Source organism: Marmota flaviventris, chromosome 18 (genome assembly GCF_047511675.1).
Source record: "Marmota flaviventris isolate mMarFla1 chromosome 18, mMarFla1.hap1, whole genome shotgun sequence".
NCBI classification, from domain to species: domain Eukaryota; kingdom Metazoa; phylum Chordata; class Mammalia; order Rodentia; family Sciuridae; genus Marmota; species Marmota flaviventris.
In genome coordinates this window covers 39023904-39168082 of record NC_092515.1, presented here as the reverse complement: position 1 = coordinate 39168082, position 144179 = coordinate 39023904, and the positions used below count along the sequence as shown (strand labels likewise).

The 144179-nt window shown below is 36.0% G+C and overlaps 1 non-coding gene across 1 annotated transcript; it reads right to left on the bottom strand.

Annotated features, from left to right (window-relative positions):
* Positions 1-39739: 39739 nt before the first annotated feature.
* Positions 39740-39841, bottom strand: LOC114095794 (U6 spliceosomal RNA). Its single transcript, XR_003583310.1, has one exon. It is a non-coding gene; the product is annotated as a U6 spliceosomal RNA (small nuclear RNA).
* Between the last annotated feature and the right edge of the window lie 104338 nt (positions 39842-144179).

The following is a 144179-nucleotide window of genomic DNA, read 5'->3' as shown; positions in this document are numbered from 1 at the left end:
TTCTAGGAATATACCCCCCAAAATATAGTGGTAAAATATGAAACAGAAATATAAGCAAGGTATTAGTTGTTGCAGCAAATACATGAAGAGGAGACTGGTGTACATAGTATTGAGCACCTGTAAAAAGAAATGATGGATATGAATGAGTCCAAACAACAATGGATCTCCTTTAAGACACATTGTTAAAAGAAATAAAATCAAGATGGAGTATGTATAGTTTTGCAACTGCATTCACACCTGCCTTTTCTTTATCGCAAGAAAAAGCAATGAAAACAGAAACTGAATAATAAAGTTATCTTGAAGCAAAGGCAGGAAGAAACGGGGATAGAAGGCAGACTTATGTATATATCTTTTTTAGTAACTTGAATATGATTATTATAAATATTTCAAGTAAATGTAATAATTATATGCAGTTATTTTAAAAAACTAAAACTCTAAGCATTAAAAGTGAAATAATGATCTTTATGTATCTCTACAGTTCATGGAAGAACCACATAGAGATAAGCTTAAAAAATGATATCTTTAAGTGATACATTTAAAAATGTACTTATTGAAGGGGGGGACAATGGGAATCAGAAAGACAGCAAAATGACTCAGATATAACTTTCCTATGTTCATATATGAATATACAACCAGTGTAACTCCACATCTTGTTCAACCACAAGAATGGGAAGTTATACTCCATGTACATATGTCAAAATACCTTCTCCTGTGTGTAAATATAAAGAAAAAAATTGAATTGTACTTATTAATGGGGTAACATGTCATGTTTCAATACACCTATACACTGTGTAAAGTTTAAACCAGGTTAAACATACTATCTCCTCACAATTCATCATTTCTTTTCTTATTGTAACTTAAAACATTTTTTTTTTGCTCATCACTAGTTTTATGTAATCTTCTGGATATAAAGAACTGCAAGTAAATAAACTAGTAAAGGAATCACATGATCTCTTTAGAAATCATATTTTCCGTTTTAGTGATAATGTTCATATACGTGACATGCTATAAAAAATATCAGCAACTTGGTTTTTGACAGGAATTCTCACCATGCTAAATAAAAAGTAATGTGATCAAAAAAATGGATAAGATTGATTAAAAGCCTAAATCTCACTTGGAGGTTTCAATGTGAAGTCTTCATGTATTTTTCCTTAAAATCTTAAAACAAAACAAAACAAAAAACCACTAGCTTTGTGCACTGAAAAGTCCTAGAAACAATGACCAACCTAAAATACCAATAAGCACTCATGGGATCTAAACTATGATCTGTAACCCCAATTTCCTACTAAAATAAATCAGAATTTGAAGAAATACTGAGTATCAGTCTGGAGCAGGAAATACAAGACATGAGGCCAGAACATCTTGTCATTCCATCAGGCAAGCTATCAAAGTCCTGCTAGATCTAGTCTTGGATACAACAGCTAGTTTACAGGAAATACTAGGTTGAACCACATAAAATCTAACCTTTTATAAATCAAAGTTAGTTGAACGTTAGTAATTTCATACGTTAGGGCTAATACAAGGGATAAATATACTAAATAACACCAATGCAAATGAAAAGTAAAGTGTATGGACTGTGTAAATAATCTTCAGGACTAGCAACATAATTTCTGTAATAAAAATTTGAAAGAGTAACATCTGATTGAGGGAAACCTATAGAATAAAGGTCGTAGAAAACAAAATCCTTACACTATGAAGCTGATTGGGTAACGATTCAAATGAATAAACCTTTAAAAATCAGGAAATGTGCACTATAATTGAAGAGTAATTACATTAGGTAGGATTTAACTTTCTTTAAAAGTTTCATGATGTTGTTAAAATTATTTTCTTAAGAAACTCAATTTTTAGAGACACATACTAAAATGTTTCCAAGAAGTGATTTGCTTCAAAATTAACAGGGTGGGGGTTGGCGGACAGGTAAGAATATCAATCAGTGATAGAGTGCTTGCCCAGGATATGCAAGACCCAGGCTTTGATTACTATACAAAAAGGAGAGGGAGAAAGAGAGGCAAGTGAAACTAGATGGATGTGGGCTACATACGGTTTATTAGATTTTATTTTTTTATTAGATTCTGTTCTACTTTTTTCAAAATTCTGAATGATAAATTATTTTTCAAAAGTAAAAACAAAGACAGTCTTGGGTTTTTGTCCACCATCCTCTAGAGGAGAAGATTCCCATGAGATTGCTAGGATTTGGGTGCCCAGAAACTTCTGAAAAATCAAGAAAGAATCGACAATGTATTGATTGCTTATTACATACCAGAAACTGTACATAGAAACTTGCATGCACAAACTCATGTTAGGTATTAGCTCAATTTTGTATTGTTATATTTTAAGTTCATAAAGTAAATTATTAACTACTAAGAAATAAGATTACTCAATTAGATTCAAATAAAAATCAGTTGGCTTTTTTTTTAATTTAAAATATGACTCCACACATATCTGTTCCTGGGACAAAAGATATTGGAAATTCCATGCACTTGGAAAATAGTTGGGCATAAAAATACCGCATATCTTCCACAAGATCCAGGACAGAGGCCAAAAAAGAAGCAGAACAAAACATTCCAGGTGGTAGGCAGTAGGTTTGAAAAGGCAAGAATTTTTTTTAAAAAAAAATTCTACTTCCCATTTGGCAATTAAATAAGATCATTCCAACTATGCATTTGATTGACAAGTTGCTTAGCAGATATCTATCCATACAACCACACATATACTCCCTGGTTTCAATTTTTAAATGCTACAATAAACCTTCATCTTGCCTCTAAATGAAGTTTATTATAACTTCTTTTTTAATGTTCTGGTGTTATATTGTGTTGAGAGATGATATGATTACAAAGTATTGTGGCAATGAGAATTTGGCTAGTTGCTTATTTTTATTATGTCAAGGATAGCTCATGTATATAAAAAATATTTCTTGACTATAGCATTCTTGAGAGATTAACATCTCTAATGCATGCAAGAATTGGCATATATACATATCATCTCCAGCATACCGTGGCAGCATGTTTATAATTCATAGAATTAATAAATTTCATATCAAAATCTGGCTCTGTCATTTATGAGCTGGGGGCTCTTAAACAAGTTAATAGCCTTAGTTTCTGGGCCTCACTTTCTCCACCTAAAAAAAAATTACAACCTTGTTGGAAAGGTTTCAATACCATAGTATAGAACAGATAAAATACTTATTTAATGCTTGGTAAACAGGACTCATTGATGGTGATTCATTCTTTGTAGGCTTTCAATAATAATTTAGTAATATAATTATTTTATATAGTGTTCCATATTCTGCTTTTGAAATTAGAGCAATAACATTTACCATGCTATTAAGAATACCTCATAAACATCCTTAGCAGTGGAAGTAGTATAATATTGACCTGTGACTATGGATGCAGGAGGATCATTTTCTGATGGAAAAATATTTCTCATGCATTTTCATGAGCAAGATTTACTGGGTGGTAGGTTCATCATTTTGTCAAACTTCCCCCACCCACCCACAAGGCTTCAAGTCATCTGGCCATAATGAAATGGCTGTATTAATTTTGTGCCACTTAATTTTGCTAAATGCAGAACACACTTCCTGTGTGTGGCTATGTCCATAGAAAACCTTTTGTCTCCTCGAACAGTATTGTCCATCAAGAAATGAGTTTCATTCTGGGGTGTTCTGTTTTGTTTTACAACAAGGACAGATATGCTCCTGAGTGACAGTTAAATTTGTTGAAGGTATTAAATTGCTAATGCTAATGCATTTTACAATCTTTTGAACTTATTTAATATATTAGGCTGCCACTCAAAGTTATAATAAACAATACCGCACTCTTACTTGGAAATCATTCTGTCAGATCTGGAGGCTTTCAAAAATGCCCACCTATGTTCAGAGTTTACAAACACATTCTTATTTCTCTGTGGGCTGCCCCACAAACCAATGACATAAATACTTCAATTTGCATCTCATCTCAGGGTTTGGAACTCATGCAAAGCCATAATAAACACCTGGCGGGAAATCTCTGAGGCTGGGAAACAATTTTCCACATAGGGAGGTAAAATGCTGTTTCACATAAGGAAAACACATTTGAAACTTATTATCATCTAACTTCACGTACTTTCCTAACTTCACATGTACTTCCCAGGTTTGACTAGAGCACGATAGGCACACACCAGCCAAAGAGAAAATCAATCCTGTGCAAGAGCTGCAATAGGACTGAGAGATAACTGAGATAAATGTATTTACAGTTGATACAAACACATAATACAGGGTCTGGGGTTGTGGCTCAGTGTGCAGGCTTGCCTTACATACGTGAGGCAGTGGGTTTAATCCTCAGCATCACATATAAATAAATGATTGAAATAAAAAATGTCCAATGACAACTAAAAATTTTTTTTTAAAAAATACGTAACAAATATATAAATAGTTATATGTGTTTCTACTAGGCAAAAATATTGACTGTCAAAGGAAAGTGTTTGATCTAGCTTAGTTCAAGAATAGTAATAATAATATCCCAATGTCATTGCATTTTAAAGTTCTCAAAGTTTGTTTGTTTTTTAAACATAGTATCTCAGTTGATTTTCACAATGAACCCCAGAATTAGGGAAGAAAAGTATTATTCCTATTCACAGATGAGAAAATAGGAATTCCAGGAGGAAAACAAATGGTATACCAAAACAGAAATATTACATATTAAGATTTATGCAGGAATATGAGGTCAAGAAGAACTCAAATACCCTTCCTTACTATTCTAACTTTGTATCTTTGTACTACCATGGCTTTCTGAAAAGAAATATATACTTAGATATTTTTAAAAGGTTTCCACTCAAATTATTATAAGTTGCAAACTTGTAGACTTTAGTAAATCAAGTAAGTGGTTTCCAAAATATGACTGCTCATGGAAAGATTGAAGGCAAAAGAGAAAAAAGACAAAGTTCCTGAGAGAAGAAACAATGCAAGTAAACTACCAATCGTGCATCATGTAAGAACTATGAAGAATAATCAAGCAGAGTTAAAGATAAAGGTTAGCGAAGGTGCCTTGTTAGATAAAGAGGTTTTGCTTCTCCAAGGAGAACAATATTGAACAGAAATGAAAACCATGTGCGAGAGTCAATGAGGTGAACATTGAGCAGAAAAACCTTCTAAGGAGCAAGTGCATAGATGGTTGATACGGTGGAATCTTGCTGTATTGCTTATTTATTGAATTTTTTCCAGAACCTACTTTGAAGAAAACAGTAAGCAAATACCAAAGAAGAATTAAAGTACAGTGCCTGATATTATAGATTTATTTTGAAACTGTCAGGAACTATCTTGAACTCAATCGATTTTCAATTTAACTTACTGCACTCTTGTATCCTACCTCTAATTCATGAAAATGCTAAAACTTCCATTGGAAAAGGTGCTCTCTGATACAGATGAGGATCTATCAGGAAAGAACAGCTGGCTGTCTTTCAAAAGCCTTTACCGGGATAGAATCATATCCATTACTACCACTCAGTCTCCAATCTGGCCCTGCAATGCTTCTGTCCACTCCAAGAAATAGTCCTATATATGTGCATGTTGGGAAGAAAGTTGGAGAGGCAAATCACAGGGATCAAAGTTGCAATTACTGAATAAAACCTAAATGATAGTTGATTCATGTTCATTGAGAAATGTAATTGTCCATTACAATAAAATGTTCTTTTTTAAAAAATATTTATTTTTTAGTTGTAGTTAGACACAATACCTCTATTTTACTTATTTGTGTGTGGTGCTGAGGATCGAACCCAGGGTCTCGCACATGCTAAGCGAGCACTTGACCGCTGAGCCACAACCCCAGCCCCTGCACTTTTTTTTTATTGGTTGTTCAAAACATTACAAAACTCTTGACATATCATATTTCATACATTAGATTCAAGTGGATTATGAACTCCCATTTTTACCCCAAATACAGATTGCAGAATCACATCGGTTACACATCCACATTTTTACATAATGACATATTAGTAACTGTTGTATTCTACTACCTTTCCTAACCTCTACTATGCCCCCTCCCCTCCCCTCCCATCTTCTCTCTCTACCCCATCTACTGTAATTCATTTCTCTCATTTTTCCCCCCATTCCCCTCATAACCTCTTATATGTAATTTTGTATAACAATGAGGGTCTCCTTCCATTTCCATGCAATTTCCCTTTTCTCTGCCTTTCCCTCCCACCTCATGTCTCTGTTTAATGTTAATCTTTTCCTCCTGCTCTTCCTCCCTGCTCTGTTCTTAGTTGCTCTCATTATATCAAAGAAGACATTTGGCATTTTTAGGGATAGCTTCACTTAGCATAATCTGCTCTAGTGCCATCCATTTCCCTGCAAATTCCACGATTTTGTCATTTTTTAGTGCTGCGTAATACTCCATGGTGTATAAATGCCTCATTTTTTTTTATCCATTCATCTATTGAAGGGCATCTGGGTTGATTCCACAGTCTAGCTATTGTGAATTGTGCTGCTATGAACATCGATGTGGCAGTATAACTGTAGTAGGCTCTTTTAAGGTCTTCAGGGAATAGTCCAAGAAGGGCAATAGCTGGGTCAAATGGTGGTTCCATTCCCAGATTTCCCAGGAATCTCCATACAGCTTTTCAAATTGGCCGCACCAATTTGCAGTCCCAACAGCAATGTACAAGTGTACCCTTTTCCCTACATCCTCGCCAACACTTGTTGTTGTTTGACTTCATAATGGCTGCCAATCTTACTGGAGTGAGATGGTATCTTAGGGTGGTTTTGATTTGCATTTCTCTGACAGCTAGAGATGGTGAGCATTTTTTCATGTACTTGTTGATTGATTGTATGTCCTCCTTTGAGAAGTGTCTGTTCAGGTCCTTGGCCCATTTGTTGATTGGGTTATTTGTTATTTTATTGTTTAATTTTTTGAGTTCTTTGTATACTCTGGATATTAGGGCTCTATCTGAAGTGTGAGGAGTAAAAATTTGTTCCCATGATGTAGGCTCCCTATTTACCTCTCTTATTGTTTCTCTTGCTGAGAAAAAACTTTTTAGTTTAAGTAAGTCCCATTTGTTGAATCTTGTTATTAACTCTTGTGCTATGGGTGTCCTATTAAGGAATTTGGAGCCCAACACCACAATATGTAGATCGGAGCCAACTTTTTATTCTATCAGATGCAGAGTCTCTGATTTGATATCAAGCTCCTTGATCCATTTTGAGTTAATTTTTGTGCATGGCGAGAGGAGGGGATTCAGTTTCATTTTGTTGCATATGGATTTCCAGTTTTCCCAGCACCATTTATTGAAGATGCTATCCTTCCTCCATTGCATGCTTTTAGCTCCTTTATCAAATATAAGATAGTTGTAACTTTGTGGATTAGTCTCTGTGTCCTCTATTCTGTAGCATTGGTCCACCCGCCTGTTTTGGTACCGGTACCATGCTGTTTTTGTTACTATTGTTCTGTAATATAGTTTGAAATCTGGTATCGCTATACCACCTGATTCACACTTCCTGCTTAGAGTTGCTTTTGCTATTCTGGGTCTTTTATTTTTCCATATGAATTTCATAATTGCTTTCTCTATTTCTGCAAGAAATGCCGTTGGGATTTTGATTGGCATTGCATTAAACCTATAGAGAACTTTTGGTAATATCGCCATTTTGATGATGTTAGTTCTGCCTATCCATGAACAGGGTATATTTTTCCATCTTCTAAGATCTTCTTCTATTTCTCTCTTTAGGGTTCTGTAGTTTTCATTGTATAAGTCTTTCACCTCTTTTGTTAGGTTGATTCCCAAGTATTTTATTTTTTTTGAAGATATTGTGAATGGAGTGGTTGTCCTCATTTCCATTTCAGAGGATTTGTCGCTGATATACAGGAATGCCTTTGATTTATGCGTGTTGATTTTATATCCTGCCACTTTGCTGAATTCATTTATTAGTTCTAGTAGTTTTTTTGTAGACCCTTTTGGGTCTTCTAGGTATACAATCATGTCTTCCGCAAATAGTGACAATTTAAGTTCTTCTTTTCCTATTTTTATGCCTTTAATTTCTTTCGTCTAATTGCTCTGGCCAGTGTTTCGAGAACAATATTGAATAGAAGTGGTGATAAAGGGCATCCCTGTCTTGTTCCAGATTTTAGAGGGAATGCCTTCAATTTTTCTCCATTCAGAATGATGCTAGCCTGAGGCTTAGCATAGATAGCTTTTAACATGTTGAGGTAAGTTCCTGTTATCCCTAGTTTTTCTAATGTTTTGAACATAAAGGGATGCTGTAATTTGTCGAAACAAATTCTCCTCAAGTTCAAGAATCAAATAGACCACAACACAATAATTATGGGTGCCTTCAACACTCCTCTCTCACCATTGGACAGATCCTCCAAACAAAAGTTGAATAAAGAAACTATAGAACTCAATAGCACAATCAATAACCTAGACTTAACTGACATATATAGAATATATCAACCATCATCAAGTGGATATACTTTTTTCTCAGCAGCACATGGATCCTTCTCAAAAATTGACCATATATTATGCCATAGGGCAACCCTCAGTAAATATAAAGGGGTGGAGATAATACCACGCATTTTATCTGATCATAATGGAATGAAACTGGAAATCAATGATAAAATAAGGAAGGAAAAATCCTATATCACTTGGAAAATGAACAATATGTTACTGAATGATCAATGGGTTACAGAAGACATAAAGGAGGAAATCAAAAAATTCTTCGAGATAAATGAAAATACAGACACAACATATCGGAATCTATGGGACACAATGAAAGCAGTTTTAAGAGGGAAATTCATCACCTGGAGGTCATTCCTCAAGAAAAGAAATACCCAACAAATAAATGAGCTCACACTTCATCTCAAAGCCCTAGAAAAGGAAGAACAAAACAACAGCAAATGTAGCAGAAGGCAAGAAATAATTAAAATCAGAGCGGAAATCAATTAAATGGAAACAAAAGAAACTATTGAAAAAATTGACAAAACTAAAAGTTGGTTCTTCAAAAAAATAAATAAGATTGATGGACCCTTAGCCATGCTAATGAAGAGAAGAAGAGAGAGAACTCAAATTACTAACATATGGGATGAAAAAGGCAATATCACAACAGATACTACAGAAATACAGAAGATAATTAGGCATTATTTTGAAAACCTATATTCCAATAAAATAGAAGATAGTGAAGACATCGATAAATTTCTTAAGTCATATGATCTGCCCAGACTGAGTCAGGAGGATACACACAATTTGAACAGACCAATATCAATGGATGAAATAGAAGAAGCAATCAAAAGACTACCAACCAAGAAAAGCCCAGGACCAGATGGGTATACAGCAGAGTTTTATAAAACCTTTAAAGAAGAATTAATACCAATACTTTTCAAGTTATTTCAGGAAATAGAAAAAGAGGGAGCTCTTCCAAATTCATTCTATGAGGCCAACATCACCCTGATTCCGAAACCAGACAAAGACACCTCAAAGAAAGAAAACTACAGACCAATATCTCTAATGAACCTAGATGCAAAAATCCTCAATAAAATTCTGGCGAATCGGATACAAAAACACATCAAAAAAATTGTGCACCATGATCAAATAAAATTTTCTTAAACACAAAGTGGTACAATTTCTTCCTTGAAAGTGCGTGAAACTTAGTATGAGCTTAATCAAATTTTGGTTAATTTGGATGTTCTCTTGTTGGAAGAAAGACTATGTGATTAGCCACAGGGCAATCAGATAGATGCATTGTGAACGTGGTGCAGAGCAGTTACTCCTTGGGAAACTTGACTGATTCATCTGGTGGTGGAAAATGAACATCCTGAACATTGCACATGCTTCTGGACAGAGTTCTTTTTCCCTCTACCCTGTTGCAGCTTAACCAACCAGGGCTGAATAATACTAACCAGCCTTTCTACTCACTCTCCTTTTCCAGAGTTCCCACTGCTGACCAAACTGCTTTAGCATTTCCATGTTCTTCCCTCAGAAATGTTAATTCCTTTCTTTCTCTGGCAGGCCCAGTGGCCATGCCACCTCTTCAAGATACATCTCTGCTTTAATGAATTCTGTGCTGTTTGAGTCTTCCTCTTTCATGGAGTCTATAGCCTTTCATTTAGAAGAAGGTAACATTGGCAGTCTTCTACAAGAAGGAGACTCAATCAGTACAGAATTCATTAAAGCAGAGATGAGCTAAGCAGTGGAATATTACTCAGCCTTAAAGAATAATGAAATTATGGCATTTGCTGGTAAATGGATATAGCTGGAGAATATCATGCTAAACCAAACAAGCTAATCCAAAAAAAAAAAAAAAACCCAAAGGCTGAATGTTTTCTCTGATATGTGGACACTAATTCACAATAAGGGGGTAGAGTATTGGTCTAGGGAAGAATGGAGTTACTTTGTACTAGGCAGAGGGAATTGAAAGGAAGAGAGAAGTATGGGGATAGGAAGGATAGTTGAATGAATCTGACACTAATACCCTGTGAACATATATGACTTCATGATTGGTATGATTTTACCTCATGTACAACCAGAATGAGAAATTATACTTCATTTTTAATATGATGTGTCAATGTGCATTTTACTATAATGTATAATAATTAGAAAAAAATTATAAAATTTTTTTAAAAATTCAAAAATCCTCATATAGGGAAGAAATTATTACCTTGAAGCCATTCTTTCCAAGCAGTTCTGTTAATGGAAATATGACTATTACTTCACTTTCCATTGTTATAACGAAATACTCAAGGGTGGGTAATTAAAAAAAATTAACTTGTAGTTTTGGAGGCTCAAGAGCATGGTACTGGTATCTGCTCAGTTCTATTGAGGATGTCCTTGGTTCCAACATATGGAGAATGGCATCATGGATGGAGGGTGGGCACACAAGAAACATCACATGATGACACACAAAGCTACCAGAGAATAGGAGGTGACAGACGTGGTCTTCTGTAACAACCCTCTCAATAGAACTAGCAGAGTACCCACAAGAACTACCTTAATCTCTTAAGACAGTGCCCTAATGAAGCTCCTCTAAGCTCCACCTCTGAAAGCTTCTACCACCTCTCACATTGCCACAATGGAGGTCGCACTTCCTACACATGAACCCTTGAAGGACATACTCAAACCACATCCAAACCATAGCCCCAGCTTTATTAAAGGATCTGTTGACAAATACTGTTACAGGCTGTGAAGCTGGATCAAGCTTAAAATTCTCTCAATACCAGACAGGTTTAAGATATTGTGTCTGGCAAAAATTGAAGACATAGACTCCATCAAGGAACCAACAAATCCTGGTATTAGAGGTTCGATAGCTATACACGAAAAACAGTTAAAATACTAAGCAGAATGCTTAGTAGCTCCCACTTGCCACGAAAAGAAATTTGTCAACTCCTAATTTCTTAGCAGTTACTCAGCAACTTATTTATGCTCCAAGTAACTTTTGCACTACAAACATGGTGCTAGCCATGGGGTTGCAGTGATCAGAACGTGGTCTGTGTCATCGGGTGCTGGAGCAACTCTGCCACCATGTCTTCCACAGCTCCTAACAAGTGCCGCTAGTCATACTGAGCAATTAGAGTATGCAGACTCGCCTGGCTTTTCAAAGCCTTGGATCTTTCAAAAACATGTTCGTGTGTGCCGAATGCCCTTCCTAACATTTCTGCCTGGAAAACACTTTGTCCCCTTCCAAGCTCCAAACTTCCTGATTTAACCTATATTAATGACGTCCACTGTTTGAGCTCTTCTTATCAAGAGCTCCCTGCTATCGTCCGTCATACCCATCACCTCATCACATAATTATTTGTGATTTTTTTAGAGTCAGATTGTAAATGACTTGAGGTGGAAGAAGATACTGTCCTCATTTCTCAATCCTCCACTTCTTACTCAATACCTAACACTGAATCCATGCTGAGCAAATGTTGCCTGCAAAAAAAAAAAAAAAATGAATGAATGTTATTATGCCAAAAGTAAATGCTGTGCAAGTTAATAAAGGACAAGGGTGACAATATGGAGTCAATGGTGCGCTGGTGAATGTTCAACAACTGGCTCTGTAGAAAAACTCAAAAAGACTTGATTTATAGCATGTGCTGGTCTTTGCCGTGCAAACTTCCCACCATGTTTGATCTGAAAGTGATATTGCTGAATGACGAGTTGGGAAGCCATCATGCACCATTATATTGCATTTCCAATATACACAGGTAAAATCCAGAGCATAGATCACAGAAAAAAAAATAGGAATTAATGACTTCAGTATTACTTGGTTTAAAAATATAATTTAATTAGTTGTAAGTTTATACAATTATTTTTAAACAATGGGTACATAACAAATGGTTTGCAAGTTGCTGAAAATCTCTCATGTTCACATGAGTCAGCTCCAGCACATGACTGAATGAGGCATTGTGAAGCTCACAAGGCAGGTAAAATAGTAAGAACACTTCACGGAGAGGGTAGCACTTTATACTTCCTTTATGGTGCAATTATTTCAGTAAGAAAATTAACTTGAGTGGAAGATACACGATCTATTAAGAATCTAATTTTCATCTATTGGAAGTGCTCGATATATATTTGTTAAGTGAATACTTGTTTAATAAAAAGCACTTTTTATAGGCCTCTTAAATACAATGCTGAGTCAACTTAAAGAGGCGTCCTCATTGAGGTCTAGAGGAAAGAGCAGTTTGTTAAATCCCATTTAACAGTGTTTACATTCTGCCTATATTTAAAAGTGAGGAAGAATGACAGGAGTCCCGCTGAACCAGAGACCTCCATCATCTCCAAGCGCTTGATACCGAGAACAGCCGGCAGTTGCTACGCTATCAACTCAGTTTGGGGGTCTTACAAAGGCAGAACCTCACCAATGACTTGGTGCATCCCTTGGTGCTAATGAAATCCAAGCTCATTTTGGAACCTCCAACAGGACCCTAGACCTGTGTAAGGGTAGATTTGAAAGGGCAAGAGGTAGAGAAATGTCACAGGCTCAAACCTCAGCAGTATTAATAATGCATAATTTTATAATAGAGATATTGACCTGTGCTGCCCAGCTGCATCCCGTACAGAGCTTGAGATTTGGGTTTTGTAGACATGCTCCTGAATCTCATTGCAGTAAATGTCCCCATGCCCTTAAAAACTCAGAGCTCAAAAAGGAAACTAGTGGAGCTGAGAATTAGCTCTGATGGTGAAAAGCATTAACAATGTAAGAAAGTATAGGTTTACAGCTGGATCCCTCTCTCCATTACCTACCTTTCACAAGTGAGATGCAAAAGCAGTTCAGTGACAGATACCCTTTTGACTAATTAGTCCTGAGAAGGAAAGAAGAAAGAACATTGCAAGTGGAGGGTACACAGTTAATTAGGACATGGGTTTTGTAGACAGTCTGCTTTTAGTTACTTACTAGCTCTCTGCTTCAGTTTCCTCATCTAGAAAAAGGGGATCCTAAAACCTGATACCTAGCTCATAAACAGACGTATTATGAGAGTTCAGCACCAGTGCCTATAAAGTATTTACTAAGTGGTAATTATTACTATTTGTTTTTGATATCACATTATTTTTTTCTGTGTTAATTATAGGAAATCGTTTGTTGAACCACAACCTAATGGATATTTAGGGAATGGTGCCAATACACAAGGCAAGGATCCAGGCCAGAAACACACAACTATGCCCCTATAAACTATTTTTCTTTAGATTTAATTTCCTATTATGAACGAAAGTGTTAAGTTGTGTGACAAAGTTAAATTTCTCATGCATTTCCATTTATTGACCTATGCCAACAACTGTAAGTTTATGGACAAAGGCGGCAAACCCCGCATTTACAGCATATTAAGTTTGAGATGCTTAACAGAACAGATTGACTAGAGGCAAGAATTTACAAGAAAAATTATTTATGGGAATGTGGATTCAGAAATCCTCAATGTATAAATAAACAGGGCCTCTTGATTTCCTGCAAAACAGACACTTTGGCAACCTCATACTTCTTGGACATTGGATTGTTTTCCTGACATGTGAGGGGAAATTCAGGGAAGTTTTCCTAGCGGGTTCTGTACCCCTCTCTCAAAAAGACAAATCCTATAGGGAAATCAGGTTGTCCTTTTTATATCCCCCCACTCCTTTTCTAACATGATGCCTGAAATTGAAGTGACCACTCTACACCCATAAAGAACAAGACCAGTGCTTTAAACATGCAAAGACAAGAAAAGCTACTATACCGATCAGATCAGTGCACAGCTGAACAGTGACAGAAACCATCTACTTTGGGATGTTTCTTACATAAGTAGAATAATCCCTCATTTGTTTAAGCTACTTGAGGTTGAATTTTATATTACTTGTAGCCAACGTTTTTGAACTAATGTATCTAACACAATATCACGGAAAGCAGTTTTTCCTCAGCGTATGTGGAGCAGAGAAAGGTAAAAAAAAATATCGATCAGAGAGCTGGTCTGCAGCCTATGCACAAAATACCTGGGCCTTCTGAGCAAAACACAAACTTGTCTTTCTTCTCCACTCAAGGCCAGTTTATCATGCAAAAGATGATAGGCTAAGCCGTGCATATGGAGAGCCAGAGTAAAAGGAATAAATAAGCTGCCTACAATAAGGGAAGAACGTCATGGAAAATATTTGACATTCCCCGTACAGTCTGAGAAACTGATAAAATCATAATTGTACAAGAGACATGCCGTCCTGCCAATCCGTTGCTGCTTCTTGCATGCAATCTGGCACATATGTCTTACTGCTCAGCACAAGCAGCAGAAGGAACGAACAAAAAGAAAAGAGCAATTTCCCCACCGTAAATTGGAAAGTCTGCCAACCAGCTAAGTGATCTGCCATCAATCAGTGTTAAATTCTCCTTAGCTGCAGAAAATTCAAGGGCTAACTATTACTGAGAGATTTCACACAGTGACTAATGGTATATGACAAACACATTTAAAATCTGCATAGACCAGCACCGGTTTAAAATGTAACACGAATAATAAATAATTTTAAAGAAATCCTAGCATGCAAAATAAGATATAATCTTTTCCGACATAAATTACACAGAGAAGATTATAGTTCCAGAAAGGCATTTTCAAACTGACTAAAACAAAGTCAAAAGTGTAATTCATTCAGAAGGCAACTGTATTTGATGATTTTGCACATAAACAGATTTTGAAAGGGTTAGGCAGATAAGCAATCAAACAGTGCTTTCTGAAGTGAAACTGGGAACAAAGTTCCAGGTCTCTGATCAGTTATAAATGGCCATCAGTGAGGGGGTTCTGGACAGACACAAATGCAGCAAGAAAAACTCAGTTCTTTGTGAGCTTAGAAAAAAAAATTTTTTTTTTCTTTTCAAATCAGGCTGAGGCACAAACTTGGAAGAAAGAAGAGTGGTGGGAGGTCGAATACAGAAAGACTTTCACACAAAATTTTCTGAAGTTTATGATACTCTGGTAATCAGGAGATGTAAACACAAAACAAAACAAACAAACAAACAAAAAATAGCCCTGGATTAAGAAAGCTGGATATGAGACTCCTTTCCTAAACCTCTCCATTTCCTTGTGGATTTCATGTAAACAACGTGACTCATCTCATAAAATATCTGTGATAGACAAATAAGGAATTAGGTAGAAAATTCACTACAAATGGCAAAGGATTATTTGTGTTTATGATTATTTGTTCAATCAGTTGGTTTAAATCTAGGGCAAAATGAGTTTGTGTGTGTCAAATGAACAACTGCAAAGGAAAAGAAGCAGTCTATCTTTTGCCTGTCTTTAAAAGGAAACCCAGCTTTCATGAAGCATTTAGATGATCAAGAGGAGCTTCCTGGAATCAAGCTCCGAGAGTTTTGGGTAACTCTGGAAGGTCTGTAAACACGCAAATAAGTAAAGGCAATTTTTTAATCATGAGAACTGAATTTTGTTAATTCATTTCCCAAATATTAACACGTTCCTTCTTCGATTAAGTCTGTTTTTTGCAGGTGTGCCAAGATGAACCATTTTTTCCTTGATTGGATTTTAATTGTTATTATCAACCAGAGTTTAAATTTTTTGACAAAGTTAAATTTCCATGTATTAATTTTGCAAATGGTTAACACAACTTCCTCCTTCTGAAGCAGCAGGAAGCAGTGCAGAACATTGCTAGAGAGACTGGATTTGTCATTTTCATGGAATTGAAGACCCCCAGTCATTCTGACAGCTGCAATAAGAAAATTAAATATATTTCTTCAATTTCTCAAGCAATGGATATGAAGTTTTTAAATTTCTTTGGCCTCCTCCGGCCCTTACAAAAGGTCCTCGGTGTAGGATGGGCCAACACTGGTATTTGCTTTTGAAAGATGAAAATTTAACAAATACTGAAATGTATGTGTCAAATTTCCCAGCAAACTCGTGTCAGGATAAAAATTCAGTTCCTCCCAGGCTCTTCTGAACTACATTTTTGGACACTAAATTCAGTAATGCTCAAGACAATCTGATTTACTTTCTAAAAAAGTGGCATAAATTTTTAAAAAGTATAATACTGAACACTTTTTAAAAATCAATTTTAACTGCTAAAATATCAGAAGTAACTGAAACTGAATTAAGAAACCCACTGTGCTCTTATTTAATTACACATAATATTTGTTTCATGATTTTCTTTTTTCCAGGAAGGGTACAAGCTTAAAAGTAATGTGATAAAGTCCAGATTTTTGAAATTATTGTTTTAAGGGAAAGACATACTTGTATATTGAATGTGCTGGTGAGCAGAAGTAGGGTAAGTTCTGCTGTGGCAACAAACAACCCTAAAATTGCAGTGACTTAACACAACCAAGTTTATTTCTTGGTCATGCAAAGACTGGAATCCCAGCCAACCCTCTACAAAGTAGCATTTATGTGCTAGCTCAGCACTTCAGGGTGCTTATTACTTCATGACGATCACAGCAGTGACAGTATGGACTGCAGATCCCAGGAGTGGCAATTAAAAGTCTCCAATATAGCCAGGCACTGTGGCCCATCCTGGATCCCAGCAACCTGGGAGGCTGACACAGGAGGATCGCGATTCAAAGTCAGCCTCAGCATCTTAGCAAAGTCCTAAGCAACTTAGTGAGATGCCGTCTCAAAATTTAAAAATTCAAATAGAACTGGAAATGTGACTCAGTGATTATGTGCCCCCCCCAAGTTTAATCCTCTTCCAAAAAAAAAAAAAAAAAAAAAAACGAGAGAGCTTCTACATGGCCAGAGTGTCCACAGTAACTCTGTGGTATATATTTAACCTTGTGGGACCTGCTGTGGACTGAACTGCATCTACTCCAAATACATGTGATGACACCATAACCCTTCATGTGATGGATCTGGATGCAGAATTTGGGAAAGAGTAAGATTTAGATGAGGTCATGAAGATGGGGCCCTCGTGATGGGATTAGAAGAGATACCAGAGAGCTTGTGAAGTCATTCCACCAGCCCCCTCCTCCACATGCCCCGTGAAGACACAGCAGTAAAGCATCTGGGTACAAGTCAGCAGAAGTGCTTTTGCCAGAACCTGAGAGTAATGACACTGATCTTGGATTTCTAGCCTCTCAACAGTGGAAAACAGATTTCTGTTGTTGAAGCCATCCAGTCTATACTGTTCTGTCACAGCACATAGGCTAACAAATACAGGATGAAAATATGCCATTCTCCAGTGTGGGCGGGAGGGAGGAGAGCTGGGCATCAGTACAACACTGGTAGTGTCTGTTATAGGATATTACAATTCAAGTTATTAACACATTAGATTAGGAACACCCCATAAAAACCTGAGAACACGAGTACACTTCTCAGCATGAGCAGGCTGAAGGGACAGACTAATCAAGATACTCTCCCTATCCTGATTCTGTCTATGGTTCTGTGATGGCACCATCATTATGAGGTTTGAAACCATCTCTAACAACTAAACAAGCATATTCTCAAATACATTATCAAATATTATGTGATTATATCAAGTATTAATGTTGAGAGACATAAGGCCAACAGCAGTAGTTTGGTGAACAGGTATTGCCTACGATTTTTAGGAAAACAGACTCAATTGATTGTAGAAAAAAATGTACAAGAATAAAATATTTTCAAACAGGAACAAAGAACAAAATTTGCATATGTATGTCTATATGTGTGTGTGTGTGTGTGTGTGTATGTATGTATGTATGTGTATATATATATATATATATATATATATATATATATATATATATATAATCTGTAGATGTGCATATGTACTTGAGAATATACAATTAATTTCTACCCTTATAATGGAATTTTTTGAAGCCAGAGAAAAAAATATTTTCCAAATTGTTATCCTCAAAAATGTTTTCAAATATTAGGTATCTTGCTATAAAATCGATTCCTCTCATTTATTCTATTAATAGGACCATACATTGTAGTTAATGTTTAATCTAATTATATGTACTCTTTAGAATGACCTAACATGCTACAAATTAATATCACTATTTTCAAAAATAAGGAAACTGAAACAGAAATGTAGTAACCTGCCAAAGTTTACGCAGTTGCTACAAACCAAGTCTATTTAGTCCAAATTCTATTTATTCTACTGTCCAATGCTATAAAGTAGGTCTTTGTTTTGCAGATTTTTCAATTTTACAAATTCTCTTTTGCTTCTTACATATGTGTATTTTATTTCTGCATGATCTAAGAATAGCATGATCTTAGGCAAAAGCAATATAATACTTTATATGCTTTTTGATTTAAAGAAAACAAAATCTTAATATGCAAATCTTGTTTGATTTACTTGATCACTATAACATAATTAATATGAGAAAGTAGTAAACTCCTGCACCACATTGAGAATTCCATGTCTGAAATTAGCAGATGGCAGCTCCGGTAGCTTTCTCTTCAGCTACTTGGTCTGCAGCAGTGGCGAGCGTTAGACTAGCATATTCCTATTAAGAAACGGGACTGGAGCAGTGTATGGGTTTGCTCTAATTGTTCCATGATTCAGCAATTGAGTCCCTTAATGAGTCCCACGTATATACCAAGTCATATAATTTTAAGAAGGGTCTAGTGTGTGGACCATCTGTTACAATAAATTTATGGAACCTTGAGAGCTCAGTGGATTTTGCTGCCCCTTCTTGAGTAACCAGGCTGTACTTTTACTGAAGGTGAAAAGCCTAGCAGGATGATCTTGGAATTTAATCTAAGGATTGCATGGACTTCATTTCAACTTAGGACTCATTAACCAAAAAGAGATAATCCTGCTACTGACCAAAAAATGATGTCAGGATTTTTTAACCCTTGAAGCTCCCTTTAGAAAATGTTTATAATTTCAGATAGTGTAGCTTCTTGCTGTAGGCATGCAAGTATAAAGTAGAGGCTGTCCTAGGTTCTACATTCACTGTGGCAACTTCTAGGAGTAAAATATCACAACCTTCTTGATATGCATTTGAAAGAGGAGAGATATAACATCAGGACCTAAAAGAAAGCTCAAAAGACCAAGGTGGACCATCACTATTAGCTTCCTATGATGACCATAACTCAGCATTAGGGACTGATGTTGGAAAGGTGAGTGTAGTCATGGTCCATGACATCAGCAGCTTACAGTGTAGCACAGGGCATGTAACTATGCCCAGAATTAAGGTAAGATGGCAGAGCTGAGCAGGAGTTATTACTGAAGTGTCAGGCCATGGCTGTGGATGGACGGGAAAAATCAGATATTATATATAGGAGATGATACAGCTTGAATGGAGTCTTGAAGTGTCTGCATCTTTGCAGTACATACATGAAATCCATCCCCTCCCCCCCCCCTTTTTGGCAGTACTGAGGATTGAATCCAGGGCCTCATGCATGCTAAATAAGCGCTCTACCACTGAGCTGCATCCTTAGCCCTTTTCATTTTATTTTGAGACCGGATATTGCTAAGTTGCCCATGTGGGCCCTGAATTTGTGATCCTCCTACCTCAACCTCCCAAGTAGCTGAGACTATAGACATAAGTCACCATGCCGAGCATGACATGCATTTTATTTCAGACAATGCATAAATAGGTCTGCCCTTCAGCGACTCACTGAAGATATGAACTACGAGTCATCCACCAAGTAATTGTGACTAAGGTGCGGGAGGCAAGGAGCCAAACTCTCACACATTGATGGTGAGAACACAAAGTGGAATAAATCCTGGGAGAACCTGGCAATAACAAAATGAAACATGTCTTTACTGTTTGCCCTATAAATCCCATTTCTAGGAACTAACCTAAAAAGATACATAGTTAAAAATATTTTAACAATATACCCAAGACCATTTGTAATATTTGTGATACCCAAATTGTATCAACAGAGGACACTTTCTATAAACTACTGTACAAATACACATTAGCATAATATGAAACTGGATAGAGTAATGCAGAATAACTTTCTTGAAAAAATGCAAAAAGTAGTAAAGGGGAATATAATAATACTATTTATTATCAAGAGTTGTCATATACACAGATCTCTTCTTTAAAATGCTAACTTAAGCCAGGAATGGCAGCACACACCTGTAATCCCAGCAGCTTGAGAGACTGAGGCATAAAGATCTCAAGTTTAAAACCCTCTTCAGCAACTTAGCAAGGCCCTAAGCAACTTAGCAACATCCACTCTCAAAGTAAAACATAAAAAGGACTGGAGATGTGGCTAACTGGTTTAATTACTTCTGGGTTCTATTCCTGGTACAGAAAAATAAAAAATAAAAAAACATAAAATGGAAGCATAGGCCACCCAATGAAATATGAACTGCCTATATAGTGGGAAGAGCAGAATACAAAGGGTCAAGATGGACAGGTCTAGACTACTTCTAACAACCTTGATCAGCAGGTCTGAAATATGCAAAATCGATCATGAAATTATAAAATGCAATTTAAGTACAAAAAACCCTGAAAACAAATCAGCACTCAAAGAAAACAAAAACAAAAATAAATGTATAAATATATATATATATATATATATCTCCTAATGTCAGCAACAGAGAGGAATTCTTCTCAGGATCTATAAAACACAGAATTTTATAAAACTTTTCTGGGTAGAATACACCCTGAGGCAAAAAGATTTTTTTAAAAAATCCTTTAAGTACCTTTTTTAATCATCACAAGTGGTAGTGTATGTGTTGTCATGGAAACATTATTGCATGGGGAGGGGCAGGATCAAGAATATGGGTATGTCTGATGCTGTCATAGTAAACCAAGTTTTCAGATTATCCTAAAGGAAATGTATATGTAAGATCAAAGTAGTTAAAGAAAAATCTCAAAAACTTGAAATGGAATACAAATATCACTGTGAATTCATGTTGTGCTTTACCTTAAAAACAAAACATAGATAGTCTAACCACACCTACTGAAAAGCCTGGAAACTGAATAATCCAGTAGCCATGAACACCTCTAAAACCTTAGAGCTTGGTCTGTACCGTTATATAATAGAAAGCACCACCAGCCTTGCTTAAAATGTAGCTCACTCCTGCTCTGAGTAGGAAAAACACAAGATAATCATAGGTCAGAGGACAGAGCTTTCAAAGAAAACCCATTCATGTGGAGACACCTTGCCAACTATACCAATTTCCAAAACATTTAGGCATCAAGTTAATACGACAGATGAAACACCTTTGTGGTTCAAATACTTGAATCTGTAATTCTTAAAACAAACCTAGTTTTTTTTATTTCTGCAGGATTTGGGATCAAAATTATTTTGAAAAATTGATCTATGGAAAAATTCAACTAATTGTGTTTCCTTTAAAAAAAAAAAAAAAGCAACAGCCACAGTATATATGTGTGCAGAGGGATAACCAATAAAATTGTTAACAATTCACTCCAAGAGTTTTTATGTTCCAAGACGACACAAGCCATCCATTACAAGCTTATGCAAGAACCAGTCTGTGCTGTCTCCTCGTGCACTTCTATTAGAATCACAAGTGAAGAGCTTGTTAACCTCTGGCCCCTTTCAGTGAGGATAGATTTTTCTGGAGCTTCCTTAGAAGTTCAGTAAAATATTCTAAAAACACAAAGTTTTTAAAAACATTGCTCAATAATCTAAACATACAAACACAGATATAAATTCCATGTGAAAAATAAAATATGTCACTCTCCTCATGACCCAGCATTCTTTATTAAGTAGTAGTAAAAGCAAAAAGTCATAGCAACCTTTCAAAATGCAAGCTACCTCAGAGGTTAAGTTGTTGTTTCCACAATTCTAAGCAAGGCAGACAACTTTACTGTTTTAATACACATTTCCTTCTAAATGAGTGTAAGTTGTATATTAAAAAGTATGAAAGTAGAGTAAGATAATCAAGCCCACAGAAAAAATACAAAATACCAACTTTATAATAGAGTACAGTGGCTATACCTGAGTGCCTGAAAACCAAGAGAAATGGCAGTAGGGGCACTACTGTTCATATTAGTTGTGTTTATCCAAATAGAGGAATATCCTGCTGCCTTAAAGCTTTTGAACAACTGTGTTCTAAAGACATTTCTTAAGCAGAACTTTGAGGAGACACAAAGACATAACAAGAAATACTAACCTCAAAACGTTGTCATAACTATTTCTTACTTTTAACTTACATAATGTTCAAGGTCATATGCCTGCCCCCAGTACCTCCAACACAAAGTGATTCACTCCATCATCCAGAATTAAAAGTCTTATTTCTGAACACCTCATTCTGGCAGTTTCTTTTCATTGTATCATTTTCCTTTCTTGTTGCTTTTATTGCTTGATCTTGACTTAAGATAGATATCATTGTGTCAACTGCTTATGACTAAGTTGTATAAAAACCTCTTGAGAAACAGACAAACAAAAACAAAAAACAGGGACCTTCCCACCATCCTACTGGAGGGAAGGACCTTGCCCCTGGCTTTTGAACCACCAAGGCAGAATTTTATTCAGGTCTCCAAGGCTGAGGGGGAGGGGGAGATGGGAATCAGAAAACTAATGCAATGAAAATGAAACCCAAAAAGAAATGCCAAGAGCCTTAGAAAGTTCAGAGAACAAAGGGAGAGCAAGAATCAGGCATAGTAATGAGATTCCAACTACACTGACAGCAGGAGTTAGTCTGTCCTGTCCACCTAGCCAAGGCTGCAAGTTGCTTCTTCTGCCCTGGGGAAAGAAACCCAATCTATTAAGTCATCTCCCGATCTGAAACACTCCATGACACTGGAAATTGTTTAGCAGTAATCTAAACTTGGCTTTTCGTGTTATTAGGGCAGATTCTTGCCCACTTTGAATGAACAGATAAACATACCATCACAAAGGCCAGATTGAAATCTACTCCTAATCCAGGATGTGAGACTATACTTCTACATTAACCTAAACACATTTGGTTTCATCGCAGGGCATGGTGTCTTTCTACAATAGTGATAATATTTTTTATTATAAATTATTTCATCTATAACAATTAACTCAGTGTTTAGAAAGAAATCAAAATGGAATAAACATTTTATATGTTAAACTCCATTTATTTATAAAAATAAACTCATGGGATAAATACCATCTTTGTTTTACAGATGAAGAGTAGTACATCAAGGCTCAGAGGAGCTATGTTATTTGATCACAGCTGCAGAGAGGGGGCTAGGGGCACTGAATTTGCTCTTTATGGTCACAAGGCTAAGCTTTTAACCAACAGATGCTCTCAGAAGCATGCTGGATTTTTAGGACGTGGAAAGTAGCTTAGTGGTAGAATACTTGCTTAGCATGCATAAGGCCCTGGGTTCCATTCCCGGTAACACACAATAAAAAAAATAATAGATTAAAAAAAGAATATGGAAAAATAAAAGCCCACTAGATATTACAGAGAGATACAATAGAAATGGAGTACTCACATTCTTAAATATCAACTCAGATAACCATGGGGCAGCCACAGCACTTATGGGGAGGACATCTACAACACAATTATTGGTAATAATGATGATGTGCTTAAACTATATTGTTATTAAATTGGTATTTAAACTATGACATACATAATATGCCTCTATTATTCATTATTGCCATATACAAATATGTCAAAACTAAGGACAGAGCAGTGGTATAGAAGGCCCAAGATTGTAAAGTTAGCAAGGCAGAGCCAAATTATCAGCACATCCTTAACTGAAATGCTCAGCAGCAAAGATGATACCCCCTGGATTAAACTGTCTTCTCTTCAAGTGACTGTGTATTCTTAATGTATTTCTCAGTCTCAATGACATTCTGTCCCTTTGTGTGACACATGATTTCTGTAACAGTAACTACCCTACAATTCTCATAGCACATTTTTTAATGATGAAATCTGTCTATAATGTCAGTCTCATTTTAAAAAATTAGAACAGAAATATCCATGTGGACAGTACAGCCAGGTCATTATCTGTGTAGACCTGAGGCCAGAGGATAGCAAGGATTCATTGAAATCAAAGTTACCAACCTTAATCAAAGATCTATAATGGTATCTGAATTCAAACAGCCACAGGGAATTCAGTGAATGACTTTAGGAGTATTTTTATATTTAAGATGACATGATAGATAAGACAAGAGCATCCCTTGAGAAGAGGCTGTTAATCATAATGCCCACTTCCTCTGAGCACCCCTTGCACTGCACCTGTGCACCCCACAACCTTCCATTACAATCCCCCAACCATGTGGTTTTCAACAACTATAAATGGAATCCCCCTACATTAGACTCAGATAGGTAAAAAGAGACCGTGTTCCTGCCTTCTTGAGGCTTACAATCTATAGTGATACCTATATTTGCAATTCGATTACACTAGAAAATATGAAACTTCCAGGAGTTATAAGAGAACAGAATATAAGATTATGGGGACATTGTGAAAAAAAAAGAATATTTCATTCAAGGAGGTCAAGATAGGATTCCCTGAGGAAGGGCTTTAGTGCCAAGATGGTAAAGTCAGTTCAGAGTAAATTCTGTAAGAGACACATCCACTAGGCAGGAGAAGACTAATTTGAGGGGGGGAAATTCTTCCAACGTCTGTATTTGGAGGCAGTGTAACACTCCTAAGGGGTGGCTCATGTGACTGGAGCAGAGAATGGCGTGAGCAGTCTGAGCAGAGGTACTTAGCTGCACAGAGGGCACACCTAGGCCATGTTAAGGATGTCTATTTTGATTCAAAGAGCAGTAGAGACCATGATTTGTTTCAAACAGACACTTCACACCATATGGCTTGGACATGGGAATGATTCTTTGGCCACAGTGAGTAAAGCAGTCTGAAAGAGAGCAAGAGAGGAACCAAGAGCAGGTAGGAAGTAGCTTCGGAAATACAGGAGCTGAGGCTTAGGTGTGATGTTAAAAGTGGGGGGCTCTATCTAATGTTTGTATCCTCCGTGATCTGCATGGGCTTGAAATGTGAAAATAACACAATAATAATTGTGATGCAATGTGATAAATGTAGCAATGAAGACATGCATTGGATACAATGAGAAAGGAGAGCAGTGGGAGTACTCATACAGAATGACAGTGAGGGATTGGGCTTCTCAGATGCATACTGGACCTGCATTTTAATCCTGGCACTAATGCTTGTAACTGTTCGCATTGGTGAAGTTCTTGGTTTTTCTTTGCAGTCTCATTTCACACATGATGAAATTGAATACTTCAGAAGGTTGTTATGGAGACTGAGTTACAGAAAGTACTTAGCCAAGTACCTGAGGAGTATTTAGCAGTAACTCAATGATAATATTGAAAGTAATGATTTTTAAAACAAAAATTATCTCTAAGGGAGAAGTAATTAATCCTGATGAATAAAGAGTTCCAGTGGACAACAGGAATCGTATTGTCTACAAGACCAGTAAACAACATGTGTAAAAGATTGACATTTTTTAAAATATCAAAGAATTAATATATCATTGTACAGATGCCCCCTGACTTACAATGGGGTTACATTTGGAAAGCCCATAGTAAGTTGGAATACTATGTCAGAAATGCATCCAATGCTCTTCAACTATCAAATATCAAGCTTAGTTTAGCTTACCTTAAGCAGGCAAAATCGTCTAACACAAGCATATTTTATTTAAAAAGTCTTGAGTATCTCATTTATTGAATACTGTATTCAACGAACACTGGTAACTCAGCACACTGTTGAGTATTAGCTGTTTCCTTTTGTGATTGTTCTCTAGCCCAGGAAAGATCAACATTCAGAAACAGGAAGTACAGCTTCTGCTGAATGTGTATCGCATGACCTTCCCACCATTGTGAAGCTGAAATATTGAGTGGAATCATCTGAAGCCAGAAGCCACCTGCATAGTATTTAAGGAATTTAGGAAACTGTAGTAAGTGGAATTTGTCAACTGACTCTCAAGGTTCATACTAACTCTGAAAGTTTTTAAAACAAGAGGACATAAAAGGTAACTGGCTGAAAACCAAGTGTGGCTATCATTCAAGCCACTATAATCTGCTGCTTCTTAATCTTTCATCTGAAAGAAACCCTAGAGTGTAGCCCAAGAGTGGAGCATAGTGAGGACTTTTTTGACATTTGCAGGTTCCTCTTTCACCCATTCTGGTTCTTCCTTTTGCCCCTGGGTCATGGGTCTCAGGATAGCAATTCTTACAGAATGCTTTGCAATGTTAACTTTCAGTACTTCAGCAAAACTGTCTTTTCTGACAAATGCTATTTTAAATATAAGTAGTGTGAGAGTCCTAACCAAACATGTACCAGCCATCCAAGTGAAATTCCCTGTTTCCAAGGGAGCTACCTCTCATGCTCCAAGGGCTGACATGTACAAGGACTGAACACAAAGACTGAGAGCCCGGATGTCCAGCAAAAGATGAGAAAATGCACTTGTCCAAACACCAAAACAGAAGTACATCTAGTTGGACATTTCCGGTTGGGTTGAGAGCTGAAGAGAGGAAAAGGGGGGGGGGGGGGCTTTTTCTACTCCTAAAAACAAAAAAAAATACAGTGGTGGGGGATGGTTTATAAGAAGTACTGCTTAGTGCCAGGTTATATTTAATGACAGTTACGGATGACACATCAGTTTCAAATTCTCTAACTGCACTCTAAACCAAATAAATACAGTGTAAATACAACAAATAAAGATTTGTGTCATTTCCCCAAGGACCTAAAGTTATTTGCTGCAGACGTAACTCCAAGTTGCAATTTCTTTCTTTTTTTTTTTTTTTTTTTGGTTTTAATTCTCTGCACAGTTGCTGTAGTTAAGACTAATGCTTTTTATTTAGAAGTGTGAGTTCACTTGTAGTTTTGTCTTTTTCTCCCCCACAAAGACTTCATAAAATCTTTAGGGGCTAGTATGTGTTTTAAATATTAATGGCAGTTTGTTCTGAGAGCCTGCCTTCCCCATGGAGCCTTTAAAAAGCTGAATTATACCAAAAGTTATGACACTACACAAGAGGAACAGCAATCTTCTCCATAATGAAGTCATTTGTTCATCAGCCTTAAAATATTCAGTGGCTGGGTTATGTCTCCCCTTCTTCCACCCTCCCTCTCAGGCAGGCAAGCATTAGAAATGCAAAGAACACACCCAGTCATTATTTAGCTCCCATTTTAGCATAGGTCCCCTCCTTGATGCTTGACTGGTTTTAATTATATTAAGAAAAAAAAAATCATGTCCCTCTTCTCTGACAATCAACACAAGTCCCATAGCTCAATAGCAATGTGTATGAAGAGCTATTTTATGTTGATGTTGGAACAAGCAGATTAGGTTACAGGTACCCAGTATGTTGTCAGGCATCATTTGGTTGGGCATGCTGAGGTCAGGGAAGGTTTTAAGGAGGAAGTCAGAGATGCCCATGTTTCTAGCTCTTGAGCTTCTACTATGATTTTTCTCTCCTCAAGAAATCAATGTCTCCAAGTATTGTGCTAAGCTCCTGCCAATTTGTAGGCATTGATCCAGAGTCTAGTATTTTCTAAGGACTGTGCTCTGGTTGGAAAAATAAATATGGACAAAACATTGATATTGTCCTCTAAAAAGTACCAGGGAGATAAAAGAAATGCAAATTGAAAGGGAACAGCTTGGCGTATAAAACTGGAAACTCTATGACCTATCTAGAATATCATCACTCTTCCTTGATAGTTCTGCTCAAAACCTTGACTGTGGTGAAGAGGGGCTAGGACAGTTAGTCAGACTGGGTATCTATCTGCCCAGATTTGAAGCAAACACACATAATCCAAGCATTGACAGTCATACCAGGAGAACAGAAAATAAGGAAGTAGTGATTTCCAAAGGAGAACCAGGGTACTATGAGCAAAAGACAGGAAAAAAAAAATCTGGATAGTAACAAACAAAACTGCCCCTTTAAGAATATCTAATCCATTTCATTTTGCTTGTAAACAAAGAATTCCTTAAATTTATGCAGACAAGTTGGAACAGGTAGCATGCACTATTAGGCTGTACATCTCTACCAAACTTTATACTTTGCAAAGCACACATACATAGAGCACTGTGGCCAAGGCTTAGAAAATTCTGAAGTTCAAATTAGCATAGGAAGAAGGCAAGTCATATACTCAAGATCATAACGTCAAATATTCCAAAATGTTAGCCTCTTCTTCATTACTGTGAGCCTGGTTCAAGTAGAAAAAAGGTATAATTTACTTAACTTTTCTGGGGGGTCTCAGTTTTTTTTAATCAATGATGGAATAATGCAAAGTATCTAAATTAATGTCAAGAAGTTAGATAGTATTTATGAGACAAATCTCTCAGTAGAATATTTTACATTTAATGGACAGATTTATCCCATTCTATTGTATTATTTTCATGCCTGTTCTCATAAAATGTATCTTGTTAATATTTGAATTCCTGATACAACTTATGTCCTCATTTAGTTCATTATATGATTGAGGAATTTATATTATATACAAAGTGGTGAATAAAACTGCTCTAACACAATGTTCTACATATTTTCTTTATTAAATGATGAAAATTAAAACCAGAGATATGAATAATTAATTTTGTTAGACCTCTAGGTCTGGAAGTCTTTAAGAATATGTTAGAATAACAAATCCTGGAACACATCTTCTTTGGATAATGTATCATGAACAAATGGGATTTGTTTCAAATACAAGTTTAAGTATCCAAAATTAATTTTTATACGTTGCCTCACTAAAAAAAAAAAGCGACAGAAAATTTATCATATTAAAAGATAAAGAATACCATTTGATGAAATTCAACATCTTGGAAAACTATTAACAGAAGAAAATTTTTATCAACTTGAAGAATATTATTATTATAGTTTGGATTTTCAAGGCATCCGCACCCAGTCAAAGGCCCATAAACTAAAGACTTGGTCCTCATCCTGTGATGCTAGTGGGAAGTGGAGGAAGCTTGAGGAGGCGGGGCCTAATGGAAGGAAGTTGGGTAACAAGGAGCATGCCACTGAAAAGGATTGTAGGAATCATGTCTCTTTCCCTCTCTGCTTCCCCGTCACCAGGAGGTAAGCAGCTTGTCTCCATCGTGATGTTATGCCTCACCACAAGCCAAAAAGCAAAAAGTCAACCCAGTCATGGACCGAAACCTCAAACTGTGAGCTTACATATTGATCATCTCAGGTTATTTCATTACATGTTGATCATCTCAGATATTTCATTATAGCAAAGCAAAGTTGACAAGCATCACTGGAAAATCCACAGATAACACTGTGTAATGGTTAAGTCCAAATGTTTTCCTTCTAATATTGAGAACAAGAATTCTCTCTTTTTAAAGTTTGAATCAATATTTTACTAGCCAGTGCAATAATACAAGAAAAAGAAACAGTGTATAAGGATTGGATAATGAAAAGCAAAAGATATTTGTCAACACAGAATATCACAAGGAACATATAAAAAATTGTTAGCTAGTGAATCTGAAAATTGCAGGATACAAACTCAAAATACAATGCCATTCACATTTCCACTAGCAACAAAGAAAATGAAAAATATTTTAATATTTACAATTTTATAAAAATAGGAATTAGTTTGCTCAAAAATTTAAAATCCTTTATAGTGAAAACAGAAAAATATTAGTGGGGAAAAGGTGTTGCTGGAATAAACTTTTAAAATTCTAATAAATGAAGCAATGCCACTCATGTAGAGATTCAAAGACTCAATACTACTAAGAAACCCATTCTCCTCCAATTAATCTATAGATACAATGAAATTCCTTTGAAAATCCCAGCAATAACATGTTAGAACTGTCTGGACTCAATCTAATTTTTTTTTTATATAAAACATACAAAGAACCTAGAATAATCAAAACATTTTGGAGGGGGGAAATAATGATAAATCCCACAAGTCATTGCTAAACTACAGTAATCAAGATACTTTGCTATTAGCATAGGAATAGAAATATTGATAAATGGAGCAGAATATAGGTAATTCAGATTTGGGCCCACTATTTCAAAAATTAAAATCTTCATTGAGATTATAAATAATTCATACCTTATAATTCGTCTATTTAAATTCTACAAAAATGATTTTTTTAATATAGTCACAAATTATGTATTGTCAACAGTTTTATAATCTTCTTATCCCCCCTCCAAAAAGACTCATACCATTAGCAGTCATTTCCCCCATGATGCTCCCCATACTCCTCCCCCATCCTTAACTGCTGCCAGTCTACTGTTTGTCTCTACAGAGTTGCTTGTTCTGGGCATTTCATAAGTAGAATCAAATATCTTCTTTTGGCTTATTTACCTTACATAATGGTTTCAAAGTTAGCCATTTTCCAGTATCTATTAGTTCATTCCTTTCTATGGTCATAGATGTACCACATTTTACCTGTTTATTAGTTACTGGACAAAATTTGAATTTTTTTTCCCAGTTTTTATGCTGTGAACATTCATGTAGTAGGTTTTTGTGGAGTTTTTCATTCATTTCTCCTGGGTATATGTCTACAATGGAATTGTTCAATCATATTGTAACTGTATTTAACCTTCTGACAAAATGCCCAACCAATTCCCAGTGCACTGCTGGTAGGAATGTCAGACAATACAACTGCTTGGAAATACTCGTTAGGAAAATATAGCACAGATGATGACTGTTTTTAAAGCACTGATAATTATACCAATGAGCCTTCGCCAAAAGTAAAACTACTGTTCTTCAAAAGATAACAAAATTCTAGAATATTCTTTAGTGACAGAATTCTGATCAGTGGTTATTGAGGCAGGCAGGAAGGCTTTACTGGGTGATGGGAATGTTCTATATCATTATTTACAAAGTTGTTATAAAATTTACGTATTTGCTAAAGTCTTCTGCCTCACAGTAAATTTTCTTAATTTTGTTGTATGAAAATTGTATCTCAATAACATTTGTATCTAAAAAAGTAACTATGAATCACTTATATTCTAAGCACTAAGCTGTATGCCGAGTCTATAACAGTTACAGAAACATAGGTAACCCCCGCTTTCATAAGGGCTAGAACCTGGTCTGATTTCATATGCATTGTCTGTTATCATACTGAACCCTCACAAGAATTTCATAAGGAAATATGGGCCAGAATTATTATTCCCTTACAGAGCTGAGGAAATAATAGCTCAGAAATTTTAATAGCTCAAACTAAAGATACACTATCAAGTGTGGCAGAGAGGTAAACCCAGGTTTTCTGACACTTAAAGACAAACTTTTCTACAAGTCATACAATGAGACATTATATCATTTTACAAAGGTCAAACACACACCTAGACATGCAAACCCACAATAGAAGTATAACTTGTAGAAAGCAGCAGAGATCAGACAAATCTAGATTTTAGCCCAAGCTCCAATCTTTCCAGCTTTAAGACCTTAAAAAGTATATGTAAATACTTGGAGATTCAGTTTTCTTATTTTACCCCGGAACTAGAAGCAACTACCTGTTTACAAGTGTCATACACTAACCTGGCTTCAGAAACTTCTACATGTTCCTCATGCTTATAGAATATGCATGACTAAGTACATTATTACTGCAAGTTTTAATAGAAGAATTCCTCCTGATGTTTGCTATAGTTTGAGTATTAAGTAACCTCCAAATGTCCACGTGGTAAAGTGCTGGTCCCTAGTTTGACACCAATGGGATACAGTTGAAACTTTAAGAGACGGGGCCTGATGGGAGGTCTTCAGGTCACTGAGGGTGGGCTCTCAAAGAAGACAGTGGTCCCCGGCCCCTTCATCTTTCTCACATCCTCACCATGAGGTGAGTGGTTTTGCTGTAATGCAAGCTCCCACCGTGATGTGCTATAGGTCCCAATCAATTTGGCTAGACATGGATTGGAGCCTCCAAAACTGAGCCAAAATAAATTTTCTCTATTAAAGTCATCTTCTTCACAGCAAATTTTCTTAATTTTATTGTATGAAAATTTTGTATCTCAATATCTAATAAAGTAACTATGAATCACTTATAGTGATTCATGACACTATTAGTCCAGCAGCTCAGGTATTTGTTGTAGTTATGTCAAGTTGACCAATAACATTCCTGTGTCCACAGGACTATGTGTGTGTAACAGAGCAGTCTTCATTTTTAGTCAGTAAAATATACATCATTCCACGCCATATGTACCACACTAACTTCATTCTTTTTAACAGCTACATATTATTCCTTAGCAATGACTTTACCTTTTTTTTCCTATTATTTCCCTTAATGGAGATGTTCCAAAAGGGTCTGTTTGGGATGGGAACACTATAAATGCAACCGTAGATCTACATGCGCTCAACAGTACTGATCCTATCAATTCTGTAGGCTACCCTCCTCCTCAATTAAAAAAAAGAAAATGAGGGCTGGGGTGGAGACTAAGTGGCTGAGCACTTGCCTAGCCTATGTGAGGCACTGGGTTCAAGTCTCAGCACCACATATCAATAAAGGTCCTTGACATCTAAAAAAATTATAATTTTTAAATGACCTGCTAGTCAAAGAATTATGCATTTATTGCTTTAATACTGCCAAACTTATCTAAAAATGTTGTGACATTTTCTACCCCCATAGCAACACAGCAGTGAGGGTATGGCTCCTATAAGCTCATTTGCCAGCTGTTTTTATTCTAAATAAATAAATAGAGTTCCAAGGTCCTTCCCCACCCACTCTGAACCCAGCACCTCTGTCTTCCTTCGTCCTTGGCAGTACGATCCCGTTGGTGCTGCTCTGCGAAATGCTGTCTCCTAGAACATGAGCCTGGGCTGAGCACACCAGGTGTGCCAGGGTCCACGGAGCAGGAACAACGGAGGCGCCTTTCCTTCACTCCAGCATCTCATGTATTTACTCTTTTCCACATGTCTGAGCTAATGACTCTGCTGATCTGGAGCGGAGGATTACACTAAGCCACTCTTTGTAATGCTCGCTTGACTGGGGATGAACTCAGGATGAAATGATGTTTGTAATGTTCTTTCAGAAATTGCAAGCCATCGGATTTGTCAAATATTTACATTGAGCAACTATTAGGCATAAAGCACATCCAACATCTATCTGTCTCTCTCCCCATATCTATAAAAGTCTGCTTTTTTTCCCCATACTGTTTTCAAAAGCCTTAGGGACATAAGACAACACATAACCCAGATAGGATATAAATCTGACTCAGAGGTATGAAACCAGATTCCAAATGACAGTGCTGATGTTACTCAGTTTGTGGTTTGCATCTGGTCTTTTCAGAGATGGCCAGAGAGAGCGTTAAAATGCTCTTGTTTCTTTTCCTTCTTTCAGTGCCTACTCCTCTTCACTCACTCAAACACTCAAATTTAACACTGAAGCTGCTATTTACAACTGAGATTGCTAGCACTGATCCTGCATCTATTCTGGGATGGTAATAGTTGATAATCAGTGAGGAGCTGTTTTAGAACCTCTATCTTGCTAATATGAATCATTCCATATAAGAATCATGAATAGCCACTGTTCTACAATCACCTCCTCCATCAGAAATGGAGCCAAGTTGGGGGAAGACAATGGAAAATCACATCTTTCCACAATTAAGTCATGTTCTCTGGATTATTCAGCACTCTCACTATAATAAAATGTCTAAGGGAATTAACTTTATAAAGAGAAAAGTTTTATTTTGGTGCACAATTCTGAGTCTCCAGTCCAAGATTGGGCAGTCCCTTAGATTTGGAGCTCTAGTGAGAATAGAGTATGGCAGGAAAATGTAGCAGAGAAAAACCACTCATAAACCAAGAAGAAGAGACTGAAAAAGATCAAGGTCTTCCAACCCCATTCAAAGGTATGCTCCAGTGACCCAAAACCCTTCCACCTCCACAGTACTTGTCAATAGCACCACTTAAAGACTAAGCCTTTAACACATGGACCTTTGTATGACAGGCACTATATTCAAACTACGGGAGTCCCCAATCTTGAGGCACTAAGGTAAAATGAGAGGTGTATCTAAGCAGCTCAAATACAAGGTTGAAGAACTGGAATAAGAAACATGACATGACAGATAAGATATGATTTGATGTAAGGTATATGATGAGATAGGAAACACATATGCCACGCCTTGGTCGGACTGACTATAGAGAAGCCACAGGGGCTGGACCATCCAAGATGGGTCAGACAAGAAACGGGAAAACACAAAGGCATTATTAGCAAGTACAGCAACTTGAAGCCACTGAGTAAATCTGAATTTTAACAGTGACATGTTTCAGATTTAGGATTGGAAAACTTATGTCCATAAAGATCCATTGGTAGAAACCAGAGGATATTTTGTTAAGATAATCATGAGTACTTTCCTCAGTCCGCCATTATTCCTCATTTTCCAGCTCAAGCCCCAGTGCACACACTGAATCTCAATATTTCCAAAGGTCTCTGAATACAAGAGAGAATGATGGGCAATTCACAGTCAGGGAAACAAGCCACTTGGGACACACTCAGAGTGGCAATTCTGGGCATTGTTAACTCTGACCCTGTGGCCAGAAAGTCTGAGGACATCAGCACAGGCCTAGCCAGCCCTTCCAGCTCAGAAATTGCAGGGTAATATCTTCATAATCATCAGGGCCCAGCAAAGCCCTTGATTCCTTGGACACTTAGGAAGTTGCCTGAGGCCTGGTCTGATAAACTGGACTCTGTCCTAAGCACATATAATGGGGTTATGACAGGTGACTGATCCAATTGCTATAAATGCCACTGAAAGGAAACATCTCACTTTCCTTACAATTAAAGGCAAGAGGCCCCTCTTATTAACACTGCATTGGGGAAAAATTGAAACTAACAAAGGAAAAATAAAGTATACAAAAGTGAAGAAAAGTCATCTGCAAAACTGGATTTTTTTTGCAGCTAATATATAAACAAATGGACAAATCTGCTTGCAAAAAAAATCAAGCATGAAATCAATTTTGTGCTCCAAATAATGAAAGTGATAGGCACCTGGATCCATTATTAAATATTGCTATTCAGACCAACTCAGTGATTCCAGGGTGCAAAAAGTAACACAACAGTGTCTGATTTCAGTTCAAGCTGTAGTTGCTATGTAGAGTCTATAGGAGATAATGGGTTTGGAATTGCAAAACAACTGGATAGGTGTAGAGCCACAAATCTAGTCCTTGGACCACTGCATAAGTTCATCTCTGTCATCCAGAATTTAGCTTAATTTTTCAGCCTGCTGAAAAGGGATGATCATTCATTTCCCTCTTCTTTGTATATGGTATGTATATTTATGTGTTTGTGAGGGCCATGAGTGTACACATTTTAATATGTGTGAACATGGAGACATCAAGTGGGAGACAGGAAGAAGTTTCCAATATTGAAAATGTAACATCCAAGAAAAATTAAGGCGTTGATCCATTAAGATAGACTACTTCTTAATGACACTTCAGTATACTTTCATGTTGAGATCTCCCTTCTTGTCCCAAGACACATTCTCATGTGTCAAGGCTCAGAATTAAATGATCAAGTCCCTGGATTGGAGAAGATGCACCATATTAACCTTACCTTCAACCAGTTTCTCCAACAAAATTAAGAATTAGCATATGTCATGAGCTGTGTAATGTTTTGAACAACCAATAAAAAAAAAAAAACTAAAAAAAAGAATTAGCATACCATTCATTTGATTTCATTCTGACCAAAAAAAAAAATGTGCAGATATTGACATCTACCTTTTCTTCATGTTCCTTCTGGTCTGGTTTCCTGTACTGAACATTCTTTCCCTACTGTCTTACAGCTTTGCTATATGACATGAGCACCACCTTGGTAGATACAGACAGTATCTCCAATGCAATTTTATCTATAGAACTTTAGAATTAAGAAAACTTGTAGAGAGTCTAGGTGTGCCATGTAATTTCAGATGGGTTACTGAAAGACAAGACCAAAAATTGGTGGCAAGATGGCAAGACTGAGACAAGGAAACTTGTCTACTCATTTCTCATTCAGAGATCTTATTGCTATCTCATTCATTCTGTCCATCCATGCACTTGAGGACTGAACTGATTACACTGTATACATTTTCATAAACACTGTGAAATATCTTGTAAATACAAAGATCAATAGGGAAAGACTGTCATGAAACTAACACCTACTCCACATCATGGTGCATGAGAGCTACAGTAAATCAATATTTCTTACTATACTAGAAAAAAAAATTCCCCAAAGAATACACAGAGATCACATTTATAACCAAAAGTCATAAGAAACAAATGTGCATGGTTAATCATAAAATTATTTGCTATCTTGTAGGGCAAAACAGAGCCATCCAAAATAGAAGTTTCAGAGATTCTAGATTTTTTTTGTGAGTCATATAGTAAATAATTTTTCCACAGTACTTACTCTAGTATTTTTACCTTGGGGGAGTCATTTATCAGGACAGACTTGTATACTGTGTAAAATCAAGACAGAAGGTTTGGTGTCTGAGGTAGGGAGAATAATGGTTCCCAAAGATGCTCATACCCTCACCTCTGGGACCTCTGAATAGGTTACGTGACACAGCAAAGGAGAATTAAAGTTCCAAACAAAATTAAAGTTGTTATTGGATGACCTTGGAAGAATGAGATTGTCCTGGATTATAGATACGTGGGCAGTGTGAAGGAAAAGTTCCTAATAGAGGACAGGAGCAGAAGAGCCAGTGTCAGAGGGAGGCACCATGAAGCCGGATCAAGCATTGCCGGCTTTGAAGACAACTATGTCCATGAGCAAAGGAACGTAAGCAGCTCTGCCAGTTGGAAAAGGTAAGGAAGCGGGTATTCTTCTAGAACTTCCAGAAGGAATTGCAGCCCTGTTAACACCTGGACTTTAACTCGGCGAGAATGATTTTAGATTGTGGGCTTCCACATCATACAATTCTATGATGATGAATTTCCACTGTTTCCACTGTTTTACCCAAGCTTTCCTTTTTACAGGAACCCTAGCAAACTAATATAGTATTCAAAGATTTCACAAGGTTATGACAGTGGTTATCCCCAAATACAAACTTTCTTTTATCTCCTCCCTAAAACTTTAGCAAATTTCTTCTATTTTATACGCCTCTCTCAACTCCTCTCTCATTTTAGGCCCCTTTTCTACCTTAGCACCATTTACATTCCATCAGAAATCAATAAAATCTGCCTTGGTTCATCCCAATTCTCCCTCTCACCAATAATTTCAATAAGGTCCATGAACCAAAAAAAAAAAAAAAAATCAAATATTCCTTAGAAGGAGCAGGATAAGACGTCATAATATCAATGTTATTTACTAATATCCTTATTTCTCTCACTGCAACAAATTTCCTGAAGAACTTAGTTTAAAATAAAGGATATTCATGCCTCCTTCACCAGGATTATTATAAGGTTACAACAAATTTATAAGTAATTCCCAAAAGTCCAGGAGATGCTCAAAATAGAAAAGCTAACGAAAAAGATTAATTTCAGTTCAATACCAATACCTTGAAATCAATACTTCGAAACCCTAACAATTTTTTTTGTATTCACCATGCAATATGTAAAGAATAAATGAAAACAGATCTAAAAGGATTCAAATAATCATTGCAGTATTGTAAATAGTGCATCTTGAATATACTTGAATGAGCCATTCACTTGAAGTTATCAAAATGTAGTACTCAGTTAAGCTGAAAACTAATCCTGTTTCAAACATGGCTCAATGTGCATTAAAGAAAAATGAGATGACTGAGTATGTGGAAACCCATCTGAATATGCATTCAATATAAACTAATAGCAGCTGGGAAATAAAATGCTTCTGATGCAGATGGGCAAGAGCTCTATAGAAAACATTTTCATCCGTTTTTAGTTGGAGGATTTTTTTCCCTTTTAGTAGATACATAATCATAAAGTAAACTTTAAAGAATTCATTGTAAAGTATATTCTTAGAAAATCCCATCAGGTTTTAAAATTCCCTCTGACCATGTTGTGTGTGTCTCCATCAAAGACATATATACTCATAGATACAAATACATATACAAATAGGTTGTAGAAGTTTATTTTCAAGTAGTCATTGGTTCTCCATGATTTGATTTCTTAGCTGGCAAACATTTATCTCACCACACGTAAAAACAGTCAATTTTATCTAAGGAAATAAAAAATAATTTTATTCCCCTGTGCTCCTTCCAACAATTTTCTCACCTCAATAGAAAGCAAATCCAGAGTCTAATGTATAATACCATGGATGAGTTTTGCTTACTTGTGAAATTTAAGTGAATGAAATAATATAGTACCCATTCTTTTCAGGTATGGTTTCCTTCACTTGATGATGGATAATCACGTTTTAAACCTAATAAAAAAAAAACTTTAAACATAAAATCCATTTAAATATTTTTTTAATAATGATAAAATATTGAAGTGAAAAAAAACAATACTGTCTCCCAATTCATTTCCTCGCCTCACTTCTCCAGAGACAACAAACATTAACAATTTCTGGATCATTTTTGGATACAAATTAAAGGCATAAACAACCTTCTCAATTGGTTACCTTCCCTCTGCCCCCAGAAATGCTGGAACATATTGCATATAGAATTCTTTAGGAGATGTACTTTCTAAAAAGAGTATTTTCTGAGTCAGTCTACTTTTTCCTCCATCCCTGTCATTATTCAATCCATTGCTCAGGAGTACGGGGCTGTTATTCAAAAGGAGTATCACTTGGGTTTGTGTGGTGTTTCATTGTGATTAGATTCAACTTACAATTTTGGCAGTAATACCAGATTGTGTCTTAGGAGTCACTTCCTGTCAATTTATGCCATTTCTGGATTAAGTGGATTTGGGCCACTTGGTAAAAGGGTAGTCAGCCAGGTTTTTCTACTGGAAAATTACCAATTTTCCTATAGTAATTAATAATTAACGTGTGAGGAGATTCTTTAAGACAATGTATAATCTTATTTGTCATCAAGTATTTAAAAGCTTTAATATACACTGATTATTTTTGCCTAAATAAATCATAACTATAGTAAGTAGAAATAATATCCTATGTTTATTTTCAAGGTCTACTGAACTATGGAGTCAGGTTGTGTCTGTAGGGCTGCCTCTGCTTCCTAAAGTCCTGCTTATCATCTACAGAAGGCTGAGCTTATAGTCCCAGTGAAAGGTACATCCCCAGGAAGAGTGAAAGATTTGTTATCCAGACTGAAGACAGCAAATATGCAGAACTTTTCCATTTCCATCTTGTTCTAGCTCCAAAGAAATAAGACATTTACTAGTGAGGTTGTTAACATCTGGGTGGCTAACCTACCTTGAACTCTTATCCCAGAGAGCTTATCACTCGTCTTCTTTGTTCTAAGAATTTATCAGATTCTCATTTACTTTTTTGTTCCAATTAGTTATACATGACAGACTACATTTTGATTCATTGTACACAAATGGAGCATAATTTTTCATTTCTCTGGTTGTACACAATGTAGAGTCACACCATTTGTGCAGTCATACATGTACCTAGGGTAATGATGTCCCTCTCATTCCACCATTTTTCCTACCCCCATACCCCCCCTCCCCTCCCCATCCTCACCTCTGCTCAAAGTTCCTCCATTCTTCCCCCTGCTCTCCCCATTGTGGGCCAACATCCAGATATCAGAAAAAAAATATGAGTGCTTCACAAATTTGCATTTCATCCTTGCACAGGGGCTATGCTAATCTGTGTATCATTCCAATTTTAGTATATGTTGTGCTGAAGCAAGCACTCTTGTTTATTCTTGACTCGGGAACCCAAATTTCTTTAGTAAGTTGCATCTCTGAAATCAACCCAGGAGTTAAGGTCTTGATGGCAGTGTTCCTCTGGAAGGATGTGTAGGTTTTAGGAAGTCATATAGCTTCTCTAGAGTCTTCTATTCAGAGCATCTTGGCCTGGGCTTGATCCTGAGACCTTCTGAGGTTCTGATCTTTTTTTTTTTTTTTAATTGATGCCTTACTCTTCAATTCTGAAAACAAATCCATATTCTAAACTTTTCAGTATTGATTTCTAAAGCAAGTTTTCATTTGGTAGCCTACCAAAGTTAAAATGTTTGGCAGCTGTGTAATTTTCAGAGGGATTTTCTGTGAATTGGGTGCTACTGTCCCTATGATTTATGGAGCTGCCCACAAGCCTTCTATGTTAAAAGAGTTTGGTGTCTAACATTCCACGAGGGGAGTCCAGACTCCGTTTTCATCGGCATGCACACACACGTGTAAGCACAAAAAGCTGAACCAGAAGAGTACCTATGAGGCAAGATTAACTTTCTTGAGAATTGGTTGGAATGTCAGAGAAAGGCCGGATGGGTTCACAGGAAAATTGTCAATTTAGCGAGAGCATAATTTAGAGAGGGGAAAACCTCAGTCTGCTCACTGACGCATGTGGAAGATGAGATGCTGGCAATGGCATTGTGTGTTTATGATAATTTTGCTATTGCAGGGCAAGGGAGGCCATCTACCAGGGAATTGCAGTAATTAGATGAGCAAAGTGATTGTTCCATAAAACAGCTAAAATGTTACAGTGGAGCAGAGAGAAATGAAAAATAAAGAGTATTTCCCAAATCAGAAAAGATTGTTTTATTGTCTATTTTACAAGCATAGTTAGAATGTTAAATTGGAAGCAAATCTAGCTAGAAAGCAGTAACATACCGGATTTGGCCATCAAATTAATTCTGTTGTAATGGAATGTGAAATTTGACTGAAATGAAGAGGAATTGGATTCAGGCTGCCTATGCTGGTGGCTTTCAATTATAAAATAACATAATCCACATCCTTTTGTTAAACATAAAAATAAATGCTGAGCAAACGGAGCCGACTACTGAACAAGAAACATAAAAGAAGTTGCCAATCCAGAGATTTCCAAGGCTTACCTGGGAGGTCACCTGAAAAATGAGAGGATCACAATGGGTGTGATGTAAATGATTATAATCATGTTTATGTCTTGGGAAGAATCAATATTTCATGACTGTTTATGTCAGTTAAAACAGGTTCAGGATGATCTCCAGTAATGTCATATTCGTTGTCCTGCATTTTCGATGGATTCTTAAGATGGAAAGAAGCTGGTGCAACTATATGGAGCACTTTGGTAACCTACATGACAACGGATGCTGTTGGAGCAACAAGATGTTGGAGTGTGATGTGATAAGTATATGTTTAAGCCAAAGAACACAGCAGAAAAAATTTCTATCACTGACTCGAGATCTCTCCAACCTTTTATCAGTTTCTCCCTGTAAGAAAGCAGCAGCCATATCCATTCTGTTTTGACTCTTCTGCACAAAAGTGACCAAGTTTTCCAGACTTGTACCCAAGTCAAGGGGGAAAAAAGCATCAGTAATAACTTCTGTCATAGACATGCTTCTTTTAACTTCGATCATTTTTTATATTGACAGCATGTTAAAATGATGATATTTTGGATAATTTGAGATAACAAAAACATTCATTTCACCTCTTTTATGCTATGGTTACTAGAAATTTTCAAGTCATGCATGTGGACTGCATCACAATTCTATTTCACAGTGCTGATCTAGATAACCTGCAGAATAGCACATTGGCCTACTATTTCTGGAGATTATAACAGGAGAGCAAGTATACTGGATGCCTTGGTAGACATACTCTTGAGAGGCTGGGAAAATGTACAGTTTCAGCAATTCAATATATTGGTCAAGTTCCTAGGAATCTTATAGAGTTTTGACAACTACCAGCATATCGTCTCCAAGGTGAAGCACACATTCATATACTTTGTGCCACCTTTCATTAAAAGTGAAGAATGACATTTGGAAGGCCTTTTTAGTCTTGGAAAGATATTCCACATATGGCAATACTGCTCTGAGGAGTTTCAGGTGACAGAAAAGGCTGTTAATTTTGAGTGAATCCAAAACCAAGAAGTAACTTCATATGAGGTTTATTCTTCTGGATTAATAGTCCTACAGGTTGGTCCATGCCACATGACAGATTCCATAAGAGGTGAAAGTGGTACCTCTAATATCAGTAACCCTTTTCAAAGTTTTCTCAGAAATGTGACCAGATTCCCAGAGAAGCTACAGATAGACTGGAGTTAAGCAAGAAGATCTGATCAATGCAAAGAGTCCAATAAAAGAGATCCACTGGCACTGTGTCCAGACACCCTTCAATGAAGGGGTGCTCTCATCCCCTGGACACTCTGAGGTTTGCTGCTGACAACTTATAAATGCCCCATTCTCCAGGTACTTTTTCCTGGCTGACGGGGAGCTTCCTTTCAGGGCATTAAACCCCTTCTGGAGTTCTGCTGGTTACCAAAAGCTAATTAAAAAGGAGTAAAAGACTAGTACTCCTTGCCTCAATATGGGCCTAACTCTGCAGTACAGCTGATGGTCAGAGCTCCTATGATACTCCCCTCACCTCACCTCTCCCAAGAACACTCAATACTTTTGGTAACACCTCCCATCATAGATTCCACTTTCTGGGAAGTCGGTGACTTTCTGGTATTGACTACCTAAAATACTCTTCCTGTTTCTTAGTTCAGTTTGGAGCCAACTATAAGAAAGGGAAGAAAATACAGACAATGGCAATAGAACAGTCAAGCGGCCTCAAAAATAAGGATGATGTAGTTTCATGTCTCTTAGAGTTGGCTGAAACAGAACTCACCCTTTGTGTCATGCAGAATGAAATTTAGATTAACGCTTTTATAGCATAAATTTTCTTCATCTGGACAAGTAAGATGAGATCTCGTCTCTTCCTCACTTTCAGACTAGAAACAACATTAAAGCAGAGATTGGGCACCTTTTAATTATTCCTATTTATTTATTGCTATGGCAATGGTAATCAGTTCCAGGACCTTGTGATTGTTCTATATACCTTTAATTCTTAAGGAATTTTATATTAAACCATGGTTAAAGATACTATGTTGCCTCTGGTAACTAATTTTTCCTGGACTCTAACTTGACTTCACTATTTTTAGACTCAAGTGCCCACTTGACATCTCTCCTTGAATGTTTAATAAGTATTGTTAAATAGATGAACAAACACCTTCCGAGTAAGTTGTTGAAAGTTCTGGTTATTGACACATTGTAGGTACTCAACAAAATCAAATGAAAAAAAAAAATAAACAGCACCAATATAGTTTAAGAAAATATGAGCCTGTTGGAATGAACTATAGATACAACTCAAAATAATATAGAAGGAACTAGTTTTAATGTGACTATTTCTGGTGTAAGAACTTTGTCATATAGTGTATTTTGAACAAAAGAAAAGTGTGTGTGGGGGAGTGTTTATGTGTGTGTATATACACATTGGAGGAGCTGGCATCAGTAAAAAAAAAACTAATATATGAAGTTGAGAAGATAGAGTACTCCCATCAAAAAAAGAATGCTTCCCTGAAATTAGAGATATTAACATTATTTGGTGAAGCAGAGTTTCCTCTATATTAAAATACATACTTCACTTCTGAATATAAAACAAATGTACCTTTCCTTTTACCTTCTGTTTAGCCAAATTAAAAACCTGGGCAAGGTACATAAGCAAACATAAAACTCAATGTTGATGTAAAAAGACTGAGTTGAAATTAGAGAACCTAAGGAACCACACTGTGGTGAATTCCTTGGGTTTTGCTTTTGCCTCACTTATTCCTGGACTTGGAGCCAAAGATGACAACCAAGGAATGTCAATAAGTGCAGACAAATAAAGCACTGACAAAAAGGCAGACTTAAACCTTATCAATAATTACCTTAAATGTAAATGACAGCTATACACAGAGAGACTGGCAGAGCAAATTTGGAAAAAAAAAAAAAACTATTCATATACTGTCTAAAAAATTTCACTTCAAACATAACCATTAGACATGTTTGAAGTTAAAAGGTGCCTATAAACATATAAAATATGCAAAAATGTATCCAAGGACAGGGTTTGCTACATTAATAGATAAGACAGACTTCAGAGCAAATATTATTGAATAGAAAAGGACATTATAAAGAATCAAGTGTCAATTTAACAAGAAGACATAGCATCCTGAGTGTTTCAGCATCAAACAAAAGAGCTGAAAATTGGTAAAGCAAAAACTAACAAAATTGAAGAAAGGAAGAGACAAATCACAATTATATTTAAAAAACGCCTTCTCTCAACAACTGGTAGAAAAACTACACAGGTAATTATCAACAATATGATTAACCCACAGAACCTAATCAAAATATATATAACAATCCACTCAGAGACAACAGAATGGACATTCTTTTCAATTACACATGGAATGTATTACATGATAGATCATATACTGTACCAAGAGTTTCAAAAAATCTACAACAATTGAAACCACACAGAGTGCATTCTTTTACAAAACTGGAGCCAAACAGAAAAATAACAGGACAATCACCGAATACTTGGAAACCATTATAAATGCTACAGTTCAGACCTTAAAAAGATAATGGGAAATACTATCAGCAATTCTACATATAAATTTGACAGTTAAAAATAAATAAACCAATTTACCTAAACAAAAATTGCTATAACTCAATATGAAATAAATCCTCTGAAAAGCCTTACGAATATTCAAAGGGTACAGTTTATAATTAAAAGACTCTCTAACAGAAATTTTTAGGTCTGTATTGTTCAATGGACCAGTTTACCAAATATTAAAAGAATCAATGCCAAGTCTAATCAAAAAAAAAAAAAAAGGAGGAGGAACATTTCCCAATTTGTTTTATGGAATTTGCATTTTCTTAATACCAAAACCACAGAAGAACAGTACCAAGAAAATAAAAGTAACAATCAATAAATTCCATAAAGGTAGATGTAAAATTTGCTTAAAATATTATCAAGTTTAATTCAGTCAACATGTATGCATGTATGTACTGGTCTGTTTTCTCTCACTATGACAAAATACCTGAGGAAAAAAATCTTAGAGGCAGAAAGATTTATTCTGGCTCACAGTTTTACAGGTATCATTCCATGATCACCTGGCTCCATTGTTTCTGGGCCTGCAGTGAGGCAGAACATCATGGCAGGGAATATGTAGAAGAGTGAAGTGGCTTAGCTCAGGATAGACAGAAGGCAGAGAGAGAGAAGGATGGTCCAGAAACAAAGTATACCCTTCAAAAGCTTGTCCCCAATGGTGTACTCTCCCAACTAAGCCCCGCTTCTTAAAGTTTCCCTGTAGTGACACTAGCTGGAGACCAAGCCTTGAACACATGAGCTTTTCGGAGACATTCCATATCCAAAGTATAACAATGTGCCAAAAAAATGATACACCATAACCAAGTGGCACTTGTTCCTAAATTTAACATTTGAAAATCCAACAATGTAACCCACCATATTATAAAGCAAAATAATATGAAAAATCACATAATTGTATCAATGGAGAAAATGCATTCGGTAAAGTTTAAAGTTATTCCATGATAGAAATCAAAGGTGGGTAAAGAAACGGAGGGGAATTTCCTCAACTCAAAAAAGTACATATAACAAACTACCCTCTAACATTATACATCAAAAGAAATGACTGAATGCCTTTCCTCTAAAAATCAAGAAAAAGGCCATCATGTGCCCTAAAAGCTATGACTAGTGCAACAGGCAAGAAAAGGAAATGGAGGAATAAAATGTATTTCTATATACTAGTAATAACTGCAAGAACAGAACATTAGAAATAAAATACCATTTACAATTGCTCAAAAATGAAATTCTTAAGTGAAAAGTGAATAAAACATGTATAAGACTTTATACAACAAATTATATGATCAAAGAAGGTCTATATAAATGGAAAGACATGTTCATGGATCGGATGGTTCAACAAAGATACCAATTCTCCCCAAATTTATATACAGGCTTGATGCAACTTCTATCAAAGTCCAAGCATTATTTTATAGAAATATACAAGATAGTTCTATAAATTATATACAATGGCAAAAGAATTAGAGCAGGTATAATTAGCAGATGGATAGACACATAGATCAATGAAACATTACAGAAGACAGAACTAGACCCACACCTGGCTGGGCACAGTGGTACATGCCTATAACCCCAGTAGGTCCAGAGGTTGAGGCAAGAGGATCTCGATTTCAAAGCCAGCCTCAGCAACCTAGTGAGGCCCTAAGGAATTAAGCGAGACCTTGTCTCTAAATAAAATACAAGAAAGGGCTGGGGATGTGGTCAATGGTTGAGTGCCCTGGGTTCAGTCCTGAGTACCAAAATTAAAAAAAAAAAAAAAACTAGACCCACATAAATATGCCCAACTGACATTTGGCAAGAGTGCAGAAGTATTTAAATGGAATAAAGTTTAACTTTTGAACAAATGGAGCTTTGGCAATTGGGCAACCACAGGCAAGAAAGAGTATTTCAACCTCAGTTTTGTATCTTATACAGCAAAAGTGTGAAATATGATATATCAAGAAATATGTAATGTTTTGAACAACCAACAATAAAAAATTTTTTAAAAAAGGCAAAAATCTTAATCCTTAGATTTAGAATTAGGTTGAGTTCTTAGACTTGATGCCATAGGTATGATCCATAAAAGGAAGACTCAATAAGTTAGACTTCATCGAATTCAAGATCTTGGAAATATTCTGGCAGGTGGATAATAAGACCAGCTTGTACTTGTGTACAAGAAGGAAAAATATTGGGAAACCACATATTTGACAAAACACTAGTATCTGGAATATATAATAATGAACTCTCAAAACAATATTTATTAAGCAAAGAATCCTATTAGAACATAGATGAAAGATATAGTATTTCACCAAAAAGAGGTGAATAAGCCCATGAAAATGTGTTTACCTTCATTAGCTATTAGGAAATGCAAATTCACTGCACATTTGTCAATAACCAACATAAAAAAAAATAGTAGCTGGGTGCCATGAATCATGCCTGTAATCCCAGCAGCTTGGGAGACTAAAGCAGGAAGATCGCGAGTTCAAAGCCAGCCTCCACATCAGTGAGGCACTAAGCTACTCTGCGAGACCCTGTGTCTAAATAAAATACAAAATAGGGGTAGGGTGTGGCTGAGTTCAATCCCCGGTACTACTACTGCTGCTGCTGCTGCTGCTGCTGCTGCTGCTACTACTACTACTACTACTTCTACTTCTGCTACTACTACTAATAGTAATAATACCAAATAATGACAAGCATGTGAAGAAACTGGACCATTCATACATTTCTAGTGAGAATGTAAAATGGCACAACAACTCTGGAAAAACTTTTAGCAATTAAAAAAAACTAAACATCAATCTACCGTAAGATTAAGCAATTGTACTCCTAGAATTTATTCCAGAGAAATGAGAGTTAATGTCACACAAAGCTTGTACAAAATGATTATGATAGCTTTGTCTTAGCCTAATACTGGAATAAACAAATATCCTTCAATAGATGAATGGTTGAACGAAATAGTATGTACAGACCATAAATTAATCTCGGCAATAAAACTACTGATGCACATATTAAAGAGAATGATCCTCTTTAGAATCACGCAGAGTGGGAAAAATAGCCAATCCCAAGTTGTTAACTACTACAGGAATAAAATTCTTGAAATGACATAACTATGGGAATGGATAACAAATTAGTAGTCAGAGGCGGCTAAGAAGATGGAGAGAGTGGGAGGAAAGTGGGTGTGGCCATATGAGATGCTTGTGGTGATGGAAATGTTCTGTAACTTGGACTATATACATGCTAATATCCTGGCTGTGAAACTGTGACCACGGAGGGAAGCAGGATAAACCGACTTCAAGATCTCTCTGCTCTGTATCTTACAACTTCATGTGATCCCCCAAACATTTGAAAATAAATGTTCAATTAAAACTATTTAATGAGAATCCAGATCAACAGAAATAAGAGATGCTAACAGAGGTGGTTAGTATCCTATAGGAGTTCTGTGTTTGGGATTAGGTTTCTGATACTCTTCCCGATTGTGGCATGCTTGGTGGCTAGAAAATTTCTCTGCAAAGGTACAGAATGCCTGGCTGCTTGGATATTCCCGTGTCAAAGACATGGGATGCCTGGCCACTGTAGCAATGCTCTTCAGGGGGGTTTCCACCTTGATCTTAGGCACATAGCTCCTGGGAATAGAAGAATTTGTCTGATGGATAACTACAATGTTTCATCAAACTCCCCTTGCTCCTGGAGCTGCCTGCCTAATAATAACTTCAGACAATAGACTTTCTTGAGAACTGCACAAAGCTCCTAACATTGCATGTTGTAACTGTGAAATGTAACTGCAGCATAAGCAACTTTACTGATACTCTAAATAATAATGTGGTTATGGAGGCTGGGGTTGTAGCTCAGTGGCAGAGCACTTGCCTCCCACATGTGAGGCACTGGGTTCTATCCCTCAACACCACACAAAAAAGTAAAACAAAATAAAGATATTGCATCTGTCTATAACTAAAAAATATTTTTTAAAAATAATGTGGTTATGGTACTAATGACCTAATGTAACCTATTGGTATAAATAAACGTGGTGGCTTGGACAAAGAGCCACTCTGCCACCTTCCCTGCCCCTGCACCTTGTCTTTGTTTCCTCTTTATCATAATTCTTTACAGTATCATGGGCCCAAAAGGCTTCTGAGGTCCTAACCAACACTAAGTTTCTATAATCTAATAATTGTATGAACATTCAACTCAGTTATTTGAAGTATCAAGCAAAATTACTTTGTCACTGCATTTTAAAAAAATATTTATTTTTTAGTTTCAGGTGGACACAATATCTTTATTTTATTTTTATGTGGTGCTGAGAATCGAACCCAGTGCCTCATGCATGCCAGGCAAGCACACTACCACTTGAGCCACATGCCCAGCCCCAATCACTGCATTTTTAACAGTAGAATCACTATAAACACATGCTGAATGAACAGATTTCATTTTATGAATTCCAAGGACTACACGTAGCTATAGGAAAGATATTTTGAATAATAAATCATATATTCCTAATTTGAATCAAGTAACAAATGATATAAGAATATGTTAAAATTTACTTAAAATCTCAATATCCTACCCAAATAAAATTTGAAGTGCTTCTCTATTTTGCATGTATCAATTCAATTTCTGAGCTATTTCTTATAACTAAAAAAAATGGTAAGCTAATAGAATCTCTCAGTGTAATTCCTAAATTTGTAGACAGAGGATACTGAGCAGAGGCTAATGTCCTATCCTTCCCTTGGTTTGAGACATATTCCCAAGATTGGATATTTGCTATGTGCTTTAAAACCCACCCATATTAAGAGCACTTAAGAGTTCTTTAATTGTCTTTGAAAATATCACAGGTGTGATTCTTAGAAGTGTCTATTACACTACATCAAAAATGGTAAAAAATGAGGAGGAACTCACCTTTCCTTATAGTATTCTGTCAGATTCTGCTCCTCCTTCCAAGGGTGGAGGAGCAATAAAAACAATCTCTATTTGCACAGGCCCAGTTAGGAAGCAATGGTTTAGTTATACATCTCAAAGCTCCTAAGACAGCTACTAAGAACAACAGACCTGCCAGCCATTCTGCCTACTTATCCTAGGAAGAGAACATTACTCTTTTTGAGATTTAGAATTTGAATAAGAATCTAATGTACAACATGGAAATTACAGTTAATAATAGTGCACTGCATTCAGAATTTTTGCTAAATGAGTAGATTATAGTTGCTCTTGCCACAGGCAGGAAAACAGGTAAAATAATGGATATGTTCCTTGGATTCACTATAATAACCATCTTATATTACGTACATATGTATTACATATATATGTTATATATCTTAAATATACACAAAATTTATTCTAAATAAACACAACATAGAAAAATAAGTATAGAAGTCTTTGAACAAGTATGGAGTACTTATTCCATCAAAATAACTCCTACAGTCACACTCTGCCAAGGTTTCTTCCATGGATTAAAGCTAAAGAAAAACTGGAGGCGGCAGAAATTAAATCAACAGGTGGTTTTTAAACGTTCATCTAGTGTTAGGCACAGTAGTTGCAAAAAAAAAAAAAAAATACTAATAGCAAATAGGATGGTGGTAGGCAGGTGGTAGGTGATTTGCATACATTTGCATAAATCACTGTCTCCAATCCATACAACTACTCTACAAGGTAAGTGCTGTTATTAATCTCATAAAGTAACTCGGAATTTACTAGGAGAAGCGGGTCACTAAATTTAATTCTATCAACAGGTACTGATAATCGTTAACCATAATTTAGCATCAAGATTAGTTCACTTTAAGCAAAATCACTTGGTATTTCTACAGCTCTTTCGTGCTAACTTCTCTAACTTTATGAAATAAAAAAATAAAAAGCTTCGAAAGTCTAAGTAACTTCTCCAAGCTGAGAGAATCTTGTAAGTAGCAAATCCTGAATGTGGGCCTATAACAATTTTGCTATATCCTATACACAAGTGCAATAGCAATAAGAAATGCCCCATGATAAGTCATGAGAGAGATGAAAGGTAGTTAGTAGACAAATAGAATTATTACTAAGTATTTCTGATGGAGGAACTAGTGAGAGTAGAGACAGAAAAAATGTATATAAAGGATGAGGACAATGTTTGCCTGGTGTGGATGGAGGAGAGCATTGTTAGAGAAAATAATGTAGGTAAGTAAGTGAATACTGGTAACATGCTCCAAAATCCCCAATCATGTAAGTCCAGTTCTATTCTCTTCATGGTGGGAACATTTCAAATGGAACTTATTACTCTCCCCACAAATCTACCTCTTTCATGGGCTCTAGTTCATTGTCTCCACCATTCACCAAGTTTCTCATGCAAGAAAAACATCCATCCTGGATGTTTTCTCCCCTGAAATACCAACACCCAGTCAGTTATTGGGTTTTCGATTCCATTTCTTCATCTCTGTACCCATGATATACTCTCTCCCCTCTTAGGCTGTGAGACTCTTGATAAATTAGCATGTTTCCTATTTACTTCCAGTATGATTGGCAGATAGCTGGCAACCTCTTGGGCTCTTTCGCTGTGCAAAGGTACAGCAGTCAACACTTTTAAAACATTCTCCGAATGCCTATCAACTTGTTTTGAGGATTACCGTCTACTTTGTAAGTAAAGATATTAAGGCTTAGACATAAAATTATTCACCCAATTGGTGAAGGCGAGATTTGTATCAAGGAAGGTTAGCTTACTCTAGAATCAGCACTCAGCCTCCAACTGTGCCTCATTGCCTTTCCAGAATTCAGACAGGGGTTTTCTGAGCCTTTGACAAATTCTAATGCCTAAGACTTTGACTCTGTTCCTTCAGGATTTCTATGGTAATTAGAGATCAGTTAAAAACAAAGAATTTTGGCTTTGACAGACATCACTCAATCTGTAAAACATAACAAAGAAAGCCAGGGCTTAAAATAATATTTTGGCCACCATGAAAATATGCTGCTCAGCTCTCTTGCCACAGAATGTTCAGGTAACTGACAACCCAAGTTGCTATCCTTCTGGATCTATAACAGTGTTTACATAACATGCCAAAAGTCAAAAGGATAGTGATAAGAAAGTTTGGTTCCACAGTTCCAGGTCAAGTGAGACGGCTTGAGTATGGAACTTAAGAATGCATTCACTCAAATCCATGCAGGCAATGATCCTGCACTTGTACCATCTTGATAAGTAGTGCTTCCTTAAGGCAACCTAGGTACCTCTTTGCCTTACTCCAGTCCTAGCCCTGCCATAATCCGTGCTCCAGAAAAAAAAGGATTGAACTTTTAATGGCTATAGGTCCTCTTCTTGCAGGGTGTCTATGTTGAACGTGTCCATATGCACATGTAGGTTTAAAGGATCATGACCTCTCATTGGAAACTTTGCACTAACCCACCACTTCCTGGTCTCATTTGGGACTGTGTGGATCAACAGTATAAAGAGCCATCTCAAAACCATCTGTCAAAACGTAAGAACCAGTGACAGTTGCACTTTCCCACATCCTCCGTGTCTCTCGTTTCTCCTTCCTTTTTTGTTATTTCCTGGAGCTTTGGTGCTGATTAGATCATGTCTACTGCCTACTGAAAGGCTAAGACAAAATGGCAATCTTACTCCTCTTCATTATTATTAGAAATGAGAATAGACATAGCAGCACACTTTTCTGTTGAAGTAACTTACCCAACTTCATAGTCCTTGATATTTTTCAAGGATCTGAGTCAGCAGACCCCAGAGTCCGTATACCTTAATCATATATTTCATTGCACATCTGAATACATAATTATTTATTGATCTGGTTACAGATGCAATAGTTATATAACCTGCTATATTTTTTAATTAGCATTCGCCAAGACATTTGTTATCTCAAAGTGAAATTACAAAGCTGGAATCAGAAATTAATGTCTCAACATGCCCTTTCTAGATAATAATCTTTTCTTAACCAATAAAATGGCTCGTGAAAAGAAGGGTTTACTTAGGCACAATGATGTTGAATAAATCACACAGGGACATTTAAGGTTCATGAAGTCACCCTTCCATTTCTTGCCCCCAGCTTAATACCAAGTATTTTCAGTTAGATGCTTTTATTATTAAAGTCTTTTTCTTTTGGAAATTGCAATTCTGAAAGGCTTACGGTATTTTTTTATGGCCTAGCAGTTCCACTCAATGATATAACACCACGGCTTAATATTTAGCATAGAATATGGAAAAACACCAGAGGGGATAATTAAGTTCACCAGATGGGACATTGGATTCCTTCATGAGCCAATGATAAAATGAAGACTATTATTAAACTTACATAACAAAAGTTCCAGTCTCTAACTCTAACTACTTCTATGTGTTGGTTCCTTTTGGTCATTTTTTATTCTTCAAAAGGAAACAGCCATCAAGTTGGTAAAATGTGAAAAAGAAACTTTTACGAAAGAATAGCATTGACTCCTATTTGTATCTTGCCTAAGCAACTGTACATCCTCATCAATACAATCATGAAGCAGAAGCATCTATATTCCATTAATATCCTAAAATCTATTAAATCATCATGTTTTTCTGGATTCAACATAGTCTCCAAAACTTTCATTTCAGTGTAAAAAAAAACCCATTGATTCAGAATTACTTTTGATCCCCTAAACAAAGCCAATTATTTTTTCCCCATCAGGAAGGCTATCCAAAGTTTGATCAACAGCAACTTAAATTCCTTTCAGTCATAGTCCAATATCTATTACTGACTTATATTTCATTGCAAATTTACAGTAGCATTTACCAAGACATTTTTTGCCTCTTTTATATCGACAATAATTTTTGTTCATTTTCCAAGTGCCAAACCTGAAAGTGGGCACATCACACCTGCTTTTTTATTTGATTTTCCCCTTATTTTTAACACTAACTTTCCCTCTTCATTTCCTACTTGCTCCACTGGGATCCCTAAAACACAATTTACAGTTGCTGCAAACTCCTAGCATTGCCTTCCACTCCCGACATGTTGCTGCTTTGGGATTCACAACTTATGCCTCTTCCTTAAAGTTTTTAAAAATATCTTATGAGATGTGATGTGTTTCCATAGAGACTCAGTCCTATAAATCATTTTGTACATATCCCAGGTCATTATGGAACTCTTTGGAAAGAGGCTATAATTTTACTAGACTCTAGTGTTTTTGTATACAAGCTTTTTACAAAAAGGTAGAAACTGACAGTAATAATATAGGCTTCCAGAGATATCTAGAGACTATGCAGAGGAAGTTGATAAAAACATTAAAGGCTCAGAAATTTTGTCACTTGGCAAAACACTTTATATATAACAAAGATTAAAAGAGCCGTCTAATCCTAAATAACTCTAGGACGAAAATTACATCTGTCTTCCCCAAAACCTTTTATTCTCAATGCTTCATATATAGCCATTCATTCATTTAACAAATGTTTTCTGAAGAGCAACAAATCTCAGAAATGACACAGGTCAAATGTCTCATTTCTAATGCCTTCAGGAAAATGCTCTTTGTTTCAACCTTTGTCCACTTGATCTTATGAACTTTTAGTTCGTTTAAATTTCCCTCAGCCTGGCATCCTTTCCAAGTTCTAAGCCATTACACAATTATATGGATGCTCAACTTTTAAGCCTAGTCCTAAGCCCTCCTTGAATGCTCAGTCTTCAGTGAGAAATACTGCTGGAAGATCTGAGATTGTGAAGAGGTAAGACTGCTGTCTTTCTGGTGAAGGCCAGTATGTGGTCCCCTTCCACATGCAAGGACCAAGTCAAGTGAGTATGTGTTTTTGATTGCCATCATGTGTCTATCAACACACTAATTCCAAGAGAGATGTGTTCATTTCTTTCCAAGGAAATGAAATCATCCTTCAGTATCTGAGGGGAATTGGTTCCAGCACCCCTGCAGATACCAAATCTTCAGATGATCAAGTCCCTTATATAAAATGTGCACATAACCTGTGCACATCCTCCTGTATATTCTAAATATTGAGATTAATTATAGTCCCTAATAGAATGTAAGTACTATGTGAATAGGCATTGGACTGTGTTGTTTAGGGAAGAATAAAAAAAAATTTAAAGGTCATACATGTTCCATGCAGATGCAGTCAAAGACATCTACACATAACAAGTCAACAGTTAATTTTCTGTGCACAGTTGGCTGAATTCATCAGATACTGAGTAATGAGCATATATAAATAACACTGGGAGAGGTAGTGATTATAGTAAGAGTAAAGAATTTAGCTGATAGTGATATGTCTTCTCCTAAGGCTACAGAAACTACGTTTTGGAGCTTCTATTCAAGCCACTCTTTGAAAGTTTGTATGATTTGAGTAATAGACAGAGTGTTGGTTTTAATGGCTCTGGAGGTATCAGGTGTGATAACTTACCAGAAATTGGATCCCAAGTTTCACAGTTTCAAGTCTCAGGTTAGATTCAACTATGAACAAACTCTTCATCCTCCTCCTTAGGAAAGTTCAAGATCTCTTCCAAATTATCTACATTTTCCTTTAGCTTTGCCATAACTCTGCTGGGTAAGCTCTGTTTTAGTTATAACTTCCACAAAAGAAAATCAACAAGAAGAGTGAAAACTGCTGGGAAATAAGGTAAAATATTCTATTGGAGGCGAGAATCTCATTCCTAGTATGCCTTGCCTCCTCGAGCCCCAGGACCCAGCTTCCCAACCACAGCTATTTTCTGCTCTGAGTTTCAAATCACGTTCTTACCCACTCCCTCAACCTTCAACTGAATTCAATATTTCTATTCCAGGTCTTGAGTCCCTACTCCATACAGAGCACTATGCTACACAATGCCAATGAAGTGGATGGGTTTATCCTCATAGAGTTTACATCTCAGTGAAAGTAGTAATATATTTACAGAAAAAAGTTGAAAGCAAACACCAGTCACATACCAAGGTGACACAGATGAGGCAGATATTCCAAAGTTGTGGGGAATCTGAGTCCAAAAATGAATCATCAAGAAAATAACACACAAAGCGGAGTCTGTTCCCTGAAGCCATACATCAGGATGATTATTTATATGTAAAAAGATTTTTCTCTTAAAAGAAACAGGCTGGATAGGAAAGCTGTGACTGTGAAGACTCATAAAGCATTACATGGATTTCTCTCCCTCCTCCTTGCACTTAATAGCTGAAAGACCTTCACGGAGCACACATTTCAACAGCTATGCAAACAAAGTCAAAGGATGTGTCTAATTGAATCTTCAATATGCAAGCCAATTTGTGAAATATCTCACAATTGCCTTTCAGTTTGTACCCCCTGTCTTGTCTGAAGGTGATAATGGTGAGGACTGCGATTGAAGGAGGCAAGCACTTGTCACAATTTAAAAGCCCTTCATTCCTGACATAGCCTAGCACAAGGCGAAAAATGAGCTTGCCCTTTAAACGTGGTGACCGTTTTCTTCTCATGTTGCTCTTTTATTATACAAATTAAGCACTCTCCAGTGACTGCTATAGAAGCCAGGAGAGGAAAAAAAATCTCTAGTTCCCACATTCTACAGAGATGGCAACTCATCCTAAGGACTGACAACTTGAGAAATAAGCAGGTTCAAATATCAATACTAAGAGAACGGTTTGTCAACTAAATTTAAGAACAAGAATAACTCTCAAAGCTTCCAAAGTCTCAGGAGAGATATTTGAACACTCCATTTAACACTTGAGAATTTTATATTATCAAACATAATGAACCCAAGCCTTCCTGAGGCATCTTAATCCTACTCCAGACTATGGGGAAAAAGTTATTTCGCTTAATAACTTGAGGGCTTGTGTCTATTTATTGACTCCACACAAGAATGATGGTTAGGCTTTATCCCAAGTATGAACTAATGGTATGAACTAGTGGTTACCTGTTCTGGATTCGATTAGGTGTGTCTGGTTTGGAACTAGAATAGATAACAGTGGTGTCACACTATAGTCATTCTAGGTGAGAGTTTCAGTAATTTAATCTGCGCCCCCCCCCCATATGTAGCATATGGGATAGCAATCTAGATTCTGAAACCGAAACGTCTAAGTGTTAGTCCCTTCTACGTGATTCCTCCAAGGCTCTCTGTCCTCATTTGTGATGAAGGATCCTAATCTTTATTTGCCAGAGCGACTACTGATTCCACTAGATAAAGCAGATGAAAACACCTAGCACGGCACCTGATGCATTATAGATGCACAACAGTGTAATTATAGTTGCTGCCTTTCTTCACCATTAACATCTTTAAATTTTTACAGTTCAGTTTTTCAATGCAAATAAACCATTTTGGCTCCCGTCCTCATCATTGTTGTCATCATTATCATCACCTAAATTTACATTTTCCAAAGCATTTTACATTTATTATCTCATCAAATATTTACTGCATGAATGCCTCCAACAACAATAACAGCTAAGACAGTCTCACCCATGGATCAACAGCTTAGGTTACAGAACAGTTCTTCCTTGCACTGAATAGATACCTACGACCCTGGAGGTTTCACTCATTTGTCCTTGGCCTCTGTTGGCCCAGCATTTTTTTTTTAAAAAGCCTGGTATCTCTTCTACGTAATAGTTCCTTTAAAACACAGTGCCTTTCAGTCTACTCAAGAAACTATATAGAATCATACAGATTCTCTTATGGCTTTTATTTAGACATGCAGACTCCTAGGCATCGTCTCCAAAGACTCAGCAATCTGGTGGTTTTGCACAACATCATCTGAGTCCTGACAGGTGATCCCAAGATCAGACCATAAAAAAAGACTCGTTTCTTGGATATTCATAGTATATTTCTGCAGATTTAGTCTCTCACTTCTTTAACTCATTCTTGGAGATTGAATATGGGCTACATCAACGACTCCTTAGCTTCCATTTTGGGGTTCCCATGACTGGAAGCACCAGCTGGAGATCAGAGAAGGAATAATGGGCTGTGAAATACCCAGGCTCCTCCCATTGGGTCACTCCAGATGGGACCAAAGACATCTCATATCAGGAACCCAGTTTCCAGCAATCACCAGGTTTCCACAATCTCTTGAGGAACTCTCAAACCCTCAAATGGAAAAGACTCCTCACTTCTACAAGTGCCAGGGAACCAAACTGTCCCTGGTTATTTCTATACATTGTGCCCCACCATTGCAAATGTTGATTATTAAACTCTTCTCAAAAGTACCCAGTTTGAATCAAATATGGATACATGCAATATGGATTCATCTCCAAATAACTGTCATGAGAAGAAGCCCAACAGAGTATATATTCTATATTAATATATATATATATATATATATATATATATATATATATATATATATATATATATATATATATATATATATAAAATTTTAGAAAATACAAACTAATGTTTAGTAAGTAACAAAGTACAACAGTGGTTGCCTGGCAACTGGGTGGGAGCAGAAGGGCTTGGGGAAAAGATTACCAAGAACATAATGAATCTTCTCTGGATAACGGATAATTTTATTTTCTTGATTGTTGTGATAGTTTCACATGTGAATACATATGTCCAAACTGATTTAATTGTGCACTTCAAATATAGGTAGTTTATTGCATGTCAATTAGATTTCCATAAAGCTATTAAAAAAAATAGGTAAGGATTCTTATCCCTGAAAGTAAGGAAATAATAAAAAAAATAGAGTTTGTAGAGTTTGTGACTTAGAAACATATCTATATTATTTGAGTTAAAAAAATAAAGAGCAGTTAGACTGCATTATTTCCTCTCTGCAAGATTCCTGACTGATACACTGGGTTAAAACTGGTTCAAATGCCCTCTTCTTCTCTTAGTTGTATAACCCTTGGGAAGCTATACTCTCCAGAAGCTTCAGTTTCTTTACTTTAAAATGGGATAACAAGAATGCCTACTGCTGGGAGTAACTGCAAGAATAGAGGTGTGTGTGTTGTCGGTGTGTGTTTGTGTGTGTGAGAGTTGCTCACCTAAGTACCTGGTACACAGTAATGACCACTGTCATTTTTTTCTAAATAAACAGATTCTCAGGCTTTAAACCCAGCAAGGTAAAAGAAAAACCTGTTCACAAAAGTATCAAAAAACAGTTACATTAAAGGATTTCTAAAAACAATTATAAAGGTAAAAAATTATAAAGATACCAATAAATTAGACTTAAATTTATTTCTCATTTTTAGTCCCAGACATTTCTGAAGTTATAGAAATCCTTTCAAAGTAAATATCTGATGAGATTTTAGGAACACATTTCATTAAGAGGAGTTAAGATTCTAAATTAGAAATATAACAAGCTTTAGCTGATGTTTTAAAAAGTCCATTAAGGTAAGAAGAGCTTCAATACTAGTCATATTCATTGATTTAGTTTGATGAAAGTTGAAGATAAAAATGTGGAAAAAAATAAGGATTAAACCAAATCCTATATAATCTTTCCAGTAGGATTACTTACGTCTGAGGGTTTTTTCTCATCTTAAGATAGCACCTTGAAAATTCTGGGCTTACTGGGAACAAGAAGATAACATGAATCCTTTCAAATTTATTTAATTTTTTAAAATAACTCACATTGGCTACATGGGAAAAAGGCTTAGTCTGAGAATAAACCCTGGGGCAACACTCCAATCCACATTCATTATAGTCTGTGCCAACACCATATCATTACTTCAGGTTCAAAGTGAAATCAATAACAAATCATTTGACTTTGTAATAGCAGAAATGCAAGACACCACCAACTTAATCAAAGAAAACTGTCTAAAAAGAGGTAGCTACATGCACCACATGAAAATACTCTGAACGATTTAAGCATAAAGTATAACTGCCTAAAATCTAACTTTTATGTGTATGTGAATATAAACACATACATACATTTTATATACATGTATGTGTACACACACACACACACACACACACAGGCAGATAGATTCATAGCAAGACATCCACCTTAAAATGTAACAATTTACCTCTCCCTGGAGACAATGTAGATTAGTTTTTGCTTTCATAACTGTTTCCAAACCTAAAACAATAATATCTACCTGCCAAACGAGATCTGTATCTCTCACCTGAAAAGGGTACTTTTATATGCAAGAACTCACGCATGAGTACATGAGTATAGATGGGCCCCAGATTCCAACATCTTCAACTACTTCCTCTGTATTTAGTCTATTCATTCAGGTGACTCAATTCTCTAGATTTGGAAAGGAGAGAAAAGCTGGGTATTGGCTGGGATTGGTATTTTCCACCCTTGTTTAAATTAACAAGTGGGCAAACTAACAACAAAAAAAGGGATCTTGAGGGTAGCCATAGACGCTTGTCTCCTCATTTGCTTAGATATTTCTATCATTGCTATTCTTCAGAGGACTAGAACTATGTCCCACATGATGAAGGCAGAGTGGGCCTCCACTCCCAAGTCTTAGGACTAGGAGAGAATGGGTACATGCATGTAGGGGCAGAGGCAGGAATCTTTGGAAAGCTTATACATTTCACCAAATGATACATGAAGTGAATTTCAAGGAACTCAAGGCAGCATGCAATTCAACTTTAAGAATACTGAGGTTCAGGTAGATACATGACATCCTGAAAGGCTTACATTTGTTTACAATAACAAAGCATTTGGTTAGTTTATTTTTCTTCATTTCAATTGTTCTCTTACCCTCTAATGAACTACTTCTCATATGTTAAGGGTCTTTCATCTCTGGAAAGACTTAAAATATACTGCTTATCTTAGTACACCAGAGTAAATTAATACATTTGCATTACTATCTCAGTAAACAATCAGAAAAAAAAAGCATTTGGTTAATAATTATTCCTAGGAAAAGAGGGACATAAAATTATGCGATTTAGGTAGCAAATTTTTGATTAAGGAGTGAGGAAGTAATTATATTCATTGGCTAAGTCAGCCAGACAAGAGACAGGTTTTAAACATTCACTTTGTTGATTCATCCATCCCAGTGATCATTAACCATTACTGAAACTGTTGTTCTCGGGTCTAAGATTTAACAACAACATAAAAGAAGGGTTCTCCTCAAATTGGTCCTGGTCTGCGAAACTTCCTGATTGGTGGAAACTATCAAAAGATCCGAAGAGATGGAGAAGTAACCAAGGAAATTACGATATGGCCTCACAGGCAAAAGTGCTTTTTTATTTATTTGGGAAACATTCAAAACTCCTATAATTGGCACAATTTATTTTTTATACAAAGCTTGTTGTATCTATATTATTTGTAAAGATTTTGAAGTTACTGGTCTTTTTGTGAGAATCTGGCTCATTGTTATAATACTGTAATGTTTTAAAATACTTTTAACATTAGTGTTAAATGACTATTCTGGGGGGGCCACAAGTTAATATATTTTTATATATTTTTCTAACTTTCAGTAAAAGTTATGAGTATAGTCAGATCCCAATATCCACAGGTTCTGTATCCAGATTCAACCAACCATAGGTTAAAAATATTCCAAAAAAATCATCCACACCAAACGCGTACAAACTTTTCTTGTCATTATTCTCTAAAATTACAGCATGACCATTTATACAACATTTACATTGTATCAGGTATAATAATTAACCTAGAGATGATTTAAAATACACAGAAGATGTGGGTAGGTTATCTGTAAATACTGTCATTTTATATAAGGAACTTATTCATAGATCTTGGTATTCAGAGTGGTTCCTGGAACCAGAGCTCCTCAGATACCAAGGGTGATTGTATTTCCATTGCCCTTCTGCGGATAAGGAACCTAAGGTCCAGCACAATTGTGTAGCTTTCCCATGTCACAAGGCTAGCTGGGGTAACATTTGTATTCTTTCTATAAGATCAAATCAACTCCTCTATGACCATGCTGCCTTTTTGACATTCTTTTTGAGGGTAAATTGCTTTCAAATTGGGCTTTGAGTCAAGCAGCTAAGTTCAAATTCCACTGCTTCCTACAAGTATTCCTTCAGCAGGTCACTTCCACTCAGTGTATCCATCTGAAAATGGGGGTTCTACGAGAACAGAATAAAATGGTGTATGTGAAGCCACTGGCATAGAACCAGAGTAAAAGTTCAGTAAATGGGAAAGCTCTCCTTATTGCTTTTCTTAAATGTTACAGTTGATAATAACTTAAAGTCAAACAGACTTCTAACCACTCAACAAAGTGTGGTATGTGGGAATGTATGCATAGAGGGAAAAAAAAATCTAATCCTTATAAAAACTGCCAAGGGACATGGGAGACGAATAAGTGAAACAGAAACAAGGAAGACCATCTGCTACAGGAAGGAGGAGAAATGAGACTACTTCTGACTTGCAAGAATGGGGAAACGCACAAGGGAAAGAATTAAGGTAACAGTTGATAGATACCAGGATCCAATATCTAGAAGTCAAGTGAAATTAAGGAGAAAGTGTGCCAAACTTTCATGGCGAATTTATACTTCAGTCATTCTGTTACTATTCTAATTGTGTTGGTGATGTCCTTGTCTTTTTAGGAAAGAGAACTGGAATGGGAGACAGGAATTTTTTTTTAAAAAAAGATGTAGTTGAATATACTACAATGAATCTCACCATTATCTTCACAAGACACAAACGTAGTAAGAAAATATCAGAAAGTTCAGTAGAGGAAAAGGAATAGGGAGGGAGGAAGACGACAGTAACCATAAGTACTAGGGACTGAATTGGAGAAAATCATATTCCATGTATTTATATCAAAGTGAATCCTAATATATAACTAATATGAAACAATAAAAATTTTTAAAAAGATGTAGTATATTGAGTGCTGGCTAGGAGTAAGGAGCCTGGTTTGTTGACATGGTATGACAGAACAATTTGTTTTAAGTGATAACTTCTCTTTTCTCATCTTTTCTAGGTAGCCATGCTCCCCCTTCCCCCATGACAAGATGTTAGTGAAGATAAAGGAGTCATCAAAATTCTGCAGCTCTTGAGACTGGGCTTCACACTGCAATGCATGGGTCTTGGTCCCAGCAGAGTTTGAAGGAATGGGGCCACACTGGGCTACTGAGAAGAGTTTAATAGACTTGACAAGTTTCTGAACAGAGTGCATGGAAAACAACCATAATAATACAATGCACCAAGACTAGCAGAAGCAAGGAGCTGTTAGTACTTTGAAGGCTGAAATTCTGTGAATGGAATCCTAAGTAGGTTACTTCTGCAAAGTTCTCCCTGACAGAACCTGTGGCCTTCAGGAGAATGTGGCCAACCCACAGTAACTTAGCAACGGGTAGAACCGAGGAAATCTGCACTCCAACTTCACTCTCCTCCTACCCCACACTCTTATCTCCTGCAGAAATATCAGAAGACATTGAAATCCAGGAAGCAAAAGAGTTCTTTGATGCTGGCCATACTCCTTGTGCTTCTGGCACACAGATCCACAGGAATAAATGGATGATAACTACAACAAGCAGAAAGAAGAGCAGGGAGAGTCCATCAATGAGAAGGAAGACAATGCTATGGGTTCCCCCCGCCCTCCACCCCCAGCTCTCTGACAGTATCTCAGGCAACAGCAAGACTTCAGAGTGGAGGCACAGACTCTGGAATCCCAAGGATCAAAACTTACAGGTAAATCTAGGGTCTTAGACAACCAGAGGACCATTTTTTTTCTGTGCTGCAGAGAAGATACATCATCTGCTCCAGATCACATATCTATTGCTTAAGTGGAACTGCATGAATTTTCATTTGAATTATCTTTCCCCTTGCTGCCAAGGTGCCTTGGGAAATTAACCTCTCTGCCCTTTATTTTCCTTTTTATAAAAATATTTTTACGATCATTTGCATAATCCATCTTGCTCAATCAGTTGACAAGACTCAATAAAGCATTTGTGTGAGAAATGGAGACTTGGCTGTCTTTCAATACCATAAAGCTTGTCGCCCAAGGGGAGACAAAGAATCAGATAGAAAGAAAATGATAAAAATTTACCCATTAACTAAATCATTTATTTGGATGTTTTGAATTCTTGACATAAAAGGAGAATACATTATGGCAATTTGATTAAGAAATAGACTTGAAATATAGAGATTCACTTTACCAGGGTTAACAACAGTTTAGTTGAAATAGTAATTTAGGCTTCTGGGATGAATGTAAGAGTAAATTTTTAAATTTCTACAAAAGCAAGTAGAATATATATCACTTATATATATATATCACATTTATATATATATATATATATATATATATATATATATATATATATATATATATAAGAGAGAGAGAGAGAGAGAGAGAGAGAGAGAGAGAGAGAGAGAGAGAGGAGGGAGTAAAATACTTGGAAAAAAGCAAGGGAGATTACTGGGTGTCCATTCAGCACAGTGGAGATCTGTAAATTCTCTGATGCCGTAGGATAAGCACCCGTAAGACCATTAACTGTGTATTATAACTAACAGATGACAGAAGTTTAGTTGTGGAAAACTGATTATGCAAATGATTGTTGTCCATAACAATAAAAATGAGCATGGCCTGGTAAGTATATAATTTTCTAATCTGTAGAAAAGTTGACACCACACATTTTATTACCCAATAGGAATCCAGCCAGTTTTATACCTGTTATGTTCATTTCAGCATTGCCGACTGCTGATGTTTTCTCCATCTCTGAGATTCATCTTTGAACCCATTTTTTAGCATCTTGTTGCCCCACTGATGTTATATACATGAATGTACAGATGTATTCTATGACAGATTTTCATTTGATATTTGTGTTAGAGTCATGAGTTAACCTTGTAAATTTTACTTTAGATTTCCATGCAATTCTTTTAAATTTGTTTAGTGACTGATGGGTAACATTCATTTATTTGACAGGTATTCATAAAGTGCTCACTTTGTCACAAGTAGCATGTGAGACATTGGTGAGAAAGACAGGAAACACCCTAGTATTAAAGGATCTCATAATCTAGGGCAAATGTGATGTGTATAGAGTCAGACAAAATTATAACAAATTCCTTTGAAGACCTGACTGGCTTTCATTGTGAATCTAGAATTGAGCAACACCTCATTCTGGAAAACAGAATGAGTGTTCCCATGAGCTGAGCAGAGGAGGTTGAGGGCTGAAGAGTCAGAGGACAAAAACACTCAGTTCAAAGTTATTTTCCTTTTAGCATTAAAACACAGGAGTTCCTCATTATGCTTACTTGGGTTGACTGGAATCTCCGGTTTTTTGGAAATGGGCTTGTTTTAAAGTTCAGTTTCATTAGTGGCTCAGAGCACAAGTCACTGATGTGATTTGGTCTGGACAACTGGGGCCCAGTGCAGGCGGCTACTGCAAAGCAATGACCTCCCATAAACTTTATTTTTATAATAGACAACTATTTATAAAAATTCTAAAATATGTAATGGAGGAAATAAAATATTAGTAATACAATCAGAATTATCTGGTTATATTACTAATTATATGTAATTATGTAAATTATAATTATATAATATATAAATAATCAAATAGTGGGTAAATTTTTATCATTTTTTCTAACTAAATCATTTATTTGGATGCTTTGAATTATTAATAGACATAAAAGGAGAATATATTATGGCAATTTGATAATGAAATAGACTTGAAATCTAGAGATTCACTTTACCAGGGTTAACAACAGTTTAGTTGAAATAGATTATATGTACAATTGTATTATATAAATTGTATATTATATAAAATTATCACTTATATTATTAATATGTAAAATAATGTAAATTATATATTGTATATTATATATAAAATTATAATTTATATCTAACTTATGAAATATGTAAATTACTATTATATAAATATTATATAGGCAATTCTACAAGATGTTCTTTTGTAGCTGAAATCTGGAAAGCCTTCCTTCATTGTGCATTATTAAGGGTCAGGGGAAAGTTTTCCTACATACAGTAATTAACATATGAAAAGACTAGAGATGGAAAAGGAAGTAACTTTTGAGCAGAAAGCTAAGAATATGGTACCAAAAGAGGAAAGACCACATAAATCCTTGCAGTCCTTGTTAAGTGTTTTGTTCATAAAAATATAAATATGTATATGCTTAAGATTCCAAAGCAGATTCCCTTTGTTGTGACTAAAAAAAAAAAACAAAACACAATAATACACTTTCTAGCAATACCTGGAGGAGAGAGTGGAGGGAAAATAGCACAGATGTGGAAGAAGTGCTTTTGGTTGATTGTGTTTCATGGGAATGACTGATTTCCCATAGGATGAATAAAAGATGCTCAACAACTTCCAAGTGGGCATTACTAAAGGGAGTAACAGTCCACCCTCTATATCTGTGGGTTCTGTATATACAGATGCAACCAATTATGGAGCAAAATAATTGAAAAAAAAATTTTGTCTGTACCGATTAGGGAATAATGACCAAAAAGTATACCTAAACAATATAATAAACACTAATTTACATAGCATTTACATTGTATTAGGTATTATAAGTATCTAGAGATGATTTAAAGGATGATGATTAAAGGTTGTGTGTAGGTTATATGCAAAAGCTATGCTATATTACGTAAGAGACTTGAACATACCTTGGTATCCACGAGGTCCTAGAACCATTCACCCATAGATATCAAGGGAAGGCCATATACATACATAAAGCTCAGCCTTTAGAATGCACCGAGGACAGAAGTGGATACAAGGAAAAGGAAGAATTAAGTATAGACACCTACAGCACCACTGCCAACCTCAAGATTTGATCTGTGAATCTTGTATGTAGGAAATCATGTGTTTGAAAGAGACCAATAGACACCGATTCTCTAATTGTTCATTATTACATAAAGAACCAAGCAGGTAGAGATGGACAGCAGGGAAGCCTGTGTATCAATATCATCTTAAATGGTAGAATACACAACCAAGAAAAATGGACAGATACCATCAAAACAATTCTAACACAGAAATTAATGAGCCGATGAAAGATGCCTTGAAATTCCCTGTTGATATCGAATTATCTCAATCTGAAAGGAGAATTCTGTGATTACTTCAGCTTATTACATTTCCAAAATTTTATATATAAGCTTGACTTTGGTCACTATAGATGAATATATTCCTAGATACCATTTATAGAAAAAAGTTCTGAGATATATATTGGTATTGATCTCAAAACCAATGTAAGGGACAGTACAGTTCTTTTGGGGAATATAGCTTAAGTTCTTTTTCAATTCCTTCTTCCAGATGAACATACAGTCTATCATCACAAAGAATGAGAATTACTTAACCCAAATTATATCACCTATATTAAAAGAGGTTTAGAGAAAATGCCAAACTGTTATCAACTCGTAGGTATTTTATAAAATAAATATTAAAATGTGTCAATAATAATGGTAATTGTTAGTATGGTACCACTGATTACTAGGTATATATTAAATAAGCTTCAGTCTTAGTTATATTTTTGTTTACTTGAATATTTTATTGTTCCTGTTCATAACATGATTTTACTAATCTATCAACATAGTTATTGCATGCTTTCATGTGGCAGAGACTAACTTAGGAACTAAGAATTAAGGGGAAAAATTATTATAGGTTCTAATTGCAGACATCTTTAAATGTAAAACTACAGTTCTAGGTGCTGGAAGTCTTTCTAGAAATAGGTGAAATATTTTGAAATATTCTTAAACTATACCATGTGGAAATGTCAAGAATTTCTGTAAGAATTCCAGATTCCCCGTCCTCCCAGATCTGGGCCCACTTTTAAGAAACCATCTAAATAAATCAAATAAGGAGGCAAATCCTCAACAATGTGTAAGGTATATGTAAACCTTGTAAGAAAGCCTCCAAGATATGATTTACCTAATGGTGAAGAAACAGACAGGCTATTGCTGGCCTAAGCCCAGGCAGCTTATGAATGCAAAGGCTACAATGTAAGTCTGTCTTTTCAGAGTCCATTTTCTTTCTCCCACACAGTATTTTCTTATGTTGGTATGAAATTATTTTTAGGGTCCCTCTGAAGATCATGTAGAATCACCAAACATTTCAGTAAAAAAGTGGCCAGACACCTGGTCTGATCTCATATGCTCCCTTCTTTAAATGAGCACTGCAGTGATCTTGGCTGAAGCTTCTGACCAAACTCCATAGCAGTTCCTGAAATGAATCATTTAACAAAGTCTTCCTATCATCAAAAGCTGATCAGATCATCTCCTTAGGAAAGGAAAAATTTACAATCATGGAATCCACACATATCACAGCTACAGGCAGTCTCTATGGCTCTGTTGAAGAGTTATGGTTGTTTGAAGTGTAGTCTTACTATGTAGGTGGAATTTGTCAACCCTCTATTTTCCTGCGGGTCCTTCCATGTTTCTACATCCCATTACATCATTTCCTAGCTCAGTCACACTGACTTATAAACCCTACCTCCACAACATAAAAGTGTTCATGCTGACACTCGATACTATCTTTTTCTGCCTCTTTCCCAGTCATATTATCTTAGTTTATAATTGACTCCTTAGTGGGGAAAACAGATTCTGAAATCCATAAGGTTCTTCTGCAATATTTTCTAAAAGCCTAAAATACTCAAATGTTAATTGAATTAATGAATGAGTATATCCTTTAGGTAAGATAATGTGCAATGTCAAGTTACTAATCAATTTAATTAGACAACACGATTTGATTCGTATTTTAAATTATATTCTATTTTAAATCCACTTGAACTGAATTGAAGGTGAACAGGAATTAAAGTAGGGATGCAGAAAAATATAGTTCAGGTGGGAGAAATAAGGTAAAAGTCCTTTTTACTCCATGAAATTATTTTAAAGAAGGTTTTAGATTACATTTTCTGGTATTTAAATATTTTTTCATGAATTTCATGGCAAATAGTTACACCCCTATTGTGCAAAGTAGACAAATGAAACACAAAGTTTCTAAGTAATTGGCTCAATATCCTACAACTAAACCTGCATTCAAATTTCAGCTATGTTTGATGCTAAAACTCTTGGTCTATCAATGGTATTAAAGTGCATACAGCAATTACATAAGAATCAACACTGAAACTGAGGCAGAAAACCTGGCCAAGTACTAGGTTCCTGCCAATGTAATGATCTTTATTTATACTCTCTATAAAAATATGTAGATAAGTTACATCTGACATTAACTCCCAAAATGGATGAGCCAATTCTGTACCATTTCTCAATGTCAAACAATTTTTTAAGTCTTTTGAGTTTTCTTTATACAAAGTTATTGAGGGAACATATCACATTATTTTTCATCCAGGGCTGGCAGGCCAGGATGGCGTTAGATAGACTAATAGTCAAGGGGCACTTTTGTCTGATTGCACTAAGCAAAATAATGGCCTCTCAAATATGTCTCCATCCTAATCTTTGGAGTTTGTAGATGTTACCTTACATGGTGAAAGGCAATTAAGACTATAAATGGATTTCATGTTGCTAATCAATGAACCTTAAAGAGGATTATCTATGTGGCACCAGGTATTCACAAAAGTCCATTTAAAAGGTTAGCAAATGAGTCAGAAGGAGACATAATGACAGATTCACTTGACCACTGCTGGCTCTGAAATTGGAAGGGGTCATAAGCCAAGGAATGCAAGCAGCCTCTAGAAGCTAGAAATGTTTAGGAAACAGTCTCCCCTAGAGCCTCCAGAAGGAACCAGCCCTACTGGTCCATAGTAACCTGCAGGTACTCCAAAGGTCAAACAGAAAACGGTTTTCCTTTTCTATGGAGTAACAAACAAGTATAGAAACAATTTTATTTTGCACTTTAGAAGCTTTGACATCTTGATACCTTGATCTTAAAGGGACTGGTCCTCTTACATCTAAATTCCTGGAGACAGTGAACAACTTACTTGTAGAGTGCTACTTTCATATGTAACCAACCAATCTGGAACCAACCACCTCTAACACTAGATTCATACAGGGTTTTTATGTAGGAGGGTGGGAGATGTTATTATCCCACTTAATAACCCTCAGGTCAAGTACCAGACAACTTAGGGACAGTCTGTGTCCCAGAGCCTGCTGAAGTTACTCAACCTAGCCAATCCTGAGGCCTCTTGCCCTCCCTCATGCACTCCTTCCTGTGGAAGTGGCAGTAAACGCTGTTACCCATTCCCCCTCCTCCCTTGGCTTCTTGGTGGCCCCAGAGCTTTCTCACGGGTCCCCTTGTGGCTTTCTGTGCCTACTGCTTCAAGGGACCTGTGAGTGTAAAAACTCTTTGAATCCTTGTGCATCTTACCAAAGCTGATAAAAACAAATCCCAGGCACCTTTTTAAAACAACAAGACTAGAAAGAACCAAGTGTGGAGACATGGTATGAGCAGGTGGCATGATTAGACAGCTATTTGCCAATGTCCTCCCACCCAGGTCAGCCACATCTCATCAGGAGCCATTCAGGAGGCTAGTGCCCTTTCCCTGTGCTCAAGGGTAGGCCAGCATGGAGGGTTAAAGAGATAAAGCTGATTATTAAAGTTCACCAAGTCAAGTAAGTGGACATTACCTGGTGGACAAAATCAGTTAAAAGAAAAACAGCGAATAATTTGAGAGAAATAAGGATTTAGAGGGTCTGCATCTAGTCCTGTCATAGGCACAAGGGTTTGCCTTTTAGTTTTACCCAAGTCATGTGTACGATGGCATCATTTCCAGTACCACAAAAGGAACAGGGATAATTCTTAGCTTTCCCTGTTCCCGTTTTTCAGGAACACTGGGCTCAGAAAAAATTCAGCATTGTCACATACTTTTTGGATTAGGAGAAATCTTATCATGGCAGGTCATACTATTTAACTCTACCTTTTAACTTTTTCTCTACCCTGGAGAGCTGTAACATCAGTTTGGGAGTGGGATAAAGTAAAATGCAAGAGTAAATTGTAAATATTGTTTGTGAGATTCCAAGAGACTCAAACCCAACTTCGATCAAACAACTTACGGTTAAAATAAACATTCCTTCATGCAGGAATTATTGCAATCTGTCTCAAACCATTTGTAGAATATTGATTCATGTTTTTTATGCTATCAAACTGGGCTTCCCAAAGTGAAGGCAACCTAGGTCATTCTTGAGATTTTTTTTTCCCCCGAGTCTAATGCAGATGATTTGAAGAAAATCGTATCTTTGGGTTTCAAGTTAAATGCCACCATGGTCTATTTTGCTCCAGTAAAACACTGCACCTCAACCACTACCCTACTGATTAATGGCCAATTGGTAAAGGAGAGAAGGAGTGAGGGAGAAAAATGTGCTAAGAATTAACTTTGATGTACGTTGCCCTCCTGGGGTCTCAATCACCAGAACAGAGGAAATCATAACATAATAAAATTGCATTCATGCATATTCACTTAGAAGGGATATTATTTAATATTAACAATATCCCAAGTCATCATGATTTAGCTAATAAGCCAGCAAACAGCAATTCATATTGGGATTGTTTGACTTTCTGTCAAACAGCTACATTCTTGTACATGCAGAAAGAATGGAATAAACAACTTAACTGAGAATTAATGAATTGGAAAATACCTGAAAAGCTTTGTCTGTGATGTGGGTTCTTGGAAGAATTCCAAGTAGTAGTCTTGATTTTGATTAATATTACAATTTACCCTGTTAAAGAAGTACCTCATAAATACTCATGAAGCATTTTATTAGATGATTGTAAATACTTAAAATCTTATTTTGCAATCCTTTTCATCACAAAGAAAAAGAACAGGCTGTGGGCTGTATGTTATTTTGCCTTCTTCATTGCCAACCAAAGCCACATCACCCGTTTTATTTGCACAAGGTTAATGTTCTTATAAATCTGTCTTTTATGACTGATGTATACACCTGATGCTATAATGACACATCCTCCCCCACACCCTGCGTGGCACATCTTCCCAACTGTCTCCACCGCAATGTGTTCCCGACAGTTAGCATCTACTCACAGCAGTTTAGACAACATTTGATGATGTGGTACATGCCAGCAACCTGGAGGGAAAAGTACTAAAAGCAATCTCTCAAAACTATCATAAAAGTTTTGCAAAACTTTAAAAATATTAACTGTTCTTACCCTTCTCTACTTTACAATAATCATCTTCTCTCTTTCATGTACCACCTACGCCCTTTGAGTTCCTTCCCTATGTAAGCACATGTTCATTATACTTCACATCATAAAATAAAAAACCAAATAAGTCACACTTGCATTTGCCTGTCAAAGGGAAAATAAGAAGCGACTTACCAGTGATGGCTATTCGGTTCATCCAGAGACAGGTGGGGCCCTTTTCACAGCAGGACTTGCAGATGCTCTCAATCCCCATTTACAATCTCCCTCTAAGTTCCTGGTGACAGGTCCATCTCGGCGCAGGTGATATTTGTCTCCAGCATCCATTCAAAACAAGCATAATAAGTCAGCTGCAATTCAACTGCCACATATTTCTTTAAAGGAAGCTGAACTGCTTTCTTCCTTTAATCAAGTTACTTTGGGCCTTTCTTCCTTTCTCTTCCAATTTCAAACAAATATCCAGAAGGTCTCTTGTTTGTGAGCTTAGTTGGATCCATTTGGGTCCTGTAAGAAACCCAACCTCTTCACTCAAGCCCACCTGCTGGGAAGTCTTTATAGATGCTAGCACCGATTCTAGAAATTACCTAGGACATTCTCCAAGTCCTGAGTCTCCCAGGTGTGTTTTAGCCACCACCTGGGCATCCTTATGTAAAATATAAATTCCAAGGCCCGCTCTCAACTTGGTGAATTCTAGAGAAGGATTGAGGACATGAGTTTTCATAAAAGCTTTTCACCCAATTATCCACAGGTTTGGCCAATTCAACAAAACCTCCTTTATTCCTGCCAGGTGAGTTCTTCCCGAATTGAGACATGGTACTTCCAGGATCATCTTCTATGGCTTCTACCAATGTTTCATACCATGAAGTAGATTCACTCCTTGGCCTTTGAATCCTACACTTCTCCCAAAATTCAACTCCTGGCATTTGCCCTCAGCACAAAGAGGGGAAAAAGAAAAATCACAATTCAAAACTGCACTCTTCCTCAGGTTTCCCCCCATTAGGAAGAGATATTTTCCCACTAACAACTTCCAGACATGGAAACTGATAAGAAACAGCTCCTGTCTTCAAAAGCAGCCGTTGTTCCCCCTCATGATTCCATGTTTCTTTCCCTGACTTGTCACAGTGATGGCTTTATTCATTTCAACAAAGGGCAGCTGCGTATTGTTACCAAACAATTTTGGTAAACACATTACATTAGACTTCCCTCTGGAACAGCAAATTTTTCTGATCTCCTGAATCTTTTACACTCACAAACTGTTGACGACTACAAAGCAGTTTTCTTTACGTGGGTTCTATGTCTTGATAGTCACCGTTTCATTTAAAATGGAAAACCACTTCAAACGCAGCCCTGTGTCCGCTGTGACCAAATGCCATAGTCTGGGTGCCATATAAATAGTAGGAACATTATCTCTTACAGTTCTAGAAGCTGGAAGTCCAAGATCAGGGCGCCAGCGTGGTCTGGTTCTGAGGAAATCTTGCTTCTCCAACTAAACCCACCGCCAAAAATAACCTTCTCCCGCTCTCTGGCCTCTTTTATAGCCACGCAGCCTCACCAGGGCTCCGCCCCCTTGACCTAATCAATTGTGGAAGGCCCCGCCTCCTAGTAACCATCCTCTCGGGTATCAGGATTTGAACCTATGAATTCTGGAGGAGGGAGCATAGCATTCAGGACACAGCTTATGCAAACATAATTAACATGAAAAGAAAAGAAGAAATGAAAAAGGTGGCATCATTTTACAAACTCTCATTTCAATAAAAGACAGCTGGATTCTATTATCTTCATTGTTGGTGAAGCTATTCTCTCCTAGGTGTGCTCAGCCACCTCCTGGAGAAGTCTCTGGAAGATCCAGGCCTCCTGGGCCACTCTTCCACTATTCCCTCTGAGAAATACTGCAGTTAAACACAGAAAAACTAAAAAAAAAAAAAAGAAAAAGAAAATTAAAATTAAAAAAAAAAACCTGTTTCACATCCAGACACTATTAAATCTGTTGGAATTACAAAGGTTATTGACCTGAGGGTATTTGATGTTGGGTTTTTTCAAAATCTTAATTAAGGTTTATTTCTTTTGGTCACAGTTTTTCGAATGGGTTTTGCTGTTGTTTTTGCCCTTAGGCTGAAGCACCTAACTATTCTAACTGCTGTTTAGTTTAGAATAGTAAAGTCCTTTGCCCAGCTCTGCCTTCCTTTGAAGAGAAGTCTAAAGGAGAATCGATGCTGTTGATGGATCTTTCTACCCATCTTCTCTGCACACTGGGCTGGTTCTTTCTTTTTGGTGTACTCTTGCAAAAGGAAGATGTAACAGAAGAAAGTCATTTTTATAGCATATATAGTTGGCATTCTGGTCCTTCCCCTTCCAACAGCACACCTAGGAGACAATAGCTTCACCAACAGACAATGAAGATATTAGAATCCAGCTGTCTTTTGTTGAGACTTGAGTTTGTAAAATGACACCACATTTTTCACTTCTTCTTTTCTTTTCATGTTAATTATGTTTGCATAAGCTGTGTCCTGAATGCTGTGTTCCCTTCTCCAGAATTCATATGTTCAAATCCTCAATTCCGGAGAGGATGGTTACTAGGAAGCGGGGCCTTCCACAATTGATTAGGTCAAAGACATCAGTCTTTCTTACTTGAATATTCTTTCTTTCCACAACATATTCCATTACTTCTAGATTAAGAAATAATCAGCATTATTTTGTAGATTTTAAAAAAATAGCAACATAACTAAAGATCTAGGAATAATTACCTAAGCCAATGTCTGCCACACCAACCAATATCCTTTGTAGCATAGTTTGGAATATGAGATTTTAGATGACACCTACTAAAACCTCTAAGAAGCTGTTGGTGACCTCCTGTGGGTCACTGGACACTGCTGACATCATTTCATTCATAAGATGTAACCTATCCTTCTCTATTCCACATTTTTACATGTAAAACCATGCAGGAATCTATTTTATAGATATATTGGACAAAGGAGACACTTTTCTGTGAAAGCATAACACAGCAGAATGTTTCTCTCTCTGACAAATTATAAAATTATATCATGCAATTTGGTTATTCTTCCAAAAATGAGCACTATTTATTTTGCTCTGTTTCTGATGATATGATTAAACAAAGAGCTAGTAAAAGTTAACAAAATTATAAATGGTGCTGAATTCTCAGAATGATTATAGAAGAAAAGTGTAAAGTTTTTCCTGTTGTGAAAATTTAGAAACCTCCATATACAGAACATATGTATACATATATGAACCAAGTAAACACACACATAGATGATATGAGAGAGTAAACTGTGATTAGTTCAGCTAGTATATTGATTATCCATTATATGTAGGTCACTATTTCAGGCATGTAGAACAGAATAAGCTACAGGCTGTGGCCACACAGAGTTTATGCTCTATTGAGAAGGCAGTATTATTGCCAAATTGGATTTCTACTATTATGGAAAATATTAAAGTACACTGAATTAATAGAAAGGGAAATAACAATTCCAACAATGGCTAATATAGAATTTACAAAGAAAGAAATATTTACAAAGAAAGATTGAAGTTTAACCAGGGGAGTTTCCACACTGAAAAGAAGAATGGGATCTAAGATACAAATATAAGAAAATATAGAGTGTGTATTTGGGAAATTTCATCCTCAGAGATTTGTAGATTATTGTCAATGTTTTACAAAGGGTATTTTTCCCTCATGAACTCAGAATTAGATTAAGGACTTCATAGGCCAGAAGTCATTGGAACTCAATACGGATGAGCAGTTGTCAAAAGTTAATAACTTGCACTGATTATTTATGATCCCATTGAAGTTTCTTTAGTTAAGCTGGCTTTCATAATCCCTTTCTAATGCCTTATCAGCTTGATTTGTATCTGTGTAAGCCCTGGCTGCAGCAAACCAGGGGGTCTGTCATGAGACTCAAGATGATACAAAAGAATTTTAGACTTAAATGAACAATTGATTAGCTAGCTAACCACTAAGCATGGGTTATGGTAAGAGCTGGTCTCTCAGATTGAAGTCCATATCCTGAGATATTGGCACAAAATGCTTCACTCCTGAAATTGGATATCAACTGTCCTAATACCACCAGACAATACTTTATCATGATGCAATATATGAACTTAGAAAAATTCAACCTAGGCTTCTGGCTGCTATTAAGTCATCACCTTTACATCCCCTCTCAGATTTCTTAGAACATGCTCCTAAATAGGCCCAAAGATGCCATCTGTTGTGAATTTACTAGGGTTCAGCCAACTTCTCCTATAAAGAGCCAGATAATAAATATTTAGGCTTTCTGGGCCATATGGTATCTGTTGCAACTGCTCACCTCTACCATTGTAGCACAGAAGCCGCAGAGACCATATGTAAATAAGTGAGTGCAGCCAGATTTGACCTGGGAGCTTTTCTGACCCCTGCACTCAACTTTTGGGCTTGTGGAGTGAAACCCTTAATGAGATCCCAGTAAAGCAAATTAAAAGGGAAGAAGAAGTACAGAATGCTAAAGGTACAAAGTACAACAAAGAAGTCCCAGCTTCAAAGCAGTTGATATGTCCAAGAATGGCGGGGGAAAAAAGAGAAAATGTAACAGGTAACACCAATAAAAGAGAATAATTCATCGTGCTACATCAGCTCCATTCGGACACGTCAAAACAGACTTTGTCATCATTAGATTTACCCTCAGCATCCCTCAGCATCAGAATCACCTAGGAGTCTCCTTAAATATGCCATTTCTTAGGCTTGAACCTAGACTTCTTGAATTGTACCTCCAAGGTAGACCTTTGAGGTTTGCCATGTGTAATAAGATTAAGCAAATTGTCATACACACTCAGGCTTAACAAGAGTTTTGGTCACCTTCAAGAGTGTGCGGTCCACTCCTTAGCCCCCTAATTGTTAACTTTGCTTTTTAAGCACTATGTGAAGTCTCAGGTAAGAAGAGAAAGAATTGCCCACTACCTATGAATTGATGTTTTGTTCTGTTAACACCTATACTTACTCTCACCTTCTAGACTTTATCCTTCAACTTCATTCATTATAGGAAGAACCACCATTATTAGCAGACACATTTGATCCTGATTTCCAGACTCAACTAGGAAAAGAACCCAAAGCCTTTTCCGTAACAGATTTTCTCCTGTGAAATGTGATCTGAGCATTAAGGAGACAACTTTTAATTATGGAAAGATTTTTGATAGTATTGTTTTCATATGCACATGTCTTTAAAGTAATACAGTTTAGATTCTGGAAATGTCCCACTGGATGGAAAAAAATAAGAGAAAAAATTAAGCATTTAGATAAACACTTATTGCCAAGCAAAACAAAATAAGATTCTTAGAAGAAAATGCATTTGGTTTTTCTACATCTGAAGCAAAACCAAATGCATTGCAAGTGAAGGGATGTGATAGTATTCCCTTATTACATCTTTAAATGAGAAAGAAATAAAACCATACAGTTCTGGAAGACACCTTGCTCTGTGTGTATTTGTGTTAATGGATTTAATCACCAGGCAACTTGATACTTAAAATAACAACTCAGAAATGTGAATCTTATAGAAAGAGGGTTATCAAGTAGATAGAATCTTAAATAATATATTTTTAAAATATTGGCAGGGTAGGGGATGTAGCTTGGTGGTAGAGCACTTGCCTAGCATACATAAGGCCCTGGGTTCAATTCCCAGCACAGAAAAAAAAAAATTAAAACAATTGGCAAAAAATTCAAACATAATGGTAAATCTTTTTATAATTTAGTATAGTCCTACCAAAGTGAATTTATATAGTATTTTAAGTCATTTTATTCTTAGGAACAAAGTCCAATATAAATTGGGCTCAGATTTAATTTCTTTTGTCACAAGGATGGACTTGAGAGGTAGCTTTTGTTTTCTTTGATTTCAGAATAGCTTTGAATGATCTCCTCTTAAGGATACAGAAATGGTTTTGCAGTCTTTTGTTGTTTCCTTGTTAATCCCCTAAGACTTGTGAATTCTATTAAGTAATTTTTATCTTACTTGTCTTTTTTTTCTTGTCCATTTTTCTCTGCTGGACTTTGGGATTTATGCAAATCTCATCAAAAGGAGACTGTCCTGCTTAAGAATAATGTTCTTTTTTTTTTTTTTTTTCTACTTCTGTTTTAACCTGAGCTTCTTGATCCAGTCACTTTTGGTCCAGAAGCTCAAGTTCATCTTGAAGAAAAGTTATTTATTTCTCAGGGGATATGATTATATCATTTTTTCTCTCTCTCCTCCAATGACTTATTGAAATATATTTCTGGGGACTAATTTACATTAATTCCAAAGTATGACTCTAAGGGCATGAACATTAATTGAAAGACTATTTTTATCACCTTATGCTCTCCTTAAAAAATAAATGACACTTTTTCCCACATTTAATTCAAATTTTACTTTTGAATAGGGTATTAAATGTCAGAAATTATACTTCTGAGTATGTGTATTTGTTTAATAATTGTCTAACAAATGCAATTAGTCTTAAGAGAATAGTTTATGCTGTGTTTCTTTGAATTCTGCAAAATAAAACAGTCATTTCTGATGAAAAAAAGTCCCTGTAAGTACTTTCGCCTTAAGATATCAGTAGTTAACAAACATACCTATCCATAAGAAGCAGCCCATAAAGGAAACCTTCAATGTAGATTCAACGTTTATAGCACCAACATTTGTACAATCAATACAAAAATCATTTAGCTTCGTGAAAATCAGGTAATAATAACAATTATACTAACATTCATTGAGTAATTGGTTAGTACCGAACGTGGTCCCTTTGTGATTTAATGATCACAACAATCCTAAACAGATATTCTTAATATCATGATTTTATGTAAACTGTATAAAAGTCATAAATCTCATAAGTAGTAGGACCAGAATTCTAATTTAAGTATATATACTCAAAAACCTCTGATGTTGTCTCCATATTATACCTGAATATACCAAAGAAATTTTTTTCAAAAATGTAAAATAATTTTCTCTACAAATCTCCCATCATGAATGCATTGGTCTTAGGAAAGGATTCTGATTATGGCATATATACCAGATTAAGGTTTGTCAGATTCAAACTTAGTTAGGTAAAAAGTTCACCACCTCAAAGGGATGGCTCCACCCACTGTAAGATCCATTTTATCTGTAGACTGCAATAGTGCTACCAGCTCATCTTCCTTGGACTATACAATCAAAAAAAAAAAAAAAAGTCAGTTAATCCATCAAATGTTTATTAACAAATGAAAAATGAACTCATGAAGTGAACCAATGTCCCCTGAAATGAAGAAATCACAATTTCACATACACAAATCAAGGTAATTGAAGAAACAATTTCTAGATTAATTAATTTGGTTTCTACTTGAAAAGGATAAAACTTCCTTTTATGATTTCAGAGATTGAGAATCTTTTTCCTGACTTCTGTACCTTCACACACATACCCACACGACACAAAATGTCAAACTGGTACTTCATCTTAGAAGTTCTGTTCCCCACAGAGAATGATGGCATGCCCTGAGTCCCTGTAGGGTATGTTCCACCACAGGGCATGTTTCTAGTGTCCCAACACATGCTCTGGAGTGAGGATTTCCATCACCCTACTCCACTGAGAGCATCATTATTAAGCTCTACCACAGCAAGATGATTTCATATGAGAGAATACTAGCATACAAAAGAATGAGATTTCAATTTTTTTTTGTTTTTACACTTAAAGTGAACATGTTGATTCTTTTTTGATGCTTTGTGTGCATATAAGTAACATGTAAGAAATTGTACACATTTAAAATATATATATATATCTTGATGAGTTTGGCCATAGGCATACACCTGTGTACAACTACCACATCCAAGTCTGTCTCTTTTAAATTTTTCCTTATTGTCTTTGGAATGTTTGTGTGTATGTATTTTCAATTTTGATAAAAACACAATATGAAATTATCTTCTTAACATATTTCAAAATATGCACTGTTAAGTATACACAATGTGCACAGTAGTATGTTGTCAATTATAGATAGTAGTGTATTATATAACAGATCTCTCAAATTCTCACATCTATACCCATCAAAAACAATTCCTATGTCCCCTTCCTCCAAGGTCCTGATAACCATCATTTCATTCCTTCTTTCTGAGTTTGACCATTCTGGTTACCTCATGTACAGGGAATTCTGTAGTATTAATCCTTTTCTTTGACTGGCTTCTTTCTCTCACTTAGCATATGTTGTCATGCATGATAGAATTTTCTCCTTTTTAAAAATTGAATAGTAGTGTGTATGTGTATGTAACACACATTATTTATGCATTCATCTGTTAATGGATCTTTAAGTTATTTCCATATACTGGCTGTTTGTAAATAATGCTGAAACAAACATGGAATTATAGATATCTCTTGTACATCTGTTAATTCTTTAAACTATCTCTAATATTTAAATATATGACTGATCCTCATACATGTTAGAATTACAAGAAAAGGCAACATTTCTTAAAAATACCAAAAACCCACAAATATTCTGGGTATCATTTTATCACTGAAGAGTTTAAGAAACTTGAGATCAACGTATCATCCCAATTTGTTTTATGTATCTTTGTTCAATTTTATTAAAATTATCTGATAGATTAAAACAAAAATATTTGAATCTTAAGGATCAATTTGTGCCATTTGAAATTAAAAAAAAAAAGAACCACCATTCTCTTGACCTCAGTGTGAGTTTGGTTGACTTGGATCTACAGAATGATTTCCCACAGCTATTCAGAGTACAGGAAATCATTCTGTCCATCCAAGTCAACCAAACTCACACTGAGGTCAAAGACTAGTTCAAATGGGTTACAGAGAAGGGAATTTTGCTGTTTTGATATATTATTCATTGAAAATATTCAGAACATTCCAGATGTAAACAGAAGACATTAGATTGAGTGCTAGGCCACCTATGCATATTCGAATAGCTTTACATACCCTTCATGAAGCAAACCACAGTGACTCAATGAGAAGATACAGAGAATGGACTGTAGGAAATGAGGGGATGCTTGAAGGATCTTCCATCTGAAAACTATGTAACATTATGTCATTGCAAAATCTTTGAGGACAAATAAAGGAATTTAACGCCATGTGCACTATAACCATCCAAAAATATTTTTGTTCATGTAAAACTGTGACCTAAGATGTATTTTTGGCCAGCTCTTGAACTTACAATGTGCCAAACGGGGCCTAAAGTTTTCCTCATTTTAATCAAGAGTATTTTTTAGCGCTCTCTGCTTCGTGGCGTCGTGTCCTGGACTGGATTCGTCCGCGGTGACCTTCCACCATGATATTCTGCCTCATCTCTGGTTCAGAGCTATGTAGTTGGCTGATCATGGACTGAAGCTCCAAAATAATGAGCTCAAATAAACATTTCCTCCTCTTAATAAAAAAGTAGTTATCAAGCTAATTGAAAAATAAAGATTCTGGTCCAAAAATGCACTGGAACACCCGTATGTGTATGTATACAAGAGCATTTCTCTACCTACCTACAAATGTTCTGTATTTTAAAATGAATGTATGGGATTCATGGATAAATATCACAAATTCAACATACAACTGCAGAATAATTTTTAAGGATTTTTTTTCATACATCAGCTGGTCCTACATAAAATATTTCAATTAGTCACCTGAAAGAGAGGACAATATATTTTCTATAAATGAAGTTGAAATGAATATTGAATCTTTCTAAAAACCATATATATTTAAACAATGAAATTAATACCTTAATTTATTCTCTAGCAGTCATCTTATTCTCTGGTTTCCTTGTAAAACTTTCCAAGTCTAAAGTTTATACTTGTTTCACAAAAGGGCAGCAGTACCTGTAAGATCACTCAGGTCAAAATAGATGTTTTTCCTTACTTTCTTTACCAAGCATCAAACTTTCTTCTTTCAACTGTTTTTAGCATATTTTATTTATGGTAACTCCTTGCTCACCCAGATATCAAACACCTAATAATTTCATAGCTATGTTCATGAAAAGAAAAGAAATAAACAAAGCTTGAACAATGAAAACACCTGCCTTGAAGTCCATGAAGATTGTCTTTGATGCATCTGCAGAAACTTATGATGTAGTTCAAACATTCTTTGGGGCAGTGGTGCACAGCCGGCTGTGGATAATGACAGCTAAAGAGCACCAAGAAACTTAACAATAAACAACATGTTGGGATCACTGAGGACAGGAGCAAATCCACTCTACCTAACAATAAATCCTGCTGGTGTCCTGAATTTTGGAATCAGAATTGGTAACAGTATTGAGAAACAACTGAAACAATTTGGGGAGTATGTCCCTGAAATGCTCCACTGTAATTCCAAACATAGTAATTATTTGTTAATTTGTATTCCAAATATTGATTAACTTTGAATCACTAATGAGACTCTATGATACCTATATTTCATTTTTGATGGCAGGTAAATGTACATTTGTATGTCAATATATGTATTCACCTGTATGTATGCATATGCATAAATATATATCTATATATACATTTGCATACACATAAATGTGTACATTTACTTGTACTTTACATGTACTTTTATGAATATGTTTGTTCTGTGATGTTGAATATACTTCATGAATGAAATATGAGGGGAAATAAACATCTGATTCCTAAAAATTGGTATTTATTGGTATTTTGCTAATCCTTGGTTATGATTGCCCATTAGTGTTATTTAACTTATTTCCTGAATTTTTATTTCTCTGATGATCAGTGATCTCTAATTTGTTTCCTGATTCCTTCTAGTTGGCAATATTTTTCATGATGTCCAATCCTTTGCCTTTTCCATTTCTAGTGAGTTTAGAATTTCTGCACAAATTACCTCTGTCTGGACTAAGCATTGAATTATATCGTTAATAGCTGTGATTATAGGTCTGATAGCACTGTCAGATCCAGTGCCATGGTTTGGTCTGATTTACCTGGGTTTCTGGATGTCCTATGTCGCCCATTGACAAGTTGCCCACATGTGAGCTATGCTGGATGTTCTCTGACAGATGTATTATCCCTGCAAATTGAAGTAAACCTGCTTCTTTCTTCCCAGAAAGATTTATCTTGAAAGTGACATTGCTTCTACAAAAGACCCATGTGTACAAAGGATGATATCTTCTGTTTAAATAGGAAAGATTTAAGGCTTTATTGTGTTGTATGCCATTATTTATGATCTGCATTTTAAAGAAATCAGGGGTTCTTACACAGAATGTGAAGCTCCCATTTCCTGCCTAGTGTCTGAATTTCCTCTGCTAATTCTCCAGCCAAAGGTGATACAGCCATCTGTTTGACCACCTGCAGTAATGAGGTCAGTATTCTCTTTCATTTAAGGCAGGTAAGATTTTTCAAGAGACGAAACTATTAGATTGTGATTCTTTAATCAACTGCAAATACATCTTACTTTTTGACTCAGGTTTTTCATCCTATTTTCACATAAGTCCTTCCCCTCCATCCCTGCATATACTTGACTTAGCTAACCATGACCTCTGCTGAGAAATACCTGCTGAACATGCCTCACTGATACAGAAGCACAATTTTGTACTCAGATCACAATTCAATGAAAATGCCATGTGTAATTTAAAAAAATTATTGATTTATTCTAATTTGTTATATATGATGGCAGAATGCAATTCAATTCATATTACACATATAGAGCACAATTTTTCATATATCTGGTTGTACACAAAGTAGATTCACACCATTTGTGTCTTCCTACATGTACTTAGAGTAATGATGTCCATCTCATTCCACCATTTTTCCTACTCCCATGATCCCTTCCTTCACCTCCCATGATCCCTCACCTCATTCCCATTATGAGTCCACGTCCTCATATCAGAGAAAACATTTGACATTTGGTTTTTTGGGATTGGCTTACTTCATTTAGCACAATATTCTCCACCTCCATCCATTTACTTGTAAATGCCATTATTTTATTCTCTTTTAATGCTGAGTTATATTCCATTGTGTATGTATACCACATTTTCTCTATCTATTCATCGACTGAAGGGTATCTAGGTTGGTTCCACAATTACTATAAAGCTTCTTCTCAGCAAAAGAAACAATTAGTAAAGCTGAACACACACACACACACACACACACACAACCAATCAACAAATGGGCCAAGAAACTGAACAGACACTTCTCAAAAGAGGATAGACAATTAATCAACAAATATATGAAAAAAATGTTCAACATTCCTAGCAGTTAGAGAAATGCAAATCAAAACTACTCTAAGATTTTATCTCACTCCAGTCAGAATGGTAGCTATTAAGAATACAAACAATAAGAGTTAGCGAGGATGTGGGGGGAAAGGCACACTCATACATTGCTGGTGGGACTTCAAATTGGTGCAGCCAGTTTGGAAAGCAATATGGGGATTCCTTGGAAAACTTGGCATGGAAAAACCATTGGACGCGCTCCTAGGTCTATACCCAAATGAACTTAAAACAGCATACTACAGGGTTGCAGCCCCATCAGTGTTTATAGCAGCACAATTCACAATAGCTAAATTGTGGAACCATCTGTAATTTAATAATTTGCTTATCTACTAGAACTCAGAAATTTTCTAATATGGAAGACCTCCTACTAATAACTTAGGTTATATTTATTCACTCATTTTTCAGAACTTTTCCTTTGACAATTTCTTAAAATAGCCTCAGAAAAAGAAAACAAAAAAGATCCAAATTCAGGGTGGGCTGTAGCAGTTGTCCTTGTGAATCCACCAAGACTCTGTATCATTCAGATTTCAGATTTGCTTGTCTCCTTGGAGTTTCGTTGAGTTTGGTTGTATCAAGTGCTTTTTTCATGCAGTCAGAAAGATGATTATTGGCAACTCCAGGCCCACAGCCTGTGATTCCAGATAATTCACTCTCTCCTACAGGAAGCCACCTGCGAAATGTGTGTGGACCAGATAGGCATTGAAGCCATTGGGTGGGAAGATCTGGTATCTAAAAACTCACAGCTGCACTCCTCTTGGTGGGATGGCCCCCTATTCATGAACTCCCAGCTCTGCTTAAAGGTCCTGGGCAACACAGGAGATGGGTGTGACCCTTTAAGAGCCAAACAGCCTGTCTACCCCTAACCCCCCCACCCCCACCTATATCCTGTTTTTCCTAAAGAAGCAAGCACAGAGACAAGACTTCTCCCACACTGAAACTATACTTCTGTGTCCTGTGTCTATTTCATAGTACTATTTTCTTAGCCTTTATTTCTCAGCCAGCTCTTCCCTCCAGAGGGGAACTCGTTCCCTCACCCATGTGGTACAAGTGGGAGACTCTCCCATTATCTGACTATCATATGACAAGGAAGGACCCAGACAGCACAAGCACAGGACATGGTACTGCTGGACCAGCTTGGCACAATTACATTGGATGGGGAGGTACAGTTCTCCAAAGGAATGAAATTGGTTCCATTTACATTATCTATGGATGCAAAATTTTAGAATAAATGATTATACAAATAAGAATGTCACCTGTGCTCTAGAGAGTTGCAAAATCTGGCAACTAGTGAGAAACTTGCATTTCTTTTAGAATGGTTGATAATGGAGGATAGTTTGAAATCCACAGAGACCACACATATTGCATTTCAGCCTCTTATCTGATGTTATTTAAATCCCATGACCTCTACCTGAGAGACTTTCCATTCATGATGGTCAAGGAGTGAATAAAGATGCAAATCCAAAGAGTAAAAGAGATTTTTGAACTGCCCAAAATCAGAACCATGCAAGTATGAAAGCAAGAATCTGGAAATTTCTTCAGGGTCCCATGTTAGAAAGGTTAAAAATAAAATTTTCCATGTGGTAATAGGACACTCTGTGGGTAATCTAAACTCATTGTTGCAACAAAGTTTGCTTCTGCAGGAGGGCTTATAATGTTTTATACTCTACCACAATAAGCCTATCTTCCCCATGCTAAAAACTTGACTGTTTAATCCATGAAAGGTGATTTTGGTTCATATACTACACTTTATTAAAATTCCTACACACAGTGTTAATAGATAAATGCCTCAGGTAACTGAGCTTGCCTTAGCAATTACGAATACCCAACTCAATGACTGGCCCACAGCAGTGACTCGGTAAAGTGTGAATCAAAAGACTCAAATTATTGGGCTAGATGATGTTGTTGAAAGTCTTGACCATTTTTTGATATCTATGTCTCTACTTATGCAATGTAGCAAATAAATCCATGAAATTTACACCAGATCCAATTTTTCTATTTTCATTTATCCTTTGTTTTAGAAACGAGGCACATTTTCAGGACTAAAAATTGGAGAAAGTGTATCTTAACGCCTTTGTATTGCCCTGTTTAATGTTTCAAAGAATTTCTACATTATGGCATTTCCTCTTCAAAGCAATCCTCTCCTTTCTGTAGATATTATGGACAATTTTTTTCAGATGACGGAATGGGCTTGCTCAAGGCCTGAGGAAAATTCTTATTCTGTGTTTCAGTGATTTTGCTGGTAGTTATTTCACTCTCCCATTCTGATATTTCACCGGGTACAATGTTCAAATGCCTTTTCTGCATAAAATACAGAAAAAGATACTATTGAGTTGGGGTGGGGGAGGGCAGAAATTTTGTCAAAAACCTGTGCCGAACAAGAACACAAAAAAGAATGCCTAATTATGTAAAGTTTACTGCTTAATTTAAAAGCCTTTCTATTGTACAGGATCTTTTTAATTACTGCTGTGAACTGCGTCTCCTGTGATCTTTCATGTGTACTGCCATCTGTTTTTAAAACATCTTATGATCTTGAAATAACATTGCATTCCATCCACAGTCTTTTATTTAGTCTACTGGGACAATGTGAAAGACCCCACACAGTGTGACTGCAAATCTCACTGCTTCCCTGTGAAAGAAAGAAAACAAAGTCAACTACAAAAACCCAGTATGTTTTCAAACTTCATCTAGATGATAGCCTCTGGATTAATAAATCGTAAGAAATAGTTCTGGCACTAATTAGCTGCATAGCTAATGTAAGTTACTGTATCTTTCTGACTTTGTTTTCTGACTTGTATGAAGAAGGGCTAGACTAGGTGAAAAGTATAGGATTCTCTAGGTCTAAGCTACTGATAAACTAAGGGCTCAGTTTGAATAACATAGAGTCCAATATTGTGTAGTATCATCTTCCCCTCCCCAGAAGTTGTTTCTCTGTCTACACACAAACACATAGAGACACACAATACTAAGCAAGGCTTTAACATAATTACAAAATGAAATTGCTATGTAATAGCTGGTTTCAGGCTTGATTTTACAGCATCCAGACTCTCTTTGGATACTGAAATAATATCACAGTGGAAAAAATTGAATAAAAGTAATGCTAATTCATTATATTAAAAAAGTTCTGTGTGTGTTATCATGTTACTATATCTTTTTAGGATATTGGGCATGATGCAGTAAGAAATTTATAGATTTAATAACAATAAAATCTATATTAAGGATACATAAAAAGAAGAAAGTTGGACTAATCTGTTATGTCTTATTGGAGCCTAGAGCTTTCACTTGCACATAGTAGATGCTAAATAAATATTTCCTAATCTTTGGAATTTTATGATTCCATGATTTATAATTATTTGAGTGAAAAGGGTAGCCATTGCTTGCCAAAACCAAGCAGTCTGATCAGTACCTAACACATGGAAAAATAAACTTCTAATTAATTAATCCATTTATTTAAACAAAAAAAATTGTTCAAAACATTTGTTTAAAAAGGCACAGCTTTTAATTTTTTTCTGAGATTATATCATGAACTTGCTAAAGAAATAAAAGAACATATAACAAAGGTATTGTGTAAAAATGATAAACATAAGAATTTTAATGGCAAAACATTTTATATAATCTGTTAAAAATTGAATTGGTTAAGGTAATCAAGGGCATCTACAAGATGCATTTTTAAAAGGACAATAATATATACACTTGTTATTTTTAAGTAAAAAATAGAATAGAAATTGTATAGTTGCCTGACACTGTTTATAGAAATATATTTTGCTAATATAAATTAAAATTGTATATATAGTAGAATATTTTTACTTTGCATCATCTAATTAACCAATTATTTTATTGTATTTTTTAAAATTTAATTAATTTATATATGACACATTATAATTACACATAATAGAGTAACACACAACATAAAAATTTTAATACTGACATTAACTATATTATGTCTTCAAACTATGATTAGATTTTAATTCTTCATGCATATTATAAATTTGGGGGCACATAAACTTTTAAAAGGAATTTTACCTGACTTTTTAAAACATATTTCTGTTTCAATTTTAGCACTACTACTTGGTAGGACTTGGACAAACTCAAGTTGTCTTCCATTTCTTCTCTATAAAAAAATAAGGAAAGTCTCAACTGAAAACCACTGTACCATCAAAGAAATGAACTAGCCAATGGAGAAAGTTTGTCACTCAATCATTATTTAATGCATGTAAAAGCATCAATTGAAAAGTCATATTAAATTTTGAGGAATACAGTAGATTCCCATTGCTTTATCTGTGGCTTCACTTTCCCCCATTACATGGTCAATCACAGTGCAAAATACAAAAGGGAAAATTTCAGCAATAAGTTATCATAAGTTTTAAATACATGCTGTTCTGAGGGTTACCTGAACAGAGATACCATGGCAGTCAATCTGATAACAGGGAAAGCTACTAAGAGACTCAATAGGCAGACAGCTTATACAGCATGGGCATGCAGCACAAAAGCATGACTCATGCCCAGACAGTATAGAACAGGAAGGCTGTATATTTTACTATGCTACTTCGAATGCCTTCCCAGGTACTGTTGGTGGGAATGTAAATTAGTATAACCACTGTAGAAATAAGTACGGAGGTTCCTCCTAAAATTAAAAAAAGAACTCCCACAAAACCCAGCACTACCACTTTACAGAATCAGCCAAGGTCCCATCAATAAATGATTAGATAAGAAATGTGGTACATATACATAGTGGAGTTCCATTCAGGCCCAAAGAATGAAATCATGTCAGTTGAAGGAAAATGGATGGAACTGAAGATCATCATGTTAAGCAAAATCAGTTAAACTCAGAAGGACAAGTATTGAATGTTTTCTCTCATAGGCGGATTATAGGAGAGAGAGAGAGAGAGAGAGAGAGAGAGAGAGACCACATAAAGCTAGAATAGAGACTGTAGTGAAGAGGAAAGGCATTCGGGAAAAGGAGAGGGCAGGGGAGTAGTGGGTCATAGAAATAACCAAAATACGTTTTCTGTATATATGAATATACCACAATGAAACCCACTATTCTGTGTAACTAATAGGCCCTAAAAACAATAAAAGAACATCACCCCAGAGAAAAATGGAGAAGGTCAATAGTAGCTTAAAGCTGAATTGTAACACTTACAACCATGCTTCATCCCCTCACATGGGCATGACATCACCTCACGCCCTCATTAGAAGAAATAGGATATGTGTGATACAATACGGTATTTGAAAGAGATCAATTCATACAACTTTTATTGCAGTATGCTATTGTAATTGTTCTATTTCATTATTAGTTATCAATCTCCTACTGTATCTTATAAATTAACTTTATCATAACTACCTATGTATAGAGTTTAGAACCATCAGGTATCCAACTGGGGTCTTGGGATATATCTCCTGTGGAGGAGAGACTGCTATATTTGAACTACACAGATACACCATCCATTCATTATAAGACCCTTTTACAGATGGTGCAAACTCAGATGCCTACTAATAATGAACAGTATGCAAGGAAGGCTGGTGATTGAAACGAGCCATTAAGCAAAAATGAGGCCAGAGGCCCTGAAGAGGAATGTGTCAGATTGGAAAACAAACCTTCCAGGGGTCCAGAGTGTGCTAACTCACTTTTCTCTTGTGACTGTTGCCACATGGGAATAAAGGTTCTGCATTACCAGATTATTGACAGGAAACCCAGATTCTTTATGATAGTCTCTCAGTGTTGACCATGACGTGGAGAACTGTCTTCATTGTTATTTTTAACACCCCAATGGCCATAATTTTGTACATCATATATGTGACATTCAGTCAGACAAAAGACCATTCCTTTTGTTGCTTTGAACCTCCAGGGTGGTAAGTGTGCCATGTAGCATGAATCAGAGTCCCACAGAAACAGTCAGCACATTCAGGATATGGCAACTGAGAAGGATTAACTTTAAAAGGTGCAGGCAGGGTACTACACAGGAGTAGAAAGGGATGATGCAATAGTCCAGGACAAGCAACAGCAGACACACAAGAAGGGATAATAAAGAGGATGGCTCAATAGGACTGGAAACAGAGAATCCTGAAATCAAGTTTGTTTTGATCAAAGGTGGGGACCTTCAACTGAGGTCATAGTCATTCTCAGGCAACAGCACAGGCTAGGACCCAGGTCCCTCCGACTCTGGCTGGAAACCCTCAGCCAAATTCAAAACCATCCATAGAGAGGCTGTTGATGTGGTCCTACAGATCAGCCTGCTGGGCAGAGAGGAAGGTGAAGAGGATAGAGAGAGGATCTGGAGGGCCAAGTGCAGACATCTGTTGCAAATCCTAAATTATATATTGTTCATAAAGTGTTAAAAATCATCTCAGAAATGCTTTGTACCTTTCAGGTAGCCTGCTATTTCTCATTCTATGCAGGATATTTACAACCAAATGCAATCATTTTGCCAAAGTGTAACCAAAGGTAAATTAATGTATGACTTTATACACCACAATCTAACAGGCTGTTAAACAGCATGATCGAATTAAAGGTCCTGAAAATGGCATAACTGATGGCACTGTCTTGGAAAAAAAAAGTGCTAATGTGGAGGTTCATGAAATGTGTATGAACCGTATAACATATTCATGCCCTATTACTGAGAATTTCAAAGTGTCTCACTGCTCAAGATAATAGGCCTTGATTCAATTCAGTCTGATGTGGCATGAATTTCATGTGCTAATTAGTAAAGCATTTCTTAATGATTAAGGGGAAAAATCAGATAACATTTGATTGGAAACCCAACTGTCAGAGATAAAACATAGCTACAACTGAGGTTAGAATGAATGCCATTCATTTTGAATTCAGGTGTCTTAATTATGATAATTAATGATTGTATTCTCTCTATAAATGAATTCAACCAACATGATAAGCATATGGTAATTAAAGTGCTTTTTTAGAGTAGAAACTTAAACAAATGACATCAATAATAAGTGTGTCCTTTTTGTGTTATAAGTTTACCTTTGTATCAAGGCCTGTTTTTCTCCTTTAGTCATTTGGAAGTTTTATATACTGTCACTACCTTAATAAAATGTATTCCTGGGGAGTTGATATCTGTTGACATTGAATTTCTGGCAAGAATGTAAATTCTTTCCTATTCGTTGAAGACACAGATAGTGAATCCTGCTCTGTATCTGTGCTGTGGAAGTTGTTTCTTTTTCTTAAAATAGTGTTGAATTTATCAGACTCTAGTGCCTAGAGTTAATAAAAAAAATAAGTAAGTGACCCGGTAGATATAGGTTAATATGGATAGCATTACATAAGGATGATTACATAAAATTTGATAGGTCATTTAAATTCTGAATATTCTGAGTGTAATCTAATCACAGGAAATGGGTTTTAAAGGCTCACATTATTATTACAGGGCGGTTCACACTGACACATATTGATTCTGTCTCCATCACCTCTTGCCTGGCCTTACTGCAATAACTGTCCTGCCTCTATTATCTCTAAGCTCCATGCCTGCACACATTACCAGTAGGTTTTTTTTTTTCATTTATTAGCTCAAAAACCATTGATGGTGTCCCAGTACCTAGTAAATAAACTTTAATTTTATTAACTCAATATTAAAGGCCATCCATGAAAAGATGCCAACCTTCCTAATCAGCACCTTCTCTCAGCTTTGTTCTATTTGTGCCTTACTCTTCTGCTCAGTTTGCTTGGTCCTTGACTTTGGCTCTTCTTCCACCACGGAAGCCCCCTCCCCCACCACTTGATTTGGCTTCAGCCTTTGGAAAGATGTTTGCAGACCTTCCCAAAGGCCCTGTGAACACACCTCTCGGGAACTGAGCTACCTCTGATCTGAAGATGACTGTAAACATATTCACATTTTTCTTCCCCAAAAGATTGTGTGATGCTAGAATATCAGTAGATTGTCCTCTCCCTGATGCTGAGCATTTGTTTTGGCATAAAATAGATGTTTAACCAATATCCTCAGTACATACATGAATCAATTGCCTACACTTGATAAAACAACAAGAGAAGAATCTGTAAGGGATTATATTACTTCACTATTTAAGGGCACTTACTAAGATTTTTTAAAATATATCTAGAAGAACATAAGACTCCTTTTGTATTGCTGCAATGTGTCCTTGGACAACTACAAACCACTAATCTACCTAACAGAGAGAAAATAATTGCTATGTAGTAAAAGAGCAAGTGAAGAGGCGGATGGTGGCAAAAAGCTATTGCTCCCAAGCCCCCAGACACATTTATTTGTACAGGCAAAGGGAAAGTCGAGCTCACTATTAAAAAAAAAAAATCAGAAAGATCCCGTTTCTCTTTTTTTTTTTTTTTTGCAGAGAGGATTGTTGAATCTCAATTTTAGAGAGCCCAGCAAGAATGATAGAGGAATATATAAAACTAGCCAAAGTAATGGAGAGCCTCTGCTTCAAAGAGGAAGAAATGACCCTGTGTTCCTATTTCCAGATACCGAACTAAAGTTTAAGTAACCATGTGCACAAATGGGAATCTTCTTCAGTTTATAGTAGGTTAATTATTTATAGGTTAATATGGATAGCATTACATAAGACCTTTTGTTCATTACCTGAAGCATCAAATGAAAACAAAATAATATCTCAATTTCAGGCACATAACCAATCACAATGGATCCCAAAAGATATGAGAAACAAAGTCCCAGTATGTGAGAAAAATTGGTGTGTGCAGACATTTCAGTGGCTACAAAGGTGGACTGTGGCAAACAGAAATCTGTTATTTTTTTCAATTCCACAGTAAATATTTTCTATCATCAAGAGTTTTATATGGAACCCACGTTAATCTGTTTCTTTAATTAGGCTGGCTTAAGCCATTACTAAATCCATAATTCCTAAGTATTGATGTTCAGTAACTGTGTATTTATTTTATAGCATGTTTTACATGACTTCACCATAATCTTGTATAAGAGAATATATTTCTAGCATTATTGCTGAAACCCAGTGTGCTGTTCACAGGTAATGACTAGGAGGAACTAAGTTGTAGAACACCAAACATAATTTTCAGTACCAAAGTCTACATTGCATTGATACTATTTTCCTTGTATACCAAGATGATCTCATTGGTCATGGAAGGGACAGAGTGGGAGAGTAGTTATTTTTTTTTCCTTTCAAATATTTCAGCAAAGTACCTTTCTATTTAATTCTTTTGTCATTTCTAACTTAATGGAATACAATTTAACCATAGAAGCAATAAGTTCTGGATTTTTGCCATAGCTTCAACTCTATATAGTTTTATACTATATTATTCATGAAATCAGTGCCTTTAAGATAACATGCATTTATTTTACTTTTTAAAATTAAATCTATGAAGCAGACAAAAATAGCTCATTAAACAGAGGTTGAAATACATGTTTACTCTCATTGTGACCTGACTTTAATAGCATAGAAATATGTCTGTGAACATGGAAAATCCAGAACCTTTTAGTAAAGATGTCACAAATTCAGAAACAAAAATAAATGCTTATTTGTATTACATAGCACTGAGGCCAAAGCTAACAGTGCTCTTAATTCATCCACCTCGTACAGAGAAAAAAGGATATGCAATTATCAGAGTGTTTATGACCAAGACTGAAGCAACCTTATATCCTATAAATTAATTCCAAAATTAAATATCTTGAATATCTTTCTTTCCTAATAATGGATAAGTGCATAAGTCACACAGTTTTTGATGCATCATTCTGGTTTCTTTTTTTTTTTTAATAAAAAAGAAAATAATAAAAAGAAATATGAGAAAAGACAAAAACAAAGTCCTTAAACAAAAGGACACAACATTGGTGGTTTCTTTTCTATGAAGCAGCTTCTATCTATCGAAGTTGCTTTGCAAAGAGAAAACTGTGAGTTAGGGGCCAATAAATTGTGCATTTCCCCAACTCAGTTCCTCTGCCTTTGCAACAGGAATTTCCCCTGATAGCTAAAGTCTTCTGTAAGCCATAATTCTTGCCTTTCCACCCACGCATACTTTTATATGAAACAAGAAAGACTGCCACTGTATGTACTTCAGAGCAGTCAAAATGTAGCACGGGGAAGTTATTCTGTAGTTTTCTAACTTTACTTCCTCTCCTCTCTGCTGAATCATACAGAATGCCTGTTCTGAATTGTCGATCTGTCTCAACATCTGTCTCAGGCACTGCTCTGTGAAAGAGGCTGGACTTGCTTTGCATATTTCATTTCCTGATCATTAGTGACGCCATCTTCCTCATCCTTATTAGATTGCATAATGCAGTTGAAATCTTGAACCATTTCTTGTCTAAAATAAAAATGCCTTTAAGAAATGTTTTGGGGGCACCCAGCTAGGAGATCATTGTTTTCATATTCATTTTCTACAGAATTCTTCCAGCATGCACTTAAGATGCTTCTAGCAATGCTAAGCACACAAGGTTGAAATAAACTGGTTGATGGACTAAACTATAGCACAGCCCATTTGTGAAAGGGTAGCTTTTCACTTCAGTGGGTGAAAATACAATTTAAACATCTTAAAAGTGTGGTTTTCAGTAAAATCAGTACCAAATGGGGTGTGTGGAAATGTAACTGAATTACTTGTATCCTTTTTTCCTTTTTTTTCATTGAAGAGTAACTTGAATGCCAAGCTTTAGGGAGATTACATTTTAACTACTCTCTCAGTGTGAGTTAAAATGTACAGTAACTGCTGTATTGTGGCAAATAATAAACATTAGTCTTCAAGAATGTAAAATATAGGCACAAGCCAAAGCAATGTTAACCATGGTTAGAGTTCAGCTCTTGTATTCCTGTGTAGATCTCTTTATAGTCCTTGAATAATTATGTTCACAATAATAATAGAAGTGGCTAGTCAGAAGTCATTATTACAGGTATTATACAAAAGAATTGTGGGTGCACGGTTTTATTCAATGATCACTTCAAAAATTTATAGAGTTGCTGATATTATGCTAAGCGTATAAGAAGGATGGGTGATGGACACTGCCCAGACAGCAAGGGCTTTGGGCTGGATTTACCAACTGAGCACAGCACTGGTTTGGGAATACGCCTTCTAGAACTCAGGCAATAGCCACAGGATGGGTTTCAAGAACTACTGAAACCACTATGAGATAGAAACGAAATAAAACTCCATTGGTAATCTGACCTCCATAAGCCCCATCTCTGACTGGTGGGACAAAGTGATTTTAGGGTTTTCTATGTGTCCATTTAGAACCTGTGTCCATTGGTCTCTGAAAGTCTGCTTATTTCCTTTCCCCAAGTGCCTGGTAAAAAATACTGCAAATCCCTCTGGGGAAGGATGGGAGAAATATTAATAATATAAATTTTGGGCCATGTAGCAGAGTCCTTTCTCAAAGGGATCTAGCCTGTCCTTCATTTAAAGGATTCTGGACCTTTAAACTGTTCAAGTTTGGGAATTGATTAAGGGATCACGACACTGTCTTAGTGATTCAAACTATACTTTCGTTCACTTGACCTAGAATTCTTCTGCTTATACAGATCAAGTGAGAATTTAGTAGCCAGTCCATCTATTTCTCTTCTAGGGACACAGTGACAAATCAGCCCGTGCCATAGGTCTCAGCAAGTCAGACTATTCTGATTACTGCCTTGACTCTGCTGTCCATTATGGCAACCACGCCCACCTTGTCTTTGGTGATTAAGTACTGCCACCTGGCCCTGCCATGCTGGAATCCAATTATCCCCATTGCATTAAAGGATCCTAGTCCAGTGACAGTAGTTTCCACTGTACTTTATGACCTAAAGAGAGGAGTGACCCCAGCACTTTGCAATGATGCTGTGCCTCACCTCACCTGTTATTTCTAACAGCCTGGGCAAAGGTGTCTCCTCTGAACCACTCTAACATTTCAGCTTCTCTATGTCCTTGGATATTTTCCTCTACTACCCAAAGCAACTCTGGTATTTCAGTTTCATTGAGCATAGGCCACATTTTGGCCCATAATTCAAACTACCAAAGGGTTAGAGCACTCTCTTACTCTCCCAACTGTAAGAGTGAATCCAGAACTTTTGCTCATGAGCTCCTATTGATGAATTCATTCTGATTCAACTTTATATTCCTTACTCCATTATCCCATACTCTCAGTATGAATTCCCACGTGTATTCTTCAGATTTCTGCATGAAAAGAAGTCTATGTGTATGTGTTGGCTGTATACATGTGTTGGCTACTTAGGGAATGAGATATAGTAATAGCCTGGTTTTTTTTCCATTCTCCATTTTCCATTCTCATTTCTCTTTTTAATATTTTCTGTTCTCATGTCCACTTGAGATTGAAGTACTGAATGGCAATATTTATATCTGAAAATTTTCATTTCATTTAAATACCAATTTGTGTGTATACATGTAATATCTATGTTAATGTGTATGTGTAAAGTTTAAATCATCCTTACTGAGAGCATTAATCTTGTCTTTTTCATAATTTACTTTATTCAGCTTCATGAACTTTTGATGGAAATATGTGTGTGTGGGGGGGGGGGTTGTGTGTGTGTGTGTGTGTGTGTGTGTGTGTGAAGAGATATTTTAAGACAGGTTAATTCACAAAGGTAAAAAGTACAAATAGCCAACAACATATGAAAACCCTGAAGCCATTCTCACTTTTACTAATCTTGTGAATACCAAGGAATGAATTTAGACACACTTCCCTTCAAATTCTAAATATACACACAGAAAGAATAACTAAGACAGTGTAGCAAAGAGAGAACTTTCATATACCACTGATTGAAATCTAATATATTACAAAATTCCCAGCAGAAATTAGCTTATTTATCATTATTTTATTTTGACAATATTTTTTTCAAATATTAAATTAGATGATATTTATAGATCTATAGGTAATATCCAAAAATAGGAAAATAGTAAGATAATCAAGCAAATCCATATGGTACAGTACAATGATGCAAGTATAAAGGATATGTAACAGTCTATATAATGATACAATAATCATCTTTATATACAAAATTAGGATCATATATTTCATGTAGTATTGCAAATAAATACATTTGTATGTATGAAAATCTAGATTATAGGGCTGGGGCTGTAGCTCAGTGGTAGAGTGCTCACCTTGCATGTAGAGGGCACTGGGTTTAATTGTCAGTGCCACATAAAAATAAATTAAAAGGATACTAAAAATATTTTTTTAAAAATCTAGATTCTGTACATATGTCTACATATTAATAGCTGTCACTGCTGGGGTTGAAAATATTCTTTTTTATAAAACAGACTCATGGTTTTAAATCTTACTGCAATGAGCACATATTGGAAACATAAGCATCCCGATATTGAAAACCTTTATCATTTCTCCCAAGTTTCAGAATTTTTATTCTAAGATCTTATTTTGAAATTTTTTTCTCTATTCGAATTAAATACACAAATTCTTCATGTCTCAGCCCAGATTTTTTCCCAGGTACTACAATTTTGAAAATTATACCAAGTAACAGGATTCACAGAATTGAAAGAGAGAAACAGGAAAGTGATAAAGCAAATTCAAAGGTGGATCTGATCCGCAGTGTAAACATCTGGGTCATACTCCCTTAGAGCACCCTCTCTGCAACTATGGAGAATGCACCTCAGAAGACCCCCACAGGATAGCGGAGAGTAATATCAATCTACTAGCACCTAGCCAGGAGTTGCCCCATGAAATGTTAATTCTTACCTCCAGGTTTGCATATATAAGAATATTTCTGTGTACAATGGTTTCCTATAATGACTAAAGTTAAAAAAGGTGGGACAAGATGATGTGAGATGGAATGTAACATCATCTTTGAAGATACTACTAGTGCATTGCTATTACTAGCTGTGTGAATTTAGTTCTATTTAATTTTTTCAGGTTTCTAGATGTAAAAACAAATGTTAGGAGCTTATTTTACTTACCTTGTATATGTGAGTTAATGTAAACATAAACTTTTATTAAATTGTGTTTATTAAAGATAAATATTCATTAAATAACTGCAACATGCTTTGCAAGCATATCTTTACATTACTAATTTACATATTCTTCATGGTGTCAGATGATAATTATTAAAAGATGTTTCTGTAGTTAAACATAATTTCTGCTACCTCTTAGCAAAGAATAAGTTAGCTCCTATTACATAAGATCAATAGGGCATCATGATCCAGGGCAACTTAAATATCAGAGTGGGACAGGAAGGAGAAGTTTCTGCTGACCAGTTTAACCAGATAAACTCTTCAGTCCATGTCAAATAGATGTCGTAAACATATTCTTAAAGCAAATCGCTAGTGTTTTACAGCAATAAAAAACGAAAAAGAAAAGAAAACCCACAAAACATCAGAAAAGGTACAGAGGTGTCTGAACTACATGAATAAATGAGGTGTGTATACCTACACACACACAAACACACACACACACAAATAGATCATGACCTAGGAGTCACTTTCCTGGCATTTCTAAGGAAATAGCACAAGGTAAAGTTTCATATACAAAAATATCAAGTTGACAATAGGCTGTAAATTCAAGGATGGGGAATGGTCAATTAAATTGTTCTTCTATATGATAAAGCAAGATGAAAATTATGGTTTCTAAAACACATGAAACTATTTCGAATATGCATACAATTTTCCTACAGAAAGGAAATTGACAAAAAGAATATGAATAAATGAAATAATTCAATTCAAAGAATTCAATTGATATACTGTTTAGTTTTTTTGTTTTAACAGTGTACTGTTTAATTTTAAAGATTTATATAAAATATTGTTCATGGAATATAGTATGCATTTTAATAACACAGGACACAAAATCAATTGATAAAATTCTGATTTTTTTCTATTTCTTGAATGTGTGAGTTTGAAAAAATCACTTAATTTCTCTAAGCTTCTATTAGTTCTTCCCTAACACCAAAATAACAAGGCCACTTTCTACATAGAGTAGTGAAAACAAAATAAATTATCACATGTTGAGTGATTTGCATGGAGCCTAACCCATAATAAGTGCTCAGTGAACACCATCTATTTTTATTATGTTCAATGATTAGTTAAGCATAATTTGCTTTTATGAACAGCTATGTCAAGTGTAAGAATTATGATGATAATTTCCAAAGATGATCAAATCACAGGTCTCTGGTTTGTCTGTTTGTTTGTTTCACTGAAATTAAATATGCATCTGCTGGTAAAAACTTTTTTTAAAACCACTTAATATGCTTTATTAATAGTTAGAAATGATAAAACGTGACATTTTTAGCTATAAGGGATATGGGAAATTAATAGTTGAAACTATTTAACCTCTACTAATCTAAGCATGAATTAGCAAATTTGTTTCCCAACTATACTTAAGTATGCGTTTTAAGTTAATTGAAAATATTTTGTGTGGCAGTATAACTTAGCTATTTCAGTTCATGTATTATAACCCTTTTGCAGATACTTGTTAGCAAGACCAGGTACTACTAGAATTTTGCTTTTGAAGGAATCAGCCAGTTCAAGTTATTGTTTATGGTATTTTCTTTGTCTAGTCAAAATGCATGTCAGTTTTCCATTACTATAGCAATTATCTGAGATAACCAACTTGTATAGAGAAAAGGGGTTTGGGGGCGCTCATAGTTTGGAAGGTCATCGTCCATGATCCTTTGACCCCATTGGTTTAGGCTTGTGGCAGCACATCATGGCTGGAGAACATGGGAAAGCAAAACCATTCAACTCACAGCCAAGAAACAAAAGTAAGGAAGAAGAAGTCAGGGTTTCACTATCACCTTCAAGGGCACACTACCAAAGACCTAAAGACCTCCCACTAGGACCCACCCCTTTAAAGGTTCCACCATCTCCCAACAGCACCTCACTAGGAATAAAATCTCCAAAACCTGGGCTACACCCCTGGCATTTATTTGGCTTTGCATTTTGTGGTGTTATTTCCTAATGAATTGTCTCTAACAGCATGTCTGTCTGTCTTAACTGTAGACATTTATCTATGGACAGTTGGTTACATATAAAGCTCTACTCCCTTTGGGCAGGATTGCTGTCACCAGGGAGTGGTGATTTTAGGTCTCATAATGCAGCTGTAATAGCAACTCACCTCTCACTTCTTGCATAAACCCACATACGCTTGTATCTACATATTATACATGCATGTTGGAGAAGTCAGAGTCAATATTAGAGCTAATTTCTTTTCAGTACAAAATTGCTAATTACAATTACAGATGTTAAGTGTGGGATGTTCATAATTATGGTGTACTACTTTGCAAAGCACTTAGAGACCATATAGTTCAATCTTCAATCCAAAATACATGGAAGAAACATTTTTAATTAGGATGAAGAGAGGTGCATGTAGAGTCAAGCCTTATAAAGAGACCTCATTAGATCTCTACCTGCCTTCCATGCAACAAACTTAGATATGCAAATCTATGGTTTGTTTAACTGATAAATTTGAAGGCAATAAAATTATCTTCATGAAAATATGACAAAAAAGATATTGCCTTGTAATTTTGCATTTTTCTTTAAAAAGAGTCCTGTACTACCCTGAAATTAATATATTTTTATATTTTTTCACCCTAAGATCTTTAATATATCTAAGATTTATTTTTTGTTTATGGAATAGAGATCAAAATTTCTTTCTGCCTTCCAAAAGGATAGTGTTATAATCTAGATATTAGATGCCCCCCCTACAGCTCATGTATAAGACAATGCAAGAAAGTTTAGAGATGAAATATTTGAGTTATGAGAGTCTTAACCCAATCAGGGTATTTGGTAACTATAGGCAGATAGGTTGTGACTGGAGGAGGTGTGTCTTTGGGGGCATGCCTTTGGAATTTAAATTTGTCCTTGTTGCATAGAGCTCTCTCTCTCTCTGCTTCCTGGTGCCATGTCCCCAAATGCTTTCCTCTGTCACACTTCTGTCATGATATTCTGCCTCACTTGACTCTATGGAGCTAGCTATCTATGGACTGAGATCTCTGAAACAAGAGCCTCAAAATAAAATTTTCCTCCTCTAAAATTGTTCTTATTAGGTCTTTTGGTCACAGCGGTAAAAAAGCTGACTAAACCAAAAAGAAATTCTCCCTGCACCAATTTTTGGATAGTCAATATTTTACACTTAGATGGATAGATATGCTTTGATGTCACACGGCTCTGTTTGCTCCTTCTTGAACAAATAAACATTTTTAATTACTTCATCTTTAAAATGAGGTTTAACAATTATTCAGATATATTTTTTCTTTATTTTTTGACACTATTAAATTAGTTCTTTCATTTTATTTTGGGGATCATATTGAAAAATTTTATAAAAAGTGAAGTTGTGATTTTGATTTAAATTATAATGTAATATAGATTATTTTAAACAGTTTAAATATTTATAATAATAAGTGTTCCTTTCCAGAAATAAACAGTGTTTTTCTATTTATTAAAAGCACATTATTTTTTCAATAAGTTTTGTTTAATAAAGTTGTTAGACATCAATTTTCATTTTTCCCTAGGGAAGTTCGTATTTATTATGATTATAATCAAATATTTTCTAATTCTTTATTACTAGTATGTAAGGATGCTTTTAATATCTGTATACAATGATCTCAAATAATAATCTTGCTTTCTTTCTTATTAGTCCCAATAGATACCCTAAAGATTTTTAAAGATAAATTATGCAGAAAAACATGTATGTGAATAATAATGATTTCTATCTCCTTTGCACATCTTTATAGTGGTTCATGTTGTATATTACTCTTTTGAAAGACTCCGATTCACTGTCAAATAGAAGTTTTATAGTAAATTTATCTTGTTTGTGGCTTTAGGTCATAGGAAATGGGTCCAACATTTCAAAGTTCAGTAGTTATTTCAGTAGTTATCAGTAACATTCAAGAGTGCACACATATATGCACACAAATGTGCAAATTTAAGGACAGTATTAAACTTTCCTCTCTATAATAGAAAGCTCAGATGATGCATTACAGATGGTCTTTTATTTTATTTTCTTATATTTTTATCAGGTCTGAAATGAAGTCATTGACAGTACTTACATTTTAAACAATTTGCATCTATTGTTATATATTACAAATAAACACACACATATATAGTGATGCTTTGCCATACGTAATATTTTAAAATATTTCTTCATTATTCAAGTACATGTATGAAGACATGAATTGGTGTCAACATACTTTATATACAACCAGAGATATGAAAAATTGTGCTGTATATGTGTAATAAGAATTGTAATGCAAAAAAAAATTATTTCTTACATTTCCTCAACAATCTTGTCAATGAATTGTTCATTTAATTATTCTCTTCAAAGAAGCAATTTTCTTGAATATTTGGGACTACACTTTATTCTCAGAACATCTATTACTTAATCACTTCAGTTGTTTTCATGCTCCTGGGTTCAGAAAAGCATAGGGGGCAATTGCTACGTCTCCTGTAGGATCGTATAATAATTTGAGGTCAAAGATATCTCCTGTTTAGACTTCAAAGACCCATGATGACATTCTAAAAAGGATTCAAAAGAATCAGAATAAAAAGAGCACTTAGTGCCCTCTGATTTAAGTGACCTTTATTTTAGTTAATGAAAATAAGTTCTTTTACTTCATGGTTTTTCCTGTTTTTCATCCTCAGAATGATGAGTTAGATGATAAAAGTCCAGAGTATAGACCTAAAGAAAGTGACCAAAGGCTACTATTCTAGGCTATTTCTCACTTAAAGCTTAACAAATGGAAGAACCAAATGATAAATGTTCAGATTTATTGCTCTATGTTTTAGGCAACTTTTTGTCACTGTGACCAAAAAGAAAAAAAAAACTGACCAGAACAACTTAGAGGAGGACAAATTTATTTTGGACTCATGTGTCAGAGGTTCAGTCCATACTCAGCTGACTCTAATAATGTAGGCCTGGAGTGAGGCAGGACATCATGGCCGAGGGGCATGGCAGAGGAAAGCTATTCCCCTCATGGCAGCCAGGAAGGAGAGAGAGAGAGAGAGAGAGAGAGAGAGAGCGAGCGAGAGAGCGCTCCAAGAGCATACACTCAGGGACCTATGACCTCCAGTCACACCACACCAGCTCACAGTTTAACACCCAGTACAGGTATCCTTTCAAATTACTAATTCATCAAAGAGATTAACCCACTGATTAGATTACAGCTCTCATAATCTAACAATTTCACTTCTGAACATCAGCACAGGAGCTTTTGGGGGACATCTCCTTTCCAAATCATAACACTCTATTCTGCTCTGTGTTTTCAATCTACCCCAGTATGGTGAGCACTGCTCTCAAAACTGACTGCAGTCCATCACGTGTGATAGTGCATCTGTGCTTCTGACACTGTCTCAGCACACTTACTGTCACAGTGTGAGCACGTACGTACAGACCTTATAAAATTATTCGTTTAGTTTCTCAAATTCATTTAATCATTAACAGTTGGTAGCTAAGTAAATGGGGACTGTTTACTACATTCATCTGGACATTTTAAGCGTCACCCAAGATAACAACCATGCCATTCATGAAGAAAAGTACCTAAAACAACCATGGTTGAAATTGATGTTTTGAAACTTCATGGCAGTTAGTTGACTAAGACATGTATTAAGATATTTTCAGGCAGAATGTAAAAAAAGACTAGAATATATTAGAACAGATTGATAAAACTCACTGCCATTGAACGGGATACTTCTCTCCCAGCTTTGTGCAATTTACATATTTTCTAATGAGGCTTCTTAAATCATCATCCACCTTATTGATTATATTATAATGAAGACAGAGTGTCTGTTACCCTCTTGGTGAGTCATTTAGGAAGTGCTTCAGTATTCATCTGTTTTCAGAATTCATCACATATTTTAAGTGATTGTAATTATTGATCCAGAGAATACAATGAACCTCATTTTCCTTTAACATAATAAATCTACCTCCAGAATATATTCTTATTTCCATACTAAGGGATTCTAATTAACATTAATGTTTTCTTTATATGAATGAATTTAGATAGACGCACTGTCCAGACGTGTTACAAAATACCCCTTATATTTTCTGTGATTCTCATGATTCTGAAATACTGGTAAGGCCTAACTGTACCCAATATAAATTTCAAAAAGACTAGGATGTCTGTATTCTAGAGACTGTATTTAACAATAATAGTACATGTTTGTTTCATAATTGACTCATGTCTAAAAAAGGAGTAGAGTTTTCTATGCAGATGCTGTCAAATCAAGTTTTGTCAGCATTTTATTTGTGTAAATTGTAGTATATGGATATAAATGAATACTTTATTCAGTTTGATCCCATCTTATTGATGGAGAGACAAAATATTACATATATTATCATTGATTTTTGGTGCCCTGGTGCTCTAAAACAGCAGGTGCAATTTAGAAGTCTAACATAATCCAAAAATTTGAAAGATTAATTCTGATCCTCACCTATAAAGTAGAGTCTCTAATCATCTACCTATACCAAAAGGTGATCTCCAGTAAAATAAATCATGGATAAAATATTTTATTAAGAACAGAAATAAGTTATAAAGTTTAAATATTTTTAAAATATTGTTCTAAATCAGAAGTACAAAAAGCCTTTTTCTGTAAAGGGCCATATAGTAAATATTTTACGTTTTGTGGGATACACACATATATTCTTTTTTTCTGGTTATAAGCCTTTAAAAATGTAAAAACCATTCTTAGCTTCAGGCAGTGCAACTCAGCCTGGGGGATGTAGTTTGCTGACCCCTGCTCCATATTTTCTCCTCACCACATTGCTTATTCATTAAACCATATTCTGAGTTTTGAAGTGTTAAGCGAAACACAGTTGTATTGCATAATTTTTATTCTAAAATATTTATATGGAAAGTCTTTATGACATGTAGCTTTTCTATAGTCAGAACAAAAACAGCAAAGGATGTTGTTCTTAATTAAGAATGTATCTTTGTGCAGTTCCCAAAGAATAGAATTCCTATAGCTTGCTCTAAAGGGAAAAAAATCCTCTGGGAATTAATAGGTGTAGTGTTAAGAGTGAGGACCTAACTGGAAAAATATATATATATATATATATCAGGAGCTCTCTTTCCAGCCATGTTTTCATTTGTTTATTTTAAAACTATATAAGAGTCTGGCAAGGTGGCACAGGTCCTTAATCCCAGCGGCTTGGAAGGCTGAGGCAGGAGGATTGTGAGTTCAAAGCCAGCCTCAGTAATTTGGGGAGGCCCTAAGCAACTCAGCAAGACCCTGTCTCTAAATAAAATATAAAAAGGGCTGAAGATGTGGCTCAGTGGTTAAGCGCCCCTGGGTTCAATCCTTGGTACAAAAAAAAAAAAAAAAATCTATACAAGATACTGAACTGCAACTATTTATCACCTTCTCTAACTTAGAAAAGTGACTTTTCTCATTCCTTCCTTCCCTCCCCTACCTACCTCTGTCATGTGTGATTGCCTGAACCCTGGATAAAAGTTGATGAAACTCTTCCTAATAATTAATCATCTTACTTAATCTATCTAGTCCTTCCTCCTCCCTTGTCTCTTCCTGAAACAAAAAAATAATTTCAGCTTTTTTTGCCATAAGTCCATGAAATTCATTTCTACATATGTATTGCCTTATCTAAAAATCAAGACAATAAATATACTAAAAATATATCTCTATGGTAAGATCAAGCTCCGATCATTACTGTCCCAACAAGTAAATATTCAACAGATTTTTACAATTTTGTCAATAGTCATTCCTTATGCAGGTATTAGATAAAATCAAAGGAATTGCATTTCCTAGTCTTCTCTGGGTATTAGAGCTATGACAGGACACAATTGTACCAGCTAGACATCAGTAGCTCAATAGCCATTCAGATATACACAGTTAGCACACCAAAAGTGACTCAAAAGAAAACCGCAGCAGTCACAGTTTAAAGAAACTATTCTTGCTTTCTGGGGGGAAAATGGGAACATAGGAACTCGAGGAGCATTATAAAATTTAATATATAATGAGGTGACATAATACAAGTCTTAAACTGTTTAGTATTTTAAATGAAATTTAAGATTTAAACTTAAACTTTCCAAAGTGTTTTACCTAAAGAGCTTTTGAGCCAAACTAACAATGAATTAGAATCCCAGCTCTACTCTGACTCTTGTGGAGACATGTCACCTCTGACAGTAGTGTCCCTCTCTGCTTCTGGCATTTCATGGTTTTGGGGATTAATGGGCAAAATTGGCTCACTTGGAGCCTCAAACAAAATAGGTGCTCAGTAAAAACACTCCCATTTTTCCTCTTGATGTCATTTGTTACTAACTCACACATGATAAGCATATTCCCTATGGGAGGCAGAGAGGAAAATTATCACATATTTCTAAGAGGAAAAATTCTCACAGTAAGGAAAATTTAGGGGTGAGACCTAGGAATACTACTTGTCTATTTCCAATGCTAATACTTGGTGAACTTGGGAAGATCAACCATCTTTTTGAATCTCAGTGACTTCATTTGTAAAATTAAGGTGTTTGACAAGACACTATCTTAAATAGATTTTCCTGATTTTAATGCTAGTATGGTATATTACCTTCTATATATTCCATGATAGGCTTTAAATCAGTCAGGTGCATGTTTATATGCTGGAATGGTTGATTAGTAATAAATCATCTTATGTAAATTATTCAACTTCTCCAAACTTCAGTTATTTCCTTTAACTTCTGCTTTCTTCTTGATGTAGTTGAAATAATATCTCATTAGTGTTTAGGAGGAATGTTATTCACAATTTTCATCGGAATAAAAATCCCTACATAGTACAGAACAGTAGAGTAGCTTGGCAGACACTTGCTTGGCAGACAGATGCTAGAAAGAGGATGCATATGATGAATCCCAAGACAAAACCCTGGCATTGACCCTGGGTTCTTCCCAAAGCCCAGCTCTCCTCACAAATACTACAGGGGAGCAACCACTCTCATCATTAGGCCAAGATGTCGGACAACTAGAAAAGTTCGATGAGCATGATTTTCAGGAAACTGACAAATGGCACAGAATTTCAGTATCCCCAACACCCATCACAAATAGATGATGCAAGTGCTGGAGGATGGGGGTCTCATGATACTCCTCCACACAGTGCTCTAGACAATGTTAGGCATAAGGAGGAGAAGGTCACGTTCATTCCCATTCTGCAGACTACACAGCAGACCGAGGTGAGGAATGTCTCAGCAAAAGGAGTAAGTTCTGTTCTTCAACTATGAAAAAGAGTATTGAAATCAATCTGTCACAAGCACCTCACTTTTACAATTGGGGGAGCTAAGCTACTTAATCAAGTGCTCATAAACAGTGGAAATGACACTTCAAATCCCGCTATCTTTATATTCAGTCTAGGGATCTCTTAAGAGTTTTAAAAATGTGCCCTTCTCAGGACAATAGAATGTGATCATGTCCTTCAAATCAGCAATGTAGGAGAGTAACAGAGAGACATCATCTGTGTGGCTAGTAAGATGAAAAGTCCCTGGCCTTGATGTCCATTAACACCGTGATATAACTTGCAATTACTCCATGAAAAAAAATAAAAGTTCTTGTATTTCAAGGACTTGCAACTATAATTATATTCATAATGACAATAATTAAATTATAAATGTCATCTGTTTGACATCTTTAGTTCAAATTTGTCTCTTTCAGTCAACTCTAGATGTTTAATTCCTGGAATCCTCAACTGTTCTTTAGATTTTAAAGTAACTGAAGAAGATCGCTTAATAAAACCATGATTTTTAGGAGAAAATGTCACTTGCCCCAAAGCACAGTTTATCAGAGGCAGGTAAGTATTTAAATCTGTTACTCCTTTTTCCCCAAAGATGTTAAATTTTGTGTATGAACACCTCTCAACCTTCATGCAGACATCCACTGACGTTTCCCAGAGGGGTCTAACATAATTTTGGCAATCAGCAAGAAGCTGGCAATCTCAAGATATCCCGTTCAACAGATGAAACTCTATGAGGCAGCTAATGAGCTATTAAGAGATGGAAAAAATTAAACCCATCAGTAGGTGGCATTGGAATAAATTCTATTCCTTCATTAATATCCTTGATGTTTGTCTCTCCATATACCTGATGCCTAAAACTAGCACGTTTTCTGTGTGACACCAGTAAATGTTTGTTTAAAATGCTGAGAAAATTTTTTTCATTCATCCTAAAAAAGTTAAGTGAAAAAAAAAAAATCACATTCTGGGAATAGTAGCTAGGATTCCTAGAATTCATATCAACTTTTCCTTGGGGAAATAAGAAGAGTAAAACTTACAAATAATTTTGTATAGTTATTTACAATACTGACATATGGTCACCTGGAATCTATTCCTGGCATATGCCTACTCCACCTTTTAACATGTAACTCATTTATGCTCCTTGAGCTTCAATATCCCCATCAGAGAAGTGAAGAGTCTCTTTTTTTTTTCCTTGAGCAGAGGTTTTATAAAGCCCACTGGCTCTTTTTTCTAGGGGCACAGAGTTGTGGAGCAAAGAAGATAAACTGCAATTCATGTATTCTTAAAAATGCCCAGAGGAAAAGCATTTTTTATTCTAACCTATGGCCTTAAAAAGGAATCAAAGTCCATCTTCCATTTATAGACTTGGTCAGTTTGGGATTCTGCATCTCCAACAACAATCAGCATTTAATTTCTACACTTTCCCTGATCCTAGATCCTTGACAATCCTGAGAGAGGGTGTAAGGGACCGGCGAATGTCGGAGGAAGAGACCACCAAGAGACCGACTCATGCAACAGCAAAAGGGGGTTTATTGAGGATCCAGCATGCTGGGGCTCCGTGCTCACTCAAGAAGGGAGAGCAGCCAAGAGCCCTGAGAACAACTTGAGCAGGGTTTATATACATTGTTTTAGGGAGGGCAGGGACTTTACATACATCACAATCCCCTTCAACAAATCACCATACACCGTGGGAAAATCAAACAACAACTCTGGAACATGATTAGTACATTCATTGGCGGGAACAGGTCCGGCGGGAGTAATAGGTCAGTCCTAAGAAGTGGGGGTACATTCAAACTGATTGGTTTGGGCCCTGAATGCCTACGTGCCAAACTGCACAGGGCCCAGGTTATTTAACAACTAAATGGTCAGGGGGAATATCTACTGGGCAGTCCAGTGAATTGTCCTAACAGCTACAGGAATTTCAGGTTTTGAGTGTAGCATAGGAGCTTAACAATACCTGGTCTTTTACATTTTAACTCAGGCTTTGCAGCTTAGAAGCTTTACAATGCCTGGTCTTTAACTTCAGTTCCTTTTATCCTTTCAAGGGAAGATTATGGAAGACCAGGATGCCATTAAACAAAATCAAATGGGTTCCAAGAGACTCAAGGGCACGCTATCAACTCCATGCCTTTTCCTATAAGAAAAGCATTCAAACTTGAATCCTTTCACTCCAGTGACAGTCTCATTGAACTCTACAAACTTCTGATGGTCAATATTTTACCACCATGACCAATGAGGTTTTAATTTTGCTTTACATCTTTTTTTTTTTTTCCAATTGTCGGACCCAGAGCTTCTGACTCTGGTTGCACTTCTGACTTATGATTCTCAGAGTTCAGAAAGGTATTGGTCAGTCTCCATAGATCACTGGAATTGTCTAGCCAACTTTATGAGCTCTGGAGACTTGCCTTGTTCGAAGTCCTAGAGAAGTGATAAATGACTCACAGTTTATCTGCTGAGTGCTTTGGTTTTATTTCCCCAGCTCTAGCTTCACAGATTTTCCTCCTTTTATAAAAAGAATGTGTCACTTTTCTTCTTGTAAGTCACTGTGTTTATGGTGCAACTTACTACAAGTTAATGTGCAGAGGCAAGAAAGAAGTTAATGGTTGGGTGTTGCAAGGCTCAAAGGAAGTTCATATTCTGTTTCTGCAGACAGACTTGCCCAAGAAACATCATCAAATCATGAAATGCTCTTCTTCTCTCGTGTTATTTTTAAACTTTCATCTTCTATTAACTGCCTGGAGAATTTAGGTCATTGGAGACGTTGAGGCTATAGTCTTTTTTTTTTTTTTCCTTTTTAGAAATGCCTAGAGGAGAAATAGTTTTTGCCTTGACCCATACATAGTACATTGATTTCACATCTGACTGCAAACATACCGTATCCCAAAAGGTTATCATCTTAAATGTGACTTCCAGCTATTATAAATATTTCTCTTTTAAAAAAATGCGAGGGTGATATTTTAATTTTTTCCATCAAATTTGTATTTTAGCGAACACTTGCTCAGAGTCTGGGCATACTATGTACATACAAAGGTGGAAATGTCACTGAGATATATCTAGTATATGGCTGGGATACAAATTTATTATTTAGAGAAAGTTTACACTAGAGATGTCATCCAGAGAATTTAACAATTCTTGGAAAAGTTGACAAGTTCCAAACAACTACTCCAGGGAATTCTTTTGCCCCTAAGGGCAGAGATATTGAAAGAGGTCCTAGAGGTTAACACTATAACTGGTGATTTCCCCTGCTCAATTCCAATTAATGGTATAGCCATAAAAACCTTTGGGTAACTATTAGCATGTAATGAGTAAAGAAGAGCAGCAATTCATGACTTTTAGACTATGGCACTTTTCTCCACTGAAGGATAAGAATCTTTAACAAAGTGATTTTTGGGGCACAAAATAACAGGAATGCTGAATAGCTTTGCAGCTATTTTAATTCATGGAGACAGATCATATTGAGAATGCACTGTATATTTTCTTCCAATTATACTACATTACCTAAAAAAGAAGTAATCACTTTTAGCAAAATATACTATTTTCCAAATTGAAAATGTATAGTCCATGCTCCTTTTATAGAATTAGTCAGTTTGGGATTGTGCATTTCTACATACCATTTCAACATTTAATTCCTATATTTTCTGGAATGAGTTTCCCTGGTTATACATTTGAGATTTCAAATTTGATACATTTGAATTTAATTTTCTGGTTATACATTTATCAAGCAGCCATATGTGCAAGATTTTTTTTAAGGAGAAAAGATCAAAGATGCAAAATGACAGAATTCCATTTCGCAGTGATTCAGACTCTAGTGACACAGATATTTTTACAATGAAAAACATATCAGTATTCATTTAAGTAACCATTGTACTGTGTGCAAGGTGCTGTCTTAGACTCAGCTCTGCTCTGAAGCGTCTCTCCTTTCTTTAGTCTATGGAGCTAGTAGCAGGGACACTGAACCAACGTTAGTGAGTTAGCAAAGTCTTCTGATAGAAGAAATATTTAGCAGAGACTGAAAGTATAATAGGACCCACCCCACCCCACCCCAATTCACCTGGCTTAAAATTTCTGGAAGGAGAGGGGGCTTTTAATATATAAACTCCTGATTTGAAAGAAAGAATATACTGAAGTCAAAAGACTATGAGAGTACTCAGGCTTACAGGATTTTCTGCAGAATGACTAAAAGTCTGTGGTTGTAGCCACACAGATTATGTATGAAGTAGATTTATCAATAGTGGAAGAAGAGATGTTGGATGTCAAGCTAAGGAGTCAGGCCACCAGGCTGATTGAAGAATGTGAGAAAGGTAAGCAATAATTGCACCTTAAAAATGGAAGAGTTCAGAGCAATAAGAGCCAGGGCAATATTTTGTCCACGTGTTTGCAAAAAAATTGTGTGTGTGCACAGAATTCTTCTGAAACTAGAGCATGAAATGAAGCTATGAGCAGTCCTGCTATATAGATAGATGCTGCCCTGTGTTAAGAAAAAAAGCATCCAAATCAAGCACAACATACTTTTCTATTAGGAGTCCTTTTGAACCCAGTACATGCAAATCTAGGTTTGAGAGGGGAGAGAGAATGGCCAACTTGATTGTTTGCAATTCAAAATGACATTTCACTGGACAAAAATGCACTACAATAGGTTCCTTTAAACAGTAAATTGTATTTACGGACATATATCCTCAATTCTGAAAGGAGATTAAATCCCACTCTCACCAGCTTTGTGAAATTGGGCAAACTCTTTTACCTCCCTGGCTCTTCCTTTACAGATAAAATAGGATTATGAGTAATTCCCACTATTTAAGCAATGTTTTGAGGACAGAGTATGTGACCACTATAGTGTCAGTTTGGGTCCTCCAGAAAGCATATGTCAAGAAATTAATTGAGGTTTGTGTTACTTAAAGATAAATGAGAGGGACCTGTGATGGGCAGGGGGAGCCTCAATACAGCAACATGAAAGGGGATAGGAAGGAAAAACCCAGATGGTGGTGTATATCTAAAGATCTTTTCCAGTTCTAAGGTGAACCCTGGCACAAGGATGGCCCCAGGGGAGTCCTACATTGGACCCAAAGGGCCAGGATCTAGTACCATCCTGTGTTTAGTTCCCAGCTGGGAGCTATCCAGCAGGACATGGCCTGCGCTGTGAAGGCCATCAGCCTTTCTTCCAACAGGTTATGGTTATTATCATCCTACTCAACAAATTAGGTTCAAAAATCCCCAATCAAATTACCACAAGAGCATTCAGAATCGTGTTCAAAGAGCGACATACAAGTTAAATGCACGTCTTGCTAAACACACATATATCTTTCAGCAAGTTCCTTTCTAAAATATATCACTTGATAAGCAAATTATGTAAGTTTCCTATTCAATCAGGTCTTTAAATGTTTTTCTTGTAATGTTATCCTCCATGAACTTCTTCCCAAGATCTCCCCTAAATATCCATAACACTTTTCTCCCTAGAGCCTTATGTGGCTCATGCATCACTTTCTGTCTTACAATGTTATGATCTGTACATATGATATATCTGTCCTTCTCAGCTATAACTTTTATGAAAGTAGAATCTTGTTCAAAAATATTGCTGTGATCCTTACCAACCTTTGCACAATACTTGGCCCACAGTAGAAGCTCAATAAACATCTGCTGGGGAAAAAAAAGTGATTGTTGTTATTTTTCCAGAGACTTGATCTTATTCTGGTCTGCCTGGTTTTCTCCCCAATAAATCATGTTAACCAGGTTGTGTGTGTGTGTACCGTATATAGTAAATTGATAACAACCATCCCTGCATAAACATTTAGGGAATTTGAGGTTTCAATAGATAATAATAGATAGATAGATAGGTAGATAGATAGATGTATGGATATATATATATATGTTTTAAATCTCATAACTTGGACTATATTTTCCCCTTTTTCCTGCATTTAAGACTCATCATACTTTATAAAAAGTGAAAGATGAATTGCTTTCCTGCCATAAAAGACAATAAAGATTCCCTTTAGGGATTTCTTATTATGGAGAGTGAAATGTAGACCTTTGTAATACCCCCATGTTGTAATGAAGACTTGACAAGCTCAAACAGTAAAACAAAATATGATCAAGAAGGAGCCTGGTGCAAATTGGAATTTTCAGGCTGTCTTGACCCACTTGGCACTCAGGCAGATGAGTTAGAAGTGAACGGTGGCACACATTTGTGAATCTTTCAGGAAGGAGTCTTTTGCATCTAAGGCACAGATGTTTAGATGTATCAGTAATTACCTAGAGTCTGCATTTATGCAGTCCTCTTGTCCTTCTGCCCCCAAATGAATAGATCTCTTCAAAGCTATAGAAAATAAATTAATCCAGCAAGGCCTATGACCTTGAAACAAGCTCTCCCACCATTAAATCTCTGTTCAAGAAAGAAAGTCATTCACGGCACAAGCACTCTTAATCAAATATTTTCTTCCAAAGCTTTCACTCCTCATATTCCTTTAATTAAGTTATCTGTGAATAGAGACTTCCCTCCTGTTTAGACTGGACATATAGAGATTCAAATGCACACCTCTTTTAAGTCTACTATCTTTGGTGCTATTATTGGAAAGAAAATAGACACCATTGGAATAAGTTTGAACGTGTAATGGGGACTGTTTCTCTCATTTATCTAAAGTTTTAGCTTTGGAATTTTGAGAGCTCATCAGAAAAGAAACCAGCAATGAGAAATTGTAAAGCAGGGAAAGCTTTTATTGCCACCTTAAAGATCACTTAGTTATGCTTTCTGTTGTTATTCGCAGGGAAGAGAAAGGGTTGAGCTGACACAGACTCTTTAATGCAGACATTATCCCACAGATTAGATCCTGTAACACCCGGTAGTTTAAGCACATCCTAATGACAATGAGACTGCATTTTGTAATATTTCTTGAATAATAGGAGAAAAAATAAATTTTCAAGTCCTTGATTCTGGTGTTGTAATGAAATGTCACACAAAGAAATAGCCATTTCATTAAATTAGGAGTTGCATTGAATTCTCTCCCAGCAAGATTATAATTCATTATCTATTATCAGAATGTACCGAACACAATTTAGAGTAACATTGTAATATATCCTAATCTAATAACTATCATTTCTTTATCATTAGAATTTTAATAGTCGACTTTCCTTTTCAAAGAAAACAAATACCTAAAATTAGAAATGTGATGAAATTGAAGACTATTTGCGTGCCTTAGATGTCTGGAGATTTTGATTGTGATAGAAAGAAAGTGAATGGCAGCCCACACTAGGGCAAGTGTAGGGGGCTTAGGACAGGGCACCTGGGTTGAAATTGTGGTTTTATAGCTCACTAGCTGCAGGACTTTAATGCTCAGAGATATTAAAATGTTTCTCATCCTTTATAAAATGCCTTCATTTCTGCATTATTATTGTTATGGTTGGAAAATTATTGACATGATTTATACAAAATAAGCAGTTTGTGAAGTGTTTTCTTCATGCACTTTTCCTTTAAAGAGCTTTATCATTAATACCAACAATTTATCAAAACAGAAATAAATATTTAATTTAATTTGTGACTTTCAATGGAAGACACCGATTTTTCACAAAAGGGAGAAGAAAGGTGTTTAACATAACATCTGTAAGTGGCTGACAGAGGGTTGGAAACAAGCATTGCAATCACCATGTTAAGACTCCTGGTGATTTAATATGCCATTCCCTTCACACCATCCTTGAGGACTGATAGCCACTAAGAAGGAGTGACTTTTCAGGCACAGAATATGCAAAGAATGGAAAGGCTTATTTTAATGTCAAAGGCTGCTTGTCACATCAGAGGGAGTGTCTCTGCCCCTCCATGCCTATAACTGACAGGCCACTCAGTCGAAAACTGGTGATTTAAAGTATCATTTATGCTATGCTTTAATTCTTTCCTTTGATGATGCACAGTAGAACCCTGTGACTAGGTGGAAATTTTCTGTAATGCCAATAACTTGATCCACCTGACATAAGATGTTTGGAGGGTGGAAACACTGGAGGTGATCGTCATGTGGTGAAACTGAGAAACTACATAGAAACTGAGTGAACTGATTTCAAGGCTGCAAGTAAATCAACTCAGTCGCCGTATTGGGTGGAGATTCTCCACCCAAACCTCACTTTCCAACTCTCACAGGACCATGTCTAAACATTGATAGAAATAAAAAAAAAATATGGTGATACATGAAAACAAATCTTAAAGAACATTTCTTTTACCTTGGTAATTATTGAAAAACAAAATGTATGACTCAACATTTATGTTTCTGAGTATAAACCACTTTTTATTTTTTATGGTTTTATTTGTAGTTCCTCTATTATCCTCAGTGCATCTGTTCTTCTGTTTTTATTGGATAGACTATTACACAAAATTACTAATTGTTTGAAACCTTGGTCCATTTGTCTACCACCAGAGCATATCCTTTCTGAGTTTATGAATTAGAATGTGTTAGGTTAGATAGCTCTTGATTTCTTTGGCAAAGAAATGTCAATACATCATATTTACTGAGGATCCAGTGAAGGACATGGTAACAGTACATTGTATTAATATTCTACATTTCCAAACCAGAAATAATTCAGCCAAACCTGAGTGGAGCTCCATATTGGACTATCTCTATTGTCCCTTCATTCCTCTACCCTCCTGCAGGGCAGCAAAACAGAATCTTAAACTGAGTTTTATTTTAATACGATGCCATCAGCCTACAGAAGAAAGCTATAGGGAACTGCTTTATGAAACTTACTGTAGTTCCTGCAAGGATCTTGAGGAGATTGGTGTGAATGCTGTTCATTATATTATATAGTGTCTTCCTTGAGACTTCTCAAGAGAACACCCCACCTCTTTTCAACATCTCTTCTTCAACAGTTCATTTGTTTTGTTATACTTAATATTGTAAATGTCATAACTGATCCAATTTCTGCAACATGTATTGCTGAAAATCTTAGAAACAATAGCAAGCATATGAAACTTTCATGAAAGTATTCTTATATTTTGCCCTATTTCGGGTTCTACTTGAAGTTCTTTGTCTTGTTATTTTTCTACTTTCTCACCTATTTCTAATTATGTTGCTTTGATATATTTTAAATATTCTCATAAGCGACTTTAAATCCTTTTTTTAGAACAAAGTGAGGAATAAATAAATACAACTATGAGCAATTTCACATTTCAGAATAAGATGGGAGGGTGAATATTCATAATATAAAATTAGGTTTTCTTTAAATAGAGCCTATGTCAAATTCATTGGTCCTTTTACCTTTCTGTTGGTTTAAATGACATCTCTTTTATTCTCAGTACTCAGTAAGAGCTATATTTTACATATTTTCTCCCATAACTATCACAATGCTGATTGAATAGTAGGTATTTTATCTCTGTCTACTTAGAATCAGCATATCTTTGAAAATTGAATGATCTTCTGAAAGCACCAGAAATTCATCCAGTGAGCCATTCAGCACGTCTTGGATAACAAGTGAAATACTAAGAATGTCACTATTTTTTTTTTGATGTTCACATACTCTTGATTGGGCCGAGATGATAAGGGATATAGAAAGAACTCAGAAAAATACAAGGTTGGATAAATGGTTTAGTTAATTAGACTGTGTGTATGTTAATACTGGTATGGATCTAAAGCAATCAAAAACATCTTCAGGGCTGGAGATTGCTCAATGGTAGAGCACATGCCTAGCACGCACAAGGTCCTGGGTTCAACACCTAGCACAGCAATAAAACAAAAACAAGAATCTTATCTTCAGAGTAATGGGTGGGAGATTGGAATGGTACATAAGAAAAAAGAGTAGCATAGAAGAAATAATGAAAGATAGAGTGAAAAGCAATAGGACTTATTTCTTCCCTTCATCCTTTCTTCTCTTCCTTTCTACCTTTCTCCTAAGTGATGGGAACAAAATTGAGAAATTTTGCATATTATTTTTCTTGAGAGTTTTACTTTACTTGATCAGGACTGACAACGAGGGTAGATAATTATACTTTCCATAATTTCACTATATTTCTGGGAAGACATTTTCTATGCCTTTTTATATGTTAAAACTTCTTTGTAGCGATATTCTCCTGGGACACAGAATATTGCTCTCGTACTATTATAAAAATAAAACGATTGCCATATGTTACCTCTTTATATTTTGTTTTATCTGCTAACTTCTGAACAACCCAAGGGCAGATCTTTTCCTATTCATAGTTGTATCCCAACATAGTGCATGGCTCAAGCTAAGCCTCTATTCAATGCCATAATTTTCTGAAACTGAGCTTTCCAAAGATTATACTTGGGGAAATAATACTCAGGGGATAAAACAACTACGTAGACTGCAAGGGGTGTCACAGGAAAGTCTATAAATGCCTCAGAATGAGAATATTGGTCTAGGTGAAATCACATGGAAGGAAGGCTTAATGAAGAGTTGGGGTATGTACTAAGAAGAGGACGTTTTAAGGGAGTGGGCGTTCTGCATGAAGAATATATTGACTTCTTTGATGTGCAAGGGCCACTCTAGCAATGAAGAAGGATACACATGAATTCAGCAAACTGTCAGAGCGCAGGCAAGCAACAGGCAATGAGAACACCATGTGATGGAGCAGCTATAGGAAGGACTGTGTATCTTTTTGGTATGTGGGAAGGCTCTCAAACAAACGGGCTTATATTTTTGTGTATTGGGCCCAGGGGCACTTTACCACCTAGCTACATCCCCAGACTTTTTTTTTTTTAAACTCTCAGACAGGGTCTCTCTAAGTTGATGAGGCTGGCCTCAAACTTGTGATCCTCCTGCCTTGGTCTCCAGAGGGACTGTTTAGTGTATATCTGCTGATAAGAAAGAATTAGCTAAATAAGGATGTAAAAATGGGGGAGGAATGATTGTGAGAAGGGGGTGGCTCCAGTCAAGATAAAGAAAATGAAAAGAGAAGACTGAAAAACAATGGAGCTGAAAATGTAGGAAAGAGCCAGGACATCAAGGACTGTGTAGGTAATTGGGAATAATTGAAAGACGGTGTGCAAAAGAATAATGTAGGAAAAGCAGAATTAAAATTAAATAGGGCAAGATAAAGTCAAGTACAGAAGAATGAATAGATCAAATTATTTGGAAGAGAGATCTTTGAAATTAATAAAGTAGAATTTGATTTTGAAAGACCTCGGGAGACAAGTTTTTTTGTTTGTTTGTTTTTTAGATGCTGATGGACCTTTATTTTATTCATTTATTTATATGTGGTGCTGAGAATCGAACCCAGTGCCTCCACATGTCAGGTAAGTGCTCTACCACTGAGCCCAGGTAGACAAGTTTAAAAAAAAAAAAATTGAACCTCTTATCAAGAGACTACAGATAGCTGTGTTCTGTTTATCAGTCAGGATAGGTATGGTATGCTTCTAGAACAAATGAGCCCCTCAGTCTAGTTCCATGGATGTTTATTTCTTCATTTCTGCATATATACCACATCTTGTCTTGTACTGTGCAAGGTTGCTCAGCAACCAGGTTCCCTATCTTGAAGATGCATTATTTAGAGAGGAGACCTTTGAAGTGCTAGCCGCCCATTGACCCAGAGCCAGTCACATGGGTCTGTCTAAATACAAAGGAGATAGTACAGACATGGAAACAAATGGAATGCTTGTCATAGCATGTAATGAGGATATCAAGAGTCAGCCATGGGTATGGGAAAGGTAGACAAAAAAAAAAAAAAACATAGAGAGATGGATTGGAAGCAAAATGTAACCCAGACAATATGTGCAAAATCACAAATGGGAAATGCAAAGAAAACAGAAGAAGCAAAAGAAAAATGAATGAGGCTACAGACTTGTATCAGTATAAAAACTACTACATAATTCATTGAGAATAGAAAGTTTGCTAAGCAGTGTTTCAATACTTCATTCCTTTACTTTTTTTTTCTTTTTAAATTCAGCCCTCTAGAGATACAGATTTTTGTGCCATGAATCAAATGCCCATTTCCTGAAATGACTAAAGGTCAAAAGAGAAAGCTTCATATTGACGGCATGAAGAGCGAGCGCTGAGCGAGCGGATCAGAGTGCAGCAACCTGAAGCCCATCAGAAATGAGAGTTTGAGAATCTGCTAAGACCAACAGTGTAGCATTTGCAATGCACTAAAAGCTTTTTACTCTGTGGGAAACAGAGTTATTAGAGAGGGCAGTCTGAAAATGTACTGTTCGGAGATTTGGGAGTCGCAATTCTTCAAGGGGAGATCTACTCGGGTAGATTTTACAATTTATCCATTTTGGGTGGTTGTGATGTGTGTCACAAGGGTAATAAACTTCAAATAGGTTGAAGTTAAGTACTTCCCAGTATCTTCTATTAATTATCTGTGAAAGGGAAGAAAGAAAATTAACGCAGACCCATAAGCTGCTCTTTGAACAAAGGAGAACACTTAGAATACCTTTTACTACAAATGTTTCAGAGACAGACGTTTTCAAATGTGCAAAAGGATCAAGAAATATTGAACATAAGCAGATTACCATTATAAATAGAGCGATCTAAACAGCAATTTACATGATACAGGTAAAAGAAGGAAGGGTGGCAAGTTGTTAGCATGTATGTGAACACATCCACTGTAAGAATTTTGAGAATTTCTAGCCAACTGTAAGCTGAAATCTCTACCAAGGTGTATTTATATTCTATTCACAGCTAGAAAACACATTTGTTTCACTTTTTTGGGGAAAGAAATATGTTTCAAATAATTAAACAAATACTCCAGATTTCTTTGTTTATAAATGAAAAATATGGGAAATAAGTACTAGGGCTTAGGAAATCATTGCAGTAGTTCATCACAATATCATTCAAAACAATGAAATACAGAAATAACTGAAGAGCATATTAACTAGGATTAGATAAATATGACATAATATGTCCTTATGAGAGGACTCTAGGCAGCAGTTAAATCAAATAGGTCTACATCTGTCCCCAAACATCAGCATGAACAGGAGATATCAATAGAGGGGAAATGATCTTATTTTACCCAAGCAGCTCACAGTACAAGAGGTAGAAAATTAAGTGTGGCTATGATACAATATGGCATTGGTAATGCTTGTATATCAGGGATGTGCTTTCATAGCAAAATGAGGAAAAGGTACAGGGAGAATATTACAGAGACGTGGCAAAAAGATAAGAGATGATTTGAACACAACAGTTCTGTTATGGTTTGTATTTGATGGCTTAATAATTTGAATGGATCACTGGGCGGTAACTATATGCAAGTAGGGTATGGCTGGAGGAAGCAGGTCACTGGGAGGCATGCTTTTGGGGATTATATTTTGTGCCTGATCATCCTCCTCTCACTCTCTGCTTTCAGGCAGTCAGGAGCTGAGCACCTTCCTCTGCCACACCTTTCCTCCATGATATTCTGTTTCACCCGGGACCAGGGGAATAAAGTCAGACAACCATGGACCAAACCTCTGAAACTATGAGCTCCACATAAGTGTTTTCTACTCTAAGTTGTTCTTTTCGGGTCTTTTGATCACAGCAATGAAAAGCTGACTAACACAAGTTCATAAACCAGAAAAGTTTAAATCATAAAAAATTTTAAAAATCACAACTCATAAAAACTTTTTAAAATGTCTGAGTCTAAAGATATGTCGTTGGACACAAAAAAACAAGAATTATAGAAATGGATTAATAATATGACCTCCATGTGAATATTATAGGGAATAATTTCTGTTATTATTCCTGTTCTTATTACTTGAAAGTTGCCATGAACTCATCGGGGAGGTCCAGTTTTGTAGGATTTCCCCATGTTATGCATGTTGAACACAAAAGTACCCATGGATGTTCTAGTCAAGACTTCAAGGAGGCAGAAAGAAGTAACATGGAGCTGAATTGCAAGAAAGAAGTCAACTTTGGAAATGTGTTTTCGAGAGTTGTTACGTTTCATGACAATGTGCAATCCTAGTACATGGAGTTGCTTCTTGGAAAGAGTAGGGACAGGGAGAAGACAAGTTGGATGGGAAAGTACCTACTAGATGATTAGTTGGAAAAAAGAATTATGGATAAAGCCTAACTACACACTGTCAGAGGTAGGAAGAGAACCTCAAGACAGCCAGATGTCAAAGAAGCCCAAGTCAGAAAGTTTTAAGCAGTTGAGAGAAATCAAAGTCGAAGAACCCAGGGAGTTCAGCTATGATGGAGACTGAATAGTACTATCTAAACTAAGCAAAGAGGAAGTAATCAATAGCACCAGGGAGGACAGTTTCAGGGCAAGATAAATGCTTAGGAAGTCAGTGCAAGAACTTGAGGCAGAACTGGGCAAGGAAAAGTAGTCAGGAAGTGCAGACTCCTTTTAAGCAAATTATATCTAAGAAAAGTAGAGAGAGAAAGCCAGGTTTGATTGTTCTTTAATGGAAAATTCTTATATAGGTGAAGCTACATTTATATATTATTTGTTGCTAACTGTAAGGAAGAGTTTGATGATTGAACTGAAGATAAGAATGCTTTTCTTGCTGTTAGAAACAACTACTGAAAAGTCTAACAGAAATTCTGTTACAGGAAATGTATTCTTTTAAGTTAATGTGCAAATCTTTTTGCACTTAATCTAAACCTACATAATTTCTTTGCAGGAAGAGAAAAGGCTCAACCTAGAGGTTGTGTTTATTTTTATCAATCACAATCTGCAATTACTATAAAGAAGTAAATTTTGTTTTTGGTTTGCTTGTTTGCTTCAGGAAATACAAAAATGCAAACAGAGAGATGAAAGAAGGTGATAAGTATTGAAGACATAAGGAAGTAATTCACTTTTTTAATCCTGAAGCCAAATAGTCAATATATTCAGAATGTACCTTGGAGGGAAGGAAACAGTTCTAAGGCATCAGATAAACTGAGATTTATTTGAATAACTTAACTGCTTAGTAATCAAAATCATTGATTTTCAAAAGAAAATTAAGAGTAAAATCTGTCTGTGTATGTCTATGACTATGTCCTGGTTTATGTTTTTTTGTTTGATTTTTATTTTAACCAAAGGAATTGTATGTAGCCCAATGGATCTGGTCAACTTAGACCACAGTTTTTGCATTTTTGTAACTTACTATCAGCTAATTGGCTTCAAGAATCTCATGTGTTAAAAGGGAAGAATGCATTTTTTTCTTAGGGGGAAATATACAAGTAAAAGATTGAGGGAGGACATTTGACTATCTGAGCAAAGAAAGTATATTAATGCAACTAAACGTTCAATATCTGGATAAATGCAGCATCAGATTTAGACCCTATATTTGATACTTATTGTCTGTGAGATGATGGTAACAAAGAATCTGCTTAGCCAAACTTGAGCCCCTGGAAATTTCTCTTAGGCCCCATCTGTATAAGGCTCTGAAAATCCAGTTTTAACAAAGAGTCCTGTTGAGTCCATTTATCAAGAACCCCCACTACCCTTGATATCTGATCACTCTAGTTGGTTTCTACTTTCCCCCAAGTTATGTCTGGTCAGCCTGGCCTCTCTCCAGCGGGAGTCCTGTTAGTTGGTTTAGACAGAATCCCTGTTAACTCCTCAGTTTCCTCTTAGTAATTTCAATCCTCTCACCCCCACACTTCTCTTGGCTATGGATTCTCATTTGCCCATGATTTATTCATTGTTGAATTCAATCTCTCAGCTCTGCTACAAAATCCTAGTGCCATGGTCCCTATACCTATGCCACTAGCCCTGAATAAAGACTTCATTATCGTGTTTTAACAAGTGTCATTGAATAATTATTTAACAGTAGGCATTAAATTCTTCATGCTATCACTGTGGAATATATTATTAATACTCATATTATACACATGAGGAGATATCTATGAAAGATATATAAAATTATAAAATTATTTTGAACATGAGAATACATCTATAAAAGGTAATTCAAAATTAACATTGGTATTATTTATTATTATTACTTACTGTGTTTTCAATGGTGATGATTATTTCACTATATTTTAATTGACATCTGGAGTCCAGCACATAATAATAAGATAAAATGAATTAGAACTAACTTTGGGGAGTTATTCAAATTATAAGTATGTTTAAATGCAAACATCTATAATATCCTACAATGATTTCACAATTACTTCAAGGAAAATTGAAAACTGGCATATAATTTCCTTTAGCCTCTCGCTCTGCCTGCTCTCCAATCACCCTCTGTCACCACCCTTCATATGTGTACACCTGTGTGGGACTACAAAAATCAAGTGTAATGTCCCTAGCTCTGGTCTTCGTCTGCCTAGATTCTCTGCATCAGAACCACTGTATCTATTGCTAAGAGTCCCTTCAGGCCTGCCTTCCAGCTGGCCTTGGCCAACTGGGCCACTATGGTGACCAAGATGTCTGGCAATTGTTCCTACCTTTCCATTGGCTCCTTGGTCAAAAACATTAGGGACCATTAACAGTTGCCTTGTCTCTTGACAGTGGAAGTTTTCCCAGCCTTCCCTAAGGAGGAGTGAGGCTAGACTGGCCATGGCTTTCAAGGTCCTTGTAATGGTCAACCCACTGCCCAGAGAAGTCATCCCTAGACTCATGGAAGCTCTTAATTTCCAGTCGCCATCCATATGGGCCAGGTAACATAACCAAGAAGTAGAGTTTATGACCCATGAAACAAACTTTGCTCCATAAGTGAACTCAGATGGGAATGAGAGGCACAGAAGTTCCATTTGGCTTCCACCCACATGCAGCTTGACTAAGCAGCCTCTCGCATTTTCTTGTGAAGGAAGGCACTACTTTCCTTTTTCTCCCCAAGGTCTTTCTTCTCAATTGCCTTTTCCCAAGATTCATGTTTTCCTGCAATAAAGTTTTAGGATTTCCTCGAGCTCTAGAGAATTTAGTCTAAGATATCAATTCATGTGACGTGATGTTGCAGTTTTGATGCTATATTCAGAAGGAAGTCAAGGTGAATTCTGAAATATCAGTTAGAATAGTGTTTTAGTTAGCTTTTACATCACAGTGACCAAAATAACAAGAACAACTTAGAAGAGGAAAGGTTTACTCAGGGCTCATGATTTCAGAGCTCTCAGTCCATAGATGGCAGACTCCATTGTTCTGGACCCAAAGTAAGGCAGCACATCTTGGGGAAAGGACCTAGCACAGGAAAGATGCCCAGTTCATGGCAGTCAGGGAGAAGAGAGAGAGGGGCCAAAAAGGGACAACAGGGAAGTTATACCCTTTCACGGCACACCCCCAGTGACCCACCTTTTTCAGACATAACCCATCTACCTATTGTTAACACCCAGTCTATTTAAACTTGGATGGACTGATTAGGTTTTAGCTCTCAATCTAATCATTTCACCTCTGAATATTCCTGCATTAATGGGAGCTTTTAGGGGACACCTAATTTTTAAATCCTAACAAAGATTGTTTCCCAGTCCTCACCATGTGGACACCTTATGCATTCCATAGGTGTTTCTTTTACATTCCCCTATGATCATCTCATGTGCCAATGACACTATTGATCATACCGTATTATAATTACTTGCTTATCTGGTATTCTGTTGTAATAAAGTCAAAGTTCCTTATAGGCTTGGAAAATGACTTTTCAATTATATCCCAGGTAGTGAACATCCAACCTAATGCAAATTCATGAATGAATGAATAAGTAAATAAACGCATACTCATGTTAGTATCATCAATATTTAGATGAGTGCTGGCTTAAATGAATAAATACATGAGAAATGATTGCATCATTCAAAACAATCAGGACTCGTGAACCAGCCCTGAAACAAAGTAGCTCCCAGAGTGAGATCTGAAAAGAACAACAGAAACAGTCTAATCACTGGTTCACACATACACTCCCCTATAGGCAAACAAATCCAGATGTAAGCGCCCCATGGGTATAAGATAAAGTGGTGCACAGAAAAACAAAGTAAGAAAGATTGAAAGAGAAAGAAAAAAAATAATAAAAATGAAAAACAGAGTAAGAGAGGGAGGGATCAGTGAAGGAAAGGAGAAGGGATAAAGTAAGAAAATAGGTAAAGTAGGAAAAAGGAAAAGATAGCAATAGGGGAAAGAAAGGCTTTGAATCTACAAATCTGAGTAGCATTTGTATTGTCCACAGGTGAAGACATTTTCTACTAGCCAAGTCCTTTTCACCTTAATGCCTCTCCATTTTCCATGGTAAGCAACTGCTTCTTCTGAATAATTCAGCACTACATGGAGAATGTGCTTCCAAATTTACTAACTATAGAAGGTATTTACTTGAAATGCATTTACAGGGAGACAATTTGGAATAGAGCAGTGTAATATAATGCATAGTAAACCAATACCATTGTGGCCATGAGGTTTTTTTTTTTTTTTCCTTAAGCAATTATTTTAAATCTATTTCCATTACCACTCTATCAATTAAAAATTATTCATACATCAATTTTCGAGTAACCTCTGCTTTCAAGGGAAAAGGAAGATTAATTATAATGTCATGTCACTACACCCCACTCCCTTGTCATCTCTTTACCAGAGTAAATAAGCACTAAACTTCATGCAAAATTAAACTAGAATAAAGTATCAGAAATGTCTGCCTTTAAGTCAGGAAGTCAAGACAAAAAAAAATAGAGGTTTGGGTAATGATAGGAGATGTTAATGCTGAATTTTCTTTCCGTTCACACACACAAATACAAAAAGACAGTTTATGAAATTTTTAAAGAGCAGTTAGCAGGAGCCAGGAGCCCTGAGCACTGTCCCCCTATTTTACCATTAGTTTCACTTATTTTTAGTGTACTTATATTTGTGAGCATGTGTTCCCATAATAACATAATCACTCAACATTTTCAATATGTTTTGAACTCAATTAGTTTCATCAAATCTCTGTGGACATTTAAATGGTTTAACATTATCCAAAATTGGTGCCTTCCTAATTAAAGAAACTTGGCCTCAGAATACACGATGCCTAGTTATCTCAAGAGAATTCAAAGAAATTTTCTAAAACTTACCTTATCCTCATTAATATGCAAGCTGGGACAGAGCATCAATGTGACATTTAAAAAACACCCAACTTCCAGCACCCTTAGAGGAGTTACCACTTATCAGAACATCCCTTTTCTTATCTGTTATGGCTCAATAAGCATTCTCCCACATTTCCTGGTTAATTGCAAACATCTCCACAGATAACTTGGCACAGAAAAATTGGTGCAGAGGATAATCTTCTTAGAGGATAATCTCACTGTAGTATCATAAAGTAGTTAGGTAATAACATGAAGATATAATCTTTTCTGAGGTTTACTTTTGGAAACAGTCATGCTAAACTATGGACAATTTGAGGGGAAAATATCATTCTCAGAATGGTTTATCCAGACTTTTCTCTCCTCTCCTTTGAAACAAGGATCCTCCAAATGGGCCTAAGAACAACAATACTCAAGTCTCCAGGACTCACACAGGCTGGAAGGCCTATTCATTCTTCAAAACTTCTCTTGCACAACAAATTCTCTGAAAAATCTCTCATGCATCCCCCCTTGCCATTTTAAATTAATCATGTTTTCTATTTCACTGATGTGTTACTTATTTGACCATTTGAGGAATAAGTAAATTGAAGAGACAGCACACACCAAAATTAGTGTCAGACTTTCATTTAAATTAGGAAGTGCCATATAGATGGGGCTGCCATTTATCCTGACTTCTATTCCCTATTCAAATTGAAGTCATTAGGAAAATCAGCCTCTCCCTTCATTTCCCCCTAACTATAGATGAGAAAATTGTAACCTCAGCAGCATTATGCAGTTCCTGATTTAGAGAAATTTTGTTAAAAGTTTTTGACAAGATATAAACTCAGTTGTCTACAGTTCTGAGAAGTATCTGAAAATTTCCCCACAATCATAACAACATATACACACATAAACAAGCCCTGATAAATGAAGCATCAATTTACTGCAACGATCAAAATGCAACAGGGAATCAACTAGATTAACAGATACAAAAATTGTTCAGCTAGCTCAACCTACATATCTTATCACAGTGGAAATCTGAAGCACAAAGGCAAATTTGTTTCAGGTCATTTTCTGGGACTTAGGATAGTGGAAGTCATTAGAATATTGCCTCAAATGGGCTTAGCCGTATGCAGAGGTATAAAATATTTTAACACTGTTGTCTCATTGGGTAATTTAAAAACAATCACCAAGTTCATGAAATTGCTGGGATGCACCCATAGTGGATTTCTTATACCATAATTTCCTCGGTTACTTTTAAACACTGAGATTGCTAGGATGAAAAATTCAGGGATGGAGCATGGAATGTGTGTGTGTGTGTGTGTGTGTGTGTGTGTGTGTGTTTTAACTAGCTTTTCTTGTGACAGTCATGCTCAAGAAGTTTAATATCTTTAATATTTTTTCTCTTTGTTCACTTTGCACTGAAAATAGCTCGAAGTTCAAATGAGGTATCCACTGCTAACTTGCTGGGCGAAGGCAGAGCTGGGATTCAGATCCTCGCCTTCGAATTCTAAAGCGCAGCTCTTTTGCAACATCAGGTCTCACACAACTACACCAGCATGCTACCAGAGTTCCGAGCTATCAGTTATTGTTTCACCAAGAGCTAAGTAGCTTTCAGGGAGCTCTTGTTTGTCACATGACCGTGCAGTGCAGCCCACCTCAGCACTGGGTCATACATCTGATACCCCATCTTGCTCCCCACTCTTGCAATCACCTTTGTTTCTTTTGACCACTTGTTCCCCAGCTGATCTCAACCACCTCAATCATACTCTCTCCAACTATAACAGGATAAAGATGACTTTAAAAGGATTAGATCATCAGTTTTCTAGAAGCTTAGAATATAGCTTCTATATTGGTAGCTCTCAGGTAAATTACCAAATTTAGTGATGAAATATGAAGTTATAGTTCTTATGCTCATCAGAACTGCAGAATTGTTCTGAAATCCACATTCTGCTAGAAAGCTTGTTACCATTATCTTCAAAGAAATTTGCAGAGTTTGGGGAGTATTTTTGTTTTAATTTCTCTTTAGTTTTAATATTTAGAGATCTCCCTCTTTTTTAATGTAAAATATTTTATGAACACATTAATGAACTAAAGACATAAACATATAAGCATATACAGATGAATAATATAAATGCATAAGACCATATAAACAAAATTAATATGAAACATTTATGGTAAATAACTTTCAGAGGGTTTTGAGACATGATTTTACTAAAAGAAATATAATTTTGTTTGCAATGAAGTTGAATCTATATCTTATCCAAAAGAGTCAATATTTAAAAGATAAGAAGGGTGAAAACTTGGCTTCACCAAATAGAGTTGAGTATTCAAAATTTTTTAATTTGGAAATTTCATTCTTCGTAGCGTGCGAGGCATCCACACAGCTCTACCAGTCTATCTTTGGCAATGAAACAAGTAAAATTGCGTACTGCTATCAAACAGGAAAAACTTCAAAAAGGAAATTAACATTTCAAATAGAAGAAAGGGGAAGTGTTTACTAAGATGTGTTTTTGAATTATTTATCTGTGATGATCTGTGAATTCCATGGCGGGATTCAGAACATCCCTGAGAGAATATGGGAACATTGAGAGCTGTGGACAGTGATTCATCAATCACAATGAGATATCCCATGACTCAGAATCGAGTGGCCACTTTCTTATCACTTTGGGTTCATGGTCTTGCTCTGGTGATATACACTTTATCCTTCAAGGATAGGATTTACTTTATCCTCAGTAAATGCAAACTTCCTCTTAGAAAAGGATCATATCCTCTGAAATTGATGCTCAATTTGTCATCCACTCAAACAGTCCCATCTAACTTCCAAAGCTAGGGAGTTTGGCTAATGACTGGGAAGAAGGTCCAATAAATATTCATTTATCTGTTTACCTGTTCATTATTTGCCACGTCCACCAGAATTTACAAAAGTTTTGTGAAGTTTTGAAGTTTGACTTTTTCATCTCAGTAGTAGCAGAAGCTGGAAAAGTGTACATACAAAACTACTTGTTGAATGAATGTGCAAACGTCATGGTTACTGTGATGAGCTATCAACACCTAAGAGAGGGCAAAGTGTGATTCTCATGCACACAGAATTGGAGGAGGCAGCAAAAATAACATCAAACTCAGAGACCAGAAAATCACTATTTGGACTTATGAGACAGACAAGGGTCAGGTAAAGTGGTTAGGAACCTAACCTGGGAAAGTGGGCACCCTTGCTCACGATGATCTGGCAAGAGTTGAGCTGACAAGAACAGAAGGATGAATTTACCACACAGGCAGAACGGTTTCTGACATATCCAACAGTTCTTCTCACAAACCGGAAGGGAATAAACTTTGGCCGGCCCAGGGGAACACTAACCATATCATATTGTAAATATAAAAGTCCCAACAGCTTTGAAAAGAAACAAAAGCAACTTTATTATTCCCTCTTCTAAAATTTTAGAAATTCCGTTAGGGAATGTGCTCGTGAAAGATATCTCTCTCCCTGAAAATTTTGTTTAGACAGTTAAAATTGGTATTGAATAGTCTGCGCAAATAAATATTTCATGTGGAAAACACAAATATTTTTGCTTGGGATGTTCTAATTTAATCTGAAATAACTTTTCCTGATGCAAAATATGATTGTTCCATAGTCAATATTTTAATGTGACTTATATTTTAGATAGTTTTTTTTTTCCTACATCATACATTGTTTCTTTTTCTAGGGTGAATACTTAATAAAGACCTAGATATTTTCATCTAATGACTTCCAAATTGTCCAGGAGGATATAGGCAAGAATCCTGAGGATGCAATGTGCATATTATCCAGACTTAGATCAATACCATCAATGCCTTCCACAAAGGTCTGGCATGGAACACCAGAAAACACTTCCATTCTTGTTCCTAGTAACATCTCTGTAAGAATTTTTCTAAAACTATATATTTTTTAAAAACCTTAAAACCTCAGAAATTTTATGTCCTATTGGAGTCACAGTGGACTACAATTTCAGACCATATAATCTTAATGGAAATTGTTTAATTTTTATTCCTTTTCATATAATATAGTTGTTCTCCAGAAAGATCATGTGTCCCAACTGAGTATGGCCATAGCTAAATGTGGTTTACTACACAACTAATTTTCATTTTTTAAAGTTAAGAGTTAGTCCTGACATAAAGGAACCACAGATTGAAGTATTATGAAAGCAATTAATTATTAGAATAAACTAAATGAACATAATTTTAAGCCTATATGCAAAACTGTAGATGGAAATATAAAATGTGAGAATGTCATTATCAAAGCCAATGATAGACCTTTTTAGACTCTATTAACATGATGAGGACTCAAAATTAGATATAATCAAATTAATAAGTGCATCTTTTGCCTAATTTTAAGAATAAACCTTTAATAAAATCAGTATGCATTCTAATTGTTTATTTACACAATATTAATATTCAGACAGAAGGATCACTAAAGCACAGTTAATTAAATATAAATTAATGTGGTGGAATATTTAATTATCTTTTCTACACCTCACGACTAATGATTATGTAAATGCCTTGCATTTAATCTTGTTGCCAGGAAATTAACTTAATGGCCTTCAACAAATGAACATTTTGTATGCATTACAGGACACTTTATCTAAATTTTAACAGCGTGGTATTAGTTTCAGATAATAACATGATTACACAATTTGAAATGTAAATGTATACAATACTTTTGCCCCTCCCCCATCTTTTTAACAAAGAGGAGACTACAATAGTTCAGATATCATTCAACAACTCAGGTTTTGAAGTGTGAAAGGCTTCCTGACTTATCTATAGAGAGAGTCAAGTCCTTTTAAATAAAACCCTTCAACAGAGAAAAAGCAAGTTCCCCTTGCAGTGGACAGTTAAATCAATGATTTCACGCAATGCCACGACGGATGTCACAGGGTGGCAGGGACATCAGCCCTCTAAGCGATTTCTCCAAGCTTTGGGGATTTTCTGACATGCCAGCACTTTGGGATGTGTTAAAAAAGAAAAAAGAAAAACAACAACAACAAAAAAAGCCTGTAGACTTGTCACTCTCTCAAGGAATCTCAACCCCGGATTAATTACAAGTCTCATTAGATATCACCAAAAATAAGGGAGAAAAAGATTTCATTTTCCAGGATAGAAACCTTGACTTGAACAGTTTGGGTGAGTACCCATTCTAATATATGAGTAAATAGAAATGTTCTGTCCAACTCTTAGTGGACCATCTCCACCTGGGGGGATGCTAGGAAGATGAATTATCTGCCATTTCTCATTTCAGCGACAGTAGCAGATGTCCAGGCCCCCCGTACTTCTCGCTACTTCTCGCTCTTATCACTTCAGCACTTACCAGCACAACTGTCAACTGACAAGCACCAACAACAGTTCATTTACCAGGGGTTGTTTGGGGGGGTTTGCTTTGTTTTTCCACCAGAGCCCACTTTGCTGCCTACCTGGGAGGTCAAGTACAAATGCCTGGAATTTAACACTCACCATGCAGGCTGCCCTCAATCAAGGATTAGAATAGGTCTACCAATGACTCAGCTGCTGTTTCTGTTTCCCTTGGTGAGATCATTCAGAGACACATGCTTCACACTACCTCTCACAGTTTCTTATTACCATTGAGCTCTAGGGACCCAGAAAAGTGACTGGATAATGCATTCTAAACTGCCCATCCTTCTGTACTACATGACTTCCCAACTCTCATAGCAGTGACGACTTCACTTCTCAAACTCCCAGCATTTATATCTTTACTCAGCCTCCTTGTCTGGAGAACTCCAAACTGAGAAACTGAGTACGTTTGCTACTGGGGACTCAACGCAATTACACACAGGATTAAGATCAAGCTATATTAGGGTTAGTGCAAGACCAGGAATTTCTAGGTTTACTAGATCACAGGCATCTTTCTCTTACTAAGTTCCCAAGTGAGATGTGTAGAAAAATGATAGCTAATAAGATACTATTCTGGAGTTTGTTATGTATCAAACACTTTTAAGGGCTTTACATGTGTTATCTTAATTCTCAGAAAACTCCACAGGTAGCAATTATAAGAATTCCTACAAATTAGAGTGATTTATAACAATAGCAACCTTACTATATCTCATGATTTTTAGTGAAAATTTAGACAAGTCTGGGTTGGAGGTCAATTGGTTGTATTCAGCTGAAGGAAGGCCAGTCTAGAGGTCCAGGGGCTTCACCCATTCACCTGGCACATTAGTAATACCGGTTGGAATGCTGGGCTCTCTGGGATTTCCAACCAGAGCGCTCACACAAGACCTCTCCAGCACTGTGTTCTCATAATAGTTTGATTTCTTACAAGGCTTCCAGAGAGGAGATTCTCCAAGAGAAGGAAGTACAAGCAGCCATTCGCTTAAAGGTGTGGACCTAGAAACCGGTACCATTGAAAGGAAAGTGGACACAGAGGTAAAAGTTCTCACCACCAATTGATAACTATCTGAGCAGATGGAATGTCAACTGGCCTGGTTTAATTATTCCACATTGTGTAAATATACCAAACATTTCATTGTAACCCCATAAATATGCACAATTATTTGTCAATTAAAAATAACATTAAAAAAAGAAATAAACTGGCACTGTGTCATACCTGTTGTGTTTTTATTGGTTAAAAGAATTGCTGTACTCCTCAGGTTGGGCAGGAGGGAGAGGGAACTGGCATCCATCTTTGATCTTTTAAACCAGGTTAAGTAGGTTGCTTGAGTAATTGATAAAACTAGGATTTCAACCCAGAAAGGATAATACCCATGTCTACCCTCTTAACTATTATACTTTTCTTCCTCCTTCATAACTAAGAAATGAAAAAGCAAATTAATATTTTTTATTCATATATGGAACTTTGTATCCATACTTCAAATCAGATAATTCTTACATTTTGAACCATAAGCTTAGTTTTTTTCCTATACTAGGTAAGAATAGTAACTAACATATTGAGAAGTGCCTGACACGTAGTAAGTGATAAATCGCACTATCACTCTTTAAAAAGTGTTCAGTCCAAAAATAAAGCAGAATAAGCAGAGCATGCAAAACCTAATTCTAATTTTCAGATAACATCCCTCCTTACTCCTCACATGAGACTTTGTTTCAGATACAAAAATGTCATTTCATTGTGCAACTACTGACTTCAGATTTTGGATATCCCAATGAACATGCAGTTACCTTTTTATGTCTTATACAAGAGGGTTAATCAATATAATACACATATTTAACTTCACTCAGTAGACAATTATTAAAGATGTGTCTTATTTTTAATGGATCTTGTGTTCCCCATTTGTTATCATTTGCATCTAGAAAACATTTTATTTCCAGCTGAGGTCACCCACACAAGACACTATCTTTCCTTACAACATGTCTTCGTTATCAGATGTCCTCAGTAGCTTGTAGGAGGATATTCACCTCTCCCTATTTCAAGGTCCTTGCTACACTACAGCCATACACTTCAGGTTTCTCTTTCCACTTGGAAGGATGTTTTCCTTGTTGGTTAAAAAAAAAGAGAGAAATGACAGTTGCTGAGGTCAACAAATCTTTTCTTGTATTTCTTTGTGACCACTTATTACTCAGAAAGTTCAAGGAATGTGGATTTCCATAGTGATACATAAGAATTTTGAACACGCAGTATAAGTGGATGATTATTTTCACTAGTGAATAAAAAAAATTGTTTATTCATTATCTAAATGTGATGGCTTTGACTTAATATTTTGTTGTTGCTACTTAATGAGATTTAATAGTAGAATTAAAATATGCATTCTATAATCAGCATACTAAATATCTTCATTTTCCTATAGGCTCTATGAGTTAAAGTCTGTTTAATGTCTACAAAAAGAACAACTCAAAGTAATAATAAGACAATGTTCTTTAATGTAAATTGCATGGATAGATTCTCAAAACATTTTAAAACCTTCAGGGTCATATATCATACCCCAAAACATGCAACCAGAATTTATGTCTTACAATTTGGTAATGGTTCTAAATGTATAACTCCTCTAATTACCCCAGAAGATGAAAATTGTAACTCCCTCTGATTATAATATTTCCTTTATTACACAGGAATCATTTCATATTTGAATCTTTGAGCTGAGAGAATCTGAAACTCTATAAATCCTCCATTTATCTCTCATTTACATAAAACTAAATCTATGCATGATAAAGCCTATATTTTTGTTTGTTTGTTTGTTTTGTTTTTTTCCCAGGCAAAGCTAAAAATACTGAAAAGGTAAGCTCCCCCACTGACCTTACTCTAGAAATTGGGAACCAAATAAAAATCAGGGAAGAAATTAGATTTCATCATTTCTAAGAATTCTAGTTTCTCACTAAAGCTTTGATATTCCTGGTGTGAGAAATAAAAAGTTCAGGGGTCCATTTTCAAAATACAGTATTTAGATTTAAATATTTTTGGTTTGTAGGGCTGGGGATTGAACCCAGGGCCTTGTGCCTACTAACCAAGCACTCTACCACTGAGCCACATTTAACTTTAAATATAAAATTACTTGGGAGTTAAGAAAGGCAGCTGGCAGGAAGAGCAGAATGAAAAGTTACTAGTAGTTAGCACTGGAGTTAAAAATTCACATCCTCTTGACAAACAGGAGGTGAGAAGGAAGTCCCCTCCCACCTGACCAACAGAGATAAAGTGTGTAAGCACCAAGGGAGGTAAGGAAAACTAAAGGTAAATTTCTTTTTTTTTTTTTATTGGATGTTCAAAACATTACAAAGCTCTTGACATATCATATTTCATACATTAGATTCAAGTGGGTTATGAACTCCTATTTAAATTTCTTTAAATAATCCAATAGGAGACAGTAAAACTTAAGCAACATCAGGGAAGACTGTATACCCCATAGTACTCAGCCAATTGGGAACCAGGGGAGAGACCTTGTGTTCTAGGGGATAAAATGCTGATCGTACCCAATCTGGTTGTGCCTGCTCCTACAGACACCCCCTCTTGCAAGACTGTCATAAAGTAAAATTCCTCACTTTTGTGATACCTCATGTCTCTTAGTTCATTCTTTGGGTTTGGACAGGTGAGCGGGTTTCCTACACTGATTATAATCTCTCACTGGATTTGAGGTTTCTCCCATTTCCTCTTATAACTATTAATAGTTTCAAGGATTACTTCTATTGCTAAATGAGGGATCTGATGACTAGAAATAAGTAAAATCCAAGTCTGAAAATTGCCCAGGAGGAAAAAGAAGAAGGAAAAGACAAAAATATCAGCACACACACAATTAATTACCTGCAATACATACTCATATACTACTGAGGTCCAGCACAGGTCTAAATATTGTATGGCTATTAAAATAACGTGCATGCTGAGCATGATTTTAAAATCACAGGTAGTGCTCATGCTCTATACTATGAAAAATGTAGCAAAAACTATCAATATATGTTATCCATTTTATAAAAGTATTTATATATTGGTTTATATAATTGTACTAAGCGGTACATTTCATGGGTGGTAATTATTGGTATTTGTTTTCTATGATTTCCCATATTAGGAAAACTATTCAAATGTATAGAAGTTGAATTGTGACTTGATGTAACAAATATTAATGTTTGTTGGCTGGGTGCGGTGGTGCACGCCTATGTTCCCAGTGGCTCGGGAGACTGAGGCAGGAAGATGGAAAGTTTAAAGCCAGCCTCAGCAAAAGTGAGGCACTAAGCAACTCAGTGAGATCCTGTCTCTAAATAAAATACAAAATAGGGCTAGGGATGTGGCTCAGTGCAAGTGCCCCTGAGTTCAATCCCAGGTATTCCCCTGCCAAAAAAAAAAAAAAAAATATGTGTTAAACACGGGAAGAGAACAAAAGATAAACAGACTCTTTTTTAAAGACTGATGGGTTGACATTCCCCTTGGATCTTTAGTATCTTTTCCACACCTGTTGAGAGCCACAGCCGAAGGGGCCCCAGCAAACTTTCAGACTGCCAGCTGATGATTGGCTCACAGCGCCCCAGCAACATCTAGCTGATTGGCTCCTCTGCAGTGATGCTCTTTGGGCTGTTTCCCCGCCCTTTCAAATTAAGGAGCTGCTCATTGGGGGACTTTTTTGGCTCCGCCCATGCGACCCAGCCAATCGGCCTCAAGAGCAGGAGGAGTGGGGGAGGTTGAGAGGCTTGTGGGAAGCCGGTGGTGGCAGTTGGGCTCTGAGGGTTTTTCCTGAGGAGCTGTTTTGTTTGGCGTGTGTGGTTCTAAAAATAAAGTTCGTTTCTTTTGACAAGTGGCTCCTGAATTGTGCCCAGCCAGACTGCGGCACACACCCTTTCCACCCTATGGACCACCATTGACTATTTCTTCTTTTTTAGTTCTGTGACTTCCAGTTGGATTCAACCAGGGGAAAACTGTCAAAAGATTGGAAGTGGAAAAAGAGAGTGGGGTCTGGATATTTATCTGGCCAGAGATTGGAAGTGGCTGTGTCACACTCTGGATGACCACATCTCCTAGTGAGTTGCCCTCTCCCATAGCTCTCTCTTGGGTATCTAGTAATGGCTCCTTCCCTTCCTTCTCAGGCTTAATTTTCAGTAATGGCTCTTCTTTGTTGTTAGCTCTGGGCACTTCACCATGTCTTTTCATTTTATCAGGCCATTGCCCTTACAAATAGTTCTTCCATTAACATTTTTCAATGATTTTTTTCCTTTGCAATGACAATTTGTTTCTTGTTGTGAATTGGATGAATTGAATGAAGTTCAAATATGTTCTCATTTATTTCTAAACATGCCTACACAGGAACATTGAGTCCAACAAATGTATGCAACAATGTCCTGCACTAGCACATTATCTCAGTGGGGGCAATGAGGAAGTCCCGAAGCACTTAGATACATAATGGAGGAAAGGAAAATTTTTTTTTTAAAAATGAGATTTAGAATTTACCCATGCATTTATTTTCAGCCTTAATCTCTATGTTCCCCTAAAAGAAATCATTTAATTTAAAGCTCTTGGCTTCAACTTCTACATAAAAGTCTTCTTTAGTGGCAGTCTGAAAAGTGTACTAGTGAAAAAATAAATACCTCCTCCCAGATGAGTAAAAGATTGCTCAATTTTTAAAGAATTGATTAGTCTCTACCGTGTTCCAGACACCATATTAGGCATAGATAACATTGTAAATAAAATAGATTATATTGTGAATAAAAACACCATGGCTCACTTTCATGAAGCTTACAGTCTAGAAAAAGAACCAAACATTATGAAAATAAATTGAATTTTTAAAAAAAGATGTTTTTTTTTTTAACATAAGGAACATGCATGAAAGAAGATGTACAACAATGAAACGTAAGTACAGTGGTCAGGAAAGATCCTGTTTAATAGATGCGGAAAAAGCATTCGACAAAGTACAGCATCCCTTTATGTTCAAAACTCTAGAAAAACTAGGGATAACAGGAACATACCTCAATATTGTAAAAGCAATCTATGCTAAGCCTCAGGCTAGCATCATTCTGAATGGAGAAAAATTGAAGGCATTCCCTCTAAAATCTGGAACAAGACAGGGATGCCCTCTCTCACCACTTCTGTTCAACATAGTTCTCGAAACACTGGCCAGAGCAATTAGACAGATGAAAGAAATTAAAGGCATAAAAATAGGAAAAGAAGAACTTAAATTATCACTATTTGCAGAAGACATGATTCTATAACTAGCCGAACCAAAAGGGTCTGCAAAGAAACTATTAGAGCTAATAAATGAATTCAGCAAAGTGGCAGGATATAAAATCAACATGCATAAATCAAAGGCATTCCTGTATATCAGCGACAAATCCTCCGAAATGGAAATGAGGACAACCACTCCATTCACAATATCCTCAAAAAAAATAAAATACTTGGGAATCAACCTAACAAAAGAGGTGAAAGACTTATACAATGAAAACTACAGAACCCTAAAGAGAGAAATAGAAGAAGATCTTAGAAGATGGAAAAATATACCCTGTTCATGGATAGGCAGAACTAACATCATCAAAATGGCGATATTACCAAAAGTTCTCTATAGGTTTAATGCAATGCCAATCAAAATCCCAACGGCATTTCTTGCAGAAATAGAGAAAGCAATTATGAAATTCATATGGAAAAATAAAATACCCAGAATAGCAAAAACAATGCTAAGCAGGAAGTGTGAATCAGGCGGTATAGCGATATCAGACTTCAAACTATACTACAGAGCAATAGTAACAAAAACAGCATGGTACTGGTATCAAAACAGGTGGGTGGACCAATGGTACAGAATAGAGGACACAGAAACCAATCCACAAAACTACAACTATCTTATATTTGATAAAGGGGCTAAAAGCATGCAATGGAGGAAGGATAGCATCTTCAACAAATGGTGCTGGGAAAACTGGAAATCCATATGCAACAAAATGAAACTGAATCCCTTTCTCTCACCATGCACAAAAGTTAACTCAAAATGGATCAAGGAGCTTGATATCAAATCAGAGACACGGCGTCTGATAGAAGAAAAAGTTGGCTACGATCTACATACGGTGGGGTCGGGCTCCAAATTCCTCAATAGGACACCCATAGCACAAGAGTTAATAACTAGAATCAACAAATTGGACTTACTCAAACTAAAAAGTTTTTTCTCAGCAAAAGAAACAATAAGAGAGGTAAATAGAGAGCCTACATCCTGGGAACAAATCTTTACTCCTCACACTTCAGATAGAGCCCTAATATCCAGAGTATACAAAGAACTCCAAAAATTAGACAATAAGAGAACAAATAACCCAATCAACAAATGGGCCAAGGACCTGAACAGACACTTCTCAGAGGAGGACATACAATCAATCAACAAGTACATGAAAAAATGCTCACCATCTCTAGCAGTCAGAGAAATGCAAATCAAAACCACCCTAAGATACCATCTCACTCCAGTAAGATTGGCAGCCAATATGAAGTCAAACAACAACAAGTGCTGGCGAGGATGTGGGGAAAAGGGTACACTTGTACATTGCTGGTGGGACTGCAAATTGGTGCAGCCAATTTGGAAAGCAGTATGGAGATTTCTTGGAAAGCTGGGAATGGAACCACCATTTGACCCAGCTATTCCCCTTCTCGGTCTATTCCCTAAAGACCTAAAAAGAGCATGCTACAGGGAAACTGCTACATCGATGTTCATAGCAGCACAATTCACAATAGCAAGACTGTGGAAACAACCTAGATGCCCTTCAATAGACGAATGGATAAAAAAATGTGGCATTTATACACAATGGAGTATTACTCTGCATTAAAAAATGACAAAATCATAGAATTTGCAGGGAACTGGATGGTATTAGAGCAGATTATGCTAAGTGAAGCTAGCCAATCCCTAAAAAACAAATGCCAAATGTCTTCTTTGATATAAGGAGAGTAACTAAGAACAGAGTAGGGACAAAGAGCATGAGAAGAAGATTAACATTAAACAGGGATGAGAGGTGAGAGGGAAAGGGAGAGAGAACGGAAATTGCATGGAAATGGAAGGAGACCCTCAGGGTTATACAAAATTACATACAAGAGGAAGTGAGGGGAAAGGGAAAAATAATACAAGGGGGAGAAATGAATGACAGTAGAGGGGGTAGAGAGAGAAGAGGGGAGGGGAGGGGAGGGGAGGGGGGATAGTAGAGGATAGGAAAGGCAGCAGAATACAACAGACACTAGTATGGCAACATGTAAATCAATGGATGTGTAACTGATGTGATTCTGCAGTCTGTATACGGGGTAAAAATTGGAGTTCAAAACCCACTTGAATCAAAGTGTGAAATATGATATATCAAGAACTATGTAATGTTTTGAACAACCAACAATAAAAATTAAAAAAAAAAGAAAATTATATATCCAAAAAAAAAAAAGATGAATTATGCTTAATGTTTATTCACTATGTAAAGGTGGGAGAGGACCACAGGGGAATTTGTAGAGATTTCTAAATATAAAATCCTCCAGGAAATGTGCAGAGATGCTTTTGACGGAAGAAGGCATGGTGAGTTTGAGCAAATGAAGGCAGGATTGGTAGGCTAGAGCATGAATTTGCAGAGGGGTAGGCAGTGGCAGAAATGGTGGGACACATGGGTCCCAAGCAATATGGAACTGTATTACAGTGTGTCATCATGTCCTTAGGGCAAAGACAGCTTTCCAAATTCTTTAGAAGACATTAGACCAGAAAGATCAATCTGATTTCCATGCCCCTCCTGAATATGCTGCACGAGTGTTCTGCACAACCACTTATGGAATTTTTCAAAAAATCTGTGAAAATGGATTCTCCTCAAACTATAAATAAATTCAGTGAAATTCGGACATTATAATGAAGTGAACAAGTACTAAGAATGAAAAAATATTTCAAAGGGATGAAGGTTAACAAACACCTGAATTTTCTCTTGGGAATAGGTGCTACCCATTCACCTATTTGTTTTGTTAAAAGAGTGTGTGTGTGTGTGTGTGTGTGTGTGTGATTTCACAAACAACTGGATATATATTGTATAGAACTAAATATTTTATATTAATTTTCTTTATTTAACTGAAAATTTTACTACCCAGAGAAGTTAATTTTAGGACAAAGAAAGTATCTTACTTTATCAATTAATGTAGGATTCTCATTGACATATAAATTTAATAGAAATAAAAACAGTAAACATTCTTTCCCATTCCATTTTGCTTGTAATTAAGATGGTTAGAAAATGCCATCTAAAGGAGTCGTAAATGACTTCATATTTTTGATCAAATTCAGTAAGATAAACAATGTTCTTGTTCTAGAATGCAGCTGTCCACATAAAAGTGTATGGATTAATGTAGGAAAACACATTCACATACACATGTTAATTACTAAGAAGACATAAATAGCTAGTGATCAAAGATTAAGTAATATTACATTAAGAACATTTTCTTAGTATCCTGAGGCATACTGAAAACACATATTGCCCCTCTATTTTACATTAGACTTTCTATATAAAGCAGATTCTTTCTGAAATATTAAAAGAGTATAGGACAGTTGAACTTTTGGATTATAGGTGAATATTTTCTTGAATATGATAAACTACACAGTTCTCATGTACAACTCATATATTTTTTGAAAGTGAACACACCTCTGAAATAACCACATAAATTGAGTTTTAAAACCTTACCAGAAAGTTAGAAGTCTCCTTCTTTCACCCTCTCAATCAATAACCCCCAAAAGAGTAATTATTATTTTGACTTCTATCAACTATAGTTGGTTTTGCCCTTGCTTCTACTTTATATGAATGGAATTGCAGTCTACTACTTTTCTTTAATATTATGTCCCTGAGATTCATTCATGTTGTTTTCTCCACAATCTTATGATGTTCCATTTTGAGAACACAATGCCTTTGTCTAATCCTTTTTCAGGATATTTTACATTATTCCCAGTTTTGTGCTAGTATTTTCCATGCTTCTAAAATTATTTTGTTTTTCTTGGTGTATGTGGTCCTATTAGTGTGACAGGAAGAATAGCACCCTAAAAGATATCCACATCCCAATCCTCAGAATCTTGAATATGTTACATGATATTTCAAAGAATTAGTATGATTGTATATGAAATCAAGGTTGTTAATCAGCTGACCTTAGAATGAGATCACTTAGGTTAACCAAGTGAGCCTCATAGAACCACAATGGTTCTTGAGGTTGGAACAAGGGAGCAAAAGAGAATTAGAAATATTGCAACACAAGCAAGGCTCAGTCAGCCAGATGTTGCTGGATTTCAAGTTGTAGGAATGGGCTCATGAGTCAAGGAATGCAGATGACCCAGGAAATTGGAAAAGGCAAGGAAACAGATTTTTTTCCTACAATCATCAGAATGAACGCCACTCTGCCACCACTGAGATTAGCCAAATGAGATATATCTCAAACTTCAGTTGTCAAACTATAAAATCATAAATTTATGTTATTTTAAGCCACTTTGTGTTAATTTGGGAATTAATAGGGAGTAAAATGTACATGGCTATCCAATGAACCAGAAACCATTTATAGATAATCTTAGAATTCTGCAATGCATTATTAGCAAGTTTGTTATAAATAAAATGGCCATATGTGGGTCTGTTTCCAGAACTTTTATTATAATTTACTGGTCTAGTCTTCTATCATTGCATCAATATTGCTCTGTCTTTATAGCTGTAGTTTTAAGTCTTAATATATGATGGTATAAGTTTTTAAGAGTTTTGGTTGATGTTGTTTTGACTGTTTTAGTCTTTGGAAAATCTTGATGTAAAATTTATAGAAAAATACAGTTGCAGTACTAAAAATTCTGTTGGAACATTGAGATTGAATTGATTTTATACAACAGTCTAGGATAAATTGATATCATAAAAATATGGATCCTCCAGATCCATGAATATGGTATAGTTTTACATGTATTTGGGTCCCCTTTGTTTTGACATTGTAATGTTTTTCTGTTTCTTTATGAACATGGTGTCATCTGGACATGCCAGTTTTTACAGGAAAGTATTAAATTTCAGACTCAAGTTTTGAAGTATTTTCAATTTATTTTTTCCATTTTGAATCAAGTTATGGCTTTTAAGGAATTAATTTATTTCACATAAATTTAAGACTTTACTGCTATTGAAGCTTATAGCATCCTTTTATTATCATTTTGGTATGTCTCCATTATATTCTTGCTAATTTGGGTCTTATCTACATCTCTCTCTCTCTCTGTTGTTTTGTTTGATTGTTTGGGGCAGTATTTCCAGTGGTAATAGTGATAGTTTATATTTTTTATCTTTATCTCTCCTATAGAATAATACAACAATACAGATACCATAATGCAGATCATCATCATTTATAGCAGTAGCAGAAGGGAAATGTGATTTATGGAATGTGATGAGTTCAAGTCATAAAATCACTAGTGTTTAATTGGATGAGAAAATATAACCATGGTCCTAATAAATTAGAGTTTACAAATATAATCTCATTAGCATATAATAGTTTAATTTAAAATTTAAGGATTTATATAATTCTCAATGATTGGTGGTAATAAACTATAATAAGAAAAGTGGGAGGGCTGGGGATTTAGCTCAACTGGTAGGGTGCTTGTCTTGCATGCACAAGGGACTGAGTTCAATCCCCAGCATCACCAAAAAAAAATTAAAAAAGAAAAGTGGGAGACAACAATACAATATATAAATAAGAAATAATGCTTTAATTTATTTTTTTAATTTTTAGTTGTAGATGAACACAATACCTTTATTTTATTTATTTATTTGTATGCGGTGCTAAGGATCAAACCTAGTGCCTCACACATGCTAGGCAACCACTCTACCACTGAGCCATAACCCCAGCCCGAAATGTTTTAATTTCTTAAAAGAGACTCTGATTATCTGTAATCCTTACAAAAATCTGGCTTATCTTGTTTTATATTTATATTGTTTATATTGTGACATCAGAATGATGTCATTCAAGTCATATGGTCAGATTGTGAACACTAGGTTCTTGGGAATTTCAGGCCTGTGTTATCTCACATATGATATCATTCTGCCCTTAGATCAGCAGATATTTAATAAATGTGAAATTCCCCATCTGTATAGCATCTTAAATTCTAAATTACTGAAGTAAGAAAAATCTTTAATATCGGTTAGATATCCAAGAATGATTTGTTTTAGGCATATTTCATTATTTGCGTTCGTTAGTTTATTACTCACATTATTTCATCATTTAGTAGTATTACTATTCCTTTACTGGCATCAGACATACCTGCTTTGCCAATATCTCAGCAGAAGCAAATATATTGTTCATTACTTTTAAAAAAGCAGGGGGTAGAAACAGAAGCAAAGTTTCATTCACTTTATTCACTTCAAGTTGTGATTCTTATTATTGAAGTCTTGTATGAATGATGGATTAATATAGGATTTAATATAGAATTATATTAATATAGGATTTAGTAAAAGGCTCTCTTATAATGTATTTAACACATATATAATGAGAGGATAGTTTAATTAAGCATTTACATCTTACTAATAGTGAATATAATGTATGCAAAATGGATGCTATTATCAAAGAAGTATCTAAAAGAGAAACTTTCTAAAATCATGAAAACTTTGTCAATAGGAAGTATTTTATTTTATTAATTGGATTGGTGTGATTTATATATGTCACAGCATGTGTCTCAACCTATAGTTAGTAATCAATCACCACAATTATGAGATAAAGTTCTTCATTTCCATTTCTCTCATACCACTCAAAAAATTTTAGTACTTATAAATACCAACTCTGTTTTGGTGCTTTCATCTATAAAAACAAATGAGTTTTCAACATATTCCAAGAAAATCAGCTTATAATATATTATCACCTAGGAACTTAAATGATTTGTAGGAAATTGAGTAACAATATTATTTTGTAGGGAGACATAATCTTATTTTTCTCTCATCTCCAACTGAACTTCTGACCAGGACATTCTGGTAAAAATGTTGTATATCTCTGGCACATATTAATGCTCTATCCACTGTCCAATATAAACCTAAAAGAACTCTGTCCTCTCAGGAGTTCAGGTTGAGGTGATGTTGGGACTGTGGGAGAAGGAATATGGAGAAAGGAGATATTCTTGGTCTCTGTCATGGTATATATACTTCGTGTCCCCCAGAAGCTCATGGGTCAGAGAATGCAAGAAAGTTTAGAGGTGAAATGATTGGGTTATAAGAGCCTTAACCCAATCAGTGTGCTAATCCCCTGGGGTTAACTGAGTGACTATAGGCGGGTACAGTGTAGCTGCAGGAGGTCATTTGGGACATGCCTCTGGAGTATATATTTTGTGAGCTGAGCTTAGTCTTTCTCTGATTCCTGGTGTGATGTCTTAAACCATCCTTACTCTACCACCATGATGTTTTATCTCATCTCA